Source organism: Pogona vitticeps, chromosome 2 (genome assembly GCF_051106095.1).
Source record: "Pogona vitticeps strain Pit_001003342236 chromosome 2, PviZW2.1, whole genome shotgun sequence".
Lineage (NCBI taxonomy): Eukaryota > Metazoa > Chordata > Lepidosauria > Squamata > Agamidae > Pogona > Pogona vitticeps.
Window position 1 is genome coordinate 286,651,760 of NC_135784.1, and position 144,179 is coordinate 286,795,938.

Sequence of the window (144,179 nt, forward strand, 5' to 3'; positions counted from 1 at the left end):
TAAATTAGGCTTCAGCCACTTTTACTCAAATGCTATACTTTTTCATAAAACTCATTTCCATCCACTATTTTATTTAATTATTTTATTTTACTTTATTTTACTTAAAATATTAGATGGAAATGAGTTTTATGAAAAAGTGTAGCATGTGGGTAAAAGTAGCTCTGGCTATAATATATTCCTTAGTTTTGAAGAGTTAAGTCCTGACAGTTGCTGGGATAGAGAAGGAAAATGGGTTAATTTGATGGTATGAATACATGGAGAGCTGTACACATGAGAACCAACATGTCAGCCACATATATTTTATTGAATAATTCCTTGTGTACATTTGTAGACATACGAACAACAACGGTGTATACATTATATTGGCTCAAAGTCCTCTCTAAGCCAGGCGTGGGCAACTCTGCCTCCCTCCGCACAGCTCCCTTGCTCTTCCATGCAGCGATCACATTCAGCCCCTTTGGTTCCAGTCGTGACTGGATCATGCGCGCAGGAGGGCAGAGTTGTGCATGCATGCAGGGATGAAGTCATGTGCAAGAGATGCAGAGCCCCGCCCAATGAGGCTGAAAATTATTGCACTGGCTGGAATGAAATTGGTGTTTGTATAAGGTTTGCCTCATTTGCCATGACCAATTGTGGCTAACTGATCAGGTGTCAGGTGCAAATCTGCTGTGCAATCAGGTGCATGATCAGACATGTGACTGATAGTCAGCACCTTGGCAATCAGGTATAATTAACTATGGCGACTTACGCAAACTTTACTCAAACACCAATAGGATTCTGAGCATCATATATAAAATACAATGAAATAAATAAAAAACCACAAATAAATAGCAAAATGAAATAGGTCCAGAAGAGCAACAGGAAGACAAACGGATAACGCAATGCAGAAAAAGTCAAATTCACACGAAATCGAAACTTGGAACGCTATAAAAAGAAATATAAGGTAAGCTTGTCATAAAAGCACAAAATTTGTTAACTGCAGTACAGGTTTCTGTTTGCATATTGACAGACTTGGAAAAGAACAGCACACTCCCATTGGCATGAGATACAGGGCATTCAAGTATAAGGAACAAAAAGTTTGATTCAGTGTTAAGTATTCCTTCAACAATGCCTTCAAGCTCATGTTGGGAACAGTGATACGCATGTGCAAGACACAGAATGAAGTACTGATGTGAATATTGTACAACTGCAGCAATTATTTTGTCAAAACCATCCCCTTGTGTTCTTTTCATCACTCCTCCACTTCCAATTGTCTATTTTGTTAATCAATATAGACATAACAGGATGAAAAGAGAAATGTAGTTATATCTGTTCTATTGGAATCTAATCTTGAATACAGCCTATTTGACCTCAAGGGATGTAACCTGAAATTTTAGCTAAATAGTCCTACTTTTATATACAATTATACAGTGCTAATTTATTAACATCTTCAGAATCCAGAATCGTGCACATGATATGGCCCTTGATAAGCTGGTATCCCAGAGCTTAAGAGTAGCACATTAAAAGTGTTATTATTATTTTTTGATTGATAATGCCCCACAATGTTAGTTTTATGCATTAGAACATCAGCAACTTTTAGCAATTTTTTATTTGAAAAATCAGTGACACTTATTGTTATTTAAAATGATTACGGTAATCCTAGTGCATAAGTGAAACTCTACAAGTTGCAGCAGCAAATTGCCACAAATTTATGAGGTTGCTGGTTGTGTTTCTGATCGTGCACTCATCCATACAGTGGGTGTGTAACCAGGAACACAGCCAGCAAGTTGCTCCTATGACTTTATGTGGACTTACTGATACAAATGTAAATCACCAATAGGATTCTGGCCACGGTAAGAAAAAGGGAAAAGAGAGAATGGATTACTAACATGTAATGCTATCCTTTTTGCCACCAAGTAATGACTAATAGTGAGCAATTATTCACTAATGCCAGTGTACTAAACTTCTGCATCTTTTTTTTCAGCATCTAACTTCTAAAATAGTGTCTCCCAATTCTGTTTTATGTTTAGGTGCAGATGGAATCGTGCTTTGAAATCCAAGGGTTAAGCCCAAAGTAGCACTCATGGAATTTCAATAATGCAAAGGCCTTTTCTTCCTGTTTTACCTCACCGTACAGCATTCTGCATTGTCCAAAACTCTATTCCAAAAGGTCTCAAAGTCCAACAATCTGAAAGCAAGTAGGTGGGCTCCACATGACACTTCTGGCCATGAATGGAGTAACACCACTGGAGCCAATACAGAGAAGAGTTGTTGCGATGTGGAGTGCTCCCATTCTTCTTCTTCTTCTTCTTCTTCTTCTTCTTCATCATCATCATCATCATCATCATCATCATCATGGTGCATTCCATTTTTCTCCTCCTGGCTATGTATTTCTTTTGAGACACTGGCTAGCATCCCATGTTCACTGAGCATGAATAGTCTTTATTGAGTTGTTTAGGGTTCTCCCTTTTAAGATTTTTCTTCTAAAGATTATTTGGTACTTTGGCAAAAACCACAGACTATCTTAAGTCTGTTGTTTTGTTCTGGCACAGAAATGATGCTTTTATGGATACATAAACCCTGGAACCCACCTTTAATGGCCAAAATAGAAGGGTAACAACAATTCTACAATCCTATCCACCATTCCCCTTACAACAATCCTCTGTCTCCAGGCTCAAAACAGGCAGACAAAACCATATTCTACTGTGTCTTGGACCAATCATGTCATGACATGCAGCAAGTGGGAGATATAGAGAAATCAACTGTAACTTCCTAGATGTGCCTCTGACATTAGAGACATCACACAAGTAGAAAAGGGAAATTCTCAATCAATATGAGCATCTGAGTTTCTATCACCTGTGGATTATGCAAGTTAGCTTTCTTTCTTCGGTGACTGGTCATAAGAATGAGGTTTCGTGAAGTCTGACTTCACAAACATGGAAAGATGCCTAATACCTTTCCATAGTACAGTATTTCAGCTCTAATTACAGGATATTTGCTTATGTTTGCTTTTGGCCTCAGATTCAAAACCAAGAAGGTTAGCTATTTTACAGAGAACAGGGGCTTAATGTGTCACTTTTGTAATTCAGGTTGGTCACGTTTAATCCCTTACATAGGATAGTCCTCTGTTTGAAGGACTGTCAAGTTCAAGTGTGGATTTAAAATAAAATAAAATAAAATACTTTTTTTAAAAAAGGATAATAAGGATTGAGGTTGACCAACAACAGTTACATCTAGTCATCAAAATGAACAGCACACAAAGTTCACCAGGTCACAGTATCTCCAGTTATGGTAAAGTTTGGTAGACTATCACAAATTGTAATCCACCATGTCAGAGGAAGTGCAGAGTCCATTCATTGTGGCCTACCTGCTCTTGGGCCTTTGTTTTTTGCATTTCAAGGCATCCTGCAAAAAAAACAACCACAACCTGTGGTCTTTTGAGTCGATGATGGATTGATACACTACGTTAATTTTGGAGACAACAAATTAGATTTAGACAAGACTGGGAGGCACCTGGTTTCTAATAATTTGGTTCTGTAGCTTGCCTTTGGGTGCTTTCAAGCAGTCACTCTTGCCTAGTCTTATCTACCATGCATAGTAGGTTTTTTTTGTGAGACTGCAGAATGTTAACACCGTGTTAACATTTGTAAAGGGTGGGCAGGTTACAGTGTGACAAAGATGTGGCAATCCCACAAAACAGGGATCAGAAACACCGGGGTATCATACCATGGACAAAACCTATAATATTGTGAGCTGTGGATTGTTTATTTAAAGTTTCTCCTCCAGGCAGCTGTGATTTAGTACATATCACTGAAGAAACTTGTGTTAGCTTTCCTCCCCCTCCCCCATGGCTATTTTACTTTACTTTTCATTAATAACATATAAAAAGAGTCAATTTAAAAATCATAGAATGGTGATACAAAGGCCTTCTTTTGCTAGAATGTTTTAGTCTGTTCAACTGCTTCCACTTTACTCATTAAAGACACTGTTAAAACAGGAAAAAAATTAAAGAACTGTTAAGTAACAATGTGAAGGATTTGTAAAAAGATGACATAAGCCTGAAAAACTTCATGGTGAAGATTTACTTTCACATGCAGATTTGTACCTAGTTAATATAACATATGTACTTAAGAGAGATATTTCCTGAAATAGCACAATAGAACACGTGCAGAGCCAAGTTCCAGCTTCAGCACTGCCTGTCCCAGCTGCTCCTTAGGCTACACACTCAGATCACTTACTTCCACGGGAAAGCTGTGCTAACACATGAACAGCCATCTATAGCAAACATGTAATGGCCTGGGGAGCAGCCAGGATCATTTCATAGGAAGCCATGTGGATAATTTATAGGTTTAGTCAGAGCTTGCAAATTAATTTCTTGAAACAGAATCATAGAATAATGGAACTGGAAGGGGCTTATAAGTCCAACCGCCTGCTCAGTGCAAAAATCCCAAGAATATATCTGACAGATTATTATTATTATTATTATTATTATTATTATTATTATTATTATTATTATTATTATTATTATTATTATTATTATTATTATTATTATTATAATAATAATAATAATAATAATAATAATAATAATAATAATAATAATAATAATAATAATAATAATAATAATAATAATAATAATAATAATAATAATAATAATAATAATAATAATAATAATAATAATAATAATATGCCATCAGGTAAATTCTGACTTCGTCGTCTAGTCGTTTAGTCATGTCCGACTCTTCGTGACCCCATGGACCAGAGCATGTGAGGCCCTCCTGGAGATGGGTCAAATTCATGTTGGTCGCTTCGATGACACTGTCCAACCATCTCATCCTCTGTCGTCCCCTTCTCCTCCTGCCTTCACACTTTCCTAACATCAGGGTCTTTTCCAGGGAGTCCTCTCTTCTCATGAGATGGCCAAAGTATTGGAGCCTCAGCTTCAGGATCTGTCCTTCCAGTGGGCACTCAGGCTTGATTTCCTTTAGAATTCATAGGTTTGTTCTCCTTGCAGTCCAGGGGACTCTCAAGAGCCTCCTCCAGCAACACAATTCAAAGGCATCAATTCTTTGGCGGTCTGCTTTCTTTATGGTCCATCTCTCACTTCCATACATCACTACAGGAAAAACATAGCTTTGACTATGTGGACTTTTGTTGGCAAGGTGATGTCTCTGCTTTTTAAGATGCTGTCAAGGTTTGTCATCGCTTTCCTCCCAAGAAACAGGCATCTTTTAATTTCGTGGCTGCTGTCTCCATCTGCAGTGATCATGGAGCCCAAGAAAGCCCTTCTTTGGGACTGGGATGTAGACTGATCTTTTCCAGTCCTCTGGCCACTGTTGAGTTATCCAAACTTGCTGACATATTGAATGTAGCACTTTAACAGTGTCATCTTTTAAGATTTTAAATAGTTCCACTGGAATGTCATCACCTCCACTGGCCTTGTTGTTAGACAAGCTTTCTTGACTTCACTCTCCAGGATGTCTGGCTCAAGGTCAGCAACCAAATTACCTGGGTTTTCTGGGATATCCAAATCTTTCTGGTATAATTCCGCTGTGGGCTAAACCGCAGAAGCCTGTGCTGCAGGGTCAGAAGACCAAGCAGTCGTAAGATCGAATCCACGCGACGGAGTGAGCGCCCGTTGCTTGTCCCAGCTCCTGCCAACCTAGCGGTTCGAAAGCATGCAAATGCGAGTAGATAAATAGGTACCATCTCGGTGGGAAGGTAAACAGCGTTCCGTGTCTAAATCACACTGGCCATGTGACCACGGAAAGATTGTCTTCGGACAAACGCTGGCTCTATGGCTTGAAGAGCGGGATGAGCGCCGCCCCCTAGAGTCGGACACGACTGGACAAAAATTGTCAAGGGGAACCTTTACCTTTACCTTTATTCTTGCCACCTGTTATTGATGTCTTCTGCTTCTGTTACGTCCCTCCCATTTTTGTCCTTTATCATGTCCATCTTTGCACAAAATGCTCCTCTAATATCTCCAATTTTCCTGAACAGATCTCTGGTTTTTCCTTTTCTGTTATTTTCCTCTATTTCTTTGCATTGTTCATTTAAGAAGGCCCTCTTGTCTCTCCTTGCTATTCTTTGGAAGTCTGCATTCAATTTTCTGTAACTTTCCCTATCTCTCTTGCATTTTGTTTCCCTTCTCTTCTCTGCTATTTCTAAAGCCTCATTGGACAGCCACTTTGCTTTCTTGCATTTCCTTTTCTTTGGGTTGGTTTTTGTTGCTGCCTCCTGTACAATGTTACGAGCCTCTATTCCAAAGTTCTTCAGGCACTCTGTCCACCAAATCTAGTTCCTTAAATCTGTTCTTTACTTCCACTGTGTATTCATAAGGGATTTGCTTTAGATTATACCTGAGTAGCCCAGTGGTTTTTCCTACTCTCTTCAGTTTAAGCTTGAATTTTGCTATGAGAAGCTGATGATCAGAACCGCAGTCAGCTCCAGGTCTTTTTTTTGCTGACTCTATAGAGCTTCTCCATCTTTGGCTGCAGAGAATATAATCAATCTGATTTCGATATTGCCCATCTGGTGATTTCCATGTATAGAGTCGCCTCTTGTGTTGTTGGAAGAGTGTTTGTGATGGCCAGCTTGTTCTCTTGACAAAACTCTATTAGCCTTTGCCCTGCTTCGTTCTGAACTCCAATGCCAAACTTCCCTGTTGTTCCTTTTATCTCTTGGCTCCCTACTTTAGCATTCCAGTCCCCTAGAATGAGAAGAACATCTTTCTTTGGTGTCAGTTCTAGAAGGTGTTGTAAATCTTCATAAAATTGTTCAATTTCAGTCTCCTCAGCAATGGTGGTTGGTGCATAATCTTGGATTATTGTGATGTTGAAAGGTCTGCCTTGGATTCGTATTGACATCATTCTATCATTTTTGAGATTGTAACCCATTGCAGCTTTTCCCACTCTTTTGTTGACAATGAGGGCTACTCCATTCCTTCTATGGGATTCTTGCCCACAATAGTAGATATGATAATCATCTGAGTTGAATTCACCCATTCCTGTCCATTTTAGTTCACTGATGCCCAGGATGTCGATGTTTATTCTTGCCATCTCCTGTTTGACCACCTCCAGCTTCCCGAGGTTCACAGATCTTACATTCCAGGTTCCTATGCAGTATTTTTCTTTGCAGCATTGGACTTTCTTTTCACTTCCAGGCATGTCTTAGATTCTGACTTAAAGAGTGACCCTTTTCAAGGTTTTCCAAGTAGAGAATACTCAGAAGTGATTTACCATGCCCTTCTTTTGAGGACATCTTGGGACTGTGCAGCTTTTCCAAGGCCACACAGACTGGCTCTTCCCCCAGAGGCATACTGGGGAATTGAACTCCCAACCTCTGGCTCCACAGCCAGATACCTAAACCACTAACCTGTCCAGCCTGTGATGTCCTCTACATCTGGAAATAATAACCTTTGAACTGCAGAGCTGGATGCTGAAGCCTCACCACTAAGTCAGATGGCACGGTGCAGCTTGCCCAAGGCAACAGAGGCTGGCTCTACTCATGAGGCAAAGTGGGGAACTGAACTTCCCACCTCTGGCTCTGCAGCCAGATACTTAAACCACTGAGCTATCTAGCCAGCTATCTGACAGATGGCTGTCTAATATTTAGGATCTCCAGCCAATGGCCCACCTACCCAAACAGTTTCTTTGTTCCCTTGCCCACTCACTATCCTTGTGCTTTTTCTTTCTCATGGAGATAAGCACCCTTTTTTCTCCTCCCACCCCTAGGTGCTTTTTCCTTTCCTTACACCCACCACTTCCTCAAGCTGCTTTTTCTTTTCCCCTACTGGGGTGCCTTTTTATCTCTCTCTCCCTCTTCATCTCTCTCTCTCTCTCTCTCTCTCTCCTATGCAATGGGCACTATCTGGGTGGTTAACAGCCTACACACTGCCTCTTTCTTCATCCCCCCTTTTTCTGTCTTGCAATGTTCTGGGATTTTTTTGTCTGTTTCATTTTGGGAGGGTGTAACTGCAGCTTTGTTCTTCAGAACCCAACTCTGCACAGAGTTAAGAGAAAGAGAAGATCTTGCTGCCTGCTAAGGGGATAGAAGCAGAGTGAGCAGAAGGAAAGGCTCAATGAGAGAGAACCAGCATACAGTGTGAATACTCTTATTAGTATTTCTATGAAATGAAAATTAGGGAGAGGCCTTCAGGATACCGGGTAGATCCCCCAGGGAAGATTCATGGGAAAGCAGGGAGAAGATTGACACAAAATATGAAGGAATGGAAAAGCTGCAACCAGCACTGGGGTTTGGGACTAACCACACCAATAAAATTGCAGATCTTGAAAATATCCAAAGTATACTGTAATTTGCTGAATCAGGAAAAAGGAATGATTACACAACTTTTCAGGTAGTACTTAAGAACTACATGAAACACAAAGAATCAGCACCACCTAGCGCTTGTTGTTTGAATTAACAGAAACACAAAAGCTTTTTATTGAATGTCAGAGACCCAACATGCTTCCACACAAGATTTTATTGAATAATTGCCTTGCTTCATAAACAGAATTTTACAAGGGGTCCAGATGATGTCTCTCCCCCTTTTCACTGAGAGAGAGTGAGAGTGTGTGTAACATAATGGATTGAACCTTTTCTTCTATTTTTTGTGGTAAAGCTTTCCTGTAGTCACTTAACTTAAAAAAGCAATTTAGCATCAACTTCATCATTAAAATCCCCCCTTTCCATCTTAAATTTAATTGAATTAGATTTGGGGCTTCATTAACAGTTAACTAAATTGTTAACTCTTTCCTACTAGCTATCTCTGCTCTGCTCTTAGGCAACACAAATAGAATCAGAATGATTCACCTGTAACTGCAAAGAGCAGGTGCCAATACAAAAGAACAGGTGTCGCTACCTGCCCTCAGGTCTTTACATACATGGAAACACTTAGTCCCAGAACAAAAGGCAGAAAAGAACAGCAACCCTGTTTTACTGTGTTGTTTCTTCGCAAGAGGCAGGAGTGTGTGCAGTTTTATTGTCTACAGCCACTAGCCTGACACTGTTTAACTAAACTCTCATATTCCCCCAAACCTCAAACTGTCACCACATTGTTCCCAAAACCGGTTAAGATTCCTTCTTACATGTCAAGGCTGCAGTTAGGTGTCCCATGGTTTACAAAAATTCAAGCACTTCAAACACGGAAATGTGAACCTAAGGGCACAATCAGCTATACACTACCCACATAATAAACAACTGCCATTCTTTTAAGGACAAAGAAATCCGTATTTCCTCACAGTGCACACACAAAAAACATAGGTTTTTATTCCTGTGTTTATCCTATTTGACAAAAGCAGTGAGTCACTTGCTATCAATTAATCTGTGGAACTTTAAGAGCCTCTAGCACCGCAAAGGGAACTGTCCACATTAAAATATTTATATTGTAGTGAATCTGCACGACTGGTGGACCCCAATTTCTTATCAAAAGCTATTACTTATTTAGCCTTGGGCTAAGGCTCAGGGTAAGCTGTGTTATTTGGATACTATCTCGATCAGGAATGAGCACATGTGGTTTTCCAGATTTTTTTTTTTTTTGGGCTTAGAACTCCCATCGATTTTAGCCAGTGTTGCCATGGTATGGGATTATGGGAGCTGCAGTCCCAAAATATCTGGAGATCGATAGCTCTATCTATCTGTGAGATTATTTTCATCATTTATTGGGCTATGTATGTAAAAATACAGAGCCATGTACTGTATATGGCTCTGTATGGAAAAATTAAAACAAATTAAGAAAATTTTATCTTGAGGGCTGCACAATCCAGGGAGACATATATTGTGTTTCCCCAAAAATAAGACAGGGTCTTATTTTAATTTCTGCTCCCAAAAATTCATTAGGCTTATTTTCAGGGGTTGTTTTGTTTTTTTCATGTACAATCATCTGTTATTTGTTTTTTAGTTATTAAGTCATGTCCGACTCTTCGTGACCCCATGGACCAGAGCACGCCAGACCCTCCTGTCTTCCACTGCCTCCCAGAGTTTGGTCAAATTCATGTTGGTAGCTTCGATGACACTGTCCAACCATGATGTATAATCATCTGTACTTATTCAAATACAGTCATGCCATCTTCTGGTTGCTGCACAATGCTGCACAATGGTGGAGAGTGGGGTTTCACTTAATTGGGGTTTATTTTGGGGGTAGGGCTTATATTAGGAGCATCCTGAAAAATCATACTAGGGCTTATTTTCAGTTAGGTCTTAATTTCTGGGAAACAGGGTAGTTCAGTTTTGCTGTTTTTGTTGTGTGCCACCACATTGCTTCTGACTCTTGGTGACCCTATGAATCAGTGGTCTTGTGGTTAACAGACCAGCTCAGTTTCTGCATACTGAGGGATGTGACTTCCTTTATTGAGTTCGTGCATCTCATCCTCTTTTCCTGCTGCCTTCAATACTGGTGAGCATATTGTCTTTTCCAGTGAATCTGGAGCTCTCGTGATGTGCCCAAAGTACAATAACTTCAGTTTAGTTATTTTTATTTCTAGGGGGCTAATTTGTCTTTTTGGCACATATCTGTAAAGCTCTCCTCACCACATTTCAAGTGAATCAATTTCTTCCTGACAGCTTTTTTTCACCGTCTAACTTTCACATCCATATATAGAAATATCTTTGTTAGATTTCCTTTGCCTTCGTCTCTGTAACACATTCTTAAACTTCAGGATCTTTTCTCGTTTCTTCATAGCTGCCCTTCCAAATCTCCATCTTCTTCCAATTTCTTGGCTGAAATCACCATTTGGATTGATGATTGAAAAATTGATAATTTATTGAACAATTTCTTCCTTGTCAGTGTTAAAGATAAAGTTATGTAAATCTTCTGTAGAAATGATTTCTGTATTTTTAATATTGAACTGTGGGGAGTCATTTGAAATCATCACTGCTTCCTGCCAGTAACATAATGTCATCCCATAATTTAAATTATTGATTTGTCTTCAATTTTCACTCCTCCTTCATCAGAATCCAATCCAGCTTTCTGTGTGATATATGCTGCTCACCGACTAAACAGACTGGAAGATAAAATACACTTTTCTGGAACCTTTGCATAGTGGAGGCTTATATCTCTCACATTCTATTTTAATACAAGTACTTGTACAGAGTATGTTATGCATTAGGACATTCAAAAATCTGAGGCACATCCATTTCCTTTAGGATGATCCATAGCTTTTCATGATCTACACACCAACTAGTTTACTGTAACCTATAAAGCATATTTTTCCTCCTGAAATTCTTTGGTATGCGGTGATAGCCAACATGCATTTGCAATATAATCTCTAGTTTCTCTTCCTTTTCTAAATCCAGCTGGAACACTGAGTATTTCTCAGTATGTATATGATAAGTCTTTGCTGCAAAATCTTGAGCATCACTTTGAATGCATGGAAAATTAATGCAATGATCTTACAGTTACTGTACTCTTCCATCTCTCCTTTCTTGGGATTAAAACACATATTGCATGTTTCCAGTCTGTGGACCATTGTTTTATTTTCCACACTTGGTGGCATATTCTTGTTAGGAATTGATAGACTCAGCTTCTGCAGCTTGGACTAGTTCTATAGATATCCCATTTACTCCTGGTGATTTATTTCTTCCAGTTGCTTTAGAAACAGCTTTAATTTTACTTTCTAAAATCATAGGTTCTTCATCAAAGGATTCTTCTTTGAAGGACTCTGCCATTCTTGCACTGTTGGATTTTTGGTGTCATGAAGGAGAACTATTTGCAAGGCATTTTGCCTCAGATACCTAACACATTTATGTATTATGTACTTTAGCTTTTGGAGAGAACATGGAGCACTGCCTGCTGTCTGTTTCAAGCAATAAAATGTCTTGGGCTGGCCCTGCTCTTTTTAGTACTCCAAATGGATGTACATGCAAAGCCAAATCAACATTTCACATCTGAGGCACAAAATCAAATTCTCCTCAGTCAGGATATAATATTTAATTACAAACTTGATAAATTGTTGTCACTAATCTGCTGCCAGAAGCAACCTATTTCACTGCCAAATGTTAGGCGAAGTGAAATAGGCCCTCTACTGTGTGCTGATGAGAGTGTTGGACTGGGACTTGGGAAATCTAGTTGGTCAAGTCTGCACTGAGCTATGGATTGACTAGGGAAACTTGACCAATTACTCTCTCTGTTACGACAAACTAGGGAAGGTTTACATTTACCTTGAAGATACTTGTTCACAGCTTGGATATACTCCTGGATCCAACCTGGATGCCCAGCCTAGCCCAGGTTTCAGCAATGCCAAGAATGCATTTGCAGGTTAAAACGAATGCACCAGCTGTGCCCGTTCCTGGATATGTCTGATCTGGACATGCATACACATGCCTGAGTTACATCCTGTCTGGATTATGTTCCAAGTGAACCCTACATGGGTCTGCCTTTGAAGAACATTTGGAATCTTCAGCTGGCCCAAAATGCTGTGGCCAGATTTTTAACCAGGACAAATGACAAAGGGCATACAATTCTCTTAGCAGGACAACTTATTGGTTCCTAGTCTGTTTCTGGACATAATTCCACATATTGCATTAGAGCTGTTTATGGCTTACAAAGCACTGTTCAACAGGCTCACCGAAATACTATGGAAATATCCAGTGTGGTGTAATGGATAGAATGACAGACCTGGCACTCTGGAGACCAAAGTTTGAATCCCCACTTGGCCATGAAAGTTCACTGAGGGAGTAGAACTGGTAAAAGCACTCCTTAAATGTATCTTACTTACCTTGAAAGTCCTATAAGGTTTGCTATAAGTCAGTTCCAACTTGCCGGCACATAACAACTACAAATGAGATAAGGCAATGGTTGGAGAAGTGTGAAACTGACTGATTAATCATAAAACACCACAGAAATCTCAAATACATTGGTCACCTGTCACCTAATAAGGCATGCAAAGTGCTGATAGTTGTAGCTAATAATTTAAGGAAAATGAGAAAAGATGTACAGGACGATGAAGAACTTGTAATACAGTATTTGCTTTGGATGCGGCACCCGTCAAGGTTTAAAGTGGCTGCATTGGAAGTCAGGATAACCACGAGGTTCTCCAACTTAACTGTAATTACTATTTCTAGCGTACATGTTTTGAGGGCGCTTTGTGTCTCAGGCGTGGCAGAAAGGCAGCCCAGAAATAAAAAAAAATACAGTATATAAATCTTAGGGCTTGACAAGTTCTTTTCACCTTGAATGTATCCAAGTGCAGGCCTTTAGAGGGGCGACCTCCCCATCCACACTCGCACTCTGAAACGCCACCCGAGGTCTAAGGAGGGAAAGCGTCATCTGTTAGAAAGCAAAGCGTCCGGCCCCAACCCCCTCTTCCGCGCTTCTGTGCCCGCCACCGCGTTTCTTGGCGCTGTTGCTAACGGCTCTACCCGCGCGGCCCTTCGGCAACGCGGGAGGAGGGGACTCGATCTTGTGCTGCCGGAGCGGGGTTTTGCCCGCGATCGGCGGCCTCCCAAGAGCAAACCCGCAAAGAGAGGAAGAGTCGGTAGCTAGCTAGGGGGTTGGAACCCCGCGGCGGGCGAACGTTGAGCGCAGCAACGTTCCAACGAAGGGAACCTCCTTTCGTCACAAGACCGGACAGCCAATCAGGCGGCAGGACAAGGGATTCCCGCTCCACTTGCCGCTGGTTCTGTCTCTTTAAATGATTCCATCGCAGACCGGCTTGCAGTGGGCTCGGGAAATCGGCTATAACGCAGCGGGAGGTTTCCCGGCTCCCTGTGGAGTAGGGGAACAGGAGTGAATCGAGACCGGGGAATATATACGATACCTCCACTTCAAGTGGGGGCATTACAGGAAAGCAGCAAGCCAAACTAGAGTTTCCAGTTACAGTATCTGGAAATATCCACTCTTCGCATTCTAAGGGGAGGGATTCCGTCTAGTGGGGGTGGGTGGGTGGCTCATCAGAAAATAGAGAAGAGAACAATTATATAACAAGTTCTCAGCAGAGATGGAGTGGAAGTTAGAAAAATCTGCAACACGCAAGGTCAAGACGGATGAAGCAACGTTGTGGGTAAATGTACGGTCCTCTTGCCACATACATCACCGCAGCTCAGCTCATCTTTGCTTTGGGGTTTCTTCTTCTTTGTTTTTGACAACTTGGTAAAGTTGAGTGGGCTGGAGCATGCTGAAAGGGGCAGTCCAGAACAATGACTTTTCTAAGCTCTGCTTTTTAACAGAAACTTAAATGGGTTATTTGTTACCTGGAATCTGACGAAATAAATTAAAACTTCAAAAATTGAAGTGTCAGTGTTTTCCATAGTATTTGAGAATTATCTTCATTCAATAGAGTGTGGCTTATTTCTGAATAAATATCTGTCAAAATCACTCCTGGGATCTGGATTGAAAGAAATAAGAGCAATGCAGAAAACTATTTTGATGGTGTGTGTGTCAGTCCTTTAAAAAAGATAAAGAAATAATTGCCATCCTAGAAAATTTTAAAAAGAGTGGGTGGAAGGGTCCTACCTATAGGTAAAATTATTAGATTGCAGCATGGATACAGTTATTTCTCTTCTCTAATACCTCTGAGCTTGTTAGGTTGGGACACTTATCTGTGTAACATTACAGATATGTTTTCCCTTCTGAGAAAGCCTGATATGATGATGGAAAGACTGAACGTTCAGCACATCTGAATAAATATAAAACCTGGTTTGTAATGAAGTAATAGAGAACAGATATTTGTGTGGTTTAGATTAGAGACCTGAATGTTAACCATGTCCTTCTACTGTATATATGTTTGTTTTAAAGGAGAAAATAATGAAAACACTTGGGAGAGACCTCAGATGGATCAGACAACAGCGTTCACAGACACTTCCTAAGGTAACTCTTTGTGGAACTGCAAAAGTGACTGTTGTGAACTTTTCTTGGCAAATCTTTATGTTCATTCCATGAAAAAGTACTTCCTGTTCTCGGTCTCAGCCTTTCCCCAGGTTGGTGTCTTTTTGATGTGCTAGGCCTCAGTTCCTGTCCTCTTCATCCAGTGTGGCCATGCTAAGCTGACAAGGGACTGTAGCTGGATGCATTCACTGAAGGGTTCCAGACTGGGGAAGGCTACTATAAGCAATACAGTGGTGCCTCGCTAGACAGTTACCCCGCATGACAGTTTTTTTGCTAGACATTGATTTTTGCGATCGCTATAGCGATTCACAAAACAGTGATTCCTATGGGGGAATTTCACTGGACAATGTTTGGTCCCTGCTTCGCAAACCAATTTTTGCTAGATGACGATTTGCTTTTTGCTAGATGATGATTTCGCTAAACAGCGAGTTCAGTGGAATGGATTATCATCGTCTAGCGAGGCACCACTGGTATGTTGAAAGTAAAGGTACCTGTGAAAACAGATGTAGAACTGATTGTGTTTCTTGAGATAGAAAGTGCTGATTTACAATTTAAGTATGCTTATTTATTATTAACTTATAAGTCAATTTATAATGTATAGATGCAATATTAGGTTGCAACTGGGAAGAAGCACCAGAGGTAGCACCAGAGGTGAGTGCAGGAATGTGTCGCTCTGGCAGTGCACTACTAGCTGGCTGTTTGAATACTTGCATTGTTACAGCTGCTGGTTGCACTCCACACTGATGCATTCCAAAACACGGCAACAGCAATGTGTGCCCCCTCCTGGACACTGCAGGTATGCCATCCTAACGTGAGACGGTCCATGCTGTTTGCTTCCCAGGTGGATTGGGCGGTCAGAACCAAATAGCTTGACTAATGAAAGGATTTTAATTGCTAAATGTGCAATCATCGGGCACTAGAAATGTAATTCTTCACCAAACTATGAAAAACAGGTTGAAGAAATATTAATGTGAGAACAGCAGTCAGAGGTGAAGAGATCTGGAAAAACATGGCACGCTGAGGTGGGTTCTTGCAGCTCTTACCTGGATCAGCCTAGATGCCACTTGGACCATATCAGAGCAGGGTGTCAATGGGACAGATGTAGCCTAAATGAGTTTAGGATTGCAGCCTAATCGGATGGGTATGAAAGAGCTTGTTTATAATGGTTTCATTACTTTTTCTTTTATAAGATGCTATTTTATACAAGAGGTTCTGCAATATTTTCTGCCTCCAGCAATGGTCAACCTCATGCTTGGTGGAGCTAGTTGCAGAAGGACTCAGTGATATATATTTTCCAGAGCCTGGAAAACTCTCTTTGCTGGACTCCCAGAACTTGCCAGCCAACTTGGCTAAAAATGGGTGATTGTCAAGAAAGAAATACTGTACCATGAAGTTGTGTGTGTGTGTGTGGTGGAATGGCAGTGTATTGTTAGCTGGCTGATTATCTGAATGACACCAGCTGACATTCGGCTGCCAGCCTACGGCACATATTTTGATCGTCGTACCAGCAGGAGGATTTGTCTAGCAAGGCTTTCAAGAACACACTCATGCTTTTCAACTGCTGGAGACTACTGAGCTTCACAACATTCTTCAGGCGTATTTGTTTAACACAACACTAAAAAAGATGAATAAAGGTTTTGTATGTCTGGATTCAATCACCTGCTCAAATAGTTCCATGAACTAAGATAATCTTTCCTTTCAACTCTAATTTTAAAGAATCAAGCATATATATATTATGAAGGGTTGCATATTAAAAATAAACCCATTTTTATGTATGTACAATATTGGGTAAATGTTAATATTGCTATCATCCACAGTTCTGCTTTAAACACTGTGTTCCTGCTTCATTTCACTTTTATACCGGACAGCCATAGGAACAAGGCTCTTATTAGTCAGAAGGTTTCCAATTGTTTCAATTGCTAATGTTTATTATTGCCTGTAATGCCTTGCACTCGAGCACGTTCCTTTGATTCTGTAATTGACTATTGTAGATCTCTGTGTGTAGTGGTTTGGCAGTGTACTCTTAGTTAGCTGTTGTACATACACCAGCAACTAAATACACTTCCACATTATTGCATGCGTTTGCATCAGTTTTAGGCAAATACCTTAGATGTCTCTCTATAGGACAGCATCACAATAGCCCTCACTGAGTCAGTAGGAATGGGTAACACATGATATGCAGTCCGCAAAGAGTTGATTTTTGCCCCCCCCCCTCTACTGTGGTCACTGATTCATCTCTTGTTATATCACTGCACTGAGAGCACAGGTGACACAGTGAACCGCATAGCTCCTTTAAAGCACTAACTTTTCTTGCCTATAAAAGTATCCTGAGAGATGCTCTGCTCCACAGTCTCATGAGAGGCTGTTCTCACACTTTAGCCACGGTGAAAAACTGCTTCCAAACTTTGGGCAGTAGCAGCCAATCACCCCATCCTACTGAAAGACATAAAGCAGATGCAAGGCCCTGGTATATACTCTGCTGTGTCTGAAGCTTGGAGAAAAATTGCACTACATGGTAACCTTTATATCTGCTTGAACCTGTGGCTTTTGTGCCTTTATTCCCACACTCGCCAGTGTTGCCTAGTTTTTGACTCATTCGTTCCAAACTGGCTTGTCTACTAAAGTACATTTATTTCTGGTTGATGAAAGGACAAATAGGAATGGCTTTGGGGCCTCTCTGCCAACACTGTAGCAGAGGAAATACAGAAACGTTCGAATTATACTTCTTTTGATCTTGCTGTGCAAGGGTTCCCAAACTTGGGTCTCCAGCAGTTATTGGACTTCAGTAGCCAATATTGGCAACGGTCAGAAATATTCTGGGAATTGTTGGTCAACTGCTCAAGAGTTCAGTAGTTTAGGTAGCTGGTTGGGAGTTTGATTTCTTGCTGTACTTCCTTTACAGGAGCTGGATTTGGGGATCTGTATGGTCCCTTCCAGCTCTGCAGTTCTAAGATGATGATGATAGCCAACAATATCCAGGACCCAAGACTGGGAACAATTGCTATAATGGGTGCAGTATCCAAGGGAGCATTTAAAAAATAAAGTGTATTTAAGACCTCTGGAAGATGCATGTGAAGTCTGTTGCAGTCTTGGATTAGATGTCGGGGCTCACAATTCTTAGCCATGAGCCCATGGCCCTCCAGATGCAGCTGAACCACAAACACCATCATCCTTGATATTTGGCCATACTGGCAAGGACTGATGAGTGTTGGAATGCAGAAAGTTTTGGAGGTCTGATTTCCTATAGAATATTTCATACGGTGGATTTTTTTAAAATGCTACACAGACCACATTGTAATAGCAAGATGTTATACGGCCTTTCTCTCAACATTAAGACATGGCCCTGAACAACTGTAGCCTCCTATTTTTTTCAAACAGTATGGTTTAGAAAAATATTCAAAATACTCTGATTACTGCATATTTAAATCTATTTGTATAGGACATCGTTGACATGGGACGGCTGAACAGCAGGCACACACTGAATCTGGATAATCATGAGTTTCCTGTAAGTGAGGTCTGGAAATGGGGGAATTCTTTTGTGCAGGAGTCATAATATATTATGAACCATGTTGATAATATCCTAATTTCAAGACACAGTAGAAAAATACTATTATGTTTTGTATTACTTCAGCAGAGACAGAGAGGGGACCTCAATAGTGGCCAAACATGCTGTATCTGGATGTAGTCTTTAAAGATCACATGCCCTTATGGTGGGCTATGTAAGCATGAAAGTAGGGCTTACAAGATGGCTGGGTTCACTAGGAGTGTTTTGTTGTAACCAATCACTTCCAAGTTTAAAAAAATTGCTAAATTTGGATTTCACTGGTGAGAGTCAAAATGAAGGAGGTGCCGCTGGCGATATTAGTGGAGTGGGAGCTAATCCCAAACATTGTGAATCAAACCACCTCATACCTTGTGGTAGCATCCAGTTCTTTTTCCTGGTCACACTAGAGCTGAGGTGGGTACCTGTGGCCCACCAACATTTTTAGAACTGACGTTCTCATAATCCTTCAGAGCTAATGAGAGTTGCAGGCCAAACACTTCTTGAGGGCCACAGTTGCCAACCCCCGCAATGAAGTGTGACAAAATATAAACTCATTTATATTGTATGCAAGTGAGATCTGAAGCAAATGCTTTCTTTTCTAAGATCTGTCATTTCCCCCCTTTCCAGTTTTTCATCCCCCCCCAAATAGTTAGCATTCATGAATCATGTTCAACTCTCAGAGAATTACTTTATAGTTCCTTACCATTTTTTAAAAAATAATTTTTTTTGCTTCAAAATATGGGGTGGGAGGTTCCTTAAATCTGCTGATTCTCTTTTGTGACGATGTGAAAATTTGCCTAGATAGAGATCCACATAAGTGGATGCTACCGTTTATCCTTTGAGCTGAAGGAGTAACATTCTAGAACACAGTGAGTGAATTCAGCAGCGGATAGCAATCAGGCATGTCCAAATAAGTGTATCAGAAACACATCAGACTTGGATTCTTCTTTCTCTTTTAAAAAATAAAACATTTTCATAAAACTATTTACAAGCTTCACAATTTGCTCCACAGAGCATCCATTTCCTACAATGCAGATAACAAAGCTAGGCTCTACAGCATGACATGCTTTCAGATGGAATGATTCAAGGCTGAAAAAGTTCTCACTGAATTTTCATGTCTGACAAGTTCATATTTAAATTCATTCTTGGGACAGAATGGGAAAGTTTTTAGATTAGCTTAGGGGATAAGACACTGGCAATTTTGAGACAATCTGATCCCCAAGATCTTCTTCTCTAAACTCTAAAGTAGCATTCAAGTCCGAGGGCTCCCCACCTGCAACTGTCTTTGGTGAGAGTCAAGACGTGTGCAAAGGGCTTTTGAATCTTGACTCGGAATCAGAGGAAGCAAGAGATGCTCTGGTTGATGCAAATGCTTCTGCCAATGCACTAGCACAGAACCTCTGGAGCGGCTGATCAGTGTGCCTTCAAAGAAAGGTGACTAGGCAATCATCCTCCCTTTTTCTCTATCCTCACTTTTCTACTGCCATACCAAGGAAAGAAGTTGAATCAAAGCTTACAGAAGTTACTTTTTTATACTATAACTCCCAGCATTTGGCAGCCAGCATGGCCACTTCGAATTCCCGGAGTTGTGGTCCAAAAAAAAAAAAAAAAAAAAAAAAACTTTTCAAATGAACTCTAATTTGGGAATAATTAATAATTGTAATCAAGGATTTGGTAAACAAATCTCAGGCTTAAAGGTGCTCCCTTCCCTCTCCTCCTCCTGTGGGAGCACAAGGAGGAAACGCCTGCTTCCTGATTTAAACAAATTGTAGTTTCTAATAGTATCCGTCCAAGGGACCCTCCAGGCATTGTGATCTTTGCTTGTCAAGACATCATAGCTACCTTCTGCATGCTAAGTTGTTAACAGTGATCATAATTTTTCACATGACAATGGGATTTAGAATTCAAGTGATAAAAGGGGGTTCCTATTGAGACATAACATAAAAGAAACCATGAATAGTGTATTCTGCATTTGTTGGGACACTCAGCAACCAGGAGTGATTAGGCAACAAGAATTTCAGTTATGCGCAAACTGGACCCAATGCCAGTTTTGGATCAACTGAAGTATGTTATGTAGTTAGTGTGTACCTAGGAGTATTTTCACATACTGGTTGAAATCCTGTTACATATTTATGCTGGTCAAACTCCAGTAGTGTAAATTTCAGCAGTGAATTGCGGTCAGTTAAGAAGTGAGTGCTTGCTTTTCTCGTCACGTGCCAAGTTGCATGACTTCCACATGACAAGGAAAACAAGTCCTGACTTATTGTTGTTGATATGTGTCTGACTCATGTTGACCTCATGAATGAGCAATCTCCAGAATGTCCTGTCCTCAACAGCTCTGCTCAGCTCTTGCAAACTCAAGCCTTTAGCTTCTTTTAGGGAATACATCCATCTTGCATTTGGTCGTCCTCTTTTCTTGCTGCCTTCAACCTTTCCCAGCATTATTATTATTCTCAGAGAATCCTACCTTCTCATGATGGGCCCAGAGTAGGACAACCTGAGTTTCAACATTTTTGCCTCCAGAGATGGTTCAGAATTGATTTCATCTGACTTCATAGCTAGTAGCAATTTGCTGCTGAAACTTACACTCTTGGAATTAGGCTGATGGTCTTCAAACAGGATTCAGGCCATCGTAGGTTGCCTTAGTTGAAACAATGGGCTGTATGTAAACAGAGTGTTAAGGACCTTGTTTACTTAGTGTAGTTTAGCATGTTGCTGGGGTTATTCTAAGTGGTTGTCCCTGACTTGAGAATATAAAAAGGTCAGTCAAAGACCAATGAAACTCCGGGAACAGTGCAATTAATGCACTTGGATAACACCATGCAAATGGCTCTCGAGTGCACTGAACTCAACACAGATAATTTAAGACATAGGAAATAACCAGATTTCCAGGAGATGCTTTTGTTATCCTAGTGGAGATTGGAAAAGTTACTTTTTGGACTACAATTTCCAGAACTTCCCAGCTATCGTAGCCCATAATTTTTCTTTGGCTCATAAAAGGTATTTTGCAGGGTTTTTTTTAAAAAAAGTAATTTTTATGGACTACAGTTCCTAGAATCCCCTAGCTATCGTGGCTAGCTGGCAGATTTGGCATTATAATCCAAAAGAGTTCAATTGCATGCCCTTATATAATTTTAAAATACACACTCACAGCATCTGCTCATTAGCCAATTGCACGTTTAACAGGGAAGAGATCCAGGCCTCAGTTGGGTAAAGTGCTTCAGTGCGCTCGTGCTCCTCTTTGCTTCTCCTGCACTCTGCACCTTTAATAGCTGGTCCGAAATAGAGTTTTCTGTGGATTATCATCACAAAACTCACCATCAGGCTACTTTATCCCATAATGGAGCAGGAATGTACTTTGGGGCTTCAGAGATATTCCTTCCCAGAGTTCACAAGCTGCAGCAGTTTCTTCAAAGGTCTTCCCTCCGTTTCACAATGATCTGCCTAACAAGAGCAGCTATATCTGGCTTGATGTTTTCTATGGGCTCTTCAGGCTTCCAGAATTTTATAACTTTACCTTCTGGGCTAATGAGGTACTTCCAGAAATTCCATCTAGGCTCTTTTTTGGTTGAATCTGCCAGAAGAACACGAAACATTTTTAGATTTCAAGTAACAGGGGCACCATTCGTAAAGAGATCATCCAAATCATGTTGAGTCAACTTAACTGATGTACTCAAATCATACTGATTCTGCAGAAAGCACACACTGCTAAACTCTTTTCCTCTAAATTAATTAATACGGAACTAGATGCATGCAGTTAAGAGAGATGTGTAATTAATGTGCAAACTTCAATCTTCTGCCAAGACCACTCCTGTGCCTATTTTCTAAATGTTCATCTTCTTATGAAACTTCTACCAGCCTTTTCATCTTTCCTCATTTCTCTAGACCACTGGTTCTTAACCTTTGTTACTCAGATGTTTTTGGACTGCAACTCCCAGAAGCCTTCACCATCAGCTCTGCTGGCTGGGGTTTCTGGGAGTTGCAGTTCAAAAACACCTGAGTAACAAAGGTTAAGAACCACTGTTCTAGACCACACTCTATTTTTGTTTTGCTTTCTTTGTCCCACTCTGATTCTTTTGGCTTGTTTTCTCCCAGTTTCTTAGTCATAGATTCTTCTACCTCCCTATTCCATATAGTAAGGGAGGTAGAAGACCTCCCTATAGTTATCCTTCCTTGCCCCTGTTGAACTAGACAGTTCTCTGGTCTGATCTATCTATATCTTTTTACCTTCCAAGAAGCTCTGACAAAGTTAATCAGGAAGTACATATGACTGTTCTGTCATCTATGTCATTAAGGTTGCGCAACTATTTATTTATTTATTTATTTATTTATTTATTTATTTATTTATTTATTTATTTATTTATTTAATTAATTTTAACCCCGCCCCTCTAGACAATGTCTACTTGGGGCGGCTTACATGGATAAAAACACAAAATTAAGACATATATAAAACCATCAAAGATACAATTATAATTAGTTCCGAATAGCACAGTACCAAGATGGCATGATTCAAAGAGAAAAGAGAAAGAATAAGAATAACTTAATTGACTGGAGGGAAGGCCTGCTTGAATAGCCAAGTTTTTAACTGGCTTTTGAAACTAGTTTGAAAGATACTGGTAGTAATACCAGTATAAAAATCCAGAGTATAATAATAGAGTATAATATAGTATAGTATAATATAATATAATATAATATAATATAATATAATATAATATAATATAATATAATATAATATAATATAATATAATATAATACATACAACAGCATAATATAGTATAATATATTTTACTTAACATATATAATCATTACCTTGGTCCTTTAGTCACAAATATCCATCCAGTTTTAACTCACTTTTCAATTCATAATATAGGGAATGAGACACACTGATTGTTAATGGTTATAATAGAGTAAGTGGGCAACTACACTGACAAATAGTACAGGAACTGCTCTAGGATTGGGACATCAGATTCATAGTATTTTCTGTTAACTATAAAATGTATAAGTCAATGTGAAAGACCTGGACTTTTCCTCTCCTATTCTGTACTTTCCGTCTCCGCTCTCTACTGGTGCTTCTACTTTTTTTGCAAGCAAATGTATTTGCATCATTTCATGTGGTGTGATTGCTTGTGCTGATGCAGAAAAGCAACAGGTGTATGTGTAAGGGTGCTGATGGTTGGCAGAAAGGAGAGAGGGGAAGCAAAGGGGGTACTCATGGGGGTGTCAGATCTTCTCAACTCCTAATCTCCGAACAGTTTATTGGGAGGAAAATGCTTCGTGTTAGAACTGGAATAAAGTTGCACTAAAGTACTTAGGAAGCCAATTAGAAAGACACAGAGAGAAGAAGAAATTGCTAGTCAATACTTTTCTTTAGCTTGTTTAGGTAGCTTCTGCTGTAACTGTGCCTCTGCCCCATCGATTCCTGCAAATCTGGATAGCTACAGCAGAAGTTGCCTTAATAAGCTACATACATGTGCTGACTGGCAATTGCTTCCTCTTTGCCCTCTGACTCCTATTTGATGGCTAAACTGAATTCACCAGGGGAAACCTGATTTCCATGTATAGGAATCATACCAGATCAGTAGATATTTTCACCACTTTGTATTGAGAAGTTCACTTGATAAGTGAAATTCCTGGAAATTTTGCAGTTTTGAGGGAAAAACTAAAAGCTTTACTGCTTATTAATCTGGAAAAAAATAACTGCTGAAATAATGAAGTACTTGCAATATTTATTTGTACTTTTAAAAAATAAAAACAGACATAATCCTATGATATCTACAAGTGATATATGCTAATATACGGCAAGCTGAAGTGGGCTGATTTATTGTGACACATAATGGATTTTGATGCAGGTAGGATGTATATCGATCTGCACAGTCGACACAACTTACAAACTACTAGAAATGTACAAATATTATACTCAACTCACTGGTACCTGCTGCCTTTTTTTTTAATTTTGTAATTTTTCTGGACAACGCTCAAGAGCTAAACAAATCATTAAAAATATTGAGATAAGGATGCAATATTGAGATAAGGAGAAAATACAGTATTTTTGATCCACAATCCCTTGCATGCTCTGGGACACATGTGAGCATTTCCCAACTCACAAAAGCTCCTTTTTAAATTTCACATTTATCTCTGCAGATATGACTCTCTGCAGACATGTAGCCATTTGATAAAAGATGATAATTAGAATTCTGAAAATTCCATAGACTTCACATTAAACCCACAAAGGTACCTGGAGAAATATAATAATAACCCTAGAAATGCAGGGCTGGAAGGGACCCTATGGATTATTAAGTCCAGCCCTTGTCAAGGAGGCACAGTAGGAGGAATTGAACTCACAACTAGAGATGGGGGTATTCATATTAGTATACAAATATCCCCACACAGGTGGCATTAACGAGGGTCCAGCCCCATGGAGCCAGACAGTCCACTCACCCATCCGCCGCAAACGCGGACAACATGATTCTACAAATGGTGCCACAGCGCGCGATCCGCTTGCTACTCCCGGCAGGAGGCAGAAGGACAAGCCTTGCCACAAGGTCGAAGAGTGGCAAGCGGATCGCGCGCTGCGGTGCCATTTGTAGAATTGTGCCAATCACGTTGGTGAGTGGACTGTCTGGCCCCATGGGGCTGGACCCTTGTTAATCACCACCTGTGCGGAGATCTTCGTATTCCTATACAAATGCAAATACCCCCATCTCTACTCACAACCTCTAGCTTCACAGCTAGAGACCTAAACCACTGAGCTATCCAGCAGCTACCCAAATTTTTGCTTGGGGCCTACTCTAAATTAAGGATTCTACGCCTAAGAAATTACAATTCTGCTCTGTAAGATAAAAGGCAGAATTCTGCAATTTGTATTAATGATAGAAATTGTACTATTGCTATAGTGTATCAATTGGTATATAATATTTTTGGTTCATAGGACAGTTTCATAATTATTCCACAGTGTTCACCATTTTCCATAATTAATGTTGCTTTTTCAGTCATAGAAAGGGCCAAAGGAGTCATAGGGGAGTCCTGCTCACTGGTGCGGTTATGTCACCAAGCAAGACAGTAGAGACCAGTGGGGAGCATCCAGAGAGCAAGAAAGGGAGTAGAGACATGGGAGAGAACAGGGAAGACAACAGAGGAATGCCTAGCAAGCAACTAGAGAGAGGTCGGGTGAAGACAGGCATCCAGCAAGCAAGAGAAAGAGAAAAGGTGGGTGAGAGAAGTGAGAAGACAGGAGAGGTTTAATTTACTGTATAAGACATGAAAATTCTTCAGGAACCAAATGTTTAGTGAATCATTTTGCTTAATAGGAAAACAGAGTTCATCTTAACAGTGGTTCAATTTACAACGAACACATGGGGGCCTGCTGTACATAGATCACTGAAGCCCACCCCACAACTTGGAAATTTATTTAGACTCTTTTTTTAACAGGATTTTAGAGGGCGTTGTATTTGTTCTTTTGGAAACTTAGATGCTAGAAACATGTTTCTTTCTAAAATAAAAGCAGAGAATCGGAGGAGGCTGAATTCTGCGTCTGGTCGCCACTCACTTCTTCCCTAAATTTACCACTGCAAAAACTGTGCAAAGCGCAAGGGTAAGGTAAACATGCTTACCTACTAGAAATTTAAAAGCTGGCGATGCTTCCGATCCCAGAATCTTAATTTTGCTGAAAATGGGGAAAGTCACTCCATAATTTGTTTTTGCAAAATAACTGATCTCCTGGCTTGTGCCTGGCTCTGCTTCTCCAAACTGATTGCAGGGGAAGGCCAGGACTGTGAAGTGGGATGGTCCAAACTCTCTATGCAGATCCTGAAGCATGATGTAATTTTTGTCTGTGTGCTGGCAGTGACTAGCCACGTTTACAACCAGAGATGCCTTCAGACAGGAAAATGTGACAATTAGAAAAGAAAGGCTGAGTGGCTGGTCAGACTGAACTTCAGAGAAATCCATTAATACCAGTAATCCCCAACTGTTTAAAATCAGTTGCCTTTCCCCTTTGCTAACAATCCTAGGAATGATACAGAAACCATCTGGGCAATTTAGAGAAAGTGAAGTGATTTTATTTCAAGGGCAGTGTTATTATCAAGATGAAGAATTCTGCAACTATTCATAGCAGCATATGCATAGTTTTGAAAAAATAATGGCTTTTGAGCAAATAGTCAAGTATTTATGTTTCCCAATAGGCAACCATGTTACCATGCTGATATTTCCAGTTTCTGCAATGAAACGCAGAGTTAGTTGAAAGAATTATAAAAAAACAGGCCTGTTGGATTAAACCCTTCCTTGCCAACAGCTGGATGGCTCTGCAGTTTGCAAAACTTAAATACGGCAGATCTGAAGGCGATTCCCTTCTCCTCATACTAGATGCTTAGCACAGGACTGGGGAACCTGTGGGCCCTCCTAAGGTTGTTGAATTCCGGTTCCCATCAGACCAATTTTACCTGGCCCATGAGGAAGTGTGATTTGAACTGCAGATCCTCAATATCTGGAAAAGCCAGTTTCTAACACTAATATCTGGTTTTCAGAGGGATACAGCTACCAAGAACATCTGCACCTTCTCTGTTTATATTGTGAGGTATTATGAGATTGTCAAACATCGGAAGTTTAGTATTCCAGCATTCACCCCAAGTCTCCCCCAAAATTTTATTTTAAAGTCTTTTATTGATGCTACACAAATGCTGCCACTCCTTCCCCTGCAAAAAAGCCATAACATGGCTTCGTTACGTATGAAAAACACAAGCATTGCATGCAAGTTCAAGGACAAAAGATGCCACTTACTTTGCCTCTGTACTTCTCCAAAGAAACCGACCTCCCTTTCGCATCCTTCACTTCAAAGGAATAAAAGTCTCTGACTTTGGGCTTTAAGAACTTAAGCTGCAGGAGACCCAGCAGGGCTGTGAATAATACCATAGAAAAGAAAATGATTAGGACCCGGCTTTTCGGCTTTGAGGTTTTTAAAGAATATGGAGGCAGAGGCAGAGACGGCTCCATTTTGAGGAATTTAAGGGGAAGTCTCAACAGGCCTGGAATCTGAGGAGGAGCTGAAACACAAAACCTACACAGAAACCAGGAAGGGAGGGTGAAGGGATTGGCTGGCTGGCTTGTCTTTTCTGCCTCCCCCCACCAGAAGTTGCTGAACTTTTTCAGCACAGAAAATCTACTGTACGACTGCTGTTCATATCCCAAGACCAGCAGGAAATATTAGTATGGTTTTTCAGAATACATATTGAACTGATTTGGTGCATCCATTGTTTGATGCTTCTATTAATGGTAAGCTATCGGATAATAAAATAAATACTGAAATCAATAGCCCAGGGGCTGCCAGAAGGAAGTTCTGGACCTACTGGTGGATTTTAGCTGCTCTGCAGCTGATTAAGGATTACTTTTGACTTCAATTATGGTGCTGAAATGAAGAGTGCTTGGTATAATTAGGAGTGGGTTTTTGTGTAGAAGAACCACGGGCTTTGTTCAGTCTCTGTACTCTTGGGGTCAAATATCTATAATTCAAACAGAAGTTCAGGTGTCTGACTTAAGAGCCAGAGATTGGGAGTTTGATTGATTCCCTTGACAGGGGCTGGACTCAATGATCCATAGGGTCCCTTTAAGCTTTGCAGTTCTAAGGTTGCTGTTGTTTAGTCGTTTAGTCGTGTCCGACTCTTCGTGACCCCATGGACCAGAGCATGCCAGGCCCTCCTGTCTTCCACTGCCTCCTGGAGATGGGTCAAATTCATGTTGGTCGCTTCGATGACACTGTCCAACCATCTCATCCTCTGTCGTCCCCTTCTCCTCCTGCCTTCACACTTTCCTAACATCAGCATCTTTTCCAAGGAGTCTTCTCTTCTCATGAGATGGCCGAGGTATTGGAGCCTCAGCTTCAGGATCGGTCCTTCCAGTGAGCACTCAGGGTTGATTTCCTTTAGAATGGATAGATTTGTTCTCCTTGCAGTCCAGGAGACTCTCAAGAGCCTCATCCAGCAATACAATTCAAGAGCATCAATTCTTCGGCAGTCAGCTTTCTTTATGCTCCAGCTCTCACTTCCGTACATCACTACAGGAAAAACCATAGCTTTGACAATACGGACTTTTGTTGGCAAGGTGATGTCTCTGCTTTTTAAGATGCTGTCGAGGTTTGTCATCGCTTTGCTCCCAAGAAGCAGGCGTCTTTTAATTTCGTGGCTGCTGTCACCATCTGCAGTGATAATGAAGTCCAAGAAAGTGAAGTGTCACTGCCTCCATATCTTCCCCTTCTATTTGCCGGGAGGTGATGGGACCAGTGGCCATGATCTTAGTTTTTTTGATGTTGGGCTTCAGGCCGTTTTTTGGATTCTCCTCTTTCACCCTCATTACAATGTTCCTTAATTACTCCTCACTTTCTGCCATCAGAGTGGTATCATCTGCATATTGGAAATTGTTGATATTTCTTCCGGCAATCTTAATTCCAGTTTGGGATTCCTCCAGTCCAGCCTTCCACGTGGTGTATTCTGCATATAAGTTAAATAAGCAGGGGGACAATATACAGCCTTGTCGTACTCCTTTCCCAATTTTTAACCAATCAGTTGTTCCATATCCAGTTATAACTATTGCTTCCTGTCCCACATATAGATTTCTCAGGAGATAGATAAGGTGGTGAGGCACTCCCGTTTCTTTAAGGACTTGCCATAGCTTGCTGTGGTCCACAGCATAATCAATGAAGCAGAAGTAGATGTTTTTCTGGAACTCTCTGGCTTTCTCCATAATCCAGCGCATGTTAGCAATTTGGTCTCTAGTTCCTCTGCGCCTTCGAAATCCAGCTTGTACTTCTAGGAGTTCTCCGTCCACATACTGCTGAAGCCTAACTTGTAGGATTTTGAGCATAACCTTGCTAGCGTGGGAAATGAGTGCAATTGTACAGTAGTTGGAGCATTCTTTGGCACTGCCCTTCTTTGGGATTGGGATGTAGACTGATCTTTTCCAGTCCTCTGGCCACTGTGAGTTTTCCAAACTTGCTGGCATATTGAATGTAGCACTTTAACAGCGTCATCTTTTAAGATTTTAAATAGTTCCACTGGAATGTCATCACCTCCACTGGCCTTGTTGTTAGCCAGGCTTTCTAAGGCCCACTTGACTTCACTCTCCAGGATGTCTGGCTCAAGGTCAGCCACCACACTATCTGGATTCTCCAGGATATCCAAATCTTTCTGGTATAATTCCTCTGTGTATTCTTGCCACCTCTTCTTGATGTTTTCTCCTTCTGTGAGGTCCCTACCATTTTTGTCTTTTATTATGTTCATCTTTGCACAAAATGTTCCTTTAATATCTCCAATTTTCTGGAACAGAGCTCTTATTTTTCCTTTTCTGCTATTTTCCTCTATTACTTTGCAGTGTTCATTTAAGAAGGCCGTCTTGTCTCTCCTTGCTATTCTTTGGAAGTCTGCATTCAATTTTCTGTAACTTTCCCTATCTCCCTTGCATTTTGTTTCCCTTCTCTTCTCTGCTATTTGTAAGGCCTTGTTGGACAGCCACTTTGCTTTCTTGCATTTCCTTTTCTTTGGGATGGTTTTTGTTGCTGCCTCCTGTACAATGCACCTGCAAAGAGTATCCTGAGTCACCAGGCTAAGTACTGTAATTGCAAATTGTTCCCATTTTGAAAGATGAAATCAATGAGATGTACGTATGTCCATAAAAACTGTTCATATTGGTTTCGCTGTGACCTAAGCACAGCTAATTTAACAGTTCTGTAAATGTCTACTGTGAAGCAAATTGCATTCTTCATCTTGCTTTAGTGTACACAACATTGCAACCTTTGTGCAAATCCTACCTGGAATGCATTCTTTATTAAAGCCACATTTTGATCACACAAAACAAAACAAACAAAGGAACACAAACATTCTGTAATTGGTTGCATTTGTTTAACACATATATTGTTTAACACTGAACTTTTAAATCTATCAAGCAAAAAACATATCTCTTGTTATTTGGTGCTGTTTTTGTGCAAAACAGACTCCAGGCAAGACCTCCTATTCACAGTTCAAAAGCTACATTGTGAAGAAGCTGGTGTTCCAAACTCCAGTTGCAAGTAGCCCAATTTCCACGAGATGGCAGCAGGCATTCACTAGGAATCAACCAGAGCAAAGTTTTTCAGAATGGCCTTCTGCTGAGCTTTCCATCACAGATGACGGGTTTAATCGAACTGAGCCCATTGGGAAGCTCACAACAATTCCAGGTCAGTGAACTATAGTGGACAATGCTTAGAAAGTGAAAGAGTTCTGGTAATCATCATTACTCCATTACATTAGCTCAGCACTTCCAACCTGGAACATTCAGGGCTGGCTCTACCATTATGCAATGTGAGACAATTGCTTCATGCAGTCATTACTAGGGTGGGTGTGGTATCAGCAGTGGCAGGGTTCCTAGTCATTTGTTGTTTGCCCAAGCTGTTCCCTACTGTTAGAGGCTGTGCCTATAAGTGTTCTATAGCAGTGGTCCCCAACCTTGGGCCTCCAGATGTTCTTGGACTACAACTCCCAGAAGCCTTCACCACCACCTCTGTTGGCCAGGATTTCTGGGAGTTGATGTCCAAGAACATCTGGAGGCTCAAGGTTGGGGACCACTGTTCTATAGCCTGCCTTGCACCTCCTGAAATACCTGGCTGTCTTCTAATGTGGCAATGGCTGCTGTCCCATTACAGTGGGGTCTTGACTTGAGAACTTAATCCGTATTGGAAGGTGGTTCTCAAGTCAAAAAGTTCTCAGGTCAAATCTGCATTTCCCATAGGAATGCATTGAAAACCATTTGATCCGTATCTGCTCTTTTCCGTCCATAGAAACTAATGGGAAGCTGCTATTCTGCCTTCGACCACTAGAGGGGGATATTTTGTTTCTTTTTTTTCTTAGGTCAAGAAAGGTTCAGGGAAGGCAGGGAATATACAGTCCAGGCAGTACAGTACCAGGCAGTCTGAAGACTGTCTCCCAATCCACTCTCTAAACGCTGGGAGGAGTGAGGAAGCAGACAGGCACCCTTTTCACTGGCCAACAGTTAACTGAAAGTTCACATTTTGCACTTTCCCTGCCTCCCACGTGGTTTTTTTTTCAGTTCTTAACTCAAATCTAAGTATGTAAGTCAAGTCAATATTTTCCTATGAGAGTGGTTCTTAAGTCAAAATGTTCTTAACTCGAGCCATTCTTAAGTCAAGACCCCACTGTACTAGTACAAGGCTGAACCATTTATCCTTTTGCCTTCTCTACCTCGAATGGGGAAGCATCCTGTGTTTTGTCTCAGGCAGCAAACTCTCTTAAGCGGGTCCTGTTTATGTAGGATAAAAGTAATTCAAGTTGAGTCAGTTTTTGGACTTAATAAACCAAGTTCTTTACCACTTGCCTAGCATTTTCCTTCCTAGCCTTCCACCTGTGTCTTGTAACTTGGCATAAACATGTGTAACAAGTATTAGAAGGGCTTTGCTTATTGATTTGCACCAGGAAAGCTTGTTATATGTTAATGTTCTGGTGCTCCTTAAAATGCTAGGATCTATGTTTGAGCACTTTCCTGTGGTACTTGAAAGTCTCAGCAATAGGATCATAGCATTGCGTTTAAGAGCAGAATGTTAAGCTGTAGTTCAGTTTAGACTGAAAGCCAAGGGGTTTAAGATCCAAAGGCTGTAACTTGTGAAGTAATATATTTACAACTGTGATGAAGATTTTATGCGTAGTGCGCAGGAACAGGTGAAAAGGTAAAGGTAAAGGTTCCCCTTGACAATTTTTGTCCAGTCGTGTCCGACTCTAGGGGGCGGTGCTCATCCCCGTTTCCAACCCATAGAGCCAGCGTTTTGTCCGAAGACAATCTTCCGTAGTCACATGGCCAGTGCGACTTAGACACGGAACGCTGTTACCTTTCCACTGAGGTGGTCCCTATTTATCTACTCGCATTTGCATGCTTTCGAATCGCTAGGTTGGCGGGAGCTGGGACAAGTGACGGGCACTCATTCCGTCGCGTGGATTTGATCTTACGACTGCTTGGTCTTCTGACCCTGCAGCACAGGCTTCTGCGGTTTAGCCCACAGCGCCACAACGTCCCTTACAGCGCCACCACGTCCCGGAACAGGACCTGCCACAAAATGGTCAGAGACCCAGCCAGCTTGCCATGCCCGTGCCCAGGATGTTCCATCCCATTTGCCCTTTCCCTACGTTTTCTGTGCCCCTCTCAACAGAGAGTCAGCCTTGTGTAGCTGCTGAGCCTTTTCTTGGTTATTAGAGTTCTCTTAATCCTTCAGAAAGCCTCTGAGCAGCCCAGACTTTTGCCAGTACCACTCTCTTATATGTGAATAAGCCTGTTTTGGCTTCTAAAAGATCAATACTTGGGGGAAAAAAAGCTGGCTAAAATTTATTCTGTGTGGGTGTGCGTGTAGAAACAGTTACAGATTATATGTAAATAACTACCTTTCAGTGTCTTTCGTCTTTCAGTGTCTTCCAAGATATTTCTTGAAACTGCTGTCAGTGAACCCGTAGCGTTTACTAATACCACTGATTTGCATGGAAGCAGCCAAAGAAAGAAACAGGTATGTAACAAAATACTCCTGGCAGTATTAACAATGATAATAATTGTGTGCTGTCAAGTTGATTTTGACTTATGGTGACCCTTTGCAGGGTTTTCCAGGAAGAGAATACTCAGAAGTGGTTTACCATTCCCTTCTTCTGGAAGTGCCCTGGGACTGTGTCGCTTGCTCAAGGCCACATAGGCTGGCTCCTCTCACTGTAGGGACAGTGAAGAATTGAACGCGCAGCCGGTGGCTCTGCAGACAGATACCTAAACTACTGAGCTTTCTAGCCAGCATGGCGGTATTGAACATGTTCTCAAATCATTTTCCTGATAATGGATTCTCAATCAAATCTCTGAGAAAGCTGCAGAGCGAATTCTGGTTGCTTCTGCAAAAAGGAACAGTTAGAAAACATTCTGTGAGACTAAAGTGTATCTTTGAAGAAGTACCTCTTGTTGCATGGGTTTTATGTTACTATCATATACAACAATAGCCCGTCTTGTGTATGATAGTGTCACTCATCCCTGTTCAGTAGCAAGCTGAACAGGGAGCTGATTTCTTTCTTTCTTTCTTTCTTTCTTTCTTTCTTTCTTTCTTTCTTTCTTTCTTTCTTTCTTTCTTTCTTTCTTTCTTTTCTTTTCTTTTCTTTTCTTTTCTTTTCTTTCTTTCTTTCTTTCTTTCTTTCTTTCTTTCTTTCTTTCTTTCTTTTTTTTCTTTTCTTTTCTTTTCTTTCTTTCTTTCTTTCTTTCTTTCTTTCTTTCTTTCTTTCTTTCTTTCTTTCTTTCTTTCTTTCTTTCTTTCTTTCACTGGAATATGGTTTCTGGGTGATCAGCCATCAATCAGCACATTGTTGTAACAGTAGAAGGCTGAGCAGCTTATGTCTCTCGAAATAATGTGGACTTCAACTCCCATACATCTTACCTTTGATTATAATGTATAGGGCTTATGGGAGTTGCAGTCCAACAATATCTGGAGAACCACAAATTGCCCACCACTGTAGTGTAGGGCTACCAACATCAGATTACTTACGGAAATGCTAGAGATTGAACCTCGGATCTTTTGTATGCAAACAATGTACTCAACTACAGAGCTATTTCTCCCGTATCATCATCATCATCATCATCATCATCATCATCATCATCATCATCATCATCATCATCTGCAATCAAGTCCATTCTGACTTATGGCAACCCTTTTCAGGGTTTTCTAGGTAGAGAATATCCAGAAGCAGTGTCCCATTCCCTTCTTCTAGTGGCGTCCTGGAACTCTGCAGCTTGCTCAAGGCCACAAAGGCTGGCTCTACACACTGGAGGTACAGTGGGGAATCAAACTCCCAGCCTCTGGCTTTGCAACTAGAAACCTAAACCACCGAGCTTATCTAGCTAGCGAATTTCTCCCCTAGATGCACAGAAAAGATGGGTTCAGTTTTCTGATGTATTTCTTTCTCAACGATAATTCCGTGTCCACTTTCTTATAGAAACATCTCCACCAGATGCTAATAGCTGAAGCAAAAAAGCATGACACTTCTGAAAAAGGTAGCATCACAATTTGTGAAAGACCCAAGTGCCAATGGAAAGGTATGTCACATGGGTCCAGTTAATGTTACTGGTACAGTACACACACACACAAACACAAAGGCATTTCATCTGGTGGTAAGAACAACTGCTTAAAGGATTGGCTTTTGGGCCAGACATTCCCAGCCTTGGAAGAATCAGGCCCAAAGCCAGATGTTATTGGGCTGAAACCCAGAGATCATGATCAGATGTTGGTGATCATGGGCCCAGGTTGGAGAAGCATTCCTTTGTCCCACATCAGATCCACCAAAAAAACAAAAAAACCCAAAAAAACAGAACAAAAAAAAAGATGACACTGTAACTGGCCATTTTGTTTGATCTTGATGATGGGAGCAGTGCTTGGAAAATTCCCAGTGTACACGCTGGTTTGGAGATTCTGGGACTTGTAGTTTAATGACCTTTCCAGGCCCTGATACAAATTATAGTCCAGCATATCTGGAAGGGACCATGTTGTAGACAGGTATTCCACACAATCATTTCTTCTAACCCAACAAAGCCACAGCAACTGTACAGTATTTTCTTCCCCTAAAGAAATAGTGGGCTCTGAGTCATTGCCTTTTATCAGCAAAGTATCCACCACAAGTGCTATTTGCTCCTACTTGTTTTTTTAGCTGTCCTTTTATTTCGTTTCAATATGGTCATTTTCACCACATACCCATCAGATATGAGCAAGGTAGGAGTGACGTGGAAAGCCATTTCCTGAGGTTTATCATTTAGGTTTTCTCATCTCTTTGATGAGAACTCAAACCAGCATCATTGTCTGTTAAACAAAGGGTTTACAGGTTCACTTGGGTTTTTGAGGTTAGTGAACATACTTGAGAAATGTGTCAAGAAGATGAGATAATTTGACAGATACGAAAAGTGTCTGAAAAGAGAAGCAAGCTTTCAAGCACTTGCTCGTGACACTGTAAAAATACAAGGCAAAGGATGAGTTTCCTTTCTGTAAGGTACACTTAGTGTTAAGGGAGGAGAGGAGAAAGGAAAGTTTAGAGAAATTCAAATCCAATTACATTTCAGAGCCAGATTTTTTATTTCTTTTGAATTAACAGTTAAACTTTGGCATATACCAGATACAGACAACTTCCTCATACCTGGTGGGAATCTGTCCCCAAATCCTGTGAGAGTCCCTACTGTGCTGCCAGCAATGAATTTACCTCTGAAAAATCGGTGGTGTTGGAAGGGAAAAAAAGGGTATTTTTCCATTCAAACAAGGTGTGTGTTCTCTGCACACCCTGTTTGCAAGTACTGTAGATTTATCTATCTGTGAGGGCTTGTTTATGCAGAAATAGCCATGTTTTAGGTGAATCATCCTGTAAACATTATGGAATGTGTGTGTGGAGGGATAATATAATCCAGAAGACCAGTTGCTGGCCTATTGCTAAGCAGGGCCCCAGGACTACATTTACATACAAGAATTGCAGCACACAACTCACTGGAGGAGTCTCTGGCCAGCACTGGGGAATTGGATCCGGTGCATTAAGAGGCTTGATTGCTCCTCCTTTCAGCAACTGCTGAAGGTTCAGGGTATTCAGTAATTTCTGCTTCTCTTATGAAATATATGGGAAACACAGTACATTAGGCCACAAGCTCATGCTCATTAGGCTGGCCCAACTATTAGGGATAGTGGATCAGTTACTTTTAAGTCATCACCCATAGTAGTGAATTAGAATTAGGGCCAGTAGTTAAATGAATGTTGCTGGCATAACTAAGTGTGTTGGAGCCCTTAGAGTTTAACCCCTCATGTCTCCTGGGAGAGTGGCTCGCCAAGACTACATGTACAAACCGAGGGGGTTACATATTCTGCTACCTGTATGGCCTATGGCAAAATTCAAAGTCCCAGTGCACCACCAGAATGAGGTACCACTTAAAACACTTCTGAGTGCTTTATACCTAGAAAACCTTGGGAGGATGACCTTCTGTGAGCTTGCCCATGCTGTTAGATGATTAGGAGAGGCCTTTCTCTCAGTCCCACCAGCCTCACAGGCATGCTTGGTGGGGCCATGGGAGAGGGCCTTCTCTGTCATTGCTCCCAGACTCTGGAACTCCCCCCCCTGCGGGAAGCTAGGCTGGCCCCATCTTTGTTGTCCTTCCGCAAGAAGGCAAAGACCTTTCTCTTAAGGCAGGCTTTTCCTTTGCCTGGTGGTCTGAGAGGTTTTTTTTCAATGGGCTGTTGTGCTCTATTAAAACTGCTGTTTTAAATGTGTTTTACTATTGGGACATGGTGGCGCTGCAAGGGACATGGTGGCGCTGCGGGCTAAACTGCAGAAGCCTGTGCTGCAGGGTCAAAAGACCAAGCAGTTGCAAGATCGAATCCACGCGACGGAGTGAGTGCCCGTCGCTTGTCCCAGCTCCCGCCAACCTAGCGGTTCGAAAGCATGCAAATGCAAGTAGATAAATAGGGACCACCTAGGTGGGAAGGTAACAGCGTTCCGTGTCTAAGTCGCACTGGCCATGTGACCACGGAAGATTGTCTTCGGACAAAACATTGGCTCTGTGGTTTGGAAACGGGGATGAGCACCGCCCCCTAGAGTCGAACACGACTGGACAAAAATTATCAAGGGGAACCTTTACCTTTACTTACCATTTTTAATAAAACATTCTGTCTAAGAAAAGTTGTTATTCAAATCTAACAAATGAATACTCTGAACTCTTCTCTCACAGGTTGCAAGGAGGGAAGCAGAGGAGAACGTGATCCTCAGAGCATTTCATCTCATGCTAAAGACAGTCAGTCAATGGAGCTGGAGGTCAGGTTTCATGTCACAGGTTTACGTGATGACTATTGTAAGTTTCTCCTTCATTTCCTAAAGCGTTATATGAGAAAGTGGAAACTTCTAACTTGAATGTATCAAGGAAGGCACAATTAAAGTGGGTTGAATGGACAGATAAATAGGATGGGCATAAATTCTCAATCAGAATTTGAAAACTTACTTTTAAAAAAACCCCTATACATCCCAGAATACCCAGCCAGTGTGACTGCTGGGAGGTTCTGGGAGATATAATCCAAAAAATAGTGTTTTCAGCTGCCATTCTGGATGATGCTATTATGTACCATCAAGCTGCTTCACACTTATTACGGCCTTATGAATAAAAGACCTCCAAAATGTCTTGTCCTCAACAGCTCTGCTCAGGTCTGGTAAACGCAAGGCTGCAGCTTCCTTTATGGTATGAATCTATCTCATCTAGGGTCTTCATTCTGGATACGTCATTGAAAAAAATCACCATATTACAGAATCACAGATTTCATATTTTGCAATTAGAATAAATTATGCAAACTAGGGGCATTCATAGAATTATTTATAACTATATAAATGCCACGTTGGGTCCTTTTAAGGAGAAAGGCAGGGTAAAAATATTTTTAATTAATTAATTATGCAGATTTTAAGTTGAAATATCTGTTGTAGAAATTAGATTTTTTAAAAAACTTCTATATTTACTTTTTTAGAGATAGAAATGACTATTAGAGATGTACTGTTCTTTTTATTTTTACTCCAAATTCCAGAATTCACCAAGAATACCCATGCAGAAGCACAATACCTGCAAACACATATCTGCAGGCACTTACATTTCATTCACTTGGAGAAGGCTGAGGTTGCCTTCTAGACCTTATTTCCTGCTGCAGTGCTTCCTGGGCATTTTTGTCTTGTTGTCTTTTATGTTCTTATAAAGGGTGCCTCCTGAAGAGCTACAGTACTGTCTTGGGAAGCATTGCAGCAACTTCCCCCCAGAAAGCAGTACAAAAAGAAATAAGGTCCAGGAGAAGATCTAGAAGGAGGGCTCAGTGTTCTAGATGAATAAAATTAAGGTGTCTGCAAGTGAGTGTTGTCTATAATTTCCAAGCAGGTATTGCTAAGTGATTTTAAAATTATAATATCATCAGATGTGAGTCATTTATATAACCCTTCGATGCCTTTTGCTACATCATATTACTTTCAGTTTACAAGTTGTCTTCTAGTATTGTTCGTACTTGTTTGATTATGACAGTGTGTATCTTAAGTGTTTCATAGTATATATGCCCCCTTTTAAAAAACACTGGGAAAATGGCATAAGAGTATCAGTTTCCCACTGCAAAGTACAACATGGTGCTTTCCTGATAATGAAGGATATTTGTTGCCTTGTAGTTCATAAAAACTATGAAGCATAAAATATGACTGGAAGTAATAAAAACCGAAGTCTGGTGGATTGTTCTATTCGTCCATGTACTTCAGGAGTGAGGAACATGTGCCTATTTAAAGCATGGGACTGCAAATCACAAGGTTCCTCATTATGAACTGTGCTGGCTAGGGTTGAGGATGTTCTTAGAATGCAACTCTCCTGTGTTGAGAGTATTCCTACAGAAGAACACCTGATGCCTCCAGAAAGCCCACAATTAAGGACCAAAGGCCTTTCCCATTAGTGCTCCCAAGCAATTGGAAGTCAGAGGCATGCTGGCTCTGGACATGGAAGATCAATATAGCCAGCATAGCTGGTAGATATTGGCAGATTTGTCTTCCATGAATTCGTATAATCATCATTTATAGCCACGCAGACTGATAGCCAACCCCACATCCTGTTGGGTCATGTTTCATAAAACTGCCATCTCACAAAAGGCTCAAGGGATAGAATAGCCATTATCATATTGCCCCATACCATGTGTGCAGTATGTTGTGTGTGCGGTGGATTCTTTTGGAGCTTGTAGAAGGAGATATTTAGTACTTCCCCACACAAGTGTAAGCCCCATTGGGAGCTTTCTGGGCAGAGCATTGCATTCTACCTGCAGTGAACAGAATACTGGCTGAAGACATGGATACCTGTGTGTTCCCCACTAGATGGATCTGTGCAACTTGGGATCAGAGTCAGATTTGTCAGAAAGTGAAACTTATAATTTGCCTGGATGGAATATCCAGGTTTAAATCTCCATGGAACCATGAAGCGTATAGGGCAACCTTGAACCAATCATTGTGTCTCAACCTAAACTAACTTACAAGATTGCTGTGAAAGTAAAATGTAAGAGGAAAAAGATAAGAAGCATGTGTAGCACCTTGAGCTTCTTCTAGTTGAATTGTGGGATAATTGGTAAATAAATTGAATGAGCTCCTCAGGTGAAATATGCGGTTTAAGTGAAATCATACATCACCTTTCTCTGAACTTTTCTTTTCAGTACTGTGTAAACTAATCTCAGTCTAAAATCCAATAGTCACAGCTAGAGTAGGCCTATTGAATCAATGGAATTTACGGAGGAATTGACTCACCAACAGGCTTCCTCTAGTTGTAACTAACAACTGGGTTTCAGCCACTGTGTGAGTCTTTTCTTGTCCCTGCATATAGTTATCATGACTAATGCATTTAATCCTTATTTTAATGTCCTGCTGTTAAAACAGTAATTTTCATCATAATCATTCTGTTAAAGAAATAGATAACTTTTTTTAAATGTACCTTTAGTTCAAGTAATAATTTTAGATAGATTTTTTTCCCTTCCTAGATCTAAATACATTGGAATGGAGCCAAGAAAATCTTATTGCTCTTGCTCTAGAATCAGCTGTACACATTTGGGATGGAGAAAGGAACCAAAACGTTGCAAGCATAGATTTATCTGCCACTTCCAAATATATCGCTTCTGTAGCATGGATGAGAGAAAACACTTATCTTGCATTGGGCACTAGTGATGGAGAAGTGCAGGTACTGGGTAACTAATTTTATAGTCTCATTTTAAAATAACACATATACTGACATCTCATGCTGTACTTCAACTAATAAAAATGCATGAATAATTATTTTGTTTGAACCTATGATCTTGAGCTGGCTGTCGTTGCACTTGTAATTGGCTTAGTTGTGACACACTTCTTGCTTGGCATGTGAGGAGGAATGGCTTTAGGTCTTACAGAGGGTCTTGCAATGAGGAATAAAATGTCCGTAGCATGGAGAAAAGCTGTAGCTTTATAGCAGAGTTTATATATTGCAAGTTCTAGTTCCAGTCCCTGAACTCTTTATGTAAGGCTGGGAATGACTCCTGTCTGAAGCTACAGAGTTCCAGATGTTCTAGGCAAAAACAGCAGTCTTGCTCAGTGTAATTCAGATTCTTAAGTTAGAATGCAGCAGCAGCAACAAATGGAAACACTATTTACTTGTTCATGGCATTTACCATTTCTTTTTAAGATGAGTGTTATTTCATTTTATTTTAATATTGTAATCTATTGTGACTTTAGTTGTGTAAGGGTACAGCTATGTTTGCAGCAGGGAGCAAGCTAACTTTGGAACAGTTGGGCTTGATTAGAGCGATCCACTAAAGCCTGGTGGTTTACACAAGAATTACTTCTGCCAATATCATGAAGTGGCTTAATAAGCGAGCCACTTCAGGATACTGGCAAATTGATCACTTCCTCTGCTCCTTGGCAGAGGGCAGGGGAAGTGATTTTTTTATGGTATAGACTGGATTATTTCTGATGCACTGCATCATTTATAGAAAACAATTACTGTACAAAATCTGTTCTTTGCCTTCTCCCAAAGTGTCACTTGAGAGTTAAGTGTGCAGCTTAAGCCCCTGGGCATAAAAAATAATAATAATCAAAAGGAACCATATTGGCATAGGCAGGCTGCCAGACACCAGCAAAAATAATCCAAGGAAATGTAGGGTGGGAATCAAGGAAAAAAAGCAAGAAAAGGGGCAAGAAAAAAAGGCAAAAAAGGAGGAAAGGATCCAAGATGGAGGGCAAGCAGGAGGGCCACCACACAATGATCCCACAAAGAACAACTTGTGCACTGCTTAGTCCCCACTGGATTCTAGGCCTTTCTACAGATTAAAAGTTCCCACTCCCCGCATATGTTCTGGTTGGCTGCTGACAGCTTTACAAACTCTAAATTCCTACTCCGATCCAGAAATTTTGATTGGCTGCTTACAGCCAATCAATGAAAAATGTCTCCGGCAGTTTGACTTATGAAGGGCACCAAAACATTGAGTAAAAGAGGTAACACGAAAAACATATAATGTTGGTGGGCCTCTCTTTCATGAACACAAAACATTTGTGTTTGAGAAGATACTCAGTGGAAGAGTATGAATTACAAGAAATAAATCCTCTTTCACGCTTGGGGTCTTTCATTAAAACACATATGGCTCATCCCTAGAAGACAGACAAGGGTTAGGGAGAGATTGTTTTGTATCTGCTGCATAGATTGATAATGTCTCATATTGTTTTAACTGTTCCTCAGTTCAAATAAAATTAGTGTTTAATCTTCATCCAGCCAGATAAATAAATTTGCACTGAGTGACTTCTGGAGGATTTTCTGACCTCAATGGAATCTAGTGTATTGAGGGTTAGCAGAACATACCTCTGCTGTCATAGTGGAGACAGCCTAATGACAACCAGAATATACCATTGCTCATTCTTGGCCTTGTGACTTGCTGAAAATGGAGCAGGTGTTACCCTGTTTCCCCGAAAATAAGACCTAATCTAAAAATAAGCCCTAGTATGATTTTTTCAGGATGCTCGTAATATACCCCCAAAATATTTAAGTGAAACCCCACCCTCCACCCTTGTGCAGCAACCAGAAGAAGATGACATTATTGTATTTGAATAAATGTAGATTGTTGTACATTAAAAAATTAGAACATCCCCTGAAAATGAGCCCTAATGAGTTTTTTGGAGCAGAAATTAGTATAAGACCCTGTCTTATTTTGGGGGGAACATGGTCTTTTGTCCCAGTAAACCATAATGGCTGAGGCAAAAGATTTACCTCATTGGCAGTATGCCATAGATACACAGGAACTGTTTCTGTACCCATTTTTTTGCCTATAAAAAAGCTGCATATGGCAAGTAACTGTAACGTGAGCACACTGTTTACAATTCTCCAAGCGACTATGGTGTAAAAAGTCTGTCTTGTGGGTATGGTTTTGTGTGAATTCTGCTACAGATGATGATTCTGGGACTAGCGTGTCCCATCTACCTGGATAAGGATTAAGCTAACATGTTCATCTCCCCATCAATCTTTCAAGCAATATTTCTTGTGAACAATCATATTAGTTGACATCAAGCTGAAATTAAAGATGGGCCAGTGGGCATACAATTATTGTTTTGACAATTATTTTTATTATTTTGGTCAGCTGTGGGACATTGAAACTCAGACAAGGGTGAGACGTATATTTGGTCATATGTCTGTAATTGGAGCCATGAGTTGGAATGGATATGTACTTAGCAGGTGAGCAACAAAATAGTTAATGTGTCATGTTCCATTTGAATATGGGAGAAGACACTACGCAGAGTGGTCTTCAACTGACAATTGTTTATTAACATCTCCCAGAGCATAAAGCAAGATAGAGGGGCAAACTAATGGCTGGGGAGGGGAAGCAAAACAAAATTCAAGGAAACAAGGGCCTGTCCAATGGATGAACCAAATTCTAGGCTTAATCAGAGTGGCATGTCTTCCTCCCTATTCATTTCTCAATCTCTTTTGTGATATTTACAGGTTGTGAAAGGACAGGTTTTAACCACAATTTTTGCAGTTCATGGTGAAAGAAATAACAAAAGAGGGTGAGGGAGGTATAAACAGGCAAGCAATGTGTAATTATCTCTTGTGCTTGCTACCATTCAGATGTGTTGAAAAAACAGCCCTGACAGTTGCTTTGTGCTTGGGTAAGAGGTGGTTAACTGCTGAAAAAAGGACCCTGCTTTTGGGATTTTCCGTTGCTTAGTGTCACTTTGTGAATGGTAGTAGTATCCTATAGACTAGCCATTCTCATCCTTTTTTGGCCATGGCCCTTTTAGGATCTCTTCTCCTGTGAAACAAGGATATAACAAGAACAGATGAATAGAAAATCTCCTTCTCACATTTTCTGTGTCTGTCCCCCTTCAAATGTGCCCCCGTTGAGAATGGTTGCTGTACACCATCTTGACTGCTGCTATTGATGATGTCAACATTCAGGCTGCCCTTTGCTATGTAAAGTTTGGCATCCTTTTGCCTGCTGGCTGCATGGGCACTATATTGTGCAGCAATATTAGGCCATTTCCTGACTTTTTGGATTGTGGGTACAGAAGCACAATATTGCACATTCATAAACTAGAGGTTTTTTTTTTTAAAGAACTGACTTATTTTAAAGAATGATTCATATATGAAAATGCCATATATTACATTATATTTTGTATCAAATACCATGCCTTGAGTTAGGTTTGTACACAGTTTTGTTTGGCAGAAGGAGTCCCAACAGTCCGCAAGTCCTACATTACTTTGGAGAAAAGTAAACCAAGAACTAGACAGTTACAGGGCAGTGGGTGACATTTCCTGTTATTACAGTGCCAAGGGAAAGGGCTGCCTTGATCGCTGCAGGTGGTTATTTTCCATTTGTCTTCATCTGAGTCCACGTACAATTAAGTCCTCGGGTGACTCTTAGCATTAGTATCATTTTCTACTTTGGTTTGGGCTTTTACTGTGTAAATTTCAGATGCTGCTGAAGCCTACTATGGAAAGATTTGTGTGAACAGAAAATGGTGATCTCTTATTTTTTCTGGGTCAGTTGGAAATGTGAAATTCTTAATAACCCATCTGTTCTCATTATCACTTGCCTGTTTTCCCAAAGTTTTCCTTTCTTGCTTCTTTTTCACAAAGTCTTGGTTCTGTCCCGTTTGTGCTGCCCCTAAAGCAGTGGTCACCAACCTTGGGCCTCCAGATGTTCTTGGACTACAACTCCCAGAAGCCTTCACCACCACCTCTACTGGCTAGGATTTCTGGGAATTGAAGTCCAAGAACATCTGGAGGCCCAAGGTTGGGGACCACTGCCCTAAAGAACAGAATGAAGATGGTACAATGCAGAACGCCTCCATAAATAGTAAGGCCAGAAACTTAATAGCATGAACTGTGTACACATTCAAGCAGGCTGTCCATCATGAACAGCAGATATTGTATTGCAGAGTAGGCCCCCAGAGGGCATGAAACCACTTGCAGAACTACCATCATGCACAGATTTTTCAACAGAGTTGTGTCTTTTTTTAAATTGAATATACATCCACTGTGCCTTTTCAGCTTCTACCAGTTCTTTGGTACTTCCCCCCCTGATTAATGTGAGACAAAGCCACTTTTTTTAAAAAACGAGAACTCCAGGTGTCCCGGAGGAATGACCAGGAATGCTGGTCATTGTCATTGGGAAAAAAAAAGAAATTTTGCAGAGTACAAGGTACAACTGCAAATGTATTTATCTAATTTTTATTTATATTTCTATACAGCCTTTTTGAGATCCATGAGAAGATTTAACATATAAAACAATAATCAGAATAAAAGATAATAAAACAATAAAAGAACTGTAGTAATAGTTTAAAAGTGTAGTTTTACAGATGTGTTCTTACCCTCTTTTTACATGAGGAGAATGTGGGGACCAGTCACACCCTGCATTCCACAGCAGGGGAGCAATGCAGGAAAAGGCCCACACCAATACTGATCAGATATACCTGTACAAGTAGGTATTCTGGATAGTTCAATGTTTCAGGTTTCTGGATATGGAGCCAGAGGTTGGGAATATGGTTCCCCATTCTGTCCTGTTGACAAGGGTTGATGCTTTATAGCAGTGGTCCCCAACCTTGGGCCTCCAGATATTCTTGGACTTCAACTCCCAGAAATCCTGGCCAGCAGAGGTGGTGGTGAAGGCTTCTGGGAGTTATAGTCCAAGAACATCTGGAGGCCCAAGGTTGGGGACCACTGCTTTATAGGGTCCCTTCCAGCTCTGCAGTTTGGTTATTCTTCATTCTTCTTATTTCTTCAAAGGGTCTTTCTGCTGATCTTAATAACCAAGTAGATTCATATTGAAACTGGCAGTCCCATCAATAGTCAGACGCTGGGTAGTTTAGATCTTTAAAAACTGAAACCAACGCGTTCAGCTAAGGCTAAACAGTTAGCAACCAGGCCTGGTGTTTCAGTATTGGAGTGACGTGCTTGTGATATCCTACACTGTTAAGCAGCCCAACTGACACATTTGTACCAATGGAATGAAAATTACTAATTCCAGTTATTTGCATTCAAGAATACTCTGACATTTTCTGCATTTCTGATATCCAGATTATGAAGTTCATTGACCTTAAGTAGTGTTGTTTCTTATTGTCCACAGTGGCTCAAGGCTAGGATATATTCATCATCACGACATTCGAGCAGCTCAGCATCTCATCGGGAAGGTTCAGCAAAGCAAACAGAGTGTCTGTAGTTTGCAGTGGTCTCCGGACTATAAACTGCTGGCTTGTGGTTCTAATGATGGCCTGATAAATATTTGGTCTAATGATCTAGGTGGGACTGTACAGTGTACACCACTGCTTACCTTATTCCACTCCTCAGCTATAAAGGTAGGATGAAAAGGGAGCCTTCCAATTTAATTTGCACATTTAAGATGTGTAGTTCTGTCAGAGTTTATGCCACTGCTGAATTACAGTCCACCAGAAAGTACACTAGGAGTTGGTGCTGTTTTCTTGTTTACAATTTTTCTATTATAACCAAGTAATGTTTTGTTACAGTCAAAGACCAGCACTTCTGACAGTCAAAATTATCTCTGAGTTGCTGGCGTAGTTGCCAAAGCAGGAGAGAATGGTCACTTTGAAGTCATGCCAACACTGCTTTCCCCCTCATTAGGCCATGAAGTGGTGTCCGTGGCAGCCTGCGCTCATTGCCACAGGAGGTGGAATGAACGACAGATTTTTACGTGTTTGGAACATAAGCAACACGACGAACTTTGAAATTGCTGATACAAAATCTCAGGTAAAAGCATAATCTGTCTGCTCAACATTCTTTAGTTTTCTTGGCATGGTATTTCCATGTCCACAAGAGTTCCAGCTTGTCCTAAAAGACTGAAATCTGCTTGCAGTTCAAAGACCCAGCTAAAGTAAAGGAGAGATCAGGACACTGTGTGAACATTGCAAGAAGATAGTACTGTATATACTGGGAGCGTCCTATGTGTAAATTGTTATGAAATGAATCATCTCGTACCCATCAGTTTTTCTGATTAGCTTCATACGTGAAGGATGACACATGTTGAACTGCTTGAAAGTCTTATACATTTAGTCCATTTAGTTGAACAATTAAAAGTTTCATTATCTTTTGGAGCAACTATGGTTGATTTCTGGATCTCTTGGTTTGATGATGGCTCCTTCGTCACCCATGTGTCCTGGGCTGCAGCATGTTGAAGCCCCTTGCATTTCATATCATTCACACAACTACCTCCAATCAGATTTTCTTGGCTTGCTTTCCTCATTCCTTCCCTCCCTTTTGTGTATTTTAATAACCCTGGAACAACTGTGGTTGAGTGTGGAACTGCAGATTCACTGTAATGGAATCAGCCTCCACTTTCTAGCCTTCCATACTGATGTTTCCCTGTTCTTTGCCCCTCAGAGCATGAGGCATTGAACATGTGTCATGCCATCTTTAAATCAATGCAACACAACGTGAACTTATTATACATATATGTGTATAACAAAGTTTTTTTAAAAAAAAAGCAAAATGGCTTCAGCATGGGGCTAGGCTGTGCACAGCAGTTGCAGGGACAGAATGCTCAGCCCTGGGAATGCTGGTGCATGAGGGCAAATGGGTCATTGTTTTCCCTTAGCTCAGAGGTGGCCTATCTGTGGCGAGTGGAAGCTGGGGACTCCAATGTTGTAGGGGCTGTAAATCCATTCATGGTTTTAGTCTGAACTTTAAAGGAGTGATACATTATTTTGAACCTATTTTAAGGATAGGGTTCAGCACCTTAGGGAGCCCCAGTAAAGTTCTAACTAAAACTCAGAGTGGATTCACAATTCCTGCAGAATCACAGACAATAGTATCTGTTACATACAGCACTGATGGTACCTGTCTGTCATGGGTTTGGAGGGAAAGTTCCATCCTATGGGGAGTGGAAGGCGGGACATCAGGAGGAGGGGCTGTACTGTATATATATGTGGAGCTTGTGTGGAGAAGTTAGGAGAAGCTGGAGTGGGAGTCTGTGTGTCAGACAGGGTACAACTGTGTGTCAGTCAGTACCTACCTGATAGGTTCAGGTTTCTTTATAGGTAGCCAGAACTGATAGGTTCAGGGTCTGTGCTTTACTTTAAAGTGTTCTGTGTGAACCAAACTATTATATGTATATGATTGAGACTACGCCACGTTACAGTATCTTATTTACTTGATCTTTTTATTTACCCTGTTTGTTATTTAAATAAACCTTGTTCTTTTATTTGTTAAAATCCATTCCTGGTCTGTGTGACTCCTTATAGGGAATGGTTGGTGGCAGCTTAATTAGAGTGTGGCATACTCCAGTAGGTCTGGGGTTGTCACATTGATTGGTGTCCAGCGTGTGGGATACGACTGATCCAGTTGTCCAGTGGTCCAGCAAAGCCTTGGCAAGTGTGCCCAGAGCAAGGGGGGTCTAGTCAGGGACAATCTGAGGGCGCGTAGGTAATCTTCTAGGCTTACCTCACGGGGAGGTGAGCTAGTGGAAGAACGTGCACACTCAGATTGGGGACTAGATTAGGGAGCTCTGAGGCAACCTGTTTTGGCGGGAAAAGGCTGAGGCAAAGCTGTGTGAAGTAACAGTGATCTAGCCTGTCTGCTGAGAGGCCTAGCAGAGGGGGTGGATTCTGCCTGGCAACAGTTGCAAGTTAGTGCTGAAGGAACAGCAGCAATCTATAGAAGGCTGTTTCTGAGGCAAAAGGAAAAAAGTTGTCGCTTTATTTTGAGGCTTGACTTTTGAAGGCAGCCTGTTCTGGGGGGGGGATTATGCCCTTGACTCGAAGCCAAATGGCCGAAATGGGTGAAGTGAGAGAACCACAGGTAGACCAAGGTTCTGAGGAGGAATTTGGCTCAGTGCAGGATGAGAACACAGGAGAACAGACCTCAGAACTCAGAAAAATGGTCCTAGCCCAACAGCATGAACTGAGGATGAGGGAAATAGAAAGGGAAGAGAAACAAAGGCAATTTGAAATGGAGGAAAGGGAGAAACAGAGAAAATTTGGGATGGAAAGGGAAGAGAAACAGGAAAGGGAAAGGGAGAAGCAGAGACAATTTGAAATGGAATTGGAGAGAGAGAAAATTGCTCTGGAAAAAGAAAGGATGGCGTTTGAGTTAAGAAAATTGGAAATGATGAATCAGAACAATAATAACAATAGAGATTCTGAGGTGGGCCAATTGTCTAAAACTGACTTGAAGAAATTCCCTGTGTACCACAAGGGAGATTGCCCTGAGGTGTTCTTTTCCCTCGTGGAAAGAGCGTTTGTGGACTTCTCAGTAAGGGAAACTGAGAAGATGACCATTATGCGATCTTTAATCAGTGGCAGCCTGGCAGAAGTCTATGCAGAGATGCCAGTGGAACTGATGAAAGACTCCGCTGAGTTTAAAAAACTGGTGTTTGCCAGACATGGGATAAATGCGGAACAGCTGAGGCAAAGATTCAGGTCACTCACAAAGAAACCAGAGCAGACTTTTACCCAAGTGGGGGCCCAACTGGTGAGGTTGCTAGAGAAATGGCTGTCTCAGGAGGGGACAGAGACCTTCCAGCAGCTCAAAGACCTGATAGCGCTGGAACAGTTTTATTCAGTCCTGCATGGGGAACTGAAGTTCCAGGTGAGGGAGAGGAAACCGAAATCTGTGACAGAGGCGGCAGAGATCGCAGATTTTATTTACCAAATAAGAAAGCCCTTAGGTGCTGAGGGGAAATCTGTAGGTAAACCCAAAGAAACCTACAGCAAGTACTCTCAGGGACCAGGGAAAAACCAGCAAGGGGGAGGGGCCCATGTTGAAGGGAAGCCCTCAGACAAGAAACCACAAAGACCTCAGATTTTGGAGGGAAAACCAAAACCAGATGAGAAAGACTCAAAATACAGCAGAAAATGTTATTTCTGTCAAGGAAAGGGCCATCTAATCTCAGAGTGTGAGAAATTAAAGCAGCTAAAGGGAAATTTGCCTCATGATTTGAGTGGAACCAAGCCAAAAGCTGTGTTCTGTATCCAGACAGAGCAAAGCTCCTTGCCATTGAGGGAGCCTGTTACCATGGCTACTCAATCTGGAACAGTTACATCTGCTGATCAGGCTGGGGAAAATGGTCCTCTTGTGGAGGTCAAGCGCTGCTTACTAGTGAGAACAGATTCACAATTGTTTGAGACCGCAGGCGTGGACGTAGGAATACTTGACCATCAGTATAGGGGGCTAAGGGATACTTGTTCCCAGGTGACCCTGTGCCATCCAGACATTATTCCTAGGGAGTATATAATCCCAAATGAGAGCATGAAGGTGGCAGGGATTGAGGGACAGGTGATCTCACTGCCAGTAGCTGAGGTACCTGTGAGCTTTCAAGGCTGGAGGGGAGTTTGGCGGCTAGCGATTTCATCGACTCTGCCAGCAGCCGTGCTCGTGGGAAATGACCTGGCTGAACATGTGAAACGGGTGCTAGTGATTACACGTTCACAAGCTACCACGGGGACAGTTCAGGGGGGTACTGAAGAGCCCGAGATGGACGCAGATGAGGGGAGCTCCGAAGCTGTGGTGGAAACCTTAACCACAGACAGCAAATTTGGCCAAGAGCAAAAGGCAGATGCCACTCTCCAAAAGTGTTTTGAACAGGTGACAGACACCCAGCTAACACCTGAAACCACAGCGAGATTTCGTGAGAAAAAGGGAATTTTATATAGAGAGACACTGATGAATATCTCAAAAGGGGGAGATGGGATCAGAAGTCAGCTAGTGGTACCTGAAAAGTACCGCCCCATGATCTTACAAAGGGGGCACTCTGACATGTTTGCTGCGCACTTAGGGGTGAACAAAACACAGCAGAGAATCACACAAAATTTTTACTGGCCTGAAATAGGGAAGCAGATCAAGGAGTTCTGTAAACAATGTGATGTGTGTCAGAGGCAGGGGAATAACCGTGACAGGACCAAAGCGAAGTTGTGCCCTTTGCCTGTAATTGACACCCCGTTCAAATGTATAGGAGTGGATATTGTGGGACCTTTGCCCAAGGCCACAAAGAGGGGGAACCGGTTCATCCTCACCATTGTGGACCATGCCACGAGGTACCCCGAAGCCATACCCTTGACTAACATTGAAACTAACACAGTGGCAGATGCCTTGGTGGGGTATATGTCCAGGATGGGATTTGCATCAGAAATAATCACAGATTTGGGCGCATCGTTTACATCGAAGCTCATGAAACGGTTATGGCAAATCTGTGGAATTAAACACAAGGAAACCACTGCCTATCACCCTGAAAGTAATGGGTTAACGGAGAAGTTCAATGGGACTCTGATGCGCATGATTAGGGCTTACTTGGCAGAGAATCCAAACAATTGGGACCAGAAGCTGCAATCCCTTTTGTTTGCTTATCGATCAGTGCCACAAGCCAGTACCGGGTTCAGTCCGTTTGAACTTTTGTTTGGGAGAAGGGTGAAAGGGCCACTTGATTTAATCAAACAAAATTGGGAGCAGATCACCCAGGATGACCCACAAGACGTTGTGACATATATAGACTCTTTAATGAATGACCTGAAGAGAAACCTAGGGCTAGCAGCAGAAAACCTGCAAGCTCAGAAGGTCAGAAAGAAAACCTGGTATGACCAGAAAGCCAGGGAGAGGCACTTTAACCCAGGGGAGGAAGTGCTTTGGCCTAGGCCCTGCAAAGAGAACAAACTGCAGCTGGGTAGCCCAGAAATAAAATACTTGGGTCACATAGTAGGGGGAGGAGTGATCAAACCCCTAGAGGCCAAGATAGAAGCCGTTCGTGATTGGCCCAGACCCAACACCAAGAAAAAAGTCAAATCATTTCTTGGGTTGGTGGGCTACTACAGAAAGTTCATCCCGAGGTTTAGCGAGATAGCGACTCCGCTGACCGATCTGACGCGGAAGAAGACTGATGACCGCATCCCGTGGACCAGCGACTGTGAGGAGGCGTTCCGGAGGTTGAAGGAGGCGCTCATCAATTATCCAGTGCTGCGTGCTCCAGACTTCGACCGGGAGTTCATCATCTACACCGATGCGTCTAACAGCGCGGTAGGAGCAGTTCTTTGCCAGGAGGATGAAAATGGTGACCAGCATCCAGTGTCCTACCTGAGTAGGAAACTCCAGAAAGGTGAGAGACATTTGGCAACCGTGGAAAAGGAGTGCCTGGCCATAGTCTACACGATTCAGAAGGCCAAGCCTTACATCTGGGGAAGACATTTTATTCTGTGCACTGACCACTCACCACTGCAGTGGTTAAAGACAATGAAAACCCACAATAGTAAACTTATGAGGTGGGCTTTAAACCTGCAAGACTATGACTTTGAAGTGAAGATGGTCAGAGGGTCAATGAACTGTGTTGCTGACGCATTGTCAAGAAGACCCGAAGAATGAAGACGGCGAAGAAACATGGACTATGTATATTTTGGTGACCAAAAGTTAAATGTACTTGTTTATTAAACATGTTTGGTTTGTATTAATAAATGTGTCTTAATGTATTGTAAATGTTAATGTTTAAATGCCTAATTGATATGTTTAACTTAGAGTGTAAGTATGAGTAAGTATGGGATTGTATGTTATTGTATAACTGTTTTTGTGTGTTTTGGATCCTGGTTGTTTTTTGGAGAAAAGCACTTTAGCTTTCCCCCTACAAAACAACTTATAAAGAGGGGAGGTGTTACATACAGCACTGATGGTACCTGTCTGTCATGGGTTTGGAGGGAAAGTTCCATCCTATGGGGAGTGGAAGGCGGGACATCAGGAGGAGGGGCTGTACTGTATATATATGTGGAGCTTGTGTGGAGAAGTTAGGAGAAGCTGGAGTGGGAGTCTGTGTGTCAGACAGGGTACAACTGTGTGTCAGTCAGTACCTACCTGATAGGTTCAGGTTTCTTTATAGGTAGCCAGAACTGATAGGTTCAGGGTCTGTGCTTTACTTTAAAGTGTTCTGTGTGAACCAAACTATTATATGTATATGATTGAGACTACGCCACGTTACAGTATCTTATTTACTTGATCTTTTTATTTACCCTGTTTGTTATTTAAATAAACCTTGTTCTTTTATTTGTTAAAATCCATTCCTGGTCTGTGTGACTCCTTATAGGGAATGGTTGGTGGCAGCTTAATTAGAGTGTGGCATACTCCAGTAGGTCTGGGGTTGTCACAGTATCTACTACCTCTGAGCAGTCCGGGCAATACCTGTCAAGCTTGGCTCAGCCCATCACTGACTGCAGTGCCTTCTGCCCCAGCAAACACAGTGGGCACCAGCCACCAGTGCTTAACTCTTTCCCAGTTCAAGGTTTTTAATACTCTAATTGCATGAAAACAGTGAAATCCCCCTTTCTACAGAGTTGAAAGCCCCATAAAGTACCACTTAGAATTCAGCAGGCATGGAAGTGGGAATCTCTCAGAAGGCAGAGAAACAAGTAGAAAGGGCATTGAATTTATATTCTCTCTGTTGCTTGTTCCGTCAGTTTGATTCCTCTCAAAAATGTTTTTCTCTTTTAAAAACTGAAACAGAACAAAAGTTGTCAGGAGGACATACTAAAATGAAGTGAGCTTTTTTTAAAAAAATAACAATATTCTAGGTATGCTCCCTACTCTGGTTGCCAAACACCAAAGAAATTGTTACTGGACAAGGCCATCCACAAAATATGATGAATGTTTGGAAATATCCTGTTCTTTCAAATACAGCAGGACTTCATGGTAAGCATGTTGATAACTACAGTGTGTTTGTTGGTTTACATGTTTGCAACATATTTCTGTCTGTGTGGCGAGCTTATTTTCAGCTTTGGACATTTTTTTTCAAGAAATACAGTGAAGACAGCATTAGAATAGCTCTGAATAGCTTTTGTGTTAACCACAGACTTGGGATATCAGATATTATCTTGAAAACTGAATTAGAATGGTTCTTGTATAAATCTCAGCATTGAGGTATTAGATATTTCCCTCAGAACAACAAATGTAAAAGGAACACAATATATACTTTGCTACTCTTGTCAAAACTACTAAGTAAGGTCTTAATCTAAAACTCTGTAGAAGGAAACACAACCTTTAATATTTTCTTTTCTATTAAGTTGGGAATTTGGAGTATGTACTTTCAATTGCAATAAGGCATAGAACCAAAATGGCTTAAAATCAATACGTTTAAATGCCATCTATTCTGTAGAAGATTCATAAAGATATATTGACATTGTGGGCTGGGCTAGGAAAAATTACAGGCCAGAACCCTTTTGGCAATTTGCATGTACATGAGTGAAATAGCATAAATTACACCAGCAAATTGCTGCTAAACAAGATGCCAGTTGTTTATCAACTTATGGTTAGTCTGATTGCTCTATTAACCTTGTGGTGCCTGAAACACAAAGTCCTTTTTTTGCTTTTATGCTGAGAACTATAAGATTAATTCAGGGCAAGACACAAGTCAGAGATTTCAAAATCGTACCAGATTGACATAAGGTGGATGGTTGCATTTGAATTAAAAGCAGCAAATTCACAACAATGAATTGTTTTAATTGAAAGTGGAGTCTGCTTTTTTTTGTTTGAGTTTTTGAAGATACTATACCTCGTGCATTTACCTCAGAAACAGAATGCTGTGGTCATTTTCCATAAGTGCTTGGTACACCTTTCCTGTCGGTTTCACACCTTTGCTTGTTTGAAAAAAAAAAAAAAAAAACAAAGAGGATGGGTGGGGAAAAAATCCCAATCTGTTATCTTAGAAAGATTAGTTCTGCAGTTCATGCGTCATGATGCAGACAGTTATGCACAGTAAGTTTAAAAAGCGACTCCCCCTGTAAATAGTCAAACCATCCCAAGTATTAAGAGGGAATGTTGGATACGACCAACTTTGTGATGTGAAGAGGTGTGGTCAGAAGATGAGGTTATGAAGAAGGCTTGCTGCGTTTGTTGAATTCCTTGTTTAGGTATTCTTTGATTTGATTAAAAGAAAGAAATTATAGCCACACTTTCAAGGAAGCTGCTTAATTGACATAATGACTAGAATCCTAAATGGATTTGAGGAAGATAAGTGGAGAAAAGCACGAACAAGCACACCTATTTTGCTTGCTGTCCTCTCACAGTCCTCCATTTTCTTTAATCATGATAATGGTTGAATGATGGAAGACAAGCCAGAAGGGAAAAACTGCTGTATGCAGTTATTCTCAACAGCATTTTGGTCAATGGGTGTTCTCCAGAGAAATTATTTGAAGAACCAGATGACAGAAGCTTGTGGTTATTAGAGGATGAGCACACACACCCCAAGACAATGGGCCATTAGTGAACCTAGGGGATACATTTACATAAAGAGAGACCATGTGCATGTATTGTGTGAACCTGTCTTCAGATATTTGTTGGTTTATTTAAAGCAGTGGTTCCCAACCTTGGGTCCCCAGATGTTCTTGGATTAAAACTCCTAGAAGCCTTCACCACTAGTAGTGCTGGTCAGGATTTCTAGGAGTTGTAGTCCTAGAACATCTAGGGGCCTATGGTTGGGAACCATTGGTTTGAAGCATTTAAACAAATGCTTTAGTCAAACTAAATACCTTATAAAGTTTTGTAGCATGACTGTCTTTACTCTTAGGCTTACTATCTAAATTTATGACATAGCATATAGTGAATCAGGGATAGAAAACGAAGAGAGGGAAGGGAAATTGAGTTCTTATGATGACCAGCTAGATGGAGACATGTTGGAAAATGAAAGTAGAGGAGGAACCAAAGTCAGCTGGTTTTAGCAAGATGGTGGAACAGCCCCGCTCCTTTTCATTTCCTCTGTTCCTCAGCCTGTTAGAATGGCTGTTTTTTTTCTGAGCATTTTGTATATGATAGTCCCTGTGGGGTGGGTTACTGGTTAAAATCCCAGGGTGTTGGGTTCCTGTTTCCACATAAGAGCTGGCCTGATAGTCTGTTAGGTTGCACTGCTTCTCAGCCTTGGGCATCCAGATGGTCATGGGCTACAACTCCCAGAAATCCTGGCCAGCACAGCTAGTGGTGAAAGCTTCTGGGAGTTTTAATCCAAGAACATCTGGGGACCCAAAGTTGGGAACCACTGCTTTAGGGCAATTATTGCCATTAAGCAAAGAGAGGCAGTTCTAGTAGGTTTGGGGCATTATGAAAGGATAGCAAATTGTTAGTTATTGAATTTATAATGATTTGTGGTATCCTGTTGGTGTTTGTGTGAGGTTTGTATAATTTGTTGTGGCTAATTTTGGCTAATTGACAAGGGCGCATCTCAGTTGCAGTAAGTAAGATGAGGGGCCAGAGATGCTTATGTGTATGGGGGTGGGTGGGTGGGAAGCAATTTGAGAGCACCAAGAGGAAATATGTGCATTGACTGAGAGCACTTTGGAGGTGTAGAGCCTCTCTTGGGGCCCTGATGTGGGGTAGGAAGCTTTGGTCTCTTAGAAAGGCTTCTCTACCACAGCTTGGAAAAATTACTTTCTGGATTACTATTCCCTGATTCCTCAAATCAGAATGGCAGGATTCTGGTAGCTATAAGCCCCAAAAGGAACATATCCAAGTTATGTTCTTTGCCGCCTTTTATTTCTTATTTATATGTACTGTATAAGAAGAACAACAATAACAATGTGCCATCATGTCAGTTCTTGACTTGCAGCTACCCTTTCCAAGGTTTACTACGTATAGATTAGTCAGGTCAATGAGTGGGGACAGCAGGGCTGTTTGGCTCTGGCCTCACCTCCTGGGAGATGAGGCTCACCTAAAACTAAAGCTCAAGTAAAAGTATACTGTCAAACATTCTATAAATAAAGGAATTTTTACATGACATTATTTATATTGTTTTTAAAACAATTTTTCCCAAGCAAGGATGGGGTCTAACAATGTGAAATGGCCCAGACCTCATTTGAGCTCTTGGAGAAAAGATTCTGAATTGTTTATCATTCCCATCTTTTGGGGGTTCCCTGGAACTGTGCAGCTGTCCCAAGGCCACACAGGCTGGCTCTTCCCCCAGCAGGCACAGGGAGGAATCAAACTCCCAACTCCTGCCTCCCCAGCTGGGTACCAAGTATTACCTACTTTTTCTTTTTGAAAATTTGTACATAATCAAATATTTCCCAAATCTCCACAATCCATTATTCTGTCTCATCCAGAGGAAACCTGTAGCATTGCCCTGAAACGTCACTACACAGGAAAGCCGACATTCATCAAAATACTGAACTTGTGTGTATTGTTCATTTAAAAACTATGTTCTATCAAATTGATTGGATCTTATGGGGACACTTGCCAGAGTATCCTACCTCAAAAGTACTCTGAAATGGTTTACCATTTCCTTCCTTCACTAGAGGCATTCAAGAAAAACTTAGACAACCACCTGGCAGACATCCTTTGATTTGTATTCCTGCATTGAGCAGGGAGTTGGACTCGGTGGATTTATAGGCCCTTTCCAACTTCATAATTCTATGATAGCGCTGTGGGACTATGCAGAATAACCAGAGTTACACAGGAGGCATTGTGTACTTATGCTAAACTAGACCTTACGATGGGTGGTTTTCAAAGAGGCAGCCATATTAATCTGTTTCCACATGTATAATGAAACAAAACAAAAACATGGCAGCTTCTTAAAGAGATTCATTTCATGGATTCTGGTCCACTTCCGTAGACACATGAAGAGAACTGTTTAACAACAGTTTTATATGGACTGTATACGTTGTGGGTTGTGGGTGTTGTGCCTGCCTGACTACATTTTTGATGCCTTTCTCCTGATGGTGGTGGGGTTTCAAGGCACACATTGTCAACAGGAATGAAAAGAAATTTTTTTGCCCGTTAAAAAGCTATTAAACATGGCAATACTGTATTAAAACATGCATCTAAAAACAAATTTTAAAGTGTAAATACAGTACAGTGGTGCCTCGCTTAACGTTTGCTTCGTTTAACGTTTTTTTCGCTTAACGTTTATTTTTTCAGAGGCAGATTGTGCTTCGTATAACGTTTTTCCCTATGGGCGATTTTCGCATAGCGTTTTTGGGACCATGCTTCGCTTAACGTTTTTGGTTTTAGGTCCCCTGCTTCGCTTAACGTTTTTTTTTGTTTTCAATTTAAAAAGTGTCTTAGAAGGGTCCAAAACTGTTCTAAATGCTTGGATTCGTTAGAGGACCCCTTAAGTCATGTGCAAACCTGATTTGGCTTTGATCTGACGTTTCGTTAATTTTTTGTGAATTTTTGTTTTTTGGCCCATAGGAACCAATGGACCTGTCAAAATCTGACAGCTCCATGCTTTCCTATGGGGGAGAAAACAATTTACAAAAAATTAACGAAAGTTCAGATCAAAGCCAAATCAGGTTTGCACACAACTTAGGGGGTCCTCTAACGAACCCAAGAATTTACAACAGTTGCTGAGTCTTCATTAATTTTTTGTGAATTTTTTCTTCCCCCATAGGAAATAATGGAGCTGTCAGATTTTGACAGCTGTCAAAAGTTGGGGGAAAAAAATTCACCATTAATTAACGAAAAGTCAGATCAAAGCCAAATTAACTTTTGCATCCGTTTTAGAGGGTGCAGAAGCTAATCCAAGCATTTAAAACCATTTTTGACCCTTTTATGACACACTTAATTTTGCAAAAATTGACTTCGCAAAGCCATTGAAACCTATTGAGTCAGCTACAATACATTCCAATGGAGGATACATTGTATCGTTTAACGATGTTTCCTATGGGTTTTTTCGCTTAAGGATGGCAATCCGTGCCTATTGGAACGGATTAACCGGTTTCCAATGCATCTCTATGGGAAATGGTGTTTCGCATAAAGTTTTTTTCGCATAAGGTTTTTTTTTTTGGAACCAATTAAAAACGTTATGCGAGGCACCACTGTATATATAAAAGCATCAAACATAGCACATCTAACTATGTTACTAATAACTAATGAATTTTGGGAATGTCGATTATATAAATATCCTGGCTATTGCTAGACTGATTAATTGTCTGCCAGGCAAATAAGTCTTGCCTTTGAAGTGCACATTCTGATTCTGAGGCTGGAGTAAGTAACTTGTTTTTCTTTTCATCTTGCTTTTTTAATATACATTGTGACAGATAGCGCCTTTTGAAAATGTCAGTTTCTTAGCCGTGTATCCAACTGGAGCATCTATTTGTTATTTCACCTCTATATTATTTTTCTCCCTTCTTACCTGCCCTCTTCCATGCCTAGGACACAAAGGAAGGGTTTTGCAGATGGCATTGAGCCCTGATGGAAACAGGATCTTTACAGCTGCAGCTGACAAGACAGCCTGTGTATGGAAGTATCCCATGTAAGCAAACATAGTATTGCTTTCAGTAGGAAAATTGTTCCTGCTAATAAGGATGTATTATTTCTGTTGGCTACTCTTTAATTATATAATACTGCACCACGCATACAATATATATTGAAAAATATGGAAGCAAAGTATAAACTTTGTGACATGTTAAGCCTTCTACTATTATAAAATTTTCCTAATGCATCCAATGGACCCATTTTTACAGTCTTTCTGCAAGCAGGCAAAGACTATTTTCTTCATGCAGGCTTTTCCATAGTGACTGGTAAGCTGAGAGGTTTTTTTTTTTAAAAAAAATGTTATGCTCTGTTGCTTTTAAATGGGTTTTGATACTGATTTTATTTACCATTTTTAATACAATGCCTGTTTAATTATTTTTAAGATTTGTATAATTACTATTTTTAGCTTTTAAATATTGTCTTTTTATCGATGTAAGCTGCCTTGGGTCCTTCTGAGGAGAAAGGTGGGAAATACCGTAAATAAACACATACATACATACATACATACATACATACATACATACATACATACATACATACATACATACATACATACATACATACATACATACATACATACATACATACATACATACATACATACATACATACCATGTTTCCCCCAAAATAAGACCTAACCTAAAAATAAGCCCTAGTATGATTTTTCAGGATGCTCATAATATAAGCCCTACACCAAAAATAAGCCCCAGTCAAGTTAAACCCTGCCCTCCACCCTTGTGCAGCAACCAGAAGATGGCATGACTATATTTGAATAAATGTAAATTGTTGTACATGAAAAAAATAAAACATCCCCTGAAAATAAGCCCTAATGCGTTTTGGGAGCAAAAATTAATATGAGACCCTGTCTTATTTTTGGGGAAACACAGTACATACATGCATTATGTTCTAAATCCAAGAGAAGACATTCAGAATGATAAGGCCAGTGGCCTAGGTTTGGAGCAAAGAGCACGTACTGTTACGTACAGAACTTTGTCCGTGCCACACTATCTCAGAATCCATCACCATTGTTGTACTGCTGGGACGTTTTTTCTCATATTCAGCTGAAATCTAGATTTTTGTAATTTGAGCTCATTATTACGCGTCCTACACTGTGAAATGATTGAGAACAGATCATGCCCCTCCTCTGTATGACAGCCTTTCATGTATTTGAACAGTGATATTGTATCTTCTCACAGTCGTTGTTTCTCAAGGCTTAACATGTCAGTTCTTTCAGCCTTCCTCCTAGGTCTTGGTTTCCAGTCCCCTAATAATCCTTGTTGCCTTCCTTTGAATTTGTTCCAGTTTATTGACATCTTTCTTAACAGTGTGGTGTCTAGAACTGGACACAGTACTCAAGAGGAGGCTTAACCAGTTCCAAATAGAGGGTAACTAGTATTTCATGGGATTTGGAGACTGCATGCAGCCTGAAATAGCATTCTGAAGGAAATTAACCCTGAGTGCTCACTGGAAGGACAGATCCTGAAGCTGAGGTTCCAGTATTTTGGGCATCTCATGAGAACTGAACACTCCCTGAAAAAGACCCTGATGTTGGGAAAGTGTAAAGGCAGACGACAGAGGACGAGATGGTTGGACAGTGTCATTGAAGCTATCAACATGAATTTTACCAAACTCCGGGAGGCAGTGGAAGATAGGAGGGCCTGGTGTGCTCTGGTCCATGAGGTCATGAAGAGTCGGATACAAATTAATGACTAAACAGCAACAAAATAGCATTTGCATTTTTTGCAGCTACATTGCACTGCTGGCTCATATTTAGCTTGTGGTCACAGTTCAAAGATCCTTCACACATGTAGTATAACTGAGCTAAGTATCTCCCATCTTCTAACTGTGCATTTGTCACCCTTCCCTGGTGTAAAACATCCCACTTATCTCTCTTACCTTTTATTCTGTTGTTTTCAGCCTAGTGTTTGAGTCTATCAAGATCTTTTTGTTTCTGTCTTCCCAGATACTAGCTGTTCCACCCAATTTTGTGCCATCTGAAAAATAAATACAACTCCCAGAATTCTCCCAGCCTAACATGACCACTGGCTATGATGACTGGAGGATTCTGGGAGTTGCTGGGTAAACATTGGGGCTCTTTTTCTCAGAAATATCACACCCTTTACCTCAGAGCTTTGATTCATAAATGTAAAGCGAGGAAAGACACCCCCAGCCCAGCTTGTTTTGCTTAATCCGAGTGCTGGTAGAACCTTAAGCACAAAGTATGTCCAAGTTTAAAACAAGCTAATTGAAGCCTAATTTGCACTGATCTTTTGTCTTAGAGAGTAACCCAAGCAAATTAAAAAAGAACCACAAGATTCTTTTCTAAAATTAGTTAATCTCAGTCTCTTTCAGGTGGGAGGGAATTAATGATGTCACTAGCTATGACTGAGCGCCACATTCCAAAAGAAGATGCTCACATGTATGCAAATCACCCACAGGATTATGTCTCATATGCTTTAGCCTGTAGGATTGCAGTATGTCAGATACCTTTTAGGGTGAAGGTCAATAAATTTTCCAGCACCACACCTGATTCATGGGCACCGTACATATGATGAGATCCTCCTTGCAGGAGTCAAGGAGTCAACTGTAAAGCCAACAGATTGAATACCGGAATTTAAGAAGATGGGATTTCCAGTCCCAGCTAAGCATTAAAACTTATAAAAAAAATTCTCTCCTACATCAGTGAGAATAAAAATTGTAATTCAGTTGTATAAATAAATGAGATGAGCATAAACTAAATAACATGCTAAGAAAGACAGAAAAGTTTCATTGTGGAATATCGGGGTGCGGGTGTGAGGTAAAAATCAGTGTGAATTAGTGTTATTTGTTATGATTCCTTGTATCCAGGAGAGATGGTCTTTTGTGAGCCGAGTATAGACACCAGGGTATCTGTTGTCACCACATGTTTTAACAAAGGAGATGATGCCTTTTTGTTCTTCATTGCATATCAAAGGACCACCAGAGTCACCCTGGAGGAAAAGGAAACAAAAGGCTATGTTGTTATATTCAAGGAAACTGATATGCTGAATCATAGCGCCACAACAATGAACAAGATATGGGAGGGGGGGAATCAGCTTTTTCTGTTACTGATTTTGACCAATTTTTAATTAAAGCAACTCATGCAGTACAGCTCTCCACAATTGCTATTCAGTAGCAATGCATTCAACACATTTTAGGAGGCTGAAATGAATGAAAAGACTTCTGGGTAATAATTACAGGTCTGAAAATAGAGAAAATATAATTTTAAAAAATCCAGAACACAACTCTATGCACATTTACTGAGAAGAAACACCTACATAACTTAGTAGAGTTTGCTCTAAAATAAAATTACTAAGGATTTCAAGCCTGCATGGCAACCCTACACATGTTCACAGTTGCATTGTGTTTAGTTGGGCTTAACTCCTAGCAGGGTGGACTAAGATTGCTGCTCTTATGGTTGTTGTAGATTTTTTGGGCTGTTTGGCTGTGTTCTGAAGGTTGTTCTTCCTAATGTTTCGCCAGTCTCTGTGGCCGGCATCTTCAGAGGACATGAGTTGGAACTCTGCCTGTGCCATGAAAGCCTTCGAGAATACATTGCTGTCCTCACATTGCAATTCATAAAGAATATCATTAAGATGTTTGTGTAAATCCATATATGTTAAGATGTGCATGTTTAGTTGTGATTTGTGTTTTATTGCATATTAAAGTTGAGTGAAGGCTCACAAGGTTGCTAAACAGAGACTTTTAAAAAAAATCCTATATAAGTCAGGTGGAAAGAAAAATTGTAAGATAGTTTTACTTTACTTAACTTTTAAAACATTCTTAAAACAGTTTTTTTGACATTTTTAAAGCTCAGTATCCAGACTGAACTGAAAGAGGGAAGGTGGACAAAACCCATGAATTTTTCTCTCAGAAGGGTATGAGTCAAAAAGAAAATCTCTGGGGTCAAAATAGCTCAAGCCTGCAGAATATCTTTGTCACTGAACCCCTTTGTTTGAAATGGTTGTGGAAATATCCTCCTGTCTTTAACACGGGCCTGGGAACGGTAGCATATTTACCTCAACCTGGGGTCAAAGAAGTTAATTCAAGACCCACTTCCTTCCTCTTGGTCATGCAACCAGGAAGGAGAAAGAAACGCTATTTTCTCCTTTCTTCTCTGAATGAGACCTTAAAATCAATTTCCTGGATCCAGTGAGGCACTTTGACACGAGACCTTTGCTTTGCTTTATGTTTTTTTTAATAAATTCTGTGACAAAGGATAAAAAAAGCTCCTCAAGCCAAGGCCATTCAGGATAGTTTGCCACCTGAGGCAGAACTGCAATAACTGTCTGTCCTGCAAAGGTCAAAGTGCCCAGCACCAAAAACCAGCAAAGTTAATTTGGCCAAGGATTTAGGAAAATCCTTCAAGCACTTCTCCCCATGACTATGAGTAAAATATGTCAACAATAAAATAAATAATTGTCCATGTCTTGCACTTTCATGACACTCAAATCTGCCACCTAAAACTCTTAAATCTCTCAGGTAGAAACCTGTTGAAGATCAAAAAAGTGCTACACCTCCACAAGTATAGCATTCCATGTGCAGTTCTAAAGGCCCAATATTGCCCTGTTCAAAGCATCAAGGTGTTCTACTTGTGCAAGGGGACTAGTGAATATCCCTCCCTTATACAACAGGAAAAGACCCCGTGTGCAAAAAATATGTATGTGGATAAAAACAAACAGGATTTTGGTCCTAGCTACTACAATATAGCAGCTCACCACAATTTAAAGAAGCTGGGATTTCTCAAAACACCCACAAACAAAGCTGCCCCAGCAATGGAGTTGAATTCCTAGGTGTGCTGGACAAGATGCCAAGTTCAGATTATTATCTCACATTGTTACTATCACAGGGATTGTTTTTGAGCAATGTATGAAAAAAATTCCTCTAAGCTATCACAAACAGCTTTTATTAAATTGCAAGTGGTCCCACCCTTCAAGCTAAAAGAAGGTTTGGTGAAATAAAATATATTCAAACTTAATTGTATCCTCTGCCAATTCATAAATATACTAATATTATTTAATTCGTTGTCATAGGTGAGCAGCCCTCGTGGGAATTCGGTGTGAGAGAATCAGTGCTTAAAATAACTCTTACCCAACATTTATCCATCCCTCCTTTCTTCTCACCAGCACACACCATGTTTATTCTCACAAGGTGAGAATTATAATGATTCTTGTCATTGCAGATTCTTCTGTCAATGATGGTGACATTATCTTCACGCAGGGTATCAGATCCCCTATTTTTATGAACAGTTCCCCATCCAGCTATTATACAGTGGGTTCCTGGCTTGATGTCATCAGAAGTTTTGGGAAGTGGAATGGGTTTTATACTTGGCTTGATCCTTCTCCTTGTTTGAATCTGAAGGAATTACAAAAAGAAGCAATTGGTAGTGATGAAAGAATAGCCAGTCATAGATTTTGGTGTGTGGCCTGCAACTCTTGATTTTCTTTTATATATTTGTAATGGACAAGAGTGACTGAGACAGCTCCCTAATCCAGCCTATACTTGTAGCAGGACCAAATCTGCACATTTCTTACCCATTCATTTGGACCATCTGCTCTACCTCCAAATTGCAGATTCCCTTCTGCAGGAATTCTCTTTGAATATGAACTTCTATATACAGTGGTGCCTCACATAACGTTTTTAATTGGTTCCAAAAAAAAAACCTTATGCGAAAAAAACTTTATGCGAAACACCATTTCCCATAGGAATGCATTGGAAACCAGTTAATCCGTTCCAATAGGCACGGATTGGCGTCCTTAAGCGAAAAAACCCATAGAAAACATTGTTAAACGATACAATGTTTCCTCCATTGGAATGTATTGAAGCCGACTCAATACATTTCAGTGGCTTTGCGAAGTCAATTTTTGCAAATTTAAGTGTGTCATAAAAGGGTCAAAAATGGTTTTAAATGCTTGGATTAGCTTCTGCACCCTCTAAAACGGATGCAAAAGTTAATTTGGCTTTGATCTGACTTTTCGTTAATTTATGCTGAATTTTCCCCCCCAACTTTTGACAGCTGTCAAAATCTGACAGCTCCATTGTTTCCTATGGGGGAGAAAAAAATTCACAAAAAATTAACGAAAAGTCAGATCAACGCCAAATTAAGTATGCACACATTTTAGAAGGTGCACTAACGATTCCAAGCATTTAAAACCGTTTTTCAACATGTTAAGACACTTTTGTAATTGAAAAAATGAACATCGTTAAGTGAAGCAGGGGACCTAAAACCAAAAACGTTAAGCGAAGCATGGTCCCAAAATCGCTATGTGAAAATCGTCCATAGGGAAAAACGTTATACGAAGCACAATCTGACTCTGAAAAAATAAACGTTAAGCGAAAAAAACGTTAAACGAAGCAAACGTTATGCGAGGCACCACTGTAAATCCAATAGGTATGCAGTCTCTGTCATGCGGCTGATTTCTGTTCATTACAAGAATAATTGGGCACATGATCTGGGCCTACTCATGATGGAGTTCATGCATGCAGGCTATATAGGTATGGGGAAATCCTACCAGGTTGACAGGAAGGATAAATGTTGTTTGTTCCACACGATCCACTCGTGGGTCAGATTGAGGACAGGTATAGAAACAGAACTTGTCCACTTACAGAATTTAGTACTAAAACTGTGATAATGGTTAGTATTTTAATAGGATTTGTTTGTTTTTTTAAGTGATGAATTTAAGGAGGGTATTGATCTATGAGGAACGTGGTGGCGCTGCGGGTTAAACCGCAGAAGCCTCTGTGCTGCAAGATTAGAAGACCTGTAGTTGTAAGATCGAATCCACGTGACAGAGTGAGCTCCCGTTGCTAGTCCCAGCTCCCACCAACATAGCGGTTTGAAAGCATGCAAATGCAAGTAGATAAATAGGTACCACCACAGTGGGAAGGTAACGGCGTTCCGTGTCTAGTCGTGCTGGCCACATGATCACAGGAGATTGTCTTCGGACAAAATGCTAGCTTTATGGGTTGGAAACGGAGAGGAGCACTGCCCCCTAGAGTCAGACACAACTGGACAAATTGTCAAGGGGAACCTTTACCTTTACCTATTGATCTATGAGCCATGTTTGTTGCAGTAACTCCTAAAGTTCAGAAGCAATATAATTTTCTTAACATATACAAAAGTAGAAAAAGATGGCCACTTCATCGTCAAAGTGCCCTTGGCTATACACTTCCAAAGACAAAGCTCTGTGAAGTTTAGAATTCTTGACTAAGTGGAGACTGGTGTGATCCAGTGTTCTTAATTTCTCATTTTAAAAAATAGCATAAATCCTTTCACTGGCTTATGTATACTGAAAATGAAAACCTTTTTTGAGGTGGAGTTTGGCAAGTAGCCCCTAAAGAAACACTTTTAACAGGGGCTTCTGGGGCAGAAGCTCACTAGTAGTATTTACATATACCTGTCAGCTATAACAGCCACTTAATACATTTTTTACTGCATAAACAGCAGCTCGGAAAGGTCTCAGTGTGGCTGCAGGGCTCCCATTTTTCACCTTCAAATAGCTGCATAGTGCAGGTGTATCAAAAGTTGGTAATGTACTCCACATCTGATCCATGCTCCACTTTACTTTCACATTAAGGAAACTTCTTAGAGTTTCCCAGAATATTTCTTGAGTTATCCAGACAGAACTTGTCAGGAACAATGCCCCTGAAAAGCCTATGAGTTGAAAAGAGAGTTTAGGATGATTATAAATATTTGGGAAAGTACAGACCCAACATATTTTAATGGCTGGGGTGAAGGAGAACACTGTGCCTTCCTGCATTCTATGTACATAAGCCAGGCCGAATTGCTGTTAAATAGTACTTCAAAACTGGCAACAGGATAGCATGTCCCACCATATGAGGGAAAGAGGAGGCTAGTGCAGGAGGTAAAAGATGGATGACGCAGCTTGCATCTTGCTGTCCTCCAAAAGAACAGAATAGCAAAAGGCTGTCACTGTCACCAAAATCTGCCTCCTGAAGTTGTTTCCTCACTCTGGCTAATTTTAGGTCTGCCCTTGGTAAGTGCTCTGGACAGATCAAGTAGCAGAGAGGCAAACTTTCAGTTCGCAGAATTAAATTCTTACCTGCATATAAAAACAAGGTTCAACATAATTATTAGAAGCTATAGAGTTTGGCCAGTTCACAAAAAGACCTTCTTGTGTGCAACTGAGTGAACCCAGATCTAACTGGGTGGATGGTTGGTGATGTGTTTGGAACTTCTCAGTAACACTACCCAGATTATAGAATTTCTTACTTTGGAGAGCAGAATATCCCTTTGTGTGTCCAGTTGAGGGCACAGACTAGACCTTTCTTTGACTTCTGTTTGACCCCATGTTGTTTGATGCTGTCTTCTGATCATCCTAGTGTTATTGTTTATTGATTTTGATTTATTACTTTATTGTCTTAATGTTTTCATTAAATTGCATCCTGTTTTTCAGGCTACATGATCAAAGTAGTCAAAGATTCACAGAATGTGAAAGACTGACATAAGGAAATTAACAAATCTGAATGTTACTGACATGACAATGTTAAGACTGCTCTAGATTTTCCATTTAAACTATTTCAGCTGCAGGGAGCTTTAATGGTAAAATGTACTATTTAAATGATGATAAGGACACTCTCACAGCACATGCCAAATTAGATTTTGTGCCTCATGTCTCCTTTGAAAATTTACCTGCAAAAGCATAATGTCATTTTCAAGTGTCTTTCGGTTAAACCCTGGGTAAGAAAATATTTTAGTAATGTTAGCGATGTGTTTTTCTTTCTCTCTCTTAGTTCGTGATTTTGCTCCAAGAATAATGTATGCCTTTTCATCCCTGGAAAGATAAACAGCACAAATAAATCAACCACATTCATAGTTGCTTTCTGTTATTCTGAAAGTTTGAATTTACACACTTTGACCAATGTTTTACAGACTATATGACTTTACAAGGCCAAAGTTGGGCTATGTAGCATAAATGTCATTTTCAAAGAGAGCTTTTAGCTCCTTTCTCTCTATGGAAGGGAATATGGACTTACATGTACTCTCTTCGGAGCCCATGTCAAAACTAAGGATGCATCAGATTGTGATAAAAGATCACATTTGATCACACTAGAAAGAGTTGCTTCTCTAGGAGCTAGCTTCCTTGAAGTGATCCTTCCATCCATGCAGGAATTGCTCCAGCGTGCTGCCGCCAAAAGAATAGCCCCACCACTAGACCAAAACAAGTCCAGTTTGGGCACCGAGCTGGTTCACCATCTCCCATGTATTGTGTGATTACTTTGCGCCACGAAGCAGTCAAAAATGCAAGCTGTTTCCCCATAGTTCTCACTATGGTCCAATAAAAGTAACAAATTTAACATTAGAGTATTAAGTCTACCATATTGTTTTTTAGTTCCGAGAAGCATTATTCATAGACCCTCAACAACAGCACACACTAGATATCTTTGCAAGACTGACTATGAGCCCAGAGAGAATGCAGTGTTTAAGATATACTGCTTTTGGCAACTTAAGTAAAATGAAGCTACAGAAACAGATGATTTTATGTGACAGCTGGGAATGCAAGTATGTCTTTGTAAATTTGGCCCTTCTAAGGATATTAATAGTCTTGATCCACCTTGGGCCCCACCATGGGAGAAAAGCACATACATCCTGCACATGCACACATACTCTCACACATCCATTACCTCCTTTCCACATTGTCTTGTTCTTGTAAGACATCTCTCAATATCTTATACTGAACTGAACTCTTACTGTTTCTCACCCATAATGGGATTTTAAAAAAGAATCCCATTTGATAAGTTACATAGGTTTTATTTACGCAGTTAACCTTCTTAAATTCTATGGTAGGTAGACATTTGGTACTAGGAGCTCACACTAGAAAGCAAATGTCAATAACTTTCCTAATGGACTTCCCTCAAATGTCCTTGAGAAGGGAAAACTTCAATAAAAGCATGCATATTTCTCAAAACTTACGGAAAACATTGGGCTGCTGTTAAAGCCCAGTTCTCTTTGATTAAGGTTCCTGCACACAAGAACTTTCTTCTTCTGAAGAGAGCAGCCATATATGGTCTTGAAGGCGAACTTGTCTCTTCCTTTTCAATTATCTCTTCATATTAACCGGCAAGAAATAAGACATTCAAGTGAGGTTGGGTCATTTGGACCATATGCACAGAGTGCTGTGGGTTAATTAATGAGAAATAGTGTAATCGTGTAAATACCCAATAAATTGGCTTTGGTATGGTTGCTTCCATAAGATTTGACATGGTTATAAAGGGTCATTGTACAGTACTAATTTTATTTATTTGTTTTGTTTCATTTATAGGCCCCTTTTTTCCTGATAAGTTGTATAGCAGTTGATGATTAAAGTCAGCTGTACTAAAAGGGAGCATATTTCAAGTAGAATTTGGCAATTGTGAAGTGTTATGAATAGCGTAATGAAACTTGCCTTAGTGGGTTTCTTATTCCCATCACATTCTGGATGTCAATCTAGCAGAAATGAGAGACATGTTTTATATGTATAATAATCCTTTTGATATTTATTCATTTATTTTATGGTGTAAGCCACCTAATGTGGTCGTAATTGACCAGATAGGCGGGATATAAACAAACAAACAAACAAACAAACAAACAAATAAATAAAAAAAATATAATTGTGGAACATCTAGTGGTTGTCATGGGAATTAAGAAATAATACCCCTAGCAATGAAGCCAGAGTCCCGCAGGGCAGATGTCCCGAAGAACCTGCTAGGACTCAGACCAATTGTATTAGTTCTATTTTGCTCTGTTCGTAGGAGTGTTAGGCAGTGGGATTGTTGGTTTGCTGAAAATATCCCTCATGTGTTGGGGTCAGCTAAGAGAACCAATGTGACAAGGACTGAGGAGCATAGAACTGAGGTAAATTTGTTTCAGATCTTTGCTCAATTATTAAACTGACCATATTGCCTTGAGCTTGTTGTAATGGGAGACTGTGAGAGGCTCATTGTAGCCAGCACCACGAACAGGCCATATGAGCTCACCTGGCACCCTCTGGAAGGCCTGTTGGACCCAGATGATATTGGATATCAGGTGGGTACTGGGAATGGTCAGACCACCCAGAAGAGAGAAGCAGCTGTTGGTGAATATGGACCATATCTGTGCCAGGTTGTGTGAGCAGGTCTGGGCTGTGTGAGTAGGCATGGACTATTATGATAGAGATGGAGGAGGTGAAGAAGTAAAAAGGGCAGGAGTCACATGAGGCTGGAATGGAGGAATCAGGACAGGAAGTGTACTTGTTTGTTATAGTACACCCATATCGCGGAGGAGCTTCTTGAGTGTATCCTGGAAAAGATGACGGGCAAGTTCTCCTTCATCACTGCTGACTGCTCCAACCCCAACACCCACCACTGAGAATGCCTGCAGCAGCAGCATGCAAGCTTGACCCAGCACCTGGATGAGCATCTGGAGGGTGGTATAAGTCCTCCTTGAAGGGGGCCAGGGGACACTGACTAGAGCAAGGACTTTTGATGGCCCCAGTGAGGTCAACTGGGAGCCATGAAGAAACTAAGATTGCAGGGTAGCCAGATAACTTGGCTCAGTTTTCTGAAGATGGGTGGGTGGGGGATAGGGGATTGCTGGTGATGAAATCAAGACTAAAGCCTTCCCAATAAAATTGGAGTTACTTCAACTTTCCAGTGGGGAACCTATGGATACTCACACAGGGGAGAGGGTGCATGCAACCACAACTCTTGGTGCAGGCAGCAGCACTCACAAAGATTGTAACCTTAAGCCAAACATTAGGTTCAGAATAAACATTTACCTCAGTAGCAGCAGGGGAAAGAGATTAATTCCATCATATACGTATCTACTCTGTTCTCATTAATTCTTAGCTTCTTGCAGCTAATGCAGTTCACAATTTAAAAATCTTGCTTATTGGTTATAAAAATAGATTTAATTTCATCTCAACTCGAGCTCATAGTGCTCACGGATTCTGATTTACGGTAGGTGATGTGGGTTGAGTACAAAAGAGTAGATCATATCTTGTGGGATTGTCTAAAAATATAGTGAGAAACCAGTACCTTTCTTTAATCTCCTGGTGAGTAAAGGTATTATGGCTAGTAAATTGAAGAGTATATTGAGGTTATGTGCCATCAAGTTGCAACTGACTTCTAGCAACCCTAGTACAGCTTTCAAGGTAAATGAAATATTTAAGGGTTTACCAGTTCCATTCCTCCAATGAATTTACGTGGCTGAGCGGGGATTCAAACCCAGGCTCCCCGACTCCTTGTCAGTCACTCTATCCATTATACCACACTGGGTATCTGGGGAATATATTACAGGATCATAATTTAAGCAATGCAGCCTTAGGTATTGTTACATACAGCACTGATGTTACCTGTCTGTCATGGGTTTGGAGGGAAAGTTCCATCCTATGGGGAGTGGAAGGCGGGACATCAGGAGGAGGGGCTGTACTGTATATATATGTGGAGCGTGTGTGGAGAAGCTGAGTAGAAGAAGCAGCAGCTGGGAAGAAGAAGCTGGTGTGGGAGTCTGTGTGTCAGACAGGGTACTACTGTGTGTCAGTCAGTACCAACCTGATAGGTTCAGGTGTCTGTTGGTTAGCCAGAACTGATAGGTTCAGGGTCTGTGCTTCAAGTTAAGTGTTCTGTGTGAACTAAACTGTGTGCATGTATGAATGAGACTAAGCCACGTTACTATATCTTATTCACCTGATCATTTTATTTTCCCTGTGTGTTGTTTTAAATAAACCTTATTCTTTTATTTGTTGAAAATCCATCCCTGGTCTGTGTGACTTCTTAAAGGGAATGGTTGGTGGCAGCTTAGTGTAACGTGTGGCATATCCCAGTAGGTCTGGGTTTGTCACATTGATTGGTGTCCAGCGTGTGGGATACGACTGGTCCAGTTGTCCAGTGGTCCAGCAAAGCCTTGGCAAGTGTGCCCAGAGCAAGGGGGGTCTAGTCAGGGACAATCTGAGAGCGCGTAGGTAATCTTCTAGGCTTACCTCACGGGGGGGTAAGCTAGTAGAAGAACGTGTAACCTCAGATTGGGGGCTAGATTAGGGAGCTCTGAGGCAGCCTGTTTTGGCGGGAAAAAAGCTGAGGCAAAATTGTAAAGTAGAAGTGATTTAGCCTGCCTGCTGAGAGGCCCAGCAGAGGGGGGTAGACTCTAGCTCACAACTGTTGCAAGTTAGTGCTGAAGGACAGCAGCAATCTATAGAGAAAGCTGGTTCTGAGGCAAAAGAAAAAAAAAAGTGGTCGCTTTATTTTGAGGCTTGACTTTTGAAAGCAGCCTGTTCTGGGGGGGGGGGGATTATGCCCTTGACTCGAAGCCAAATGGCAGAAATGGGTGAAGTGAAAGACCCCCAGGTTGACCAAGGTTCTGAGGATGAATTTGGCTCAGTGCAAGGTGACAGCACGGGAGAACAGAACCCAGAACTCAGAAAATTGCTCATAGCCCAACAGCATGAACTGAGGATGAGGCAATTTGAAGTGGAGGAAAGGTTAGAGAGAGAAAAAATGGAGGAAAGGGAAAGAGAGAAACAGAGACATTTCGAATTAGAGAGAGAGAGAATGGAAAAGGAGGAAAGGTTAGAGAGAGAGAAAATTGCTCTGGAAAAAGAAAGGATGGCGTTTGAATTAAGAAAATTGGAAATGATGAACCAGAACAATAATAACAATAGGGATTCTGAGGGAGGCCAATTGTCTAAAGCTGACCTGAAGAAATTCCCTGTGTACCACAAGGGAGGTTGTCCTGAGGTGTTCTTTTCCCTAGTGGAAAGAGCGTTTGTGGACTTCTCAGTGAGGGAAACTGAGAAGATGACCATCATGTGATCTTTAATCAGTGGTAGCCTTGCTGAAGTTTATTCAGAGATGCCACAGGAACTGATGAAAGATTTCGCAGAGTTTAAAAAACTGGTGTTTGCAAGACATGGGATAAATGCGGAACAGCTGAGGCAAAGATTCAGGTCAATCACCAAGAAACCAGAGCAGACTTTTACCCAAGTGGGGGCCCAATTGGTGAGGCTGCTAGAGAAATGGCTATCTCAGGAGGGGACAGAGACCTTTCAGCAGCTCAAAGACTTGATAGCGCTGGAACAGTTCTATTCAGTCCTGCATGGGGAACTGAAATTCCAGGTGAGGGAAAGGAAACCGAAATCTGTGGCAGAAGCAGCCGAGATCGCAGATTTTATTTCCCAAATAAGAAAGCCCTTGGGTGAGGGGAAAGCGATGGGGAAACCTAAAGAAACCTACAGCAAGTACTCTCAGGGACCAGGGAAAAACCAGCAAGGGGGAGGGGCCCATGGTGAAGGGAAGCCCTCAGACATGAAACCAAGACCTCAGATTTTGGAGGGAAAACCAAAACAAGATGAGAAAGACTCAAAATATAGCAGAAAATGTTATTTCTGTCAGGGAAAGGGCCATCTAATCTCAGAGTGTGAGAAATTAAAGCAGCTAAAAGGAATTGTGCCTCAGGATTCGAGTGGAACCAAGCCAAAAGCTGTGTTCTGTGTCCAGAAAGAGCAAGGCTCATTGTCACTGAGGGAGCCTGTTGCCATGGCTACTCAATCTGGAACAGTGACATCTGCTGATCAGGCTGAGGAAAATGGTCCTCTTGTAGAGGTCAGGCGCTGCCTACTGGTGAGAACAGATTCTCAGTTGTTTGAAACAGCAGGGGTGGACGTAGGAATACTTCACCATCAGTATCGGGGGCTGCGGGACACTTGTTCCCAGGTGACCCTGTGCCATCCAGATATTATTCCTAGGGAATATATAATCCCAAATGAGAGCATGAAGGTGGCAGGGATTGAGGGGCAGGTGATCTCACTGCCAGTAGCGGAGGTACCTGTGAACTTTCAAGGCTGGAGGGGAGTTTGGCGGCTAGCAATTTCATCGATTCTGCCAGCAGCCGTGCTCGTGGGAAATGTCCTGGCTGAACATGTGAAACGGGTGCTAGTGATTACACGTTCACAAGCCACCACGGGGACAGTTCAGGGGGGTAATGATGAGCCAGAGACGGAAGCAGAGGGGAGTTCAGAAGCTGTGGTGGAAACCTTGACCACAGACAGCCGATTTGGCCAAGAGCAAAAGGCAGACGCCACTCTCCAAAAGTGTTTTGAACAGGTGACTGACGCCCAGCTAACACCTGAAACCCCAGTGAGATTTCTAGAGAAAAAGGGGATTTTGTATAGAGAGACCCTGAGGAATATCTCAAAAGGGGGAGATGGGATCCGAAGTCAGCTAGTGGTACCTGAGAAGTATCGCCCCATGATCTTACAAAGGGGGCACTCTGACATGTTTGCTGCACACTTAGGGGTGAACAAAACACAGCAGAGAATCACACAGAATTTTTACTGGCCTGACATAGGGAAGCAGATCAGGGAGTTCTGTAAACAATGTGATGTGTGTCAAAGGCAGGGGAATAACCGCGACAGGACCAAAGCAAAGTTGTGCCCTTTGCCTGTGATTGACACTCCGTTCAAATGCATAGGGGTGGATATTGTGGGATCTTTGCCCAAGGCCACAAAGAGGGGGAACAGGTTCATTCTCACCATTGTGGACCATGCCACGAGGTACCCTGAAGCCATACCCTTGACTAACATTGAAACTAACACAGTGGCAGATGCCTTGGTGGGGTATATGTCCAGGATGGGATTTGCCTCAGAAATAATCACAGATTTGGGCGCATCGTTCACATCGAAGCTCATGAAACGGTTATGGCAAATCTGTGGAATTAAGCACAAGGAAAACACTGCCTATCACCCTGAAAGTAATGGGTTAACTGAGAAGTTCAATGGGACTCTAATGCGCATGATTAGGGCTTACTTGGCAGAGAATCCAAACAATTGGGACCAGAAGCTGCAATCCCTTTTGTTTGCTTATCGATCAGTGCCACAAGCCAGTACCGGGTTCAGTCCGTTTGAACTTTTATTTGGGAGAAGGGTGAGAGGGCCCCTTGATTTGATCAAACAAAATTGGGAGCAAATCACCCAGGATGACCCACAAGACGTTGTGACATACATAGACACCTTGATGAATGACCTAAAGAGAAACCTAGAACTGGCAGCAGAAAACCTGCAAGCTCAGAAGGTCAGACAGAAAACATGGTATGACCACAAAGCTAGAGAGAGGCACTTTGACCCAGGGGAGGAAGTGCTTTGGCTTAGGCCCTGCAGAGAGAACAAACTGCAGCTCAAATGGGCAGGACCATATAGGGTCATTTCCAAGATGTCAGACCTGAACTACCTTATAGAGCAGGAGGAGAACCAAGCAAGGAGGGTGGTTCATGTGAATGCCCTAAAACCCTACTACAGAGGGGAACAGAGGGTTTTATTTGCGATAAAAGCAGCTGAGAGTGAGGAAGCTGAATTACCCTTCTGGGAGGGTAGAGGGGAAGTAAAATACAACCCAGAGGAGGTAAAGATCAGTCCTGCACTCACCCAAGACCAGCAGCAAGAACTAAAAATGCTGCTCATTAAATATCAACAGGTGTTTTCCAACAAGCCGGGGATAGTGAAGGGAGTGATGCATCGGATCCACACAGGGGATGCACCCCCGCAGGCAGTATCCCCATACCGAGTAACGGGACCCTATAGGGACAAGGTGCGGAAGGAGCTGGACGAGATGCTTAGGGAAAACATAATCGTCCCCTCTTCTAGTCCTTGGTCCTCTCCGATAGTCCTTGTGGACAAGCCTGATGGGAGCATTAGGGTTTGTGTTGATTACAGGAAATTAAACCGCGTAACCACTCCTGATGCCTACCCAATGCCCAGGCTAGACAACCTGATTGAAACCATAGGGGGTTGTCGGTTCATCTCATCATTGGACCTGGTAAAGGGATATTGGCAATTAAGAATTGATCCCAGGGATCAAGAAAAGACCGCCTTTTGCAGCCCTTTTGGTCTCTATGAGTTTCGAGTCCTGAGCTTTGGTCTCAGAAATGCACCAGCCACATTCCAAAGGCTGATGGACCAGACCTTGGCAGGGCTCAGTGACTTTACTGTGGCCTACATTGACGACATAGGGATCTTCAGTAATACCTGGGAAGATCACCTGAAACACCTGGAGTTAGTGCTGCAGAGGTTAAGTGCAGCAGGGCTAACAGTAAAGGCGAGCAAGTGTCAGCTGGGTAGCCCAGAAATAAAATACTTGGGTCACATAGTAGGGGGAGGAGTGATAAAACCCCTAGAGGCTAAGTTAGAAGCAGTTCGTGATTGGCCCAGACCCAACACCAAGAAAAAAGTCAAATCATTTCTTGGGTTGGTGGGCTACTACAGAAAGTTCATCCCGAGGTTTAGCGAGATTGCGGCTCCGCTGACCGATCTGACGAGGAAGAAGACTGATGACTGCATCCCGTGGACCAGCGACTGTGAGGAGGCGTTCCAGAGGTTGAAGCAGGCGCTAATCAACTATCCAGTGCTGCGTGCTCCAGACTTCGACCGGGAGTTCATCATCTACACCGATGCGTCTAACAGTGGGGTAGGAGCAGTTCTTTGCCAGGAGGATGAGAATGGTGACCAGCATCCAGTGTCCTACCTGAGTAGGAAACTCCAGAAAGGTGAGAGACATTTGGCAACCGTGGAGAAGGAGTGTCTGGCCATAGTCTACGCGATCCAGAAGGCCAAGCCTTACATCTGGGGAAGACATTTTGTTCTGTGCACTGACCATTCACCACTGCAATGGTTAAAGACAATGAAAACCCACAATAGTAAACTTATGAGGTGGGCTTTAAACCTGCAAGACTATGACTTTGAAGTGAAGGTGGTCAGAGGGTCAGTGAACTGTGTTGCTGACGCCTTGTCAAGAAGACCTGAAGAATGAAGACGGCGAAAGAAACATGGACTATGTATATATATTGATGACAAAGAGTTAAATGTACCTGTTTTTTGAACTTGGTTTGTATGAATAAAGGTAAATTGATGTATTGTAAATGGTAAATGTTTAACTTAGAATGTAAGTATAAGTAAGTATGGTATTGTATGTATAACTGTTTTTGTGTGTTTTAACCAGGTTGTTTTTTTGGAGAAAAGCACGTTAGCTTTCCCCCTACAAAACAACTTATAAAGAGGGGAGGTGTTACATACAGCACTGATGTTACCTGTCTGTCATGGGTTTGGAGGGAAAGTTCCATCCTATGGGGAGTGGAAGGCGGGACATCAGGAGGAGGGGCTGTTCTATATATATATGTGGAGCGTGTGTGGAGAAGCTGAGTAGAAGAAGCAGCAGCTGGGAAGAAGAAGCTGGTGTGGGAGTCTGTGTGTCAGACAGGGTACTACTGTGTGTCAGTCAGTACCAACCTGATAGGTTCAGGTGTCTGTTGGTTAGCCAGAACTGATAGGTTCAGGGTCTGTGCTTCAAGTTAAGTGTTCTGTGTGAACTAAACTGTGTGCATGTATGAATGAGACTAAGCCACGTTACTATATCTTATTCACCTGATCATTTTATTTTCCCTGTGTGTTGTTTTAAATAAACCTTATTCTTTTATTTGTTGAAAATCCATCCCTGGTCTGTGTGACTTCTTAAAGGGAATGGTTGGTGGCAGCTTAGTGTAACGTGTGGCATATCCCAGTAGGTCTGGGTTTGTCACAGGTATATTATGGTCTTGTATGTGTTCCGGTAATTTAGTAAATCATTTAGAGTTAGCCCCCTTATTTTTCATTTATGCTCTTTTCTTTCTCTCTTTTTATTTATTTATTTATTGGATTTCTATCCCGCCCATCTAGAACAAAGGTCTACTCTGGGCAGTTTACAAATTTAAAAAACAGTGAAACCAAAAACATATACAGTGGTGCCTCGCTTAATGAGGATAATCCATTCCAGCGAAATCGCTGTAGAGCGAAATAAAAAATCCCATTGAAACGCATTGAAAACCCATTCAATGCATCCCAATGGGCTGAAAATTCACCGTCCAGCAAAGATCCTCCATAGGGGCGGCCATTTTCAGTGCCTGTAAAGTGAGGAATCCATCCTAAAACACAGCGGGGAGCTATTTTACACAGCGGGCAGCCATTTTGAAGCCGCCGATCAGCTGTTTTAAAAACATCGTCTAGTGAAAAATCGGTTCCTGAAGCAGGGAACCGATAGTCGGGAAGCGAATTTTACCTATTAAAACATCATTTTGCAATCGCAAAAATAATTGCAAAACAGTCATCGTATAGCGGTTTCGTCGTTTAATGAGACAATCGTTAAGTGAGGTACCACTGTATTATAGATCCAAGGTGGTGAAAGTATAAGAAAGTATGATATGGCAGGAGGGAAAGCCTGCTCAAAAAGCCAGGTTTTAAGTTTGTTCCTGAAAACACCCAGGGAGGGTGCCAGGCGGATCTCCACGGGAAGTTGTTCCAAAGGCGAGGGGCCACTGCTGAGAAGGCCCAGTTCCTCATTCTTTCCTTCTGGACCTCCCTTGGCATTGGGCCCCTCAGCCGCCCGGCCTGACTGGAATGAGTGACTCTGGCAGAACTGGGTGGGAGAAGGTGCTCTGCCAGATATCGAGGTCCTAAACCATTTAGGGCTTTATATGTGATCGTAAGAACTTTGAAATCAACGCAGAAATGAATGGGCAGTCAATGCAAGGCAGCCAGTGTCGGGGAAATATGTTGCTACTTTTCAACCCTGTAAGAAGTCTGGCTGCTGCATTTTGTACCATCTGCATTTTGTACCACTTTCCGCATCAGTCTCAAAGGCACTCCCACATTACAGTAGTCTACGAATGCATGTACCAAAGTGGTGAGCGACTCCACTTCAAGATAGGGATGCAGCTGGGCAATTCGCCAAAGGTGGAAATATGTGGAACGGACCACTGATGACACCTGGGTCTCCATGGTAAGCGCCGGGTCCAGGTGCATACCCAAACTGCAAACCTCACTCTTGATGATAGGTCACCCCCCCCAAAGGAAAGGGAGTTTCCCAGACCACTGGTGTCTGGGGCACCCACCCTAACGACCTCCATCTTGCCCGGATTCAGCCTCAGTCCATTCAGTTGCATCCATTGCTGAACAGCCCCCAGACAGCGCTCAAGGGACGAAACAGCATCCACTGTTGTTGGAAAAAAGGAGATGTAGAGCTGAGTATCATCAGAGTACTGATGACACAAAGCCCCACATCCCCTGAAGATCCCTTCCAGCAGCCTCATATAGATGTTAAATAGCATTGGATAATCGAGCCCTGCAGAACCCCACAATTGAGGCTCCACAGGGCCGAGAAACTCTCTCTAATCTGCACTCTCTGGGGATGGTCCTCCAAGAAGGAACGGAGCCAGGCAAGAACCAGGCTACCGATTCTCAACTCGGAGAGCCTCCCCAGGAGAATACCATGGTCGAGGGTATCAAAGGCGGCTGAGATATCAAGGAGAACCAGCAGAGACATTTTGCCTCTGTCAGCCTCCCTCAGTAGGTCATCAAACAGGGTGACCAATGCTGTTTCTGTGCTGTGGCATGGCCTGAAGCCTGACTTGAATGGATCCAGGGCATTCAGGGCATTGGTTTCAGCCAGAAGAGCCTGCAGCCGTTTTGTTTTCTTTCCAGGTTTTTGTTTGTTTGTTTGTTTGATTACAAGTCCCCTGTCACAAATTTGCCGATATACTGTAAAACAGCACTTACCTTTGTACTGTGAGGAGGAAAATGGCAGTAAAAAAGCACACAGTAAAGAAAGGCCCCATAGCTGCTGCTTTGTATTTCCCCATAATGAGACGTCTAATATACAGTGAACATATAAAGGAAGTAGGTTTTCATTTCCTCCTCTTGAGGGCATTCTTTTATAACCTCAGAAATATGAAAAACCTTGAGTCAGGCCTCTGAGCTTTATGGAGAAAAGTTTCATTTCTAGGCACTAGAATCTGGGTCTTCTCCAGGCTTCAGATCTGAACATGCATCAACAGTTCCTCAGATGATAACTGTAGAAAATATAATTACTCCATCTGCTATAATCTTAATTAAAAAGCACATTGGAGTAGTTTGAAAATGGCAATCCTGAAGCATACTGGAAACACAGTATTGGCTAATGCAATTATGACATCACCATTCTGTTTCTCCAGTGACTGCTGGAATTGTATGATGAGACAGTTGTTTATGTGTTATCTGGTTTGATCGATAGCTAAGCTCATATTGGTCACTTACGAAACATACACAGATCCAGAATATTGTCTGCCTAATTCATTACAGGATGGTTAATTTCTTATGTAGGGGCCCAAATGGTTCAGAGTATCAAGATGTGTTGTCTGACTTGTGTTGGAGGCTGTGCTTCTATTCATTTGCTTCTGTCATCCAGAGCTACATGTAGATACACTTTTATTTTAACTTATAAAGTCATATATGTTGTTGTTTTTGCGGTTGCTGTTATGTATCATCAAGTAGGAACTGACTTCTAGCTATCCTATCCATCTTCTCCCACCTAGATCTACCCGAATCACCCGACATAGCCACCAGGGACGGCTGAGGGGCCTAACGCTGAGAGAGGCCCAGAAAGAACAAGAAACCGGGCCTTCTGGGCAGTGGCCCCTTAAGGAATGTTAGCCTTGGCCCTTCTCCCTTGTCTTTCCACTGGCTTCTTCATTCAGACAAGCCTCTGACATCTAGCTGGATTTTAAATAATGGTGGGGGCACTCTTTATTGATCAGATTTTAATTGTATTCAGTGATGTTTTTCACATGTTTAGTGTGCATTTTATTTGTGCAGTATTGCTGTTAGTTGCCCTGGGTGCCTTTTTTGGGTGGGGGAAGATAGGATATAAATGCAAGGAAGGAAGTAAATAAAATAAATACCTTTGATTTGTGTTACATATGCCTTCTGATCAGTAACACTGCACCCCTGAGACATTACATCTTGTACCCTCCCAGTCCCATGCAATATTGTTCCTATTTTCATTTGAGAAATGTTGAAATGTACGATAAAGATCCCAGGGCAGATAGCATCCTCCTTTTTGAGTGGCAAGGGAGAAAGCATACCCAAGGAGTATTCCCTTTGTGAAGTCCTCTTTCAGGCTCTAACCAAAGTGGTCACAGGAGGAAGACAGCAATACATGCAAGTGTAACATAACTTTGCAAAGAGAATTCTTTTGTTCAGATGGGAGAATCAGAATCCTGTTGATGTCAGCAAGCACAGAAAAATAGTTGCACAAGCAACATATGTTATTTTGCTGACTTTCCATCATGCACAGTGGAGAGCCCACAAAATATGAAAATCACTTGTTGACAGTAAAATCTAACAACTGAGATCTTCTGTCTATGAATGTGACTATAAGACCAGTTTTGGTATTAGGTGTAGGAAACATACGTTCAATTTTCTTCTCAGCCGTGAAGGTGACTATCTTGGGCCACTGGAGGAAAAAAAAATCTAGCATGTCTGTAAGTAAGTAGAAAAGTAAGTCAAAGGAATACATAGTTATATATATTGTTACGGCAGCTAGAATTATATATGCTAGAAATTGGAAAAGTCCGATGGTACCGAAACAAGAAGATATTATTGAAAAGATACGGGAAATAACCGAAATGGATATCTTATCAGAAGTCATGAAAGATCATCCCCTGCAAAAGGCAACAGAAAGATGGGATCTATTTAACAAGTGGACTGAATCAACAGGCAGCGTCTGAATAACATATACAGTGGTGCCTCGCACAACGAGCGCCCCGTAGAGCGATGAATTCGCTCTACGGTGACGCTTTTGCGATCGCTAATGCGATCGCAGAGCGATGCCCCCAATGGGCGAAAATCGCAGAGTGAAGGTCGGTAAGCGGTTCGCTTACCGACCTTCGCTTTGTGACCCGCCGATCAGCTGTTCCGCGGCTTCAAAATGGCCGGCAGAACAGCCGAAATGGCTGCGCGCAGCGTTTTCGCGCCCTCCCCTCACTTACCAAGGGCGCGAAAACCCTGCGGCCGGCCATTTCGGCTGTTCTGGCTGCCATTTTGGACCCGCCAGACAGCTGATCGCAGCCATTTTCGCGCCCTTGTTCAGCGAGGGGAAGGCGCGAAAATGGCTGCCGGCCATCTGAGAAACATCGCTGAACGGTGAGTACTGCAGCTGATTGGAACGCATTAAACACTGTTTAATGCGTTCCAATGGGCTTTTCTGCCCCGCTCAGGGATGTTTCACACAGCGAGGGTTAATCCGGGACGGATTAACCTCGCTGTGCGAGGCACCACTGTATTGAAATGAGAATTCTATCTACAAGGCAGAAAAGAGTAAACAGAATAACTTAAAATCTTGATATGGCAATAGGTATAGATTGGATATCAGTATGTTATTGTCTCCCCTCTTCCTCATTAATTCCAGTTCCCTTTTTCCCTTTTGTCATCCCTTATGTGAAAAAAATGAAAAAAAATTGAAAAAAAAGTAAGTAGAAAAGTGCAGTAGCATTTATTCAGATTTCATTTATTTGTTATCCTATGCAAGTATCTTGCATTTCCTAATTTGCTAAGCTTACGGTCAGGGTGGTCAGGGTTGAGCATTTATACTCGAAGGAAGGAAGGAAGGAAGGAAGGAAGGAAGGAAGGAAGGAAGGAAGGAAGGAAGGAAGGAAGGAAGGAAGGAAGGAAGGAAGGAAGGAAGGAAGGAAGGATTTCACAGATCACATAAAGGCATTTTGGAAAGAGATGCCACATAAATTTTCATTACTGAGATCATGTGTCATAAATATACATAGAAAGAATATATTTTTCAAAATGGAAAATTCTTCCTTTCTTAGATGGCAAGACATACCGTTACTTTTCAAATACAAAGACTTGTTCCCTTTTGATGCTGAGATACTTAAAGTTGATAGGCTTCATTTTAGGGGCTGTTTTAATTGCTTTGTCATTTTGTCACATCCATCTCTAGATTAGAGCACAGCACAGAGAAATTGGTTTATTGGGCTTCCTTTGTGGTTTTATTTCAAAGCAAGTGAAAAAAATAAAAATGCTTTGATGGTTAATATTGAAATTACAAAGAAACCCATATGTAAGAACAGAAAATTACTGATTCAGTTTCTGTTGTGTTCATGGACATAGCTACAAAATCACCATAGCCTTTTCAGTATTGTTATAATGCAGGGTAGGGAATTAGTTGCCCATCTCCATCTCCACTGCTGGGAAAACTGGTATCCTGACTGATTCCCACCATACAAGCTGTTGCAGTTCTAGATCAAGCTTTTCTTTGGGATTTGTGTCTGTGACAACAACTTTCTTTCTTTGTTTGATTTTTGCTGGGCTTTGAATTTTTCTAATTTTAGTATTTTTGTTTAGCTAGGCTTGCTGTGGATTATTAAGGCGTTGCTTAATCTTTGCACATATTTTTGATACAGTACTATGAAATATCTAGGCTATTTGCATGGCTGCTTAAGGTTTTTGATTTTCTTATTGACTTTTCTTGGAATGGTACGGTATAGAGTTGTGATACTAATGTAAGCTGCTTTCATCATGGTTTTACCATGGAAAAGCAGCATAGGAAAAAACCTGGAGCTACTGGAGCCTTTGGTGAGGCAAACCTTCAAATAGTAAATAAGATTAAGAGATGCATTAACAGGAGAAAGAGAGAAGAAAGCCATGTAGCTGAGATGTAACATTTTGAACTGCAGGTAGAGAATGCAATTTTATATGCTCTTTAGTCTTTCATGTGTATTAAAAAAACAATGACATTAAAATGGGCTGTAGCACTTCAGACTGCAATGGGCTACACTTTTTGTCTCTGTATACAAAAACAAAAGCAATAAGTATTGCAATTCTCCCCCCCCCCCCCAATATTTCAAGGGCACACCTGCATCTTTATGGAGAACAGCCAAAAATCATGACTTGTGCTTGTGAATGAGCCATCACAGATCAGTCACCACACCTTTTGTAGCAGTTCATATCCCATCAGATAAAGTCCATACCTTAGATGAGAGGTATCAGCTGATGAGACATCTTGCTTGTGCATGAGCATCTGGGTTCACATTCAAACCATGCATGGGGGTGATCTGAGGATGCACAGACTGATCTGGTTGTTGTGGTCAGATGTTCCTGCCACCTGTTCACACCAAGATAAAACACACGGAACTCCCTCGTAGCAGAAGAACATGGACCAAACAAGACCTCTTTTGAAAGGATTTATTTATTTATTTATTTATTTATTTATTTATTTATTTATTTATTTATTTATTTATTTATTTATTTATTTATTTATTTATTTATTTATTTATTTATTTATTTATTTATATCCCGCCCATTTAGACCGAAATCTATTCTCTCTCTATATATAGGGCCTCATGCTTGCAAAGCATGGAGCTGATGGGGTCATGGCTGAACAGTGTGATTGATGATGAAGTGCAGGGTTTGCCATTGAAAACTTACTTTTTAAGGCCAAATACTGGCCTTGGGATTCTGGGCATTGTAAATTTTTTAAAAATCCTGAGCTCTGCGTAGTACAATTGGGGAGTACTTTGGGGGACACCTCTGTTGTAGATATCGTATTTTTCCATGTATAAGACTATACTTTTGTCTAAAATGTTTAGAGTAAAAATTGAGTGTCGTCTTATACAGGGAGGTAAGCTGAGGAAAGAACAAAAATAAGTGGAGGGGAAAGCAGGGATCAAAGTGACCCTGCAGGGCGTTGATCCCTGCTTTCCCCTCTGCTTGCTAAGCCCCACTTAGATTTCTTAATTTTGGGTTAGAGAAGTGGGAGCTTCTTATACATGGGTGCATCTTATACACTGAAAAATACGGTACACTTCTATGCACCACCTTATACCAGGGGAGCATATGTGGGACTCTGGGACTGCATGTAGCTTGCAAAACAGTTCCTAAGGTGCTAGATTGTTGCACCTCCTCTGCTCTAAAATACTGTCCCCCTGCCATCATGAATCACAATTTAATTTTCCCACCAAGATAAGCCCAATTCACTCACCTGTCATCTGAAAACATTAACATCATTATACAAAAGAACTGAGCTCTACCCTCCCTTTCTTAAGTTGTGATGTGTCTAAGGCTGTGGTCCCCAACCTTGGGCCTTCAGATGTTCTTGGACTACAACTCCCAGAAGCCTTTACCACCAGCTCTGCTGGCCAGGATTTCTGGGAGTTGGTCCAAGGACATCTGGAGGCCCAAGGTTGGGGACCACTGGTCTAATGGAATGAGAAATCTCACTTGCTTATTGGCATTACAGATCATCAGGGACCCACAATTTCTGAGTGACGGAATGATTGAATAGGGCTACAGGTTTCTAGTTTGATTTGTGCCCAGCAACATCTATGTAGTTGCACAGTGACCCTTTTTAGGCTGTATATTGACTGTGGGACTCTGGGTGATATAGTAATCCCCCCCCCAGGCACAGCGGTTTTGGGGACACTTTTTATGAACCACCATCCCCTATAACAGGGGTGCACCTTTGAGACTGTGGGGCTGTGTGCAGCCTACAAGACAATTCTTAAAATCCCCAGATTCTCAAAGCTCCTCTGCTCCAAAATAGTCCTCCTACCATCAGGAATCAAAATTTACTTTTTAAATATATTGCAGCCACCATTAAAAAAAAATAAGTTTTAAAAAACCCCAATTCTGTCCGTTTGCAGTTTCGTTCTTTTAATTTGATTTTGGGGGTATCCCACAAAGTAGATTCCAACTCACCCCCTGCACTACTGGGTGATGATGATTGAAGAGGGACGGAGACTGGAGTAACAATGACAGAAAACCCTGAGTGGATTTGAGCGAACATGAACTAGGGCCCATTGGAAGGCCTATTCCATTACAGTGGTGGCAGCAAAAAAAGTCATTCTTCTCTGCCACCACTGTGGCTGAACAGAGCTATTCAGCAGAGCTCTTTTGAGTGGTGAAGGTCCAAAGGAAGAGAATTCAGACTGCACTGTAGCTCACTGGGAAGAATTTGCACAACACTTTGGAGGCAAAATGGTTTAGATTCGTTCTGACTTGGATGCTCTTGTTGATACAGGTACACTGAGTGTAACTATGGCCCCTGGTTTATAAAAACTGCCAGAAAGAGACTGGTCGAGTGGGCAGGAGGAACGGTGAATGCCTGCTTGCAACAGGGTAGGATCCCAGCATCTTTAAAGGAAGCAATAGTAAGATCACTGTTGAAAAAGTGACCCTTGTATCATATAATACTGAATAATTACTGACCAATCTTTAATATTCGATTCTTGGGCAACGTACTAGAGTGGGTCATGGCTTCTCAGCTCGAGGGATTCTTGGATGAGAGAGATTATCTAGATCCATTTCAGTCTGGTTATGAGATGGAAACTGCTTTGGTCACCTTCGTGGATGACCTATACCAAGAACTGAATAGGGAGAGTGTGTCCCTGTTGGTTCTGCTGGACCTTTGAGCGGGATATTTATTTATTTATTTATTGATTGATTGATTGATTGATTGATTGATTGATTGATTGATTGATTGTATTTATACCCCGCTTATGTACAGTACAGGTCAAAATAGTCTCCAAACAAGGCTAGGTACTCAACAAAAGAGAATAAAGATATATAAGAGATATTTGCACACGTTTATTTTCTTGTACTTCTAGAAAAAACACAAACTATATATGAATTACAGATAAGATGCTAGGATAACTTGCGGGGGGATAAAAGCAAATAATCAGTTACAGACTTGTTGATTAAACAATTTTCACTCTACCTGGTGATAGTATAGAACATTTCCGGAGGACTAGATATGACACATTATATATAAAAACATCATCAAAAAGTGTCGGCTGACTCCTCTGTTATTTGAGCACACGTGTGCTTCCCCCCTGATGTCTTTAGCCCACTCTTCTGAAGCACATGAAAGCTGCACAATTTTTCCCTTTCCTGCTCTAATGAGGTTTACTCCCCAGCAATGAGATCTTCTTTGTTATGTGTATCTCCACACAGGGAGCCATTATTTACATTTCAACGATCATCCCAGTGATACTCATGCTTCTTTTGTTTTATGGATTTTTCCCCCCAAAATCAGACATTTTTCTCCATATCAGGGGCAGTACTTTTAGATATTGAATCAGTGTCATTTTGTCTAGTGAGGACCTTGGACACAGTGGTATCACTTAAGTTGTCCCTGGTTCAAATGTGAGAGTTATCATTCTTCAAACCTTACATCATGAACAGAGAGGAATGCAAAGAAAATCCTTTACATACTTTTTAATGCCTCATTTCTTATGAACATTTTAGTCATATTGTCCGAGTGCCTCTGCTGCTCAGGCAATGGGCCTCTGGTGCAGAGTTCTTCCTGTCATACAACAAGGGTGAAGCAAACTGCTTGAGATAGGATTGGATAAAAGGAAGAACTGAGAAAGGCAGATATTCGTATCTGAATGGTAGAGTTAGACTTTTCAAATTATTGCTCTAACCAATGTCTGGGTCACAGATTATTAAAATATGTTATACAGTATCTAGAGGGATAAAGATGTTAGTGCAATCCAAAATCACCTGTGTTGCCCATGGTTGGGTACCACTGCTGCATAGCATACACAACTCTGTCCCCAAATGGAGTGAAATAGCCCAAAAAAAAAAAAAAATGGAGGAGGAACAGCTCTCAGGTAGCGCTGGTGCGTCCCCAATATTTGCTACTGGAGTGGATTACCTCCATCTGCCTAAGGGTAATGCTGGCCCTGAATGTACAATAGAGCATGAAAATGCATGTCACAATAATATATTTCTTAGCCTTTAAGGTCCCACAAGAGTTCCTATTGTTTTAATATCCTAAATGTACCCAAAAGCTAGCAAATGTAAGTACAAGATACCAAACGAGCGAAGAATTATGGATTATGTAGCAGTAAACGGCTGAGTGCTATATTCGTGCCCATCAAACATATCTTCACAGTTTGATCAGGGATCCATGAGCCGTGCAGGAGAAGACCAGACAAAAGGCTCAGTTCTGAGGCACCCCTCCCAAACTTAATAAAAATATCCTTTTTTGGAGTAAAAGTCCCAGAATCCTGTGCCAGCACGATCCCCTGTGCTACCCAATTGTCACAATTTTCTTATCTGAATGTTGTATCATTTGCATGCAAATCTATGCACTTGGATTAATTGTTCAATTAAAATCCATCAAGTCAGCTGAGTGTTTCTGTTATGCAAGTGTCAGCCATAGAGCTGATGTGCATGGCAGAAACCCCCCCCCCCACAAAGATGAATGGCACAAATGTAAACTAAGAAGATGGCTTAGACATAGTGAATTGATGAGTAAACATTCTATAAATCACCCCCTATGGTTTTCTTTATCCAATTGAGAAAGTTCTTTGTAAGGCGAGTGTAAACACCAGGAAATTGGCGATCAGCGCATTTTAAGAGTTTGCCGAAGGAGACAATGCCTCTTTGTTGCCCATTGCAGATCAAAGGACCACCAGAGTCACCCTGATGAAGAAAAGGGAGAAAGAGTAGATATGAGCAAGGTTATAACTAGAATGCAGCAACAGAAACTTTGTCCCAGGGTGCCAAATTTAGAGGGCTTGCATTGGCCTAGTGACCTGGTGTTCCACTATAGGTAAAAACAAGCTAAACCTGTCCTCAAATGGTAGAGGCTACTAGAGGTGCAGAAGAGAGGTCAAGAGATCAGCCCTTGATGAGCCTTTGGAGGCAAGTCTACTTGAAACTTGGTAGATCAAGCCTTTTGCCCAGACATTGTCTTGAATGGTTCGTTAACCCAAAGGGGGCAGTTCTACCCAAGGTTCAGTAAACAAGGCCTCCCTACTGGATGGTCAATATACCTGAAGCTTGACCCAGCTCTCACCCAGATGTGAAGCAGGAGGTGGTGCCATCCAGATAGACACCTCATCTACTCAAGACCAAGTATACCAAGCCTACCTGTCAGAGGGTAGTTCTGGTACAGCTGGTCTCTCAGGTGGGAAAAACAGAAAGTCAATTTATTAATAGATGGCATGTCAAACAATACTTGTGTGAGGATATACATATGGGTGTATATGCACATTGCATATTTGTTTTGTTTTTAGTCCCCTGTAAGGGATGGCAGATGCTGGAAAAGCATCAGGATCACAATGTTTGCAGTTTTAGCTAGTAGTATATAAAATATCCAGCAAATATTTTGTAAGATATGGTGTATGATGTGTACTGCAAATATATTGAATAGTTCAAGAAGCCAAAAGAGATTTAAAGGATGAAGAGTCAGGAGCTACTTCAGAAATGTAATTAAAAAATCCCAACACCTTGGTATAGTTGGGAACATTTTAAAATGAATTATTGTTATTGATTGAAAATATAGGAAACAAGAGGAGTATTGTTAACTATACAGTTCCTGAATACAGCTGTGTCTTTTTAACAGTTACAAGTCACAAGGTATTTTGAAACAGTAAGAGAAGAAACAGGAAGCTAAATATAGATACCTCAGACTGTGTGTGAGGTAAGTTATGATCCCATAGTCATTTACCTGTGAGAAATCCCAACTTAACTCAATGTCTGCAGGGTCCCTTACCAGGCACATGACTGAAATGCATGCACAAATAGGCAGTAAAAATCTATGTTAGGCAGTTTACAGAATCTGACTCCCATGTTGCTGTAACCTATACTCTGAATTGCTTCAGGTTAGAAAGAGCTGTATTTACTGATCCTGCATAAATGAATGCCTATGAGTTGCAGATTCATGTGTTCCGTGGAGCAGTAATCAGGGTGTGAGGAATAAAATCACCATGATCCACAATGATGACACCAGGGGCAAGAACTTAATAGAAAAATATGCTGTTTGATGCATGAAACATCTGTGTCTACATTTTTTTCCTCTGAAAGTCATCTTTAAAATACATTTCCACACTTTAATAGTAGTAGATTGCACCAAAGAATTTTAATACCTTTAACAACAAATCTATAACCCATTTAAGTTTAGTTCCTAGGTTTACTTTACCTTATGTCTCCACTCTGTTCTTCTTTCCTCTATAATTAATGCTGAGCAGAGTGTCAGCCACGAAAACAATGCAGATTTTTTTGTCCTACAAAAGCATCCAAAGTATGCAAAATGTCTTACCGCACATGTGTCCTTCCCTCCTTTTTTGCTGCCAGCACACACCATATTCATTGTCACGATCGGCTGAAAATTATAGTGCTTCTTGTCATTGCAGATGTGTCTTTCTATGATGGTGACATTGACTTCCCGTAATGTATCAGCTGGCTTCTTCTGTTTATTATCAACAACTCCCCATCCAGCTACAAGGCACTCTGTTCCTGCCTTGAGGTCATCGAAAGTTTGGGCAAGCTTAACAGGAGACACATTGCTGTTGATCTTTGCTGCTCTATTCAGCTTAGATAGGAATGGGAAAGGTAAAAGAACAACAGTTGTTATTACCTGGTGTGGTGGTGGTTTCAACATATATACTGCCCCATCCTGTTAAAGCACTCTCTCAGTGGTTTACAACCTAATGATGCAAACAACTTTGCCCCCAGCAAGCTGAGTACTCTTTTTACTGACCTCAACTTCGGAGGAATGAAAGACTGAGTCAACTGAGCCAGCTGAATCTGATACAACTGAACTCAGGTCATGAGCAGAGGCCTGACCGCAGGACTGCTGTTTAAATCCTGAGACATGGGGCTCATTTCTATACAATGTCAAAGTCTCCAATTTCTTTATGACTCTTTGTTTTTAAATAGGTCTTATATTAGACTGCTCTTCAAATATAGCCCAGCCTCTGAGGGAATCTACATGCAAGTTTTGTGATACCTGGATTACTAAAAAAAAATCACAAATATAAGTTAGCTTTCAGACCAACACAAGGTTTCATCATGCAGATCGAGCCAGATGAACACCTATAAAGGGTTCTGCTTATGCTTGTGATTTTTAAGTGATCTAAAATAGAGGCATCCTCTTCAAATTGTATATGAGGGCACATGACTCCCGCCCCTAAGGAATATTATTTTCTGGAAGCCCTTTAAATAGAGGACTGTCCTCTGTAGAAGAGAACATGTGGCAGCCCTACTCCTTCCTCATCTTCAGCTGGAGGCCTTTCACTTCCTGTCCCATGTGCTGTTGGGCCTGCCATTCTCAGCATTGGTTCCAGTGGTCAGGCAACTGGCATACTTTTGTCATGCTCAACTGAGCATATAATTCTTATGGCAGCTGCACAGAGTCTGCCTTTCACCATCTCTAGGAGCTCCCTGCAGGATAAGATCACATCAACATATCTGCTTTTTAAAACTGTACCTGCAGAAGCATAAGGTCATTTTCTTTTGCCTGCTCATCGAAGCATGGGTAAGGAATCCGTTTAGCAACTGTAAAGATCTGTTTTGAAGGCTCGGCCTTTTTCAACGAATGAGCTCCAAGAGTCACTTTGGGATTTTCCCCCCTACAAAGATAAAGATTGATTGATTGATTGATTGATTGATTGATTGATTGATTGATTGATTGATTGATTGATTGATTGATTCCTCGATTCCTCCCATCTGGCCAAAGGACACTCTGGGTGGTTTCCAACATATATAAAACAACAGGCTTAAAATACAATTTTCCAAAAGAGAAAACAGAAATGAGAAAATGCAAATAAAAAATACCATCAAAATATAAAAATACATTTACAGAAAACATTCAGAACATTTAAAAATGTGAGCTGGATCAAGTAGGCTGTCTAAGCTCAGCTTAGTCCACAGGTATAATGTTTCGGAATGTCTGTTTAATAACCAGATTTTTAATGACTTTCTAAAAATCACCAGCTGAAGAGCACCGGCCGAGAAGGCCCAGTTTTTTGCCTTTTCTTGGCCTCTCTCGGGGTTAGCATCTTCAGCCAGCCTGCTTCAAATGTTCTTGTAGGATGTTGAAAGTAGTTGTTCTGATAGGTACTGAGGGCTTTAGGTTAGAAAAGTTAAAGAATGCAGATGACCCAATTTTATCTCTAGCCAGTAGGATATCAATATACTCTCCTCTGGGCCAGTATCTTTTCATGCTGCCTGAACAGTCATGCGTTGGTGTTGAGTAATGATGAACTCAAATCCTATTGCAAAATACCATGCAAGAAAGGGCAAGTGTAATAAAATTGATGAAACTGAGGCCACTGTACTTTGGGCACATCATAAAAAGACAAAATAATAATAATAATAATAATAATAATAATAATAATAATAATAATAATAATAATAATAATAATAATAATAATAATAATAATAATAATAATAATAATAATAATAATAATATTATTATTATTATTATTATTATTATTATTATTATTATTATTATTATTATTATTATTATTATTATTATTATTATTATTATTATTATTATTATTATTATTATTATTATTATTATTTATTGTCATTGTAAGTATATACACAGTATACCCATACAACGAAATTCAAAATGCATTGGAGGAGGCAATAATGGTAGGAAAATGTGAAGGCAAGAGGAAAAAAAAGACTAAATAAGATATGGATTGACACAACAAAGGAAGCCACAGCCTTGAGTTTGCAAGAACTGAGCAGAGCTGTTAGCAATAGGAATTTTGGAGCTCACTAATTCATAGATTAACCAAAAATTGGAAGTGACCTGATAGTAGATAACAACAAAGGGCAATTGTGGAAGTGCTTTTTGCATTTTGTTGACCTGACCCAAGATCGACCTGGGCATATCTGAGTGTCTGTTCTCACTGCTGGAAAAATATTTTTTGGGATTCGTGCTTAAGTCACATGGACTTTAGCCCAAATCCAAAACTTATGTGGCGGTGTGTGCATCTTCACCCTGCCACTAACAATGCTGCCGTCTTCATCTCCTGTCAGGTGGGTCTGATGTGGGGGGGCAGGGGAGGATGGAAAGGGAGTGGGGGAGGATGATTGGGAAAGGGGCAAGGTTTTTCTTTTCCTAGCAAACCTGGTATATACACACAAACACATCACATATGCAAATGCACACATACAGAGAAGAGAGACAGATTTAGAATTACAGTGAGGGAGTTGTGAGGCTGGTTTCTCCTTCCCTGGATGCACAAAACCCAAAACATCCACCTAGAGAGCAAGCCAGTGTAAGAGGAGGAGGAACCACCCTTGCCGTGGAGCTCCACATCTTGGAGAAACTCTTCCCAAGGATCCCCATGATTTTAACATGTAGGATCACCCCAAACCAGCGAAGCATGGGTCACCATGGATCCCCATGAATTTTATATGTAGGATCACCCCAAATCACAAAAACATGGATCCCAGGCATGCCTTGGATTTGTAATCTGTGGGCATAGATACGATCTATGATTTGATGGTGATTTGGTGAGGATTCCATATAAAAATAAGATGAAAGGGGTGGAAATTGAAAGAGGGGGTGGAAAGGGGAAGAGGGGCAAGGGGTGAGAGTGGTGGCAAGTGACTGGGGGAAATAGAAAGCAGGGACGATTTGGAGGGGGCGAGGAGAAGAGTTTGGTTGAAGGATGGCACAGAAGGGGAGGAGGGTGGAGGGGACTGAAAGGGGAGGGAAGGAATTGGCTTGGCTGTCAAAAACCAAAGAAACCCAGAGCAGGAGTGTTCACATATGCAGAATTGATTCATTCAAATCTGCCTCAAAATACAGTAAATGGACTTCTAGCAGGGAGCAGAATAACTTGCTCCCTTGGCAGAGTAGTCTCTGTGTGTATGTGGCTTGTGTGTACACTTAGGTTTGTGTCAGGTTTTTCTTTTTTTCAGCAGAATGTGGATCTTATTGTCAGTGGGATAGAGCCCTGAGTGAGCAATAGACACTACATAAGAGCACACATACCCATATATGATTGCCAGGTCACGCTCCATGATTCCTACATAATTCTGGCCACTGGAGTGAATGCTGCTTTCTCCTTAGATAGTGCATTTAAGACTGCAGATTTACAGGCATTGATTCGTAACATAACATTGTGCACGAATTGTCAACTGGAATATGATTTAAGTAGAGTGACCAGATATACGTTGATAGTAGATGCAATGTACGACCATTTTAAAAGGTTCAGGTCCATTCTTGGATGTATTAAAAAATTTACAGGCACACATATGCAGACACAGAATATTTGTTACTTTTAAAAACACTTCAAAATAACATCAGCACTACTGTAAATAATTGTATATTCAGTCATCCGTAAGTCTTTGCAGCAAAGAGATCTGGTCCTTCAGCATGCCTTGGTATGGAACCTGTGCCTTTGGTATACATAGGAAGTGGTGAGGAAATGCTCACATGGAAAGTGAAACTTACAGGCTGTCCAGACTGGTGTTTTGGTGCAGGCTGGACTGGGCTTAAAAGCGGCAGTTGAGTTCCGGGGGGGGGGGGGGGGAGGAGCAATGTGCCATGTGGTTAGCTCCTCCTGTCCAAATGGCACTTTGGCTCCCACTGTCAATTAAATGTTTCCCCTGATCCTATGGAGGATCAGGGGGAGTGAAATTATTTTTTTTGCAGAATCCTAGATCATCACTGAAGCAGTGCATCACTTTTGTTAAATGAAGAAAATCCTTTTATTTGCCTGTCCGTTTATTCCAGTCGAGAAACTGCCCACAGCTGTGGAGGTGACTTTGCAGTTCATGTCTGTCTGCGTGTAAGGTTTAGCTTTTGTTGTTTGAGCTTTTGCACCAGCAGGTTATTAATAGAATGCAGATGGCCTGGCAAAGAAGGATGCTTGGCAAGTTGCAGAGAGGGAAGGAAAGAGAGGGAGGAAAGGAGGGAGAAGTGAATGCTATGGGCCATTTCTCAATCTGCAACACACAGACAGGCCAAATATATCTATATCTATATATCTATAAACTACCGTGGAAAGTTTGTTAGAGGGTCAGTGTCTGTCTATTTTTACTAAACTTGTGTTTGGATTAGGTATGAAACAATGTACAAAAGGAAACAGATATTAGAAAGTATGTACTTGGGATATTGGGACCAATTACAAATTATCTGGCATCTTGTTCAATGTTTGTACATGCATGAAAGCTGCTGGAGTGATACAAAAAAGTACTGCTCCTGCTTGTCAGATTGTGTGGCAGTTTCTGTTGCTGACATTCTGTTCACGTAAATGTAGAATACAATATGGTCTACAGTTTATAATCCATTCATAACTATACCCCCAATTTTTGGGGCTGCTAGCTACACACTTTTTTTGCTACTTATTTTTAGGGGATCTTTTCAAAGTCAATTCTTCACTTCCTTCTGTCTTTTGTAGGTTCCTAGTAGGACTTTGTACAACAGTAAATCTGCACCCAGAAACTTGTGCTGACAGCTGGGAGCAAAGGTGTTGTTCTAGGGCTTTGGCCTGGCTCTTAGTTTTTGCACAAGATTGGGTCAGTCCAAAGGTTTTGTGTGCTGGCCACGCCAATGGTAGAGGCCAAGGTTATATGCTATGGGCATATGACCGGAAACTGGCACCAGTGCCTTATATTAGAAGAAGAGGGAATCTGTCTATAGACTAAATTTATTTTCAGAGAAATAGTCAAACCTGCATTCCTGTGGTGGGTGGGGCCAACCACTAAAAGGGAACACTGCAGAAAGGCACATTTTAATATAAAGCTCTCATTCCTGGTAATTACGCCTGAAGAGAAACATTCCAACCTTTGAAAATGGGGGAAATCCATGCAAAACCTGGGATCTCAACAAGGATATAATGGAAAAGAGAGAACACGAGATTAAGGTCTCAGAAGGGCTGGGTTTATCCTCAGTGCCTGTAGATTGCCCACTCCTGCATGGAAAGATGGATGTGCTGTGCTACTGCACTAAGAATTTCTACACAAGTCAGTTAGAAACATAAGGGGGTGCTGATTTCTGTTAACACATTACACTCCTTAACTTTGTAAATAGCAAAATAGAAGATTGTAGCTGAACTTACAGATTGCAGTGGGCTGCTGTTAACACCCAGTTTGGTTTGATCAATGTTCCTCCACACATAGCTTTTCCCTGAATTAAAGCCATAAAAGGTCTCGAGTGTGGAATTGATTCTTTCCCTCCAATTATATCTGCACCTTGATCTAAAGGGGAGGGGGAATAAACCATGTTAGTCAAATTCAGCATTGGCTGGGTCTCATCTAGAGTACTATGTCCAGTTCTGGACACCACACTTTAAGAAGGAGGCAAACAAACTGAAGTTAAGTTCAGAGGAGAACAACAAGGATGATCAGAGGACTGGAAATCAAGCCCTCTGAGGAAAGACTGAAAGAACTGGGCATCTTTAGCCTTGAGGAAAGTTTGAAGGGAGGTATGATAGCACTTTTCAAATATATGTAATAATGGGCTCAAGCTACAGGAAGCCAAAATTTGAGTGAACATAAGAAAAAATGTCTTAACTTTTAGAGCAGTACAACATTGGAACCAATTGCCTTGTGAAGTAGTGAGGGCTCCAACACTGGAGGCACTCAAGAGAAAATTGAACAACTATCTGTCAGATCTGCTTTGATTTGGATTCCTGCACCGAGCAGGGGGTCGGACTCCATAGCCTTATATGACCCTTCCAACTCAATTTTTCTGTGATTCTATTATTCCATGAAATGGATGCACTATGGCATATGCTGTGGGATAATCCACTAGAAGCAAGACAAAGGTTGGGAGGGATATTTATTAATCATTAAAAATTACAAACATAAACTAGTTTTTGATCCTGTAAAGGTCTTCTTCAAGCTGAGGACCAGAGACCTGCCAATGGAATTTCAATAATGAATTTGTAACAAATGTAATACATAATTCATTCCTTTTAAAAAGTAGTTTTTAAAATACATTTATTATCCATCCTTACCTTCAGAGCATGTACAAGGATCACATGGCCTTTTCTCTTTTTTGTAAGACAAAATAGAATAATACTCATACTTGGAGTATAATAATACGCCATCAAGTCAATTCTGACTTTTGGTGAACCTTCTCAGAGTATTCAGAAGTGGCTTACCATGCCCTTCTTCTGAGGGCATGCCGGGAATGTGCAGCTTCCTTAAAGTGACATGGACTGGTTCTCCTGGGAGGCACAGTGAGGGACTGAACTCTCAACTTTTGGCTACATAGCCAGAGACTTAACTCACTGAGATATTCAGCCAGCATTTCTTGGAGCATAGAAGTTAGTTTTTAAATCTTCAAGCCCAGTGCCATTGGCCATGCTGCTTGACAGAATCTGGAACTGAAAGTAAAATTTCCAGCTTTTGAAAATGCTCTGAAGTTTGACCTCATCACAGATTGCTGGCCCTTCACGGATTCCTGCCTTGTCGTGGCAAAGGGGCTTGAGTAATTCAGAGAAGCTATGGACTGTGCTGTGTAGGGACACCCAAGATGTACAGGTCATAGTGGAGAGTTCTGACTAAACATGATCCACCTGGAGCAGAAGCTGGCAAGCCACTCCAGTATCTTTGCCAAGAAAACACCATGGACAGAAACAAAAGGCTAAAAAATATGACGCTGGAAGATGAGCCCCTCAGGTCGGAAGGTGTCGAACATGCTACTGAGGAAGAGTGGAGGACTACAAGTAGATCCAGAGCTAATGAAGTGGTTGGGCCAAAGCAAGGCGAAGGCTAATAGATTTTTGTCAAGAGAACAAGCTGGTCATCACAAACACTCTTTTCCAACAATACAAGAGGTGACTCTACACATGGACATCACCAGAGGGGCGATACCAAAATCAGATTGTTTATGTTCTCTGCAGCCAAAGATGGAGAAGCTCTATACAGTCAGCAAAAACAAGACCTGGAGCCAACTGTGGCTCTGATCATCAGCTTCTTTTAGCAAAACTCAAGCTTAAAGTGAAGAAAGTAGGAAAAACCACTGGGCTAGTCAGGTATAATCTAAACCAAATCCCTTATGAATACACAGAGGAAGTGAAGAACAGATTTAATGAATTAGATTAGGTAGACATAGTGCCTGAAGAACTATGGATGGAGGATCATAACATTGTACAAGGGGCAGCAACAAAAACCATCCCAAAGAAAAGGAAATACAAGAAAGCAAAATGGCTGTCCAACGAGGCCTTACAAATAGCAGAGAAGAGAAGGGAAACAAAATGCAAGGGAGATAGGGAAAGTTAAAGAAAATGGAATGCAGAATTCCAAAGAATAGCAAGGAGAGACAAGAGGGCCTTTCTTAAATGATCAGTGCAAAGATAGTGTGGCTGCTGACCTTGGGCCAGACATCCTGGAGAGTGAAGTCAAGTCGGCCTTAGAAAGTACAGCTAACAACAAGGCCAATGGAGGTGACAGCATTCCAGTTGAACTATTTAAAATCTTAAAAGATGACACTGTTAAAGTGCTACACTCAATATGCCAGCAAGTTTGGAAAACTCAGCAGCGGCGAGAGGATTGGACAAGATCAGTATACGTACATCCGAATTCCAAAGAAGGGCAGTGCCAAAGAATGCTCCAACTAGCATACAATTGCACTCATTTCACACACTAGCAAGGTTGTGCTCAAAATCCTACAAGGTAGGCTTCAGCAGTTTGTGGACCGAAAACTCCCAGAACTACAAGTTGGATTTCGAAGAGGCAGAGGAACTAGAGACCAAATTGCTAACATGCGCTGGATTATGGAGAAAGCCAGAGAGTTCCAGAAAAAAATGTCTATTTCTGCTTCATTGACTATGCAAAAGCTTTTGACTGTGTGGACCACAGCAAACTATAGCAAGTCTTTAAAGAAATGGGAGTGCCTGACCACCTTATCTATCTCCTGAGAAATCTATATGTGGGACAGGAAGCAACAGTTAGAACTGGATATGGAACAACTGATTGGTTCAAAATTGGGAAAGGTGTACAACAAGGGTGTATATTGTCTCCCTGCTTATTTAACTTACATGCAGAATATATCATGCGAAAGCAAGACTGGAGGAATCCCAAACCGGAATTATGATTGCCAGAAGAAATATCAACAACCTCCAATATGCAGATGATACCACTCTGATGGCAAAAAGTGAGGAGGAATTAAAGAACTTCTTAATAAGGGTGAAAGAGGAGAGCACAAAAAAAATGGTCTGAAGCTCAACATAAAAAAACCTAAGATCATGGCCACTGGTCCTATCACCTCCTGGCAAATAGAAGGGGAAGATATGGAGGCAGTGACAGATTTTACTTTCTTGGGCTCCATGATCACTGCAGATGGTGACAGCAGCCACGAAATTAAAAGACGTCTGCTTCTTGAGAGGAAAGCGATGACAAACCTCGACAGCATCTTAAAAAGCAGAGACATCACCTTGCCAACAAAAGTCCACATAGTCAAAGCTATGGCTTTTCCTGTCGTGATGTATGGAAGTGAGAGCTGGACCATAAAGAAAGCTGACCACCAAACAATTTATGCTTTTGAATTGTGGTGCTGGAGGAGGCTCTTGAGAGTCCCCTGTACTGCAAGGAGAACAAACTTATCCATTCTAAAGGAAATCAAGCCTGAGTGCTCACTGGAAGGACATATCCTGAAGCTGAGGCTCCAATACCTTGGCCATCTCATGGGAAGAGAAGACTCCTTGGAAAAGACTTTGACGTTGGGAAAGTGTGAAGGCAAGTGGAGAAGGGGACGACAGAGGATGAGATGGTTGGACATTGAAGCTGCCAACATGAATTTGACCCAATTCCAGGAGGCAGTGGAAGACAGGAGGGCCTGGCGTGCTCTGGTCCGTGGGGTCACAAAGAGTTGGACATGACTTAATGACTAAACAACAACAACATGAAGTTTGATGGTCCACAGAAGTAAGGATTGCTCACTGCACATGTAATTGTGATATATCAGGAAGTTAGGTACCGATTTGCATCAATTTTGTCTCTTTGCTAAGTGTATAATTTTTGCAAATTTGCTAAACTATAGAAATACAGTACAAACAAATTTAGAAATAATCCATAATTTAAATAGAAATACCATCAAGCACACTATGATAGAGAAGACTTTGACCAGATGATGGGCACACTTGTTGAGTTTGCTATTGAGGTACCATGTGTGAATACTGTCCCTTCTTATGCATCTTTCAACTAGATGTAAATAAGGACAGTCCTTAGCTTTTAAACATCTTTGCACAGAAAATTGTCTTGCAGAGACAGGACTGTCATCTGTAAAGCTTGGAAACAGTTACTTCTCATTTTTTCAATTCCCAATGTCTCCTGACCATCATGGTCTGTCACCATGGTGGATGGGGGAATTTTTGGGAGTTGTGGCCTGAAAAAAGTAACTTTCCTCCTCAAAATATAACTTTGGATAAAGCTGCAGAATCCTGGCAGACAAACACTGTCAGCAGACAGGTGCCAGAGGAGTAGTCCGAGAAAAGGAACTTTGCCAAGCTCTGTATAAAATGAAACCTTTGCATAAAATAGGAGATACCAAACAGGTAAAATGCTTTTGAGATAGAAATGTCTTTGCTTATGAGCAGAAGAGAGCAGGAGAGGGAGCCATCTATGGTTCATGGGATGAATAAAACCAGCTTTCATGTTATAGTTTTTTTTTTAAAGCTCAACTGCATTGTGAGGATGACTTGACTGAGGGATATAACCATTACAGACTCCCACAAAGTGTTGATTGCACAGTACACAGTCCTCATGTTGAATAATGCTGCTGTGAGGGGCAAAGCAGTGAGGTGACAGTCAAGCTATAAAAGGAGACAGTTGCCACCTTAAAAAAAATTGTCTAGAGCACTGATTCCCAACCTTGGGTAATCCAGGTGTTCTTGAACTGCAACTCCCAGAAGCCCCAGGTGGCACAGCTAGTGGTGAAGGCTTCTGCATGTTGCAGTGGGTTACTCAAGGTTGGGAACCACTGATATAGAATAATCTAGAGCTAGCCATCTACAGCTTCTTATACAGAGGGATGTTACATGTGCTCTCACAATCTGAACTTGTCATACAAAGGGCTGCTTAAGTAAGAGTGGGAGTAATCAGCAAACACAGAGAGAGAATTATATGTGTATGGAGAATTCTAGGAGCCATAGTAAAAACCATTTTTATGAGCTCTGGATATGCAGTTAGAGCTCATGACATTTCTATACACTCTGCCCAAAGCAGAATCCTAGCAGAAATCTTAGCTCTCTTTGATTACAGAAAAAAAAATCCTGTAGCAATTCAATATTATATTCTCAGTGACAGAATAATAGTGATATAGCTTAGTCATCGGATTTTCCCACAGAAGATTCTATGAAGATTGTGATTATTTTTTTAAAAAATTATCAATTATGTGGTGAACCCCAGATGGTCTTGATAGCATCTGGATCAAAGCCCATCATGTGGCTAAAACCTGGCATGTGTCTGATCTTTAGATTCTCAGCCATGATATGGCTGTTGTTTCCCTTACTTTACATATACTGAAAATAATCTATATATTAGAAGTATACAAAGAAGCAAATAAAATAAAATAAAATCCACAAAATACCCTGTATGGGTAAACCATTCATTATATATAACAGTCAGTAATTGCATATCCAATAGACAATATTTCATATAGTCAATATATTGGAGAGGGAAAATATCGGTATAATGTTACACGTACCTCTGGGGATCCTGAGGAGAAAAATGGCAACTGAGAGCCATGAACCAACAAGAAGACCCATCATTGATGCCTAATATTTCCCCACATGAAAGCACCTAGTATATATTGGGTAACTAAAGGAAGTGGGTTTTGTTTTCCTCTTACGAGCATTTTCTTAAAAACCCGAGAAACATGAAGCACGCCCACAGGACTTCTGAATGCCAATTCTGTTTCATTTCTACTCATGAAGAATTTGTGGTGTTTTACTGAACTAGCTTGGGTGATGACGTATGAAGTAAAAGCAGGTAAAGACTGTTCTCTTCAGACAAACCTTCCCTCAGTAAACCAGCTACCTGTGTGTGATTTTTAGATAGATTATTATTTATTTCTGCTTTTACCCGATTTTAGTGCTACTTCTGTTTTCCACTTCTGATTGATTTTTCAATTTTTTTGTATATGAATTGATCTATGCCTTAATATGTAAGATGCCTCCTTACTCATTGTTCATAGTTTTCAAATATCATTTTTAATGAAGTTAACGACTGCTGTTTACTCATTGTTTTCAACTTTAAATATTGTCTTTCATTTCATTGTTGTAAGTTGCCTTGAGTCCTTTTTCAATCGGAAAGGTGGGGTAAAAATAAATAAATAAATAAATAAATAAATAAATAAATAAATAAATAAATAAATAAATAAATAAATAAATAAATAAAAGAGAAAGAGAGCATGTCAGGGGGGACTTATTTTCTCAGGCATAACACTGTGTTCTAGTTGATAAAAAATGTTTCCTGTCTTAGCCCAGCTGTGCAAAAATAGTGTGAAGGGTTTGCTATGACTGAGTCAAGGGGAATATTGAGGGTATGTGTGTGACTATTTCCTGCTGAGTCAGAAGAATGCTTGTGTTAGCTTGAGAGGGTGAAGAATCCATGCAAAGAAATTACAGAATACAGAGTTGCAGAATACAAGAGTTGCCTCATTATTATTATCAGGACTTCTTTGAGTGTCTCTGTTTGAATACATGCAGCATTCTTGTTAGAAACTGCTGGATAATTCTGTGGAAATTGGGAACCTCCATCTGTTTCTGAAAGACTTGCAAATGAAGTCCATCCCATTGATCTTCCATTGACCAGTCACAAGACAAAGCATGTTAAGTACAGCATATGTAGCTCAAGAACAGTCCAATTTACTTTCTTTACTATGTGCCTTGTTTGTTATGTTTGTTTCTTATTATGTTCTATTTGTGTCTTTGCAAATAAATATTGCTTAAAAATACCTTCAGTCTCCAGTGTTTGAATAGAATGCAAACCGTTGCTGCCCTGGAGCTTCCTGTTGCCTGAAGAAGTGGGAAAACCATCATGTTATATGACACACGGGATGGGCTTTCTTGGGCTAAAGTTTTTGATGCCTAAATGATTCTGAATTGCACCCAGAGGACTGTTTCTGAGAGTGATCGACAACTTCCTTATAAACACAGATACTGTAAATGCACTAGTTGTTCTATTATAAGACATAAGACATAAGACATAAGAAATTTATTTGTCATTGCGCTCACAAGTGGGTGCAACGAAATGAGGTGCTCTTCCCCAAGGTAAAACTGGACAACACTACAAAAAAAAGTTAAAATATACACAACTTTCACCATCCAAATATAGATACCCCGTTTTCTCTCAGCAGTTAAAATCCACCAAAAACCTATGGCCCCGCATTTAAACTCAATACTGCACTTGGGTAAAAACTGTTCTTGAATCTGCTTGTCCTTGCTTTCAATACCCTGAATCTCCTTCCTGATGGTAATAGTTTAAAGAGCTGATATCCCGGATGAGAGGAGTCTTTCAGTATGTTAGATATCTTCCTCTTACATCTGTTCTTATACAATTCTTCCAAAGAGGGGAGTGAACAGCCAATGATGTTTTGGGCCGTCTTGATCACCCCTTGAATTGCCTTTTTCTCTGCCACTGTGCAGCTCGTGAACCATACACAGAGACAGTAGGATAATATGCTCTCAATCGAACTCCGATAGAAGGTGATTAACAAATTCTACACCAGAGCGCATTCCAATAGTCAAAAACAGTTAAAATACAATCATAACATAATTACAATGATAAAAACATACAGTAAACAATTATCAATCAATAAGACAACAATCAAGATAACTGTAATAACAATATAATGAATGAAATAGAGTAATTCTATCCCAAAAATTGCCTATTCCTATGGTCAACCCCTATGGTTTTAGGTTGAATAAGTAGGTTTTATATGGAAAAATTAAAGTACAGACAAATGTTGCATCCATTGATGGAAAATTCTTTGTGTGTGTTCATGAAACTGAAAAAGTCTTCATTTTTATTTGCATTAATTACATGGTTTTTTAATGGCGTTGGAGAATTAAAGTTAGAAATGGTGGGAAATGGAGAAGTCATAACTGGAGCATAAAGATTTTTTGAGAAGCAAGTAAGAGAAATTAGAAACGTCTAGGGTGAGAAATATTTGACTTAGAAAAATGATAGGGAGAGAAATCAGAGCATTTGAATTGTTCATTTGTCACATTTGAATACTATTTTTAAATATATATTTTTGCTGATTTTATAATTGTAGATGCAAGTCCCACCATCATCCAACAAGTTGAAGAATCTATTTTGTCCCCCCACCCACCTTTTGCAGGTATTTTATTGCTTTCTGCCAGGGCTGGAACATTTTTTCCACAAGGGGAGCTTTTCCTTTGATAAAAACTGCTGCTTTGATGAAGTGAATCATGTGTGTATTTGTTTATTTTTGGGAAACACTGGCAGGGTACAAAGGCTTCCACTCCTGCTTCTAGTCTCCTATGGACCTGCTCTGCACTCTGTTAGGTCCCCATGATGTACATTTTCTCATTTTAAAAATATACTGACCAGAGCTTCAAAAAGTTACTTTTTTGGACCTCAGCTCCCAGGATCCCTGAACCAGTTTAAAAGTTTCAACAACAACAAGTTTGAGTTGCTCATTCTTTGCCTTTTGCTAGACATTCAACCATGGACAGAATCCTATTCATTTATGTAATTGTAAGTGTTCCCCTTTTGCATGTCTAGTCTTCCACTGGTTCTAGAATCAGGTGTGTAACCAGATGCATGAAGACAACCTGCAAGAGGGGAAATACTGCTATAAGATGCATGGTTTTCTTTCAATTGGGCTATGAATTTTAAATTCTTTTAAATTGTGATTATGTCATAGGAGAGTATTTTGGGTACGGTACACCTTGCCTTGAGAGTACAGTATGTGTGTGTATTGGAGGAGGGGTTGCGATTTTCCTGTCCACCTTAGTACACCAAAACATCTTGGTTTGTCCTTAGTGGTGGCAACAGTAGCTGTTTATAGAAAATATTTGAAACACAATAGCCCACCATGTTGGAAGTACAGCAGCGCCTCCAGCAATTGTAAGGGTGGTAGTAGATACTTTGCATGAGGACTATAACATTAAAAAAAGTTTCTTAGCTTTTGTTGTTGTGAAAAACTGATTTAAGGTGAGGTATCTAAGGAATTTTTTTTAATCATTTGTTTGCCCCAGTAAATTTTCATGACAGAGTGGAAACATTGAACCCGTCTCCTGAGTCTTTGTCTATTCTATCCAGTACACCTCAATGGGTTCCCTCTGTCAAGTCAATTCTGATATGGTGGCTCTTTCCAGGGTTTTCTAGGTAGAGAGTATACAAAAGTGGTTTACCATTCCCTTCTCTCTTCCCTGGGTCTTCTGGGATGCCCAATGGGGAACTGAACTCCAAACCTCGGTCTCCACAGCCAGATGCTTAAGTTCCTGCGCTCCCTGCTAAGTCTTAATTTGTCAGAAGGCCTGGTATTTTTTGTCCACTAGATGGCTCTCAAAGTCACACATATGTACTGTAGTACTGTTTAAACAGTCATTATATTCATTTTTAGCCATTCATATATATCTAGATGGATAATTGATTTCATTGGGCACTGAAGCTTATCTTTTTTTTGAATAACCAAATTTACAAAGGTGTATTTTAAAATTTGCCCTTTTTTATCTTCAGAGTATACATTATCACCTGAGAACTGTCACAACCATTGTCATTTTGGTACCCTGTTTCCCCTAAAATAAGACCTAACCTGAAAACAAGCCCTAGTATGATTTTTCAGGATGCTTGTAATATAAGCCCTACTCTAAAAATAAGCTCTAGTTAAATGAAACCCTGTCTTCCACCACTGTGTAGCAACCGGAAGAAAATGACATGACTGTATTTGAATAAATGTAGATGGTTGTACATGAAAAAAATAAAATATCCCCTGAAAATAAGCCCTACTGCATTTTTGAGCAAAAATTTATGTAAGACCCTGTCTTATTTTTGGGGAAACACAGGAGTAATTTGAAATGCATCCTTGCGGTCTCTTTGGAGACATTTTGAAACCTACAGCAGAGGCAGATGTTCTGGGTGTCCTTCCCCCCCCCTAAATGTAGAGAAGTGATGGCTGTGCTAAGTCAGCATAAGAGGAAAAAAACTTTCAGCATATTCTTACACCCTTTAGTCTTCCATTTATTTTTTTAAGGGATTCTTGGTTCCTTCCAAAGACTGAAACAAGAACCTCGGTTTAGATTTTCCCCTTCTCCGTGTCATCAGGATTCCAATTTGCCACATCACCCTAAACTATCCTTTGTGTAGCATATCTGGTGGTAAGTTAAAACCTAGATCTGACCATATGTCAGAGATACAATATGGGACATAGGGTTATAACGTGATCCCTGTAATCCGCCTCAGTCAGCCTTCTGGCTCCTGCATTTTGGACCCACTGAAGTTTCCTGATGCTTTCCACAGGCAGTCCCATATAAAGTGCATTCCAGTCATCCAGCTGAGATATAACTAAGGCATGTATCACCATGGCCAGATCAAACCTTTCCAGGCATGGGCGCAGCTAGTGCACTAGTTTTAACTATGCAAAGGGGATTCCAGCCACTGCTGAAACCTAGACATCCAGGCTTAGCCATGAGTCCAGGAGCAGCCCCAAGCTGAGCACCTGTGTTTTCAGAGGGAGTGCAACCCCATCCAACACAGGCTGCAACCCTATTCCCTGATCTGCCTTTTGACTGACCAAAAGTACCTCTGTCTTGTCTGGATAAAGTTTCCGTTGATTCATATTCATCCAGTCTATTATCAATGTCCCTTCTAGATGTAGTGTTAAGACAGTTTTTTCTAATCCAGTATCATTCAAACATGTGGGACTACAACTTCCATTATCTCCTTCCAGCCTAGGTCATGCTGTCTGGGAGTGATAAGAGACGTAGTCCCACAAGACTGGAAGACAGCAAGTTAGGAAATGCTAGTGTTCAGACATCAATATATAATTTCGTCTTCTTAATTTTATGTGATGGATATTATTTAAGGAACACACCCGTAGTCCAGAGTTTAGAAATAACAAGTTACCAGTAGTACAGTTACTTCTGCAAAATCAGCAGAACACGTAGTTACAGAGCAATTTTTAGACATAATGACTAATACAGAAGTTGTTTGTGTAACAAGTAACATATACTTACCTTGAAAAGTTACCTTTAAAGATTATTTTAAAGCCTTCTCATTTTGACAGGTTTCCCCCCAAGTTTTAATCTGCTCCCTTACTAATTGTAAATGGCAATCTATTTTGGTTTTGTCTTTTGCATTTTCATAAATATATCCACTTCCAATCTGAGAATTGCCACTAGAGGGGACCAGAGAGTATTCTTTGCAACGCAAGAAATTTCTTACAAGATCAGAGCATAGTGACTGTGGCAGCTTGGCTATCGAAATGTAAGAGGCAATATAATGAGTTCCTTTTAAAGTATAACACACACAGAGTAACATCCAGTATTCACCTAGGGGTGATTTCTGGTTATTCTCATACCTTTACTCTGCATCAGAGTAAAGGTTGCTTTTGGAGAAGGTTCATTAAGAAATACTAATCATATGAACAGGACAAAGGAAATTCACCCCTTTAAACTTCTTTCATTACCTTGGCTGTGATCCTGCACAAGCCTACTTAAAGTTCATTAATTTCCGTAGGGTTAAGCAGCCTAATTGTATTTAGGATTGCTGTCCTTTTAAATAATCTTTTAATGACTTTACCACCGCAAAGAGGAGTGTGGGAATCAGGGCACAGAAATGGCAATATTGAACATACAGAGACATATTTTACTGTGTCCTTCGTAAACTGGGTAGCAATGGCACGATTCCTTACTTTCTTTGACTCTCTGTGGGATTCTTTGCCTTGCATACCCGATGCTTGTCCATGTCTTTGTTTTTGTTGTTGAGACAACATTGCTTTTAATAGACGATGCAGAAATGTTGCTGCCAGGAAGAACTCTGTTTTGAGAATGGACCCTGTCACTTCTGCTGGGGTGAACCAGTGCTTCATCGTCCAAGCCAGGATCATTTATCCATGCAAACGTGCTGTCAAAGGACGTTTCCTTTTTGGTAAACGTGATCTGTGGGTAGTAAGAACTATTTATAGAGCAGAGATGGGAGAACAAACAGTATTGCAGTTTTTTAAAAAAATAATCAGAAAACAGGAAAATAAAAAGTTGTATTTTGTTACTCCAGTTCTGTCTATTCCAGTTTTTTAAAAATGTTCATCTACAACCAATTTCTTCCTTAGGTGCAGCTAATATGTCAAAGTAGCCCTTCATCTCTTACACGTAAGGCTCCTGATGCTCTCCAGCTGCTGTTACAAATGACGTGGTGTGAGGATGATGGCATTATTAATTGATTAAAAGTATTTATTGCTTTTCTGGCTGCCAGCCTCCCATATCAATGCATAATTATAGAATAATAGAATCATTCAATAATTGAGTTGGAAAGGGCCTATAAGGTCCTCTAGTTCAACGCCCTGCTCAATGCAAGAATACAAATACTGTTAGAGCAGTACAACAATGGAACCAATTATCTCTGGAGGTGGTGAGTACTCCATAGGGGGCATTTAAGAGAAAATTGGACAGCCATCTGTTAGATCTGCTTTAATGCCCCCTATGGAGTAGTCAACACCTCCGGAGATAATTGGTTCCATTGTTGTACTGCTCTAACAGTTAAGAAGTTTTTTCCTGATATTCAGCCTAAATTTGGCTTCCTACTGTTATTAATAAGGGCAAATAACAACTGGTTTAAAAACTTTCAATTATCATTTTTAAAAGGCAATTTTTGAAGGAACATTAAAAACAATTCCAATATCAGGTTTAAACAACTAATTTGTCATCTGCTGCCAAGTCACCTCTGACTTACGGTGACCCTGTGAGTATCAAAGGACAAACAAAAAACATAGTGGCATAGCTCCTCAATGGAGATGGTAAAATGACAACAGATGACAAAGAAAAGGCAGAGGTGCTCAGTACCCATTTTAGTTCAGTCTTTTCCCATAAGACAGACTATGAACTTCCAAACAAATTGGAAGTGCAAGTGGCGGGGGTAGGATTGCAGCTGGAGATTGATAAACAAATAGTCAAGGAATACATTACCACCTTGAACGTGTTCTCCAGGGCCAGATGAACTGCATCCGAGAGTACTGAAGGAACTGGCTGAAGAACTCTCAGAACCGCTATCCATTATTTTCTTGAAATCATGGGAAACGGGTGAGGTGCCAGAGGATTGGAAGAGGGCCAATGTTGTCCCTATCTTCAAAAAGGGCAAAAAGAAAAACCTGGGAACTATAGACCAGCCAGCCTTACATCAATCCCAGGCAAAATTCTGGAACAGATCGTAAAGCGGTCATTGTGCAAGCACCTAGAAAACAATGCAGTAATAACTAGAGGCCAACACGGATTTGTCAAGAATAAATCCTGCCAAGCTAATTTGATCTCGTTTCTTGATTAGGTCACCTCCCTGATAGACAGAGGGAATGCTGTAGACATAGTATATCTTGACTTCAGCACTTTTGACAAAGTGCCCCATGATATCCTGATTAGCAAGTTAACTAGGTGTGGGCTGGATAGATCAAGTGTCAGGTGGATACACAATTGGCTACAGAATCGTACTCAGAGGGTAATGATTAATGGGTCCTTCTCTAACTGGGAGGAGTTAACTAGTGGGGTACCCCAAGACTCAGAAAGAAACCAATTGCACAATTACAAGATGGGGTATACCAGGCTCAGCAAAACTCCGAGCAAGAAGGATCTTGGAATTGTCATAGATCACAAGCTACATATATATGATGTAGCTACAAAAAAGGCTAATGCTTTTTTAAGCTGTATTAATAGAAGTATAGTTTCCAAATCTTGTGAGGTGCTAGTCGACCTCTATTCAGCACTGGTTAGGCCTCACCTTGAGTATTATGTTCAGTTCTGGACACCACACTTCAAGAAGGATGCTAACAAATTGGAACAGGTTGAGAGGAGGGCGACAAGGATGGTCAGGGGCCTGGAAACCAAGCCTTATGAGGAAAGGCTGAAAGAATTGGGCATATTTAGCCTTGAGAAAAGAAGGCTGAGGGGTGATATAATAGCACTTTTCAAATATTTGAAAGGCTGTCATTCAGAGGAGGGCCAAGATCTGTTCTCATTCCAGAGTGCAGGACACGCAACAATGGGCTCAAGTTAAAGGAAGCCAGATTTCAGTTGAATATCAGGAAAAACTTCCTAACTGTTAGAGCATATGACAGTGGAACCAGTTATTTCAGGAGTTGGTGATTTTTATCAGTAGTCTCAAAATGTCCTGCCCTCAACAGCCCTTCTCAGCTCTTGTAAACTGAAGCCTATGGCTTCCTTTAGGGAATCAATTCATCTTCTATTTGATCTTCCTTATTTCATGCTTTCTCTAAAGTTTCCCAGTGTTATTGGGTTTTCCACAGAATCTTGTCTTATCATTACATGCCCAAAGCATGGCAGTCTTAGCTTCATCATTTCTGCCTCCAGAGATTGTTCAGGCTTGATTTGCTCTAGGACATAATTGTTCATCTTTCTGGCAGTTTAGAACTCTCTTCCGACACCATATATGAAACAAATATTTTTTTTTCTGTCTGGTTTCTTTACTTTCCATCTTTTATACCCATACATTGTGATTGAGAATACTGTATAATAATATGGATGATCTTGGTCTTGGTCTCCAGTGACATATCTGTACGCTTGATGATCTATTCTAATTCCTTCATTGCTGCCCTTCCAAGTTTCAGTCGTTTTCTGATTTCTTGGCTGCAGTCTCCATTTGGACGGATGAGTAAACAAAGATACACAAAATCCTTATTTCAATTTCTTCATTATCATGATTAAAGTTGTCTAGTCCTTCTGTAGTTGCCTAGTCCTTCAGTAGGATGTTCAACTGCTGTCCTGCTTTGGCACTTTCTTCTTTCACTTCCACTATAAGTCATTGGGGGATGTGGGGATGTGGTGGCGCTGTGGGCTAAACCGCAGAAGCCTGTGCTGCACGGTCAGAAGACCAGCAGTCATAAGATCGAATCCACGTGATGGAGTGAGCTCCCATCACTTTGTCCCAGCTCCTCGCCAACCTAGCAGTTCGAAAGTATGTAAATGCAAGTAGATAAATAGGTACCACCTCAGTGGGAAGGTAAAATGGCGCTCCCTAGTCACACTGGCCACGTGACAATGGAAACTGTCTTCGGACAAGCGCTGGCTCTACGGCTTGAAAAACAGGATGAGCACCGCCCCCTAGAGTCGGACACGACTGGACTAAAAATGTCAAGGGGAACCTTTAGATTTTATAAGTCATTTCAAGTCATTGTTGCTTTCTGCCAGAAAGACAGTGCCATCTGCATATCTTAAATTCCACCCATTTTCACTCCTCCTTCATCTGAAACTAGTTTGGCTTTTCGCATATGTTCTGCATACAAATTGAACAGAAAAGGGTATAAAATGCAGCCTTGTCTGGCATCTTTGCCTATAGGAAATTGTTCTGTCTCTCCATATTCTGCCCTAACAGTAGATTTTTGTCCGCAATACAGGTTAAGCATCAGTACAATTAAATACTGAGACACACCCTCTTCTTTCAGAGCAACGCATACTTTCTCATATCCACACAAAGCTTTGTTGTAGTTAATAATAACCTAGTGTTAAAGAACAAAGCTGGCTAAATAGCTCAGTGAGTTGGAGTACTCAAAATTTCAGTTCCTCACTCTGCCTTTTGTGACGAGGACTCTCTTATGAACCCTTGAGCAAGCCACCATAGGTCCCAGAGTGCCACCAGAAGTAGGGACTTATAAAATACTTCTGAGTATTATACCTAAAAAACCTTGGAAAGGATCGTCAAAAGTTGGGATCAACATCAAGATCTACTACCTGACCACAGGCTATGTAGAACAAAGGCCATATTGAGCATTTTGCCCAATACTATCTGGAATGTATCAGACTGGGAAACACTGGTTAAGCAGCAATAACCACTTGCAAAGATAGAAGAGCTACACCTATCAATTTCTGTTACCATTTCTACTTGGCTATAAGTAGAGAGCCAAGGATGGATCAGAAATACTTATGTACAGCATACATTTTTCATGCTAAAGAGCCCCAGAGTTTACAAAATAGATAGCTGAGATCCAGCAGTGGTACCCTTCTCAAGGTTTCTACAAATACACAATGTTCATTCCAGTACAAATTACCTGTTATAAATCAGTTTACAGGAAGTCTGCTCCAAAGCTAAAATGGTGCTCATGATAACAATCAATAATGCTGTCAATGATCAGCAAGACTCACCAGACAGCTTAGGTCAAATCAATAAAGACAGTTAACCCTCTTCACCTCGTACATCTATTTTTAGCAAATCGTCTTCACTCACAATGCATACGAAACAAAGCACAATTGATCTCTCATTGTAAAGACTCAAGAAGAGAAACAGCACAAAAGGAGAGGATTGTTCAAACTTCCCTGTTGTTGTTCTTAGCTTCCTATTCCTGGTGTCTTGTTCTGGAATTCACAGCTTGGCTTCCTATTGTAGCTTCCCTGACAAGCTGGTTCATTATATATAGAATTCTGCTTGTAGCTTTGTGTAAAAGAAACCACAGGAAGAGTTCTGGAATGTGGAGAATGGTTTTTCCAAATATGTCTAAGTTTAGCAGTCAGCTAATATGGTTTTCAGATGTCCAAATGAACGTCTTATGTCTTAGTTATAACACATAGTGGATATGTCAAATATAGTATGCAGATGTATTCGCGAAGGCTTTCACAGCCGGGATCTAATGGTTGTTGTGGGTTTTTCGGGCTCTTTAGCCGTGTTCTGAAGGTTGTTCTTCGTAACGTTTCGCCAGTCTCTGTGGCTGGCATCTTCAGAGGACAGCACCAACACAGAGTGCTGTCCTCTGAAGATGCCGGCCACAAAGACTGGCGAAATGTTAGGAAGAACAACCTTCAGAACACGGCCAAAGAGCCTGAAAAACCCACAACAACCAATAGTATGCAGACACTATGGTGTAAATGTTATACTTTATTATTAAGTACATATTAGTTTGCTCATGTGTGAAATCCATATCATAAAAATAATAGTCAATCTCCTCAGTTCTGCTGAAGAGAGTTAAATGACACATTACCTTAAACTTGAAAGCTGCCATCTTCAGTGCATGGACGAGGGGTGGTTACTCTTGAGACATCACACTTAGCAATGTCACAGTTTGGAATTGGCACCATTCTTCACACACTCCACGGATCTTCTATGGCAGCATATACCCTTCTATAGTACAGCTGTTGGGTGCCTCCCTACTTCAAGGATCATAACGAAATGCTTCCTCCATTCTCTGCAGACAACTATTTCTCACATATTGTACTCACAGCATGGAAGCATAACTTCTTTGATTTCCAATTCCCAGAATCCTCTGACCTGCTTTGAATATACTATTATTTATTTATTTATTTATTTATTTATTTATTTATTTATTTATTTATTTATTTATTTATTTATTTAACTTATGTGCCGCCCACTCTACCCAAAGGTCTCTGGGTGGCTTACAACAATTAAAATTCAATTAAAATACAATAAAAATAAAATGATTAAAATACAATTAAAATTGCCATCAGGACCCACAGTTGATGTTATTTCAATTAAAAGCCTTCTGGAAGGTTTTGACCTGGCGCCAAAATGTCATCAATGTCGGCACCAGACGAATTTCAGTTGGGAGGGCATTTCATAGTTTGGGGGCAGCTGCTGAAAAGGCCCTTTGTCTACAAGCCATCCCTCTTACCTGCTTGAGGGATGGCTCTTTCAAAAGGGCCCCCGGCTAGATCTTAACTGCCGGGTAGGCTCATATGGAAGGAGGCGGTCCTTCAGGTATCCAGGGCCCAATCCGTTTAGGGCTTTATATGTCAAAACAAGCACTTTGAATTGGGCCCGAGCAGCAGCTGGTAACCAATGTAACTATGTATATATACTATGCATCTGCAATTGATGTGGTGATAAAATTTTGTCCATCTGGGATCCTTTAGGGTAGGTTTGTAGCTTAGTGCAACATCACATATGTTGTACACAGAAGATTCAAAGTTCATTGCCCATCATCTCTAAGAAAGACTTTTCTCTGAACCTGAAAAACAACTGATAGTCAGTGTAGACAGTACAAGGCTTTCCCCCCCTATACAGCCATTCCATGCTAATATGGTGGCATCTTAGGGACACCAACATATGTCCAAGGACACCAATGTATGCCCTACAATTGTGTGATGTCACACTCTCCTCTTCCGATCCATCCAGGACAGAGAACTATTTTTTTTCTACACAGTGACAATATTTCTCCATTATTTGGGAAATCATAATGAATTACACACATTATTTTACCCTGATGTTCATTACCAGATAATAACCAAGTTTCTTTTGCTGTGTATCTAGATGTTTGCAATATGGATAACTTTTCACTTTAAATAATGTTGGATGTGTTTCAAAAGAGGTTACCATTAAATTTTTTTTAAAAAACAGCTTCTCCTTTTTGCTACATATAACGTTTCTGTTATTATCACCTCATTAGGATATTTCCTAAAGGAAACCCGAAAGTGCCAGTAGTCGCTTTCATCCTATCATATACTGTTTGGTATTCTACACAATGAGTACTTCCTAAATATATTTACAGAAGAAACCCGGAACAACGCACTGCGCCTAACAAAAAGCAAAGTGAAGTGTGCTGCTTGTATGCTGTCCCAGAGTACTTATAGCACTCTCTGGATGGTTTACAAGTTAATTATGCAGGCTACACATTGCTCCCTCCCCCCCCCCCAAAAGCAAGCTGGGTACTCGTTTTACTGACCTCGGAAGGATGGAAGGCTACCTGGGATTGAACCCTGGGCCGTGAGCACGGTTTTGGCTGCAGTACAGCAATTTAACCACTGCGCCACGAGGCTCAGAAGATGCTCTTTCATTTACTTACTTACAAACGCACATACACACTGTACACTGCTCTGTCCCTGCTTCCTCTTTAATGATTAACTGTGTGGTCTTTGGCATCCCTCAGGCACCACTGGAGCATGCGAAGCAGATACTGGAATTAACATAATAAATTTTAATGTATTAATAGTAAAATATTTACTTTTGCATTAGCAGGACAAGCCAACTAATGCAACTAGAGAGTAATACCTTGAAAGCAACATTTTAAAATATTGTCATGCTATTTTCAAAATGTTATTGTAAAAGGATTAGATGCATTCTTCCCGTTTAATCCCAAAGTAGCTATTTTGATGTTAACAAATTAAATATAATGTATTATTTCCAAGCTCTAATATAGGAACATGCCTTTTATCTCAGGTAGCAAAATGTCTTGGGCAGACCCTGGGAACATGCTTGGTCCCCATTGCTCATGCAGTTGTTTCACATTCCCACAGAGGTGCCATTGTGTGGATCAGTGTTTTCAAACAGACAACATGTTGTTTGCCCATTTTAATTTGATCCCCATATTGCATATAGCCCTTCTGAAAAGCTGGAAAATTCTGTACATCTTCCTATGGAAGGGGCAGATAACATATTTAATATCTTCCTTGTAAGTATGTCATCAGTGTGAATGTGGTGCTGGTAGAATTATAGGATAATGAAGTTGGAAGGGACCTATGAAGCCATTGAGTCCAACCCCTTGCTGTGTACAGGAAAACAAATCAAAGGATCTCTGCCAGGTGGTTGTCTAAATTTCTCTTAAATGTCTCCAGTGTTGGAGCACGTCCCACCTTTCAAGATGGTTGCTTCCATTGCCATACTGCTCTGACAGTTATGAAGTTTTTCCTGATATTAAACCAATATTTGACTTTCTGTGATTTGAGCCCATTGTTGTGTGTCCTGAACTCAGGGATTATTGAGAACAGATCCTGGCCCTCCTCTGAATGACAGCCTTTCAAGTATTTGAAAAGTTTTATCATATCTCTCTCCAAGTCTTCTTTTCTCAGGACTAAACATGCCCAGTTGTTTCAGCCTTTTCTCATAGGACTTGGTTTCCAGCCCCCTGATCATCCTTGTTGCCTTCCTCTGAACTTGTTCCAATTTGCCAGCATCCTTCTTGAAGTGCGGTGTCCAGAACCGGACACAATACTCAAGGTGAGGCCTAACCAGTGCTGAATAGTTTGGAAACTATGCTTCTGTTAATGCAGCCTAAAATAGCATTTGCCTTTTTTGTAGCCACATCCCACTGTTGGCTCATATTCAGCTTGTGATCCATGACAATTCCAAAGTCCTTCTCACTTGTGGTATTATTGAGCCAGGTATCCCGCATCTTGTAACCGTGTGTTTGGATTCTTTTTACTAGACGCAATACTTTGCACTTATCCCTGTTGAATTTCATGTTTTTATTTTTAGCCTATCTAGATCATTTTGAATTTTGTTTCTGCCTTCCAGGGTGTTTTGTGTCATCCACAAATTTGATTAGCATTCCCTGTACCCCATGATCCAGGTCATTAATAAAAATATTGAATAACACCGGGGCCTGGACTGAGCCTTGGGGTTCCCCACTGGCTACCTTCTCCCAGTTTGAAAAGGAGCCATTAATTATCACTCTTTGAGTACTATTCTGTAGCCAACTGTGTATCTGCCTAATAGTTGTTCTATACAGCTCACAACCTAGTTAACTTGCGAATCAGAATATTATGCGGCACTTTGTCAAAAGCTTTGCTGAAGTCAAGATATACTATGTCTGCAGCATTTCCTCTGTCTATCAGGGGGGTTATCTGATTTTAAAAAATGAGATCAGATTAGTCTGGCAGGATTTGTTCTTGACAAATCTGTGCTGGCTTCTAGTTATGACTGCTTTGTTTTCTAGGTGCTTGGATGGTGATCGCTTTATAATCTGTTTCAGAATTTTCCATGGGATTGATGCCTGGCTGGCTGGTCTGTAGTTCCCAGGTTCCTCTTTTTTGCCCTTTTCCACAATATTTCAGGGGCAACATTAGCCCTCCTCCAGTCGTCTGGCATCTCATCCATTTTCCATGATTTCAAGAAAATAAGGGACAGTTCTGAGAATTCTTCAGCCATTTCCTTTAATACTTTTGGATGCAGTTCATATGGCCCTGGAGATTTGAACTCATTCAAGGTGGTAAGGTATATTCCTTGTCTATTTGTTTATCAATCTCCAGCCACAGCCCTGTTGCCTCCACTTGCATTTTACATTTGTCTGGAGGGTCATAGTCTGTCCTTTGGGTGAAGATTGAGATAAAATAAGAACTGAACACTTTCTTTGCCATCTGTTATCATTTTCCCATCTCAATTGAGTCCCAGAGCCACTTTTCTTTTCTTTGTCTTTTGCTATGCACACACCTGAAGAATGCTTTTGTTGCATTCTCAGCTTTTGTCCTCCTAATACCATCCCTGCAATTCTTTGCTACTTGTCTGTACTCTTCTTTTGTGGCCTGGCCTTCCTTCCACTTCCTATATGTGTCCTTTTTTGTTTTCAGATCCTCTCTGAGCCTTCTTTTGAAGCCACACTGGCCTTTTTGCTGTCTCCCACTTTTTTTCTTGTTGGAATTGTTTGTAGTTGTGCCTTTAGAATTTCCTTTTTTAGAAACTCTTGGACTCCTTTTCTTGTTAGGATCTCCTGCCATGGGATCTTACTTATCTTTGTTCTGAGTTCATTAGCATTGCCTTTTTAAAAATCCAGCATATATGTGTGGCTACACTTTGCTTTGGTTTCTTTAGAGATCAAGAATTCTAGTAGAACATGGTCACTCTCGCCCAGAGTTCCTCTTACTGCCACTTCGTCCACCAAATTGTCTCTATTGGTTAGAATCAAGTCAAGGATAACTAGTCCTCTAGTTTCTTAATCTACTTTTTGTAGGAGAAAATTATCAGCCACACAAGCCAGGAATTTCTTGGAAGAGCCATACTTGGCAGAATTTGCCTCCCAACAGATATCTTGATAATTAAAATGTCCGATCACTTACATAATGTCCCTTTGAAGTCCTTCCAATTTGTTTTTCAAACATTTCATCCACATCCTCTGCTTGATCGGGTAGTCGGTAGTAAACTCCAATTACCACATTCCTTTTGTTTTTCATGCCAACTACAGTACATTGATCCAGATGTTCTCAATAGGACAATCAATCTTCTCCTCCTGTATTTCTGTGCAGGAACATGTATTTTTGACATATACTGCAACTCCACCTCCCTTTCTATTCTTTCTGTTCTTTTTGAACAATTTATATCTTTCAGTTGCTTTATTCCAGTCATTGGAGCCATCCCACCAAGTTTCAGTTATTCCTATACATGTGAAAATAGTTTTTTTTCTGCGTATTTCATACTGTGGGTAAGTGAAACTGTGGATACTGATCCCATGCATATGGAGGTCCTACTGCAGATTTTTTCAGACTACAAGTTCCATAAGCCCCAACCAGCACAGCCAACAGTCAGAGGCTAGGAAAGCTATTGCTCAAAACAGTATCTCACTATACAGCTGTGTCTGGGAAAGTTACTGTTTAAAATTACAGCTCCCCAGGAAGAACCTAACCAGCAATGGCCAGTGAAGAATTCTGGGAGTTGTAGTCATTAAAACCTTTCTGAGCTCTGTCCTACATGATGGTAGGTAGGCAAACATTCATCCTGCGGATATACTTTGCAAAGCCCTCTCTAAATGACACCACTTTATGTCATTTGTGCCAAAGGATTCAAGTAAACCTCCACCCATGTAGTGCTTTTGACCAAACACAGCCAGATTCCACAAGGCAGAAAGTACAAGAGTGCATATTCTGGAATCAGAACAAAGTATATGAACAAAATCCAATTTGTGTATTATAGTCACCTAGTTTTGGCACAATTTCCGAAAGGGAAGTTTTTCAGTTATTGTAGAACTTTTTGGCAATGAACGTCATGGCAGAATTGAACAGGAGGAGAGGAAGGGTGTGGAGATTGAGTGACCGTGTAGGACTGGCACAGCAGAATAAACCAAGGGAGGAGAAAGCAAGTTACATTTTCTGAGTCATACCTGACATTCCAGAACTGTTTTGTGTATTTTCTTTCCCACTAGGGTGTAGCGATAACTTAATTTCTTTCAAAGGAAAGCTGAAATTTCTTTCTAGAGTACCACGCTGTGGAGCAATAAACTATTCTTGCAATTGCAGAACAAATTTGCAGAGCCTTCAAACGCTCACAACCCTGATCCTGATTCCCAAGAATCAAAGCTCCAAAATGTTTTGTGCTTTGACTGTCCCTCCATTGTTCTTGTGGAAGCTTCACCATGAAGCAGCCCCCCTGTAATATACCAAGAGGTATTCAGTCCTGTCAGATTTTTCTGCCACACAGATTTTTAACTCAAACATATTTCAGACTAACTGAAGGTTTTCCTGACCGAAGATGGGCTTGTCTGAGAAACAATGTGTTACAGTTGTGTGTACAGTATGTGTGTGTGTGTGTGCAAAGAGGCATCCAAGGGTTGAAACAGATTCGAGTGTGAATGGCTGTAAACCAAGGGTGGGCAACTTTGATGCACCTGAGGGTCACTTTTATGTCCCCTGAGCCTTCCACAACCTGCATGGACCACCATCACAAATACGGAGAACTGGAAATATGGAGCCAATAACAACCAGAAATCTACTTTTAGATTTCAAAAATAGGTAGCTTGGGGTGTTAAAGCACTGCAGTAAGACCCTGTGAACTATTGACAATATACACCGAAAGAGAAACGTATGGTTCTTATACACAATCCAAAGGCAATGGCAAGTGATACCATTATTGCACTGTTAATAATGTTTATGTGGCTTTTTAGTGGTCTAAAAAAGGTATCACCTACCCTTTCATTCAACATTCACTTTTTGTTCCTGGGGATGTTGGAGAGTAAGCACACGATGGTACAGGTGCAACATTAACTAGTGGATTCAGCCCTCTGAAACTTGGCATGATTACTTGAGCAAATTTCCCCATTTGGGAATGAATCACATCCACGCATGTTTCAAAGAACATAAGAAAGCTTATGTTTAGTAGAGAAATACATGGGATAAGATGATAAAAGTCCTCATTCTAGATAACTAAGTTGGAGATCTGGCCTACTCCTTTCATTTCTAGAGACCAAAAGCAAGATGTGTTCTCCTTGGAGGGACAAGAAGAGAGTTGAGCACAAACGTCAGTTCAGAAGTTTGTGCTAGTTATACACCGACCAGATAGGCGGGGTATAAATAAATAAATAAATAAATAAATAAATAAATAAATAAATAAATAAATAAATAAATAAATAAATAAATGAATGAATAAATAAATAAATAAATAAATGAATGAATGAATGAATGAATGAATGAATGAATAAATAAAGAAATAAAGAAATAAAGAAATAAAGAAATAAAGAAATAAAGAAATAAATGCTGCACTCTTCCCCCACCTCCGCAGCTGGATTCCCTCTTCACCAGCACCAACTCCTCTCTTCCTCTTTGGTTGTTCAGCTGATCATACACTCAGCCAAGGAGGTGGGCCAGGCAAGCCTGTGCTCCTGCTGGAGATTGGATGAACAGCTGGAAAGGAAGAGGAAAGGAGCACATGCCAACTGGGGAGTGGGGCATTGGCTAGCAAAGCAGAGGAAGAGAACACACATCACCTGTGGTGCCATGCTGACAAACTGGCACAAATCTCCAAACCAAAGATCATGCCAATTTCTAGACAAGAGAGAGGTGTGAGAAGAAAACAAGTATTGGGGAATTTAGGGTTTTCCTTTTAGTTAGTAGAGTATGATGTAGGGGAAAAAACAACAACCCGAAATTTGGAGAGATCAGCTCAGTCTCATCAAACCCCACCCCACCCTGGTTTCTTATGCACACAAACCAGCACTTTGTATGATAAAATAACTCAAAAACATTTAAAATAGGAAAAAAGGTATCTTTACTTACAGTCAACATCTGTAGTTACATTCAGAATGCAAAGTGGGGGGGGGGGGGTGGAGTCTCCAGCAGGTGGAAGAGCCTCCATGCTAGTTGCTTGGATAGAGGACAGAGAGAGAAGAAGGCTATCAACAATAAAACGATAGAAGCAAGGAAACAAACAGGAAGGGGAATGGCGGCTTGCCTCAAGTGCCAGAGGTATGAAAATAACTTTACCAGTCAAGTTAGTGGCAAAGGACAATTACATTGCATAGCCTCTTTCCACTGATACCCAGCGTTAGTGCATGCAAGATTGCTGTTATCCGAAGAACAAGTCACACCAGCAACTTCTAGAATAGCAATTTAAGGCAGTGATTCCCAACATTGGCTAACTCAGGTGTTCTTGGACTGCAGCTCCCAGAAGCCTTCATCACTAGCTGTGCTAGTCGGGTTCCTGGGAGTTGCAGTCCAACTACACCTGGGTTACCCAAAATTGGGAACCACTGATCTAAGGTGAAGAGGCTAGGAAACCTGGGAAGCACCCACCCTTTCTCTCTCTCTCTCTCTCTCTCTCTCTCTTTCTTTCTTTCCCACCAATTAGTGCCAGAGCTTCTTCTCAATGCAAATACATGCATTTTCTTCAGTGTAATGTGAGAAGCAGTTAATCACCTCCAACAGGTAAAACATTTTTGAGAGAGGAGTCTGATGGGCCTGAAGGTTGAAAATACAGGCTTGGGGTGTTTTCGCCCATCCCTGCTATAAAGATACCACTACGAATTTTTAAAAAACATTTGTTTATAAGAATGAGCATCATGTTGTATCAGATCAACACTCTATGTCATCCAGTATTTTGTCCCCACAGTGGCCAACAAGATGTCTATCAACAGGACCTTCCATACCTAGATGAGAAATGGATTTTCTCAGGAACAATATATTATTGCAAGCTATTCTTGTTGTGGTGCAAAGGATGTGAGAGCACTCTGGTCTTGCAGAGGTGATCAAGAGCCATTTGCATGTTTAGTCTTGAGAAAAGAAAACTGAGAGAAGATATGATCAGCTTGCCCAGCAACAGTTCTTAACCTGCCTTGCCTCTGTGACATCACAAGGACCTGTTCTTGATCTCTTTTGGCCCTGAAATCATTGAGAATGGGATGCTACTGACCTGGCTACTCTAGTTTTTTGTGTAAGTGGCATGAGCAGACCTCAGAAGGGTAGGATAGATCAATTAATAAATGCTCCTTCTTGCTGATTTATGGTTGAAAGCTGTGAGAAATTCTTCAGATGTTCCAGAAAAACAGTAGGAAAAGAAATAATTTTGGTGGAATACATTCTGTCACCATGCTGAACAAGAAAAATGTGTCTTGACTTTGGTTGATACCTTGCACTATCAGGAGAGGAAACACAAGGCATTTATATTTGTCCTTTAGTACTTTTCTGGAACACTTATGTAGTTGTAAAGGTGGCTCATGATAATTCAGGAAAATAAGCTATTACAAGTTATCATGCTTCCTTTTGCTAACTTCTCCATACTGTACACAATACAACTTCAGCATCACTCCCAGTGGAGAGATCCACAAACATTCATTATGGGAAGAGGATGATGACCCTAAAGTTGACCTTAGGATAAAACAGAGAAGCACAGAAGCAAGATGCGCAAGACATTAACATGTAGAGTGGCCTCTTACATATTGCAAAGAGGAAGAAGCAAATACATTGCCCTTTGTAGAGGACAAAGGCAAGTTTTCATAAAGCTGGTATATGCTGGTCTTTATGTACAGATGAAAATTTTGAAATTATTCATACAATTTAAACAGATATGTGACAAATCCCACCCCAATGGGTAGATTGTGGCCAGATGGCCTGCATGCCTGCTGAGTTACTGTTGATGGACAACTTCAAGGTTCCTGTTGTTTCCTCTTAGGATTCATCTTTAAAGCAGATTTTTAATTTAAATTCAATCTCTGTTCAACTAGGCGACTTCAAATAAATCTACGTCCTCTTCAAGTGGAGAACACCTATGCTCCGAGAGCTCGACAGAGGATTGTCCTCCTCTATAATTAGGACCCATGGTCACAATATTTGCATTTCAAGTTCTTTCCACATCGCGGTCATGTTCAAAATCACCCAAAGTGCCATTGAAGGCTAGAGAATATTTCAAATCCGGATTACAAATCTTAAAAATCCTACGTCATTCAAGCAATGTTTCTCATGCATTGACTCCTTTCCTGTCTGCTGAGTTTGCACACCTGCGTTATCGGTTCCTCCTCTTGGTGGGTTCGACGAATTGGACACCGTGCATGATAGCAGAGAGACAGAAGTGTGAACTTTCCGCCTTGGTTCTCTCTCTGCTAGATGGCTGGAAATGTCTTCATTATATTCAGGGGAACGGATGGACAAGAAGACTGAACAAAATTATTTTTCAATAAGCTGAACACTCTTCATCATGGAGTCTTCAGCTGCCTCTGGGGATCTCAAGTTAGCTGAAAAAGATACAGAACTGAAAATTTCTGAGGTATCTGAAGATGAAATCCCAGGTCCCCGGCATCCATCTCACTCTGTTGTTTTTGGCACTTTTATTTGAATGTAATGCCTCAGTTATCTTACTAACTAAATATTGACAGGCTGATTCATTTTGTTTCAAAGAATATTCTCCTTTAACTACAGAAGTCACGTTGCCATCTTCCCCTCCTTTGCTTGTTGTAAGGTAATAATGTATTCCCTTTTTACTGAGGTTGTGGAAGGGGAGTAGAATGAACACAGCAGCTGTACTTTGAAGATATATGATCTTTTTTTTCCTGATCGTGGAACTTCTTTTTTGAAGGAAAAACTATGATTTGTGAAAGGATACAGCTAATGTCAGAATAACTCTTCTCCTGAAGGAAGGTATGAAACCCACTACTGCGCTTTCTGCCCCCCCACCCCCATGTGCACTTTTCTGGCAGACGCCCTTGAGCATTTGAGAGACGGATGTGAGAGAATTTTCAGTCCTATTGGAAAACAACCCAACTAAACATAACAGATTACATCAGCTCAGGCTTTTCAATTCCTGGATGGCAGCAGCGTGCTAATCCAACCTTCATCCTGGATTTCGCAAAGTAAAACAAGGGAGGCTGGCAAGAGGACAGATTGAGGAAACTGACGACCACAGGCCTTGCCGTCAGGAGGCTGTATAAAGCTCAAAAACCTGTAAGCTGATCTCCAGCCACTACTGTTGGTTCTTCACTGCTGCATCCCACGGCTGAAGCCCTCAAGACTTAAATATTTCAACCTGCTCATTGTGCCCTCATTCCTGAGAGATATGAGCACTTTCCAGGTTTTTGCTTTATTTCTGGTTCTACTGCCGCTGCATGGCGGAGCTACCTGGAGTGCGAAATATGCCGTAGACTGCCCTGAGTCCTGCAACAGCAATGAATGCAAAAACCCTCTGCATTGTAAGCGGACGGTGATGGATGATTGCGGGTGCTGCCGAGTCTGCGCTGCAGCCTTGGGCGAGACTTGCTACCGGACAGTCTCAGGGATGGATGGTGTCAAGTGCGGCCCCGGGCTGAAGTGCCAGTTTTTTTCTGAAGAGGATGATTTTGGTGATGAGTTTGGAATCTGCAAAGGTAAAAAAATGGTCCTTGGATTAAATGCCTGTCATGCCAATGATGATGATGTACTGTATTAGTGTTTGGGAATTGCTCCTCAAAATACCCAGTTAAATATATATATTTTAAAAAGGAGATTTGTCAGCATAAGAATTACTCTGGCATGGTGGAAAACTTCTGTGAAATGTGAAAAAAATGCATGGGGTTATTTAAATCTTTTATATGCACAAGGCTTGGTTTTACACAATTCTGTAAAATAGGTCATGTTTTTGTATTAAGCAAATGGGAAGATGAGGTGGACAGGGGCTCAACTAATGTTGTTTGCCAGCCTATGGCTGAGGATACCAGTTTAACTCTACTGGTGGTATATCTACTGGGAATTACCTCAACTTTATCCAGACAGCTTCTGCAAAAACAACACTCAGCTGTTGACTGGAAGGTGCATGAAAGAATAACTTCAAAAGGGTAGACATAGGCTTAGATTTCTGACCAGGACCAGAATAGAGGTTGTTAGAGTAAGCAGCTAAGTGAAGAGAAAGCAGTCTAAATTTTGGAACAATTGTAATGCAGAGCAATGTAGAAAGCATTAAAGCCTGGGAAAGTTACTTTTTGGCTCCCAGAATCTCTCAACACTCGGGAATTTTGGAAGCTTCTAATAGCATTCAAAATATTTGAATAACATTTCCAAATTCTGGGAAGAACCTCATGTCCTCTAGTGCAGAAAAGGTCTTCTTAGACAAAGTAAGCTTTCCCAGTGATGTAGCTTCAACTGTTCCTCTTCCACCATCTTCAGGACAGTTATTATGTAACTTCTAATTCAGATTCCCTGCAGGTGACCCCTTGCTCATTCTAACATTGCGAGAAACAATCCAAATGTTGCAAAGAAGATGGTAGACCAAGATGGTAGAATTCTAAAGTATACCACTTCAGCCTGCGGATGGAGATGTAACTTTTAAAAGCCTGGTTCCGTATTTAAAAAAAAACAGTCCCTGTACATAGTAAACAATGGATGCCTCGAGTAGGAAGTTATATTAAATAATTTTCTCTGCTTAATAACATTGCTAATTACAGACATGATGTGTACCAAAATTACTACTGTAACACCATTCTTCGTATGTAGTATAAAGTGATACCATTCCTTCAGCCAATCAATAGTCTTACTTTGTGTGACATGTATATACCATTTTAAGTCTGACAAGCCCAATGATGTACACATTCTTAGGGTTCTAAGCCAAAGACAAAAGTTATCATTGTAGGATACTGAAAGTCTAAATGATTTAGAGCTCAGGTGATCAAAGCTGCATATAAGCTAACACAGGCAGATGTCTCAACCTCTACTAATCATTTGTTGATACAAGTTGTTGGTTCACAAAAGGCATCCCACTGAGGCTGCAATCCTATGTGGACTTATTTGGGGGAAAAGGTCTAGAACAGCCTTCCCCTTCTTGGCGCTCTCCAGATGTCTTCAGGACCACAGCAACCAAAGTTGGATGTTTACTTTCTAGTTCATGGGCATATGATTGCAGACTTAGTCTTTGATCTAACAGTTTACATGAGCAACATAAAACATGTTACGTACTGGCAAGTTGATTCTAACTTGTGGCAGCCCTGATAGCATTTTCAAGGTATGTGAAGTGTTCAAGGGAGTGGTTTACCGTTGCCTCACCCCAGGGAGCTTCTAGGGCCAAGCGGGTGTTTGAATCCATATATCCTGAAATCTAATCTTGCACTTTATCCACTGTGCCACACTGGCCTTCATAGAATAACAGAATCCCGATTATTAGCAGGAGATATGGTGGAAAGGATTTGTAAAGAGCCTGTTTGCAAAACTATGTATGAGCAGCCCTTGGGTGATTCTATACTTCCACCTGGGGGGCACGTAGAGAAGCCTGCCTCTTCAGGTACAGGGGCTAGAACATTGGTTAGATCTTATCACTCGAAGGGTTTCACAGGCATGGCTTAAACTGCTCTCTTGCACATTACATTATTCTGTGGTCCTTGCTGACGAATAGCAAGTGGAAAAAAATGTTTCTTTCATTCAAACAAGCCATTGTATTAGTGCAATATGGGTTTTGCATTTGCATCAAAGATCAAATATACTTTTACATTATTGTTTTTCTTTATATTAGTGCATGCTGTTTCAGTGACATTGATGGGACAATGGTAAACAAATGTCACTACTTTAACTTCAGCAACCCAAATAAGCAAAATCTGATATCTTGCATTTGGGCTACATTTTAATCCATCATCTGTTTGAAATGAACGTGCCTAGCAGCAGATTCTCCCTTCATGGTGTAGTCGCTAGAAGACTGAATGGCGGCTGAGCATCAGAGGCTAATCTTGGGATACTTAGTACATCTCATTCTCATCTACCTCACAGAACTGTTGTGCAAATAAAACTGGAGAACAGATGAGCAGAGCCATGTGCCTTGCTGAACTGAGATAAAAACCTAATCAAGAAATAGTTCCTTTTTAGAGATACCAAGCAAACAATGAGGAAATTTGCATTTTAGTAGCAGCCATACTTTGTGGTAAGAAGGAAATTCTGTCTTAAATGTTTCTTTTTTCTCTTTCCAATTTCAGTGATGTCCCACTACTCCTTACCAGGGGACAGGCACCCTACAAATGATATTAAATAAATAAATAAATTTGGATGATAAGTTAGTTTACTATAAATGTCACCTATTGCTTAAATATCTTAGCAGCTGTGTCAAACTTGCTTTTTTAAAAAATTAACCTCTCCTGAAAGGTAAATAAAAAGAGGTGAAATGCCCACAACCACCAGCCCAGCTCTGTAATGCCCAGACTGATGAAGACTCCTTCAGAATCTAAAGCCAGCATCTGTTTGTGGGATTTTAGTAATCTAATAAAGAGACAGTGCAGTCTTATTTTTGAATTGTCACCTATGTTGATCTTCTGTGCTGTTCAATTGCTTCTGATATATGGTAACCCTATGTATTAGTAACCCTCCCAGTGGTCCGGTCATTAACAGCGCTACTCAGGTATCGCGAACTTGAGGCTGCAACTTCCTTTACTAAGTCAACCCATCTCATATTCAATCCCTGAGTCATATCAGCCAATGAAAAACAAGTCTTTTGTAAAGCTAATGGCCAATGAGTATTCATTCAAGACCAAACTACCCTCAAAAATTTCCTGGGAAAAGTCTCTCAGTCTCTGTCTCCCTACTTGGGATCAAGTGCCAGTGAACTCAATAGGGCTTGCTTCTGAGTCAGTATGTGCACATTGCCATGTAAATCACTTTTAAAAACATTAACAGTGCTTCTTTGTTCACATTTACTCAGGTGTAAGCCCTAGTATGTTTAATGGAATATACTTCCCAGTGCATGCAGATATGATGGCAGCCTAATATTTGGCAGATTCAGGGAAAACAATGATCACAGACTTCCTGAACTGGGAACTGCATTAATCAAAACTACTGCTGTCTCATTTCTTTTCTTATAGAATGTCCTTACGGTACCTATGGCTTGGAATGCCGGAGAACATGCAACTGCCCATCTGGCATATGTGACAGAGTGACGGGGAAGTGTTTAAAGTTCTCGTTTTTCCAGCTGGCAGTATCAAAACCTCCCAACCGACTGAATTTAATTCCACATACAGGTAAATGTTAGAAGTGTTAATTTCTTCAGGGAACAACAGGTTGGGACCTTGCCCTGTGCAGCTTACATTGAATGAATATGAGCTGTTCATGAGCATTATGGCCCGGAGAAGCCGAAGATGTTTTGCCAATTGAATCAAAGACAGGATCATGCTTACAGACTTCCAGAACTGGGAACTACATTTATTATAACTACTGTTGTCTCATTTCTTTTCTTATAAATTATCCTCACAGCACCTAATTCCAACCTACTGTGGATTTCAGTTTATATGTGGCACCAGGAAATCTTGTTGCTTAGCATAATAGGTTGCAACTAAAGGACCTCCATTGAATCAATGGAAATTAAGGAGGGGTTGACTCACCAAATCTCTACTGATTTCAGTGGGCCTACCACAACTGCAAATTATTACGTGAAGCAACAGGATTTCTGCCATAGAAGCAAACTGGACGCACACCTAAATTTCATTACTACATTGACGATGGACAACACCTTTCAGAACACCTGAAACTGAAGGCTAGTTTAGGGAGCCCAGGTCAGGGAATATGTAGAGATGTGCATTTCCGATATTTTGGACTAGATATCCCATAATTCTTCTCTCTAGGAGACATGTACATTACAGACACCTAAATTGTTTTCAGATGGAGAGAATACTCAGTTGGCAGGCTTTATGCCTTGGATAGTATTAACTTTCTGTTTAAAAAAGCTTCCTAGCAACCATTGGGGCAGTTCCTTTTTCAGACAAGAAATTAGGCCTGCCCAAGGCAAGAAGCCTGCCACCTGGGCTTTCTCCCCAGATGAGCACAATTTATATGTCTGTAAAGCCTGGATCCTACAGGTGGGACTCCCAGAAAGAAGAATTATGGGATTTGTAGTAAAAAAAATCTTCAGGAATATGTGGCACATTGTCTCAGCTTCCAACAGAGAGGGATGGCCGATAGTTTCAACAGGAATGGCTATGATCACTCCCTAGCAACTGTTACTTAGGGACACCACCTCACTGCTCTGCCTAATGGTAGAAAAAATCCTATCTTAATTAACTGGGAGAATGAATTATGCCATATATTTGAGGACTGAACCGCAGCTCAAATATAGCCTATAGCAAGAGTGGAAATCATGTTGTTCTTGAGGGACATCACAGAGGCAGGCTTTTGTGTCTGACAAAACAGATTTGTAAAGGAAGAATAAACCTGAAAGGCAATCGCAATAAAAAAGGCCAGGTGATTCGCAAATTTTGGAAGATACATGAAGCCCCTGTTTTGATAATTATACACAATCAGCACTTACAGAATGTCCTCTTCTAAAGACTAGTCATCTGCAATATTTAGGTGGGATCTGTCTTGAAGGGGCATTTTTTATGGGTGCACATTCAGTGGTTGAAATCCTGTTGTGCAGCTCTGCATGCATAATAATTATGGCATCAGTAGCAGTAGCAAATAGCTAGTGATAAAAAGCAATTTCAGGGTACATGTAGCTTCTATATAATGCAAAATTGACAAAGGAAGTTTTTAATCAGTGGCAATTTGCCAGTGCTGATGAAATCACCACTGTTGCACATGAAGAGTTCTGCAACAAGATTTCAGCCATTGACTTGGCAAATCAAAGCTTTGAATGAGATACATACTGTATACTGAAAGGGGTGCTGGAAATTGGTAGCAATGTGTTTTGTAGTTCCTTTCTAGGAAATAGCAGTTAGAGTCCTTGAAAGTAAAGAATTATCCATATTGCTGTTTATGTCACTGAGTCTTCCCTGAAAAGGCAGACATAGCATCTGGACACTGTTAATGCCGTCGTCACTAATGACAACGTTTACACCCTGATTAACATTAGCAGATTTATTGTTGCCTGAGCTTTAGTGAAGTAGAGTTCTCTTTATCATACGTGAAGCAGGATCGTAGTATACAAGTAATTTAGATAAGAACATGACAAACTAAACCTCTGAGGCTTTAAAGTGCTACAAGACGGTTGTGCTGTTATTTTTTTGTCCAGAAAAATTAACACTGCTACCACTCTGGAAACGAACATTCCCAGCATGCCACACAACTATTTTGCTAATCAGTCAATTCATCTGTTAAATGGAACAAACTCCAGGTCGTTTCCAGATAGACTGAATGCATATGTATGACCTTGGTGTTTATTTTATATTATTCCAAAACATGTGTGCCTCGCTTTTCCTCTGAGGACGTAAAGTGGCTAATAAAAATTTTAGATTTGACCATTTAAAATAGGGGTAGGTAAACTCCAGAGCTCTGGGAGCTGTGTATGTTCACCCTCGGGCCTTGGAAAACTGGATCAATTCCCACATCCCACCCACCCCCAAAATAAATAAAATAAAATAAATATTTTTTTCTTTCATTGAAAAAGGCATCTCATATCTTCTAAGGAATTTTTTTTTAGAATTAAAAACAATATTCGAAGGCATATGGTAATTGTATGCCATTGAGACAATTCTGACTTATGCCAAGCCTTTTCAGGGTTTTCTAGGCTTAGACTTAGAAGGCCCCACCCCAGAAAACAGAATTAATGTCGACAGCATTTTGTGATCACACAGAATAAAAACAGCATGTTGTGATTGTACAGACTAGAGCTTCAGTTCTGGAGACTCTTGTGTAGAGTCCTGAAAGCTCAGAGGTGGGTGGAATGACATTAAAACTTTTAACAGAGATCATTCTTTCTTAGCCCCAAGGTTTAACATGAGAAAACAGGACAATCTGCAAGGAACTGAACGGATAATAGAAACACACGCGATATCCCTTCTTCAAATGGATGAGCATGATATAAAGTAGTATCATTAAAGCAAATGATGCTACTACAAATCTTGGGAGGGCCAACATTCAAAAGGCAGTAACATCAATGATATCAACATTTCCTCTGCATTGAGGACATGATGCCAGAAAAAACTGCTTCCAGTTATTGCAGGATTTTAGTCAAAACTTGGGAATTCTAGGAAAGCGTCCATAAACAAGGCCTTACTTTCATTCAGATCTTCTGCATTAAGTTAAAAATGAGGAACATTTTGAGACACATGGGGATAATAAAGCAGCAAAATGACACATGAGCAAGGTGCTTCAGTTTACAGAAACCTCTCATATTCTCAAGCCTCTAAAGAGCTCAGATATGTGCAGACAGAACAGCATTCTTCCAACGTACAATATACTACTGAACAATTCTGAATGTAACAAATATCCAAATTTATTGCAGCTATTAACATTTTAGAGATTATTTTTCTTTTGAGTGGCATTGCTTTCAGTCCTGCATGGCAGTGCCAAGGTTTATATACTGGCCAAGATCCAAAGAACTCACTTAGGAGTGCCCATTTCAACAGGCCAAGATTTTTAAAACAATCTTTTGAACGTCAACTCCCAGTGCCCAATGACAAGCTGCTGTTCAGAGAAACAGGGCTGTGAGAACGTGGGTTGCTGTTTATGAATCACAAATCCAATCTCTCATAAGAGGGTTTTCTAGGCAGAGAGTACTCAGAAATTGTTTACCATTCCCTTTTTCTGGGGCTGCCCTGAAACTGTACAGCTTGCCCAAGGCCACACAGGCTGGGTCTCTTCTGGATACACAGTGAAATACTGAACTCCCAGCCTCTGGCTGGTGTTCTTTCCTGATACATATTTTGCAAGCTAATCTGCAAAATACATACTGAGGCAAATTTACGTTATAATAATCAAACGTCTTTTAACACTTCAGAGAACTCTCATTCTAATGAGGTGCTACCTTTGGGCCCAAAGATAGCTGAAAGGGGACACTCTGTGTTATTATATAAATCACAGTGGAAGGCTAGAAGAGAACTGAATGATCACAGACTTCATGGATTATGGCCATGATACTGACTGATCTGTAAGACACCTAGAAATTGTAAGAATCATTTAAATATTTAACGTTATCTTCTTTTATTTTTCAGAGAATGACATGGGATCAGGTGATGGTAATTCTGTAAAAGAGGATTTTGTGAAAGAAAAAAACATTCATTCTCCAATAATGAAATGGCTAAATCCTCGCTGATATTAACCACTATGGGTAGGACTTTCAAAGCAACACTTCAGAGTTACGATGAATGTTCACAACTCACTTTAAAGACAGTAGCACTCCAGCAGAGGAGATGGTAATGTGTAAAAAGTCCAATCTGTGTATCTTCAGACAAAGAATGAACTTTCAAGTATGAGACTATGTACAATGTACATGATTTTTAGAACATGTATTAATAATCATTTTAATACTAAATGCATCATAAACTATTGAATGTAAATATTATTGAAACTTTTAAAAAATACATGAATTTAAAATAAACAAGTAACCCTCTGAATTCTGAAAGTCCCACACTAATCAACCTCCATCTAAAAATGGGGGAAATATGGTTATAAAGCTAGGAAATGCAGTTTATAACCTTGACAAATCTTTTTTATGTTTTATATTATTTATAGAGAAATACAGAACTGATGGGTGTAACAGAAAGAACTAAAATCAGTCTTAATTTTGAAGATGAGAAGACTACAATGCTATGTGTATTTACTTGGCCGTCTGAACTCAGCAGGATTCATTTTTATGTAACATTGTATAGGATCAGGTTGCACCGCCACAACTCAAAACCACTATGCCTTCTTACTTGTAGTTACTACATTTAGCCGTATTTAATGGCATAGGATTCCTACCTTATTGCAAGTGCAAACATAAAAATCTGCTTAAGTGCACTTAATTCTGTGGTGGTTTGTGATATAAAACTGCAGTCCTATATATAGCTGTGCTGCATAAATCCTATCAGCTGCAGTGTGATTTAAATGGTCCACGTGTTGGATTTCAGTCTCAAATTTTTTAAGCTTTAAAAAGAGAAAATAAAGTACATATTTTATATGTATCAATGAATTGTCAGGCAGAGTTGCAGCGCTTTTTCTTTTGACCCTTGCTTAAAATAGATTATAATGGAGTCATTTTGTTGAGTACATACAAATATTATAACAAATAATAGTTCTAGCAATTACTTTTTTAAAACTCTTGGGCAACATGTGGTTCTCTTGCTAAATGAAGTATCCATGGGACATATCACACACTTTCCTTTCGCTTTAAAGTAAAATACTCTAACCATTCTGCCTTATGTGTTCAGAGAAATGTGAAAAGGAAAATGTGTAGTGAAAAGTAAAATGTGTAGTAAAAAGTCAAAATGACTATCAGCCCAAAGTACTACTGCAGAGAGGATGCTGTCCTGTGTGATTAAATCTCTGTGATTTAATGGCTTCTCTGCCTCCTTTAATTTGGGAATAAATGACTTTAAGTTGACTTTACATCAAGATGTGATTGAGTCATTCCTCACTTCCTGATGCAGAGATGTTGTTGTCAGAGGGTGGCAGGTAGTTCAGTACTGAACAAGTCCCCATACCTTGGGATAGTTTCAAGAGACATGCCCAGAGTAATGGTTTGTGCGGAAACCAAAGAGGGGCTTCTCTGAGGTTAAATCATTCTTACACATGAAAAGGTAAAAATTATAATGTGCCTAATCCCGTCCTTCAGATTCAGAAACATGGGGGTTTGTCTGTCTTCTGATTTCTGCATAACCTGTTTGCATTCAGGGATTTCTAGCTGGGAAGCTTATTCTTGACTAGAGATGGGGGTATTTGTGTACGAATATTCCCCCCCCCACAGGTGCCAGACCAACCACTCATGATTCTGCCGCTGCTGCTGGCTCTGCGGAGCCTTCCTATCACTCCGTTGCTGCCGATGGATTAGCCAGTCCTGGCAGAAGGCGGGATGACGAACCTCTCTGCCAGGTCGCAGAGTGGCTAATCCATCAATAGCAACGGAGAGATAGGAAGGCTCCGTGGAGCTGGTGGCAGCACCAAAATCGTGAGTAGTTGATCTGGCCCCAGGGAGCTGGACCCTCGTTATCTGCACCTGTGGGGGGATATTCGTATACAAATACTCCAATCTCTATTCTCGACTGCTGAAAGTAATGAGATTTTACATACATTAAAATGTTTCATTTGAGGCTACATTGTGTCCAGTGTGGCCAGCAATACCTTTAAAGGTTGGAGGAAATTTCAACAAGTGCGGCTCATGTTAATCCTTGCACCTCTTGAAATTTTCTCTTCTTAGCAACTATTAAAGGTATAAGAACGCTGTCCTGTTTTTCATTTGCTTGCCCTAATGGTCTCCCATTTACAACTTGGCAGGTAACTGAAGTGTGGATGTTAAATTAAAGATGTTTCTCATGGTGAACCTATTCGGGCAGAACCAATGTTTTTTGCTCTAACAGCAGACCAAAATTTAGACTGGCTCGAATCTGTAAGGCTGAATTGTGTATTTGTAGACTGCACAGCTTGAGTGCCAATATAATCAATGTTACAGAAGTGCAAATAAAGCAATTGGATCATTTAAAAACATGTCAGATTTGATGCTCTTCCAGGAAATTTCAAATTAGGTAAAAAGGAGCAAGTGGCTCATATAGTTTGACAGGCAGGATGAGAGACTTTATTTAAATAGTGCTGTGAATTTTTACATCAATTGAACTCTTCTGTTGTTGTTCTTTGCCAAATATTCGTGACCATGATAGCTCCTTGAATGTGCATATAATAAACTGTTGTTATAAGAGTTTATTGCTATTATTCGTCATCGTCATTTAGTTGTTTAGTTGTGTCCGACTCTTCGTGACTCCATGGACCAGAGCACGCCATGCCCTTCTATCTTCTACTGCCTCCTGGAGTTGGGTCAAATTCATGTTGGTTGCTTCGATGACACCATCCAACCATCTCATTCTCTGTTGTCCCCTTCTCCTCCTGCCCTCACACTTTCCCAACATCAGAGTCTTTTCCAGGGAGTCTTCTCTTCTCATGAGATGGCCAAAGTACTGGAGCCTCAGCTTCAGGATCTGTCCTTCCAGTGAGCACTCAGGTTTGATTTCCTTTAGAATTGATAGGTTTGTTCTCCTTGCAGTCCAGGGGAGTCTCAAGAGCCTCCTCCAGCACCACATAATAATTGCTATTATTGTTCAATAAAACAGGAAAAATGTTGTTTTGATATTCTGAATTCTGTTCAGATACTCATATTTAATACAACACTACATACATACATATAGCTTATTCTTCCTGATTTTTGAGTTTTGTCAAGGCAGCATATGTATGTTTCAGTCTATGCTAAAATCAGACTATAGAAGAAAAATGTAACTTGAAAACTGTACACTAGTTTGAATGAAGAGAAAAGTTCTTTGAATGCAGAGGAAGGTTGGTGGAAGATGAGTGGAAGGTCCATTTCCTGGATCTTTTTCACTCCAATAACTTGAACAAAATCTCTTTTAATAGACATTGTGCAAATTTACCTTTGCTGAAAACCAAACCAGGGTATCTTTGCCATGATTCCACCCTGAACATAACCTGGTCTTTTCTGATGTTGGAAGCTGCACAGGATCAGGCCTGATTAGTGCTTGGATGGGAGACAACCAAGGAAGATGGAGAATCTCCAGGGAGGGAAAGCCATGATTGGAACCCTGCTTTTGTTCAGAATTAATAATGGACTAGATCAGTGGTTCTTAACCTTTGTTACTCGGATGTTTTTGAACTGCAACTCCCAGAAACCCCAGCCAGCACAGTTGGTGGTGAAGGCTTCTGGGAGTTGCAGTCCAAAACTCCTGAGTAACCCAAGGTTAAGAACCAGTGGACTAGATCACTGGTTCTTAACCTGTGGTCCACAGACCCCCGGGAGGTTGCCAAGACCTCAACAGGGGGTCTGTGAAGGCTTGAAGAAATGTCATGATATTTTGCAGTTAAAACAGAAAGAAAGAAAGAAAGAAAGAAAGAAAGAAAGAAAGAAAGAAAGAAAGAAAACGTAGAACATATTAATTTCCCTTGCTTGTTTGTATAAAATTTGGCTTTTCTAAACTACTGCCTCCAGTAAAAACAAACAAAAGTAAAAAAAGAGAGAAAAATAACTGTTTAATAGCAAATAATTGGTTGATATTTCTGCACATGGTGAGAACATACAAGTGAATGATGCTGAGAGACAGCACCTGACATTTCTTGCTACTGCATGGTTATTAGAGGGGCTCACAGGAGCAGAGGAAACCAAACTTATTTCTCCCTTCTCTCCATAATTGAAGACCCTTCATGAGGAACTTTAAATAAATATTTTATGCACTTTAGGATTTTAAATCGTGAGTTAAGTCTTGGTGGTCTGCAGCAACAAAATATACTTCAAGGGGGTCTGTGGTAAAGAAAAGTTAAGAACCATTGGGCTAGCTGGATCAATGATCTGTTCCAGTGTAACCAGCTTCCTATGTTCTGGGCCTGTCAGTATTCTGCATCAGCTCCACCATCATGGTCAGCATATACAGAATTGGGGGAAAGGGAATTTTCTGGGCTTCTCCTTTCAAGGTTTTTATGGGGCTTGGGGAAGGAGTTGTCAGGGAAGCAGAAGGGTTGCCATCTTCCACCCACCCTTTCCTGTCATTGTTTTCGCTGTTAAACCAAGCCACCATATTAAAATTAAACTAGTTAGCATCACATGCTACTTGACTCAGACTTTGAGCAATTGTAGCCTATGGTTAGTATACAATTTGCTGAGGCAAACCATGCTGTTGTTGGGGCTATGCTTCATACTCTTGAATGAAGAAACACCTAATTTTTAAAAATTATGAAATACTGATGAACAGAAATATAGTCATCAAAAATAGCAACTATAAGAAGGAAGAGTTATTTTGGAGGCCTTAAAATATAATAAATTACTGTATTTTATATAAATTTCCCAAGCTTTGGATTGCTTTGCATTATATGGAAACACAGAAATGCAAAGCCCAAGTGATATCAGAGTTGATAATTCAGTAAAGTAAGTCTCAAATAGGTGGAACTAGGATAAATATGTAGGTGGAACTAAAAAATAATTTTTGTGTCATCACAAGCAATAGTCACAACAGCACTGCAAGTCAATCTAACGTTGATGTTCTTTCAACTTACATACCACCCTCTTCCTCTCAGAGGAAAATGCAATAAATGGAATAAATAAATAAATAAATCAGAGGATTGTAATTTGGGTTATATCCATATAGGGAGCTAGTGGACAATAGTGGACAGAGGCATTCAACTATGAGACCTCAGCCAGGGAAATTCACTGAAGTGGTAAACCTCTCCTTGAACATCTCATGTCCTTTCAAAACACTATATGAGTCACCATAAGTCAGAAGTGACTTGATGGCATAGAATTACAACATTTCCATACAACTGAGAGTCCAGCTGCCAAAAAAATTACTAGAAAAATCGATTTTCTACACATCTGTTTATCAGACACAAGTCTGCATAATGATGCGATTCCATGGTGCCTTAGAAGCTGATACCTGGTATTCACCTAGAGATTCAAATTAGTAGAAGACTGTGAAAGGGAATCAAATCTACTAGAGATGGAAGTATTCATATTTGTGTACAGATATTTGTATTTGTATATGAATATCTCAGTGCAGCTAGACTTAAGCATCCGGTGGCAGCCGCCACCTTGCTCTTCCTTCCAATCACTTCCAGAGCCCCACTCGTCTAGCCATCCTGGCAAAGGGAGGGAGGACAAGTCTCTCTGCAAGGCTGCTGAGTCGCTAGCCGAGCGGTGATTTAGGAGTGATTGGACGGAAGAGAGGGGCTGCCGCTGCTGCCAGACACTTGAGTGGAAAGTCTGGCCCCAGGGGGCGGATCCTTGTTAAGTCGAGCTTTGCAGGAATATTTGTATTTGTATACGAATACAAATACCCCATCTCTAAAATCTACCTTTATAAATTAATTTTGTACATTTGTAGAGTACCTTTTAGAATAAAGCCCTCCAAAAAGAATTTCAACATACATTACAGCTTACAGATAACCATAGGTTCAAAAATCATTCAACTCTATAGCAATAATTAATAACAAGGGACAGCAATCGTGTGAAAAGGTTAATTAGTATCCTCCCCAGACACATGTATAGGTTGCATGTAAGGGATCTCTTAACTTCAGTAACAGCATTAGCAGAAATCTTAGTAGTTTTAACCCAGTAACATGCGTGCGCACACAAATCCTCTTAATCATGTTTACACACACACAGAGAGACAGACACACACACAGAGAGAGAGAGAGAGAGAGAGAGAGAGAGAGAGAACCACAGTTCCATATATATATAGGGAGAGTGGTGATAGCATGGAGGGCAAGACTTTCCCAGTAATAAGATATCTTTGTGTGCTATTACTGTTATAAAGCATAGCTAGCTAGCTAGCTAGCTAGCTAGCTTAGATAGATAGATAGATAGATAGATAGATAGATAGATAGATAGATAGATAGATAGATAGATAGATAGATAGATAGATAGATAGATAGATAGATAGATAGATAGATAGATAGATAGATGTGTGTGTTTGTGTGCACGCACACACATATACATGTACTGACTGCATTTTTGAAATTAGATGCAAAATTTGGAAAAGTTACTTTCTGGGACTGTGCTTCCTAGAATCTAAGAGCTGTAAATAAAAAAAAGAGGTAACTTTGTTGAAATAGACATCCAGTTACAAATCTTCCTCTGTGAACTCTAATAGGCACTTAATTAGGCAACCCCATGCATACCAGATAAATGAGGGAGATAACCAGTTAACACACCACACTCAGATACAGCTCTTATATCTGAGTATATATATTTACCAGTTGAAATCTGAGGGAATTGCTGTACCTTCCCAGGTCTTCAGGTGGAGAAACAAATCTCCAAGTGAACAGGTTTAGGGAATAAGGGAGGAAGTACAATTTCAAGCACCCGTAGCTGATAGTGAGGCCCCGTGGCTCAGGGTGAAGGTATCTGTATGCAAGTTGTGCCTACACAACAGCAACACAATCAAATGGAAAAGGATCAGAGAGCCTGGAACTGGTGAATAGAGCTGTAAAATTACTTTTAAAATAAGATGTGATGTATTTATGATTTCAGGGTGGAAGAAACTAGTAAGCATTGTAATTGAAAATTTATAAAATAAATGTACATTTCAGTTTCCAAACAAATACATAAAATAGCTTCTTTATGAGAAACTGTGAAGGGGAAATATAAAAAGCTATAATTTGTGGGGATTGTTTTTTAAAAAACTAAAATTAGTTCCTTATTACTAGTTCATATAACATAAGAAAAAGGGAAGCAACGAAACATCAGGAAGAAAAGTGAAACAAAAGGTGGGAATGGGAAGAGATAGACCTCAATGTCTTGAACTGAAGTTCTGCCGGCACAATTGAAAACCCAAGGAAGCATGCAAGCCCTCTCTATCTCCCCTCTCCCTCTCTCGCACATAGGCCTAATATTAAATAGTAATAAGTTGCAGTAGCAAAAATAAAACAAAGAAAAGTAAATGGGATACTGTTCTGCCTAATGAGGACCACTAAGCTTTTTGCTCTGTGTAATGGCTGCCACAGAAGAAAAAAAAAGTACTGTTTCTGTATTCTGCCAAATATGGTGCACACCTCTACCTTTAATTATAAAAGTAACTAAACATATAGTTCTATCACAAAAGAAGTGAAATTGCCTGTCGTGATGTTATAGTGGCAGTGAAATGTAAACTATACTTTAGATATTTGAAAAAGGAATTAATTACAAATAATTAGTAATTTATTACTAATTACTTCCAAGTGCAGTAGTATACGATTCTGAAGAGGCCCAGGGCCAACGTCTCCCTCAGCCACAGTGCTTACCAAAAGTTCTAAGGCCATACACTAGTTCTTAGTCTTCTCTACCTCACAAGGGGTGTGTGTGTGTGTGTGTGTGTGTGTGCATGTGTCTGTGTCTGTGTGTGTACGAGAGAGAGAGAGAGAGAGAGAGAGAGAGAGAGAGATGGGGCAGAGGATATAAGTGTTAAGATGTAATAATAAACTAATGAAGTTTTACGCTACGAAACTGTTGCAACTGTAGTTCAACCTAAATAGCTCAAAGTTCATGAACATCAGGGTGACAAAAATACCACCATTTCATGGTTATATTCCTGTCAGGGGAAGATCAGCATGAATAGCACTTTTTATAGGGTGCTAAAAAGCATGGATTAATATATCCCTTGAGTGCCAAAGCATATATTTTGAATGAAAATACCATTATTAACACCTGCATACAGCATCCTATCTCTTTAAATGGTCTGTTTTGATCCCCGCAATGTTTTTAAAGTATTTCCTGACATCTGGGAATTTGGTAAATATTTCCTGTTTTTATTGTGTCTGGAGCAAACAGGATTTTTCCAAGTTGAAACTGGTTCCTTGACAGACTCTTGGACAACCCGCAGTTAGGATTTACCGCATTAATGTTTTCTGTATGTCAAACTGATACTGAATATCAAAATGAAACCATCATATTTTGCTACTGTCAGAGTAAGTTATCCATTGGAATAAAATACTGTAATAATTGAATGACAAAATTATGCAAACCACACATCAATCTTAATATTAACACTGATTTTACTTATATAGGATCATTCTTTTCTTTCTATCTTTGTAGCAGAGCACTGCATGTATTGCAGTGCTTCTGGAAGTGAAGGACTGGCTACCTACACACTGTTGCCCAGAGGATACCCGAGGCTACCTGCAATACTTTTCCACACTTTGGGGACACTCCTTCTATGCCCCTTTTAGAATAATTAAAAATATTTCACTGGCGACCTGCAACAATGCAAACCTACTTTAATACATCAAATTTTGTACGGATTTAACATTTCACACAAGAAATCCACACATGTACAAAGTTACAGTCATACAGTTTGCTTCTTCTTTCTATATAATTACAGTTCTAAGCATATTTATCAAGGGATAGGTGCCACCAGTAAACCAGAGCATCCCACATACTGCACATGTACAAAGATCATGGGTGTACTTCCTTCATGTATTCAGGCTCCAATCCCATATATATTTATTGTACAGTTAGCTTACTGAATACAGTGCAACCTTTTTGAGTAATTGTTGCATTCCAGATTTAATAATTAATCTCTGTTGTAATCCAGAGTTTAGATGGTCAAAGCATTGGGACTTTCTGTCATATTATCTACCTCCCCCTCAGGGCTTCCAGTTCCTTCCAAGTTTAGCTGCAATCCAAATTTAGGCTAGGAAAGAAATTGACTGCAGGCTATCCCTGTTTGTAACACGAAGCATCTGATGGTGGTTCAGTCTTGCATGGGTATCTAAGTGTCATTATCTTTACAAAGACAGACTTCTGGCCAAAACAAAACCCTCAAGAATTCATGTATTAACTAGATAGATCAAGCTGCTTGAATGTTGGGACTCTGCAGGAGACTGGCTATGGGACTGACATGGTGAGCTCCTACATTTCCAATTTATCTCATAAATTTACCTCATTTACCTTAGAGGGCAATTTGTGGGAAAGATGGAGTGGTGAGCAGGTACAAGGTGTTCAAGGACAAAGCTTTTCCTAAAAACTAGTCAGTTGTTGCTAGTTATGTTAAGGGATGCTGCCCTTTCCCAGTGAGGTTCAACTCTAAGTCTAGACATATTCTGCACAGGGAATATAGAGGGCGCCATCTTGTTTTTGCCTGAGACAGTAAAATGGCTCAGGATGGCTTTCTCCATTCGCTCATAACCTGATAGTCATTTACAGGCCATTCACCTACCACATAACACTTACCATACAAGTACACCACTCATATCCTTTAATTAAGACACTCATATTCTGTCTCTGTCCCTTCTTCCTGCTGCAACTACAGAAAATGCATTAAAACTGCATATCGAATGTGCTGTGATGTGTCTCTGTATGTGTGAAAGATTTATATGATCTGAAGAGAAACCAGAGTATATCTCTGTATGTGAAATAGGATAAGAGGAATGAATAGTTGGAAGCAATCTAAAAATTATTTTTTAAAAGTCCCCCACCCAAAAAATCCCCAAAATAAAAGGGTCTTTCAAATATGATTGCTATAATTATTTCAGGGCTCCATATCTCTAAATAGAACATACACTAAGTCATAGACTTATATGTTAAGATTGGTTTCAGCTATGATGCTATTTGTCAGTTATTTTGTTTGTATTGTTTTAATACTGCTGAGCTATCATGGAGACTATCTGTAGAAAACTGGAATTTCTAATAAATAAAGAAGACCTATGAAAGCCCATGACAGTTTTAAGACTCATATTCTTTTCATTAACCATCAAAACTAGCACTGTAAGACCATAAGGATCATAAGCTGTTGATGTATTTCTTATTTTCAAAATGATGTAATTCTTGTGGAGTTCTGTGGGCTTCAGCCCTCATAGGAAGTGAACTTCCAAACTGAACAGATTGAAACTAATAGGAAAGTATTTTAATCTCCTTATATGAGAAGGATCTGTTCTTGAAGAAACAGGACAACAACAAAAAAACAGACCGAAAAGCTATTCAAATCCAAAAACAATATTAATATGTTTCTTAAGACTGAAGTACAATGGAAAAAGAGAGAATACCAGTGGGTCTTTGCAGCTGTAGCACACTTTCCTCCTGACTATTTTTAGTCTTCTATTCCTGATTTTTATTTTGGATTTCACTTGGCTTCCTATAGTGCTTCCTCTAACTTCTTTATAGCTCTTCCTTATACAACACATTTCAAACATTCTTTTCTTTCCTTCAGAGGAAGCCCAGCTACTCTTTGCCAGCTTTAGGAGTACATGTTTGTCTTGGCAAAGTTAAAATTCTTGGTCGGTTCTATTTAGGAATTCTGTTTGTATATTTCAGCTTTCTAATATCCATGGTTTAATAGTAATAAAACAAAACTGGGAAACAATTCAGGCCTGAAATTCTATGCAGTTCAGGTAGTATTCCACTAGAACAAACCAGAAGAATCTGAAGTTGGATTCCAATATCAATAAAATACTAGGCTTTTCTAAGTGGACCTTGAGCTTCACAAAAATATTGTTAAAATGATTCCAGAGAGAGGCTGCCCCCTCTCAGAATCAGGGTTGTCAAGAATAGGTCTCTATCCAATGCCAGTCCACAGGGTTTCTGTTTATGAAATGAAACTCCCATTTCCTCTGCTCCCATTACATTCCTCCATGTACCCCCCCCAACTGTATCCAGGTTCCCTCCAGTTCTCCAGAGCAGATCCAGAGTCAGGGTGAGGGCTGCAAAGTACAGGAGGAATCTATCCTGTTGAGGTACCTTTTATGACTATGAGTGGAGACAACTGGGTACAATTCCATGCATCTTCCTGCTTTACAGAGGACAACTCCCAGTCTGAATGGCTGCCCAAGACCAGGTGAAAGAGAAAGCACCAAAAGAAGTGAGAGAAGCAGGAGCCTTGACAGTTCTAGTCAGCACCTGGATAGCTGACTGAGTGGGCATACAGGGTTACCTAATCACAGTCTTCCGCTTGATGAAGACGTATCCCATGTTTTCATTTATATCAATTATTTCAAAATGTGTGTTAAATGTATAAACTGGCATACACATGTTATGTGTTTCCTTATGTCACAACAGCCCAAAGCACAAAACATCTGGAACATCAAATACTCCCTCACCCTTGCTGTATGGATACTGTATTTTTCCATGTATAAGACTATACTTTTGTCTAAAATCTTTAGACTAAAACTTGAGGGTCGTCTTATACACGGAAGTAAGCAGGGGAGAGAACAAAAATAACTTGGGTGGAAAGCAGGGATCAAAGTGATCCTGCAGGACTTTGATCTCTGCTTTCCCCTCCAGTTGCTAAGCCCCACTTAGGTTTCTGAATTTTGGGTTAGAAAAGTGGGGGTGTCTTATACATGGGAGCGTCTTATACAACGAAAAATACAGTAAATCTGATAATTAGCAGAACTAGAAGGAACCCTATGGATCATTGACTATCAAGGAGGCACAGTGGGGAATCAAACTCCCAGCTTCAGGCTCCACAGCCAGATACCTTAACCACTGAGCTATCCAATGGCCAAAACACATGGAGGTTGCCTATACCTGCTGTAAGATTTGAAACAAAGAGTTACTGAATTTATAAACTGATACATTTCTTTGCCATTTAAGGTTGCCAAACAATCCAGAAAAACCAGTCATCAAAACTGAAGTGGAGGGATTTTCACACCCATGTGTAGGAGGTGGCAGCTATTTAACATAGAATTCCACAATATCAAGACCATCAAGGCTGTGTGATTTGAACTTTGTGAACAAAATGCTAATTTATTTTAAGATGCTAATTTATTTTTAAACCTTGACATAATATCATGTGGAATCCAGTGCCCAGAATAAAACTATTTTGTTAGACACCCAACTATGATCTCTCCATTGCTGTGATTAATGGAATGTGTCGGCTTAGTTTTCCCTTGAGAATCTGAAAGGCTTAAAAAAAATCACAACTAAACAAAAGCATATCAATAACAGGAAGCTGTTGGTGAGAAATACCCTGATCTTCCTGTAAATTCACGTCACCACTCTCCTAAGGGACAAAGGTGCATAAACAGCATGGTAAATAATTATGATTTAATATAGGCTTTGCAATGCTGTTTACCGTATAACAACAAAAAAGAATTGTTTCTCAAGGCGCAAAAAGAGAGAGAGCAAATAATAGAAATCCCTATCAATCTAATCAGGAAACGATGATGTTATGTCTGGGTCAGCTGCTGAAAACAGATTGTAACCCATCAGTGTATTAACTAGATAGCTGTGTGCATATACCCAAACACAGATATCAATGCTAGAAAGCTGGAATTTTAAGATGTGGGGAAGCTGAAAAATAAGGTCAATCAATGTTTTGTTTGTGTGCAAACAATTATTGAAGTACACATAAGTACAAATGGTACATCAAGATTGCAGCACTTGCCCACAAGACATTTTTGTGTGGCATGTGGAACACAGGTTTTTCCATGACCATCTTGTACTTGGCTTTTTGCCTAGTGCAGTATGGGAATCTTGTGGTTTGGTCACTGGAGAAAATGTTGGGCAAAGAGTAAATTTAGAACAACTTCTAGGTCATGGGTCTGGACAACAAAAGCAGATTTTGAACAAATACAAAGCTGTGGCAAAAAGTCTCAGTTGGTGTAACATCAGAATAAATAAGTGGGATCTG

At 40.6% G+C, this 144,179-nt stretch overlaps 5 protein-coding genes and 1 long non-coding RNA gene across 10 annotated transcripts; 3 read left to right on the forward strand and 3 right to left on the reverse strand.

Annotated features, from left to right (window-relative positions):
* Positions 1-6,432: 6,432 nt before the first annotated feature.
* LOC144586345 (uncharacterized) lies at positions 6,433-9,954 on the forward strand. The gene is made up of 2 exons (XR_013541125.1): positions 6,433-7,658; positions 7,713-9,954. It is a non-coding gene; the product is annotated as an uncharacterized LOC144586345 (long non-coding RNA).
* A 5,177-nt stretch (positions 9,955-15,131) lies between these two features.
* CDC20B (cell division cycle 20B) lies at positions 15,132-64,144 on the forward strand. 2 transcript variants are annotated; one of them, XM_078384432.1, is made up of 12 exons: positions 15,132-18,305; positions 30,321-30,543; positions 32,777-32,871; positions 34,328-34,427; positions 37,086-37,205; positions 39,883-40,079; positions 42,499-42,593; positions 45,487-45,715; positions 45,999-46,124; positions 52,913-53,030; positions 58,479-58,578; positions 63,781-64,144. In XM_078384432.1, exons 1-12 carry the CDS (start codon positions 18,252-18,254, stop codon positions 63,794-63,796), a joined length of 1,473 nt encoding a protein of 490 aa, XP_078240558.1. In that variant the 5' UTR covers positions 15,132-18,251; the 3' UTR covers positions 63,797-64,144. The 2 variants fall into 2 exon arrangements, with proteins under 2 accessions (XP_078240558.1, XP_072848865.2); XM_072992764.2 differs by lacking the exon at positions 63,781-64,144 and adding an exon at positions 63,632-63,765.
* GPX8 (glutathione peroxidase 8 (putative)) lies at positions 19,281-30,324 on the reverse strand. Of its 2 annotated transcripts, none has more exons than XM_020805571.3 (3): positions 27,120-30,324; positions 25,959-26,216; positions 19,281-21,918 (listed from the first exon to the last, which is right to left on the reverse strand). In XM_020805571.3, exons 1-3 carry the CDS (start codon positions 27,330-27,332, stop codon positions 21,850-21,852), a joined length of 540 nt encoding a protein of 179 aa, XP_020661230.3. In that variant the 5' UTR covers positions 27,333-30,324; the 3' UTR covers positions 19,281-21,849. The 2 variants fall into 2 exon arrangements, with proteins under 2 accessions (XP_020661230.3, XP_020661229.3); XM_020805570.3 differs by having other exon boundaries at positions 25,955-26,216.
* On the reverse strand, positions 61,045-68,642 carry LOC110085404 (granzyme A). Its single transcript, XM_020805568.3, has 4 exons — positions 68,533-68,642; positions 67,252-67,393; positions 63,690-63,953; positions 61,045-61,549 (listed from the first exon to the last, which is right to left on the reverse strand). The coding sequence occupies exons 1-4, from the start codon at positions 68,619-68,621 to the stop codon at positions 61,385-61,387; spliced, it is 660 nt and encodes a 219-aa protein (XP_020661227.3). The 5' UTR covers positions 68,622-68,642; the 3' UTR covers positions 61,045-61,384.
* Positions 68,643-85,990: 17,348 nt separating this feature from the next.
* LOC110085407 (granzyme A) lies at positions 85,991-102,122 on the reverse strand. Of its 2 annotated transcripts, none has more exons than XM_020805573.3 (5): positions 100,833-102,122; positions 95,239-95,377; positions 90,642-90,783; positions 89,472-89,744; positions 85,991-87,850 (listed from the first exon to the last, which is right to left on the reverse strand). In XM_020805573.3, exons 1-5 carry the CDS (start codon positions 100,894-100,896, stop codon positions 87,689-87,691), a joined length of 780 nt encoding a protein of 259 aa, XP_020661232.3. In that variant the 5' UTR covers positions 100,897-102,122; the 3' UTR covers positions 85,991-87,688. The 2 variants fall into 2 exon arrangements, with proteins under 2 accessions (XP_020661232.3, XP_078240559.1); XM_078384433.1 differs by lacking the exon at positions 100,833-102,122 and adding an exon at positions 96,139-96,158.
* A 17,808-nt stretch (positions 102,123-119,930) lies between these two features.
* On the forward strand, positions 119,931-133,783 carry ESM1 (endothelial cell specific molecule 1). 2 transcript variants are annotated; one of them, XM_072992766.2, is made up of 4 exons: positions 119,931-123,596; positions 127,041-127,196; positions 131,103-131,218; positions 131,623-133,783. In XM_072992766.2, the coding sequence occupies exons 1-3, from the start codon at positions 123,290-123,292 to the stop codon at positions 131,201-131,203; spliced, it is 564 nt and encodes a 187-aa protein (XP_072848867.2). In that variant the 5' UTR covers positions 119,931-123,289; the 3' UTR covers positions 131,204-131,218; positions 131,623-133,783. The 2 variants fall into 2 exon arrangements, with proteins under 2 accessions (XP_072848867.2, XP_078240561.1); XM_078384435.1 differs by having other exon boundaries at positions 131,103-133,783.
* The last annotated feature ends 10,396 nt before the right edge of the window (positions 133,784-144,179 follow it).

Bases quoted from the DNA above. Each gene is read 5' to 3' on its own strand.
- LOC110085407 (XM_020805573.3), bottom strand. From the start codon at position 100,896: ATGATGGGTCTTCTTGTTGGTTCATGGCTCTCAGTTGCCATTTTTCTC. The intron at 95,378-100,832 runs GTACGTGTAACA...CCTCCCCTTTAG, and splicing joins TCTCCTCAGGATCCCCAGAG to ATCAAGGTGCAGATATAATT. The intron at 87,851-89,471 runs GTAAGACATTTT...TTTCTTCATCAG, and splicing joins GAGGGAAGGACACATGTGCG to GGTGACTCTGGTGGTCCTTT.
- CDC20B (XM_078384432.1), top strand. From the start codon at position 18,252: ATGGGACGGCTGAACAGCAGGCACACACTGAATCTGGATAATCATGAG. The intron at 18,306-30,320 runs GTAAGTGAGGTC...TGTGCAAAACAG, and splicing joins TGGATAATCATGAGTTTCCT to ACTCCAGGCAAGACCTCCTA. The intron at 34,428-37,085 runs GTATGTCACATG...CTTCTCTCACAG, and splicing joins ACCCAAGTGCCAATGGAAAG to GTTGCAAGGAGGGAAGCAGA.
- ESM1 (XM_078384435.1), top strand. From the start codon at position 123,290: ATGAGCACTTTCCAGGTTTTTGCTTTATTTCTGGTTCTACTGCCGCTG. The intron at 123,597-127,040 runs GTAAAAAAATGG...CTTTTCTTATAG, and splicing joins TGAGTTTGGAATCTGCAAAG to AATGTCCTTACGGTACCTAT. The intron at 127,197-131,102 runs GTAAATGTTAGA...TTTATTTTTCAG, and splicing joins GAATTTAATTCCACATACAG to AGAATGACATGGGATCAGGT.
- LOC110085404 (XM_020805568.3), bottom strand. From the start codon at position 68,621: ATGGCTGCTCTCTTCAGAAGAAGAAAGTTCTTGTGTGCAGGAACCTTA. The intron at 67,394-68,532 runs GTAAGTTTTGAG...TTATCTTTCCAG, and splicing joins ACAGCAGCCCAATGTTTTCC to GGATGAAAAGGCATACATTA. The intron at 61,550-63,689 runs GTAAGAGTTATT...CTTTTCCTCCAG, and splicing joins GAGGGATGGATAAATGTTGG to GGTGACTCTGGTGGTCCTTT.
- GPX8 (XM_020805570.3), bottom strand. From the start codon at position 27,332: ATGGAGCCGTCTCTGCCTCTGCCTCCATATTCTTTAAAAACCTCAAAG. The intron at 26,217-27,119 runs GTAAGTGGCATC...TCCTGTCTGAAG, and splicing joins TGGAGAAGTACAGAGGCAAA to GCATCTCTGGTTGTAAACGT. The intron at 21,919-25,954 runs GTAAGCATGTTT...TTCTTCTGGCAG, and splicing joins AGCTTTTAAATTTCTAGTAG to ATTCAACCAAAAAAGAGCCT.